Source organism: Leuciscus leuciscus, assembly GCF_965113295.1.
Source record: "Leuciscus leuciscus genome assembly, chromosome: 2".
NCBI lineage: Eukaryota > Metazoa > Chordata > Actinopteri > Cypriniformes > Leuciscidae > Leuciscus > Leuciscus leuciscus.
Window position 1 is genome coordinate 21,519,812 of NC_138726.1, and position 121,896 is coordinate 21,641,707.

At 38.6% G+C, this 121,896-nt stretch overlaps 1 protein-coding gene across 6 annotated transcripts; it reads right to left on the minus strand.

Annotated features, from left to right (window-relative positions):
• Positions 1–17,548: 17,548 nt before the first annotated feature.
• LOC309485478 (nuclear factor 1 B-type-like) lies at positions 17,549–110,559 on the minus strand. Of its 6 annotated transcripts, none has more exons than XM_082152317.1 (12): positions 110,165–110,559; positions 104,114–104,645; positions 50,035–50,088; positions 48,898–48,966; positions 45,906–46,026; positions 45,387–45,499; positions 41,158–41,292; positions 39,906–40,090; positions 37,622–37,760; positions 37,076–37,158; positions 30,235–30,314; positions 17,549–23,427 (listed from the first exon to the last, which is right to left on the minus strand). In XM_082152317.1, exons 1-12 carry the CDS (start codon positions 110,180–110,182, stop codon positions 23,298–23,300), a joined length of 1,659 nt encoding a protein of 552 aa, XP_082008443.1. In that variant the 5' UTR covers positions 110,183–110,559; the 3' UTR covers positions 17,549–23,297. The 6 variants fall into 6 exon arrangements, with proteins under 6 accessions (XP_082008443.1, XP_082008442.1, XP_082008441.1 ...); XM_082152316.1 differs by lacking the exon at positions 110,165–110,559 and adding an exon at positions 108,230–110,129 and having other exon boundaries at positions 41,161–41,289; XM_082152315.1 differs by lacking the exon at positions 110,165–110,559 and adding an exon at positions 108,230–110,126 and having other exon boundaries at positions 41,161–41,292.
• Between the last annotated feature and the right edge of the window lie 11,337 nt (positions 110,560–121,896).

Consider the following 121,896-nt stretch of genomic DNA (forward strand, 5'->3'; position numbering starts at 1 on the left):
AGCGCATTCCACGAGAGGCATGGCCTCTTCGTGGGCCTGGTCAAGTGGGATTGCCTTGCAAGATATTTGTATGGCGGCAGGCTGGGCCTCCCCGTCTACATTTATAAGGTTTTATAACCTAGAGGTTCCCGCCCTGCAGGCCAGGCTGCTGTCGGTCTAAACTACCAGTATTATCTGACCTGATGCGTTCAGCTCAGAATGCTGCGTTTACTGAGCACAGCTCAATTTTCGACAGTTTAAAGCTGGGCAAACTGTGTAAGACCCACATTTTTTCCCATCAGTTCAGGCCGTACCCCGCCCTGTCTGTATGATGAAATTTGCGTCCCTTCGACGCTACTTTATGTGGAAAAGTGAGGCTGCACCCCTCCTTCTTCCCGGACTCTCTGTGAGTTCACTGAGTGATTGTGCACTATATGTACCCCGGGCTTTCGCCCTTGGGTCTTTGGTGTCAGATCTCAGCATGCACGGCGTTTTACACTGGGTCCCCTAGCGTAAGATATCTTACGCAGTACGAGAGACCTCTCGTAAGAGAACGTACTCGGTTACTAACGTAACCTCGGTTCTCTCTAGAAGAGGGAACGAGTACTGCGTATCTTGCCGTGCATGCACACGCTCTGGTTGCTTCGATGATGAAAAACCAGATAATAGCTGCCTGCGAGCGATATTTATAGGCCTAGACCACGCCCATTTCGGCGGGACGTGACGCAGCGGGCGCGAAGTGCCCTGATTGGGTCTGACGTCACGCCAGGCCTCGCTCGATAGGCTGCTGCAGTTGCCGCAGAGCAGCCAATAGGCGCGCGAGCTGTCTCGCCTATGTCTGCATTGCTGCTGCAACGCGTTTTGCATTATTACAAAATTAAGGATAATTTTTGGCTTCAATATCTCGCGGAAAAGGATTTTCCCCTAGCGTAAGATATCTTACGCAGTACTCGTTCCCTCTTCTAGAGAGAACCGAGGTTACGTTAGTAACCGAGTACGTTTTAAGCCATGTCCAAAGTGGCCCAATTAACAAACAGAGGTAAACCAATGATGTGCTCCTCATTCAAATAATAGCTCCCACATACTCACACATTCAATGCAGCTTGTTCTCCCCATTTCTCACTACAGACCCGGGCAGAGTTCAACTAGTGATCTAGGAGTGCATTTAGCACTTATGCAGCTTGCAATCTCAGTTGGAGCACCTAAGCACATTTGACAATGGTAAAGTAGAAAACAATTAGTTGATCTATTGTTTCTTTTCACCAGTAGACAATGATTTGTGCTTAAATATTAAGTGTTCATATATATATAATATATATATATATATATATATATACGCATTTATTCTATCTGACTTATTTGTAAGTGTGAACTTGTGAATTGGAATCAGGAAAAATGGGCAAGAGAAAAGATCTAAGAGAATTTGACAAGGGTAAAATAGTGATGGCTGGAAACCTGGGTCAGAGCGTGGTTGGCTGGGTGCACCATTTTACCTGGGGAAGAGGTGGCATGGGTGCAAAAACCGTTCAGGAATGGTTTGAGGATCATGACAAAGTGTGCAAGGTGTTGCCTTTGCTTCTAAATTCAATCCGTCCATGAGAGAGTCTGGACCAACAAATCCAATCCATGGAGGCCCCACCTTATTTCAGTTAATTTCACTACACTTCTACAAATGAACCTATATGGACTTTTCACTTGTTTTTACTCCAAGAACTCGGACTGAACACTAACACATAACTATGATTTACATTATAGAAACTCTGTACTCTGTATACTCTGTTTCATGAAATAATCAAACATTTAATGATCTATATGTTTTAATTTCTAATTTTGTTTTTGAATTTAATTTGGAATTTTTAAATTATTTAATTAATAACATTTCACAGCTATAACTTTAGCTAATAAACCTTCTTTAGCCAAGGAACACATACTGTAGGCTACATACAGGATGTATTCAGTGTCAGTTACATTATTGAAGAGAGACTTCTTAAAGACCCACTGTGGTGAAAATCAAGTTTTTAATGTTGTTTATGTCAATATTATATGCTTTAATGGTATTTTATATGCTTTAGGACAAACCGTGTGTAAATTCATAAATCAACACCATTGCTGAATATTTTCTCTGTAAAAGGCTCATGCCTTTTACAAGTCCATCAAACAACTGTGGAGAGTTGGATCAATCAACAAACACGAGTCATGTCATCTCCTGTTATTGTCACTTGTACTGCCTGCCACATGTATAGTATAGCCTTCTCTGTCAGCGGTGAGGGTTACACATGTGATAAATTCAGGGAGATAGTCAGGCGGACGGAGAAGATTTCATAACTAGAGACACGCATCCAAACTTTAATCGAGGACAGTAAGAATGCAAGGGCTTTAGATATTGCTTTGAATGTGACTAGCTTAGTGAACTCCGTACATTGTTCGGTTCCAGCAGTAGAGCCCACGCAGTAAGGCAACTGGGTGACTGTGAGACGGCATAGTCGCAGGACATTCACAGCTGTTCCGTTCCGATTAGAACATCAAATAGGTTCTCCCCACTCAGTGACGCACCCACTGTGAATCGTGTTGCAAGTGCCCTAGTGATTGGTGATTCTATTACACGGAATGTGAAAATAGAGACACCAGCCACTAATAGACAAATGTTTGCCGGGAGCCAGAGCGTCTAACATCAAAGCAAATTTAAAAGTGCTGGCTAATGCTAATCGTAAATTATCTACGATTATTATTCACGTCGGCACTGATGATGTTCGACTTCGCCAGTCAGAGATCACTAAAATTAAGATTAAAGAGGTGTGTGGACTCGCAAGTATGATGTCAGACACTGTAATTTGCTCTGGCCCCCTTCCTGTTCGCAGGAGTGATGAGATACTTAGTAGATTGTCCTCACTCAATGACTGTCTGTCTAAGTGTATATACAGTATACAATAGTATTTTGTACAAAGTATAGCTAAGTATTATTTGTCTATTAATGTGCATTTGTTATTGAAGACAAAGTGTGCAATTTGGGCAAGTAAGCCGACATGTAGCGCCGTTGTGCTTCGGGAGACCCGAGTTCGAGTCACGGCTCGTGGACCTTTCCTGATCCCGTCCCCCCCTCCCGTCTCTCTCTCACCTCACTTCCTGTCTAGCTACTGTCCTATCCTAATAAAAGGCATAAACGCAAAAAAAAAAAAAAAAAAAAAATATATATATATATATATATATATATATATACACACACTTATGGTATATTGCTCGTATGTTTCGAAGACATTCATAATTAATTTGTAATGTATTTGTAACACAAATAAAGTACACTTTAATATTACTAATCAAGCATGTAATTAGTCCATACACAGGCATATACTTAAAGTGTTTGTCTTCAATAACAAATGCACATTAATAGACAAATAATACTTAGCTATACTATTGTATACTACAATGTATTTTGAAAGTATACTTTCAATGCGTTGTTACAATGATCATTTCCAACACACAGTTAAAATATACCTAAAATATATTTTTAATAAAGTGCAAATAAGTACACTTTAAAAAATATATAATGAATGTTCACTTCAAGTAAATTTTTCTAAAATGTATTTTTAGAAAATATACTAAAGTACAACTATTTTAAAGTGCACCTATTATGCAAAATTCACTTTTACATGGTGTTTGAACATAAATGTGTGTTGGCAGTGTGTGAGCAAAACCACCCTAGAATGATAAAAATCCACCCAGTGTTTTTTTTTTACAATCTCAATAAATCATCAGCACTGTCTCAGAATGAGCTGTTCTCCAGATTCAGCGCAATGTGACGTAGAATTACGCAGGCCCCGCCCACGACTGTTCAGTGACACTTCAGTTTGAGCATAGACCCGCCCTGAGTGAGCTGGACACAGTCCGCCATTGTTCGACGCTTGAGCAGCTGTAGACAAGAATGTCTCCTAAGCCAGGGGTTTTCATTTTTCATCAAAAGGAAGAAAAGGACAAGAAAGTTGCAGAGTGGATAGAGAATGTAAAACTATACACTACTAGAACAGCCAATACCACATCAGTCAAACAGAGCATTAGACGGAGGCTACGGCAAAAATAACCACAATAAAGAAAAGAAAAGATATATATAAAACTTAATTTAGGCAAGGCAAAGCAGCAGAAGCAATCTGCCTGCAGACACAAAATCATTCAAATTAGTGCTTGATATACACATGCACAAATAGTCACGTAGCATCGCAAACATTTCATAAAAACATTATTTTCTTTTACCTCAATGTTGACATACGAACTGACACAGTGGAGAAACAGCCCTTTGCGCCAGTCTTCACAATCCTACATAACAGTTGTTACACACAGCATATTCAAATACATTTATATTAAGAGTTGACAATAAAACACAGCCATGCATTACGTCAGGGCAACACAACCAGACTCATTTTGCATGTGTTCAAAGCTTTCAGTCCTAACACACTGGATCTACTCGCAACACAATAAACAATAAACATTTACCTTCTTGATGTTGCTGCTTAATTGCGGTACCGCTACCCGGCGGGTGCTTTGCCCAAGACCTGTGCGCAAATGTGCTCATTAAAATGCATATGTCCCAACAATGACACCCACATTATGATTAACAGTAAAATGCACAAATAATACCTTCAGTAATACACAGCACGATTACCCGGAAGCGTCTGGCAATCAGTCAAACACCTATTTTCCAATAGCCCAGTATTAGATACAATATAAATGCTTAGCTTGCTACATCATATAAACATTTACCATACCTTCGTTGCACAGGAGAACCACATACCCAAGCAGTAACAAGACTGAAAATGTATCTGGACACCAGAGAATCTCTCTAAGCCCAACAGTGCAGACAGACCGCAAATGAGTTGTTTAGCCACTCACGGCTAGCTGGGTGACGTCAGGGGGCTACCGTAGCTGCAGAGGGACAAACTTCAACCAGACAGCGAATACTCTGCCGGTTACATATGCATTCCGTTAATTTTGTGAATTGGTAAATTTCGTCAGGGCGTGAAGAAATGTAGAGCTGAGTATCATTAGCACAACACTGAAAACTAATGCCATGCTCCCTAATGATATCTCCCAAGGGTAGCATGTACAGAGTGAACAGCAACGTCCAAGTACTGAGCCTTGTGGTACTCCATACTGAACTTGTGATCGATATGACATCTCTTCGTTTACTACAACAAACTGATAACGATCAGATAAGTATGATTTAAACCATGCTAATGCAATTCCACTAATGCCAACATAATTTTCTAGTCTATTTTAAAAGAATGTTGTGGTCGATGGTATCAAATGCAGCACTAAGATCGAGTAACACTTATAGAGAGATACAACCACGATCGGGATGATAAGAGCAAATCATTTGTGACTCTAATGAGAGATGTCTCAGTACTATGGTGCGGTCTAAATCCTGACTGGAAATCCTTGCAGATACCATTTCTTTCTAAAAAGGAACATAGTTGTGAGGATACTGCCTTTTCTCATATCTTTGACAGAAAAGGTAGATTTGAGATTGGCCTGTAATTGACTAATTCTGTAGGATCAAGTTGTGTTTTTTTTTTTAACAAGCGGTTTAATAATAGCCAGCTTAAATGTTTTTGGTACGTATCCTAATGACAAAGATGAATTAATGAAATTAAGAAGAGAATCTATGACCTCTGGAAGCATCTCGTTCAATAGCTTAGTCGGTATAGCGTCTAAAGCCGCGTTTCCACCGCAGGAACTTTCCCCAGGAACTAGGAACTTTGGGCTGGTACTCGATGTGTTTACACCGCAGGAACCAGGGTCTAAATGAAGTTCCGGGTAAATATTTCCCCCTCCGATAGTCCCTGCTCATGAGGTAGTACTTTTTCAAAGTTCAGGAACTTTCAGGGGTGGGACTTGTGCGCTGCACAAGCTGATTGGTTGTGTTCACGCCGCATTTTGGTTGGATGACTCCACGCAGCATTTTATTTATTTTTAACCTCCCTTTTAAAAAAATCTATTGCCGTTCGTGTCGTGGCTTCATGCAGTAAGAGTTGTCTGTCTGCAAATATGGAATTTAATAAAAAAAAACTGGTGGACTGGCGACGAGTTTCAGGCTTTATTAAGGGTATTTGTGGAAGAGGAAACTTTCTGCGCGTTCGTCCCAGCCATCTCACGGTCAATGTCCGCAATAGCTGATAACATACAAATTTTATATCTAACGTTAGCATTACGAGCTTACTGAACACGCTTTATCAGTGCTCGTCTCTTTTCTGCCACAGCTTTTATTATTAAGTCATTATGTTTACACATTGTCATCTATTGCAAGGCACTCCAAACCATGTTACAAATTTACTATAACAGGATTGAAATAGCGCTTTGAGGTTAGTAACAAACAACTATTTACAAGACTGTCACTATTTATGATTGATAGGCGGGGTTCAGGCTTTTTTTAAGCGTATTTGCGAAAGAGGAAATTTTTGCGCGTTCGTCCCAGGCATCTCACAATAATTGATAACATACGTTGTCTAATTTTATATGCATACGAGCTTTCTGAACACGCTTTAGTATCAGTGCTCGTCTATTTTTTTTTGTTAATTACCTCGTTAGTAAACCAATACATAACTGCAGCACAGTTTGAATCTCCTCAATACTTATTATAAATGTGGCGCTCAAAACTGATTACTGTCCGTCGCAGACTGGGAGGAGCAGTTGCGCGCAGTTTACCTTCCCGGTACTTTAGACCGCGGTGTAAACGCAGAAAGCAACCGGTCTGGGGCAAAAAAAGTTCCTGGGAAAAAAGTTCCTGGGACAAATTGTTCCGGGTAATTTCGGTGGAAACGCAGCTTAACATACATGCTGTCGATTTAGATGATTTAACAAGTTTAGACAATTCTTCCTCTCCTATAGCAATGAATGAATTTAATTTTTCCTCAGGGAGACTACAATGCACTGTCTGATGCGATACTGTAGTAGACGGTTGCATAGTTATAATTTTCTCCCTAAAATTATCAATCTTGTAAGTAAAGAAGTGCTTAAAGTCATTACTGCTGTGCTGTATGGAAACGTCTGGGGTTGAAGCTTCATTTCTCGTTAATTTAGCCACTGTTTCAGATAAATACCTAGGTTTTTGTTTGTTTTCTTCTAAGAGGGTTTGAAAAATAAGCAGATTTAAGTAGACTCGAAAATTATGTTGGCATTAGTGGAATTGCATTAGCATGGTTTAAATCATACTAATCTGTTATCAGTTTGTAAATGAAGAGATGTCATACCGAACACAAGTTCAGTATGGAGAACCGCAAGGCTCAGTACTAGGACCCTGTACATGCTACCCTTGGGAGATATCATTAGGAAGCAAGCAAGGCATTAGTTTTCACTGTTAAGCTGATGATACTCAGCTCTACTGTATCAGCTATGCATTTCTTCGCGCCCCATCAAAACTTAACAATTCACAAAATTAACGGAATGCATAGCTGATATAAAACATTGGATGACTAGTAATTTCCTACTACTTAATTCTGAAAAGTTTCTAATTATTGGACAAAAAACCTCTGCATGTACTGTAGTAACCTAGAATACTGTCTAACACTTGATGGATGTTCTGTCAAGTCTTCGTCGTCAGTTAGGAACCTAGGTGTGCTCTTTGATACCAATCTTTCATTTGAAAGCCAAGTTTCTAACATCTGTAAAATAACATTCTTCCATCTTAAAAATATATCTAAATTATGACATAATGCTCTCAATGCCAAATGCAGAACAGTTAGTTCATGCGTTCATGACCTCAAGGCTAGATTATTGTAATGTTCTACTTGGTGGTTGCCCTGCACGCTTAATAAACAAACTCCAGCTGGTCCAAAACAGAAGCTGGAATTCTTACTAGAACCAGGAAGCATGACAATATTAGTCAGGTTCTGTCAACACTGCATTGGCTCTCTATTAAACATCATATAAATATTGAAATCTTGCTGATTACTTACAAAGCATTAAATGGTTTAGCTGCCCGGTACCTAAGCAAGCTCTTAACGCATTATAGTCCTTCACGTTATTGCGATCTCAGAATTCTGGCCAGTTGATAATACATTTTACATAATACCAAAATAAACTGCAGGCGGTAGATCTTTTTCTCATTTAGCACCTAAACTTGGAATAGTCTTCCTAATATTGTTCGAGAAGCAGACACACTCTGTCAGTTTAAAGCTAGACTCAAAACGCATCTCTTTAACCTGGCATACACATTAAACATTATCAATTTCTATTATTCAAATCAGTTAAATGATTGTTAGGCTGCATAAACTAGGTCAGCCGGAACCGGGAACACTTCCTATAACATCCGATGTTCTCGTTACATCATAAGAAGAATGGCATCTAGGCTAATATTAGTCTCTCTGTTTATCCTGAGGTTTACTGTAGTCAGCCGGATCCAGGTCGTATCCAGATGAGATGGTGGACCTGCGCCCAGACACGACCACAACACATGAGGTGGTCAGCCGGATATGGGCCGTATCCAGATCAGATGGTGGACCTGCACCTAGACATGACCACAACGCATCCCTGAAGTGTCAGCAGAGATTGTCAACTAGATTGTCATCGACACGCCAGCCAGTGGTACTGATTCTCAACAAAGCCGTCTCCATACTGGCATGATGACTCTGATCTTTAACTAGATAGAACTGGAAAAATATTCTGGATGTTTCGATCCAATCTGACTTCTGACCTGTAATGCTGCCTGAATCATAATCAAACACCGTTCGTTCGTTGGCCAGAGGAGAACTGGCCCCCCGACTGAGACTGGTTTCTCCCAAGGTTTTTAGTTTTTTTTCTCCATTCTGTCACCTGATGGAGTTTTGGTTCCTTGACACTGTCACCTTTGTTGTCTTTGGCTTTTGGCTTGCTTAGTTGGGGACATTTAATATTCAACATTATTATTGATCTGCCTGCATTGACACCATTATATGAGAACTGAATTGAGCTGGACAATGACATCACTGTTTTCTCCAGAGCGGCTGTATAGATAAATGCACTCAATTAATAACATTTTTTACAACAAAAATTATACATCACTGAACTTACTTAAGATGAACTATGCCACTATTTTAATCTAGATCTGCTGTACAGCCGAAACACGGTTTGAAATCGCTGGTGTTCCTTGCGTCACAAACTACCTTGTAACCAATCATGTCAACGTGCAGGTGGGCTTTAGCATATCATTTCTATGCTCTGAAGCAGGGGAGTCTCAAGAGAAGCCAGATTATCCCGGGTAAATAGCGAGTGAGTTACACATGTGATGTATATTACAATGTTATGATGAACTATATACCTTTCTCTACTGACTTTCTAAGTTGTTCAAAGTGTCTCTAAGGATGCTGGTTTTTAGAATGCAGACTGAGATGGGGAACAGCAACAGGAACATGGTTTGTGTAACATTAGCAACACATTATTAGCTGTTTGATAACATAGTCAAGCAAAAGGCTAATCATATTAATTACCTTAATGTGTCCAACGTTGTAAAGATCAATTCCATTGTGCAGCTTTTACATCAGTAAAGTTGACCGAGCGGATCTCTGAGCGGGGGCCTGTACCATGATGGTAGTTGAACAAACTCAGGGTTGCAGGATTAGTTTCGAGTTGACAAAACCAAACCAATCCAACCAGGCTTTGTTGGTACCATGATGCTGATCATCAACATTCTCTGTAAACTCAGGCTTTGATCCTGAGTTTAGGAATTAGGTGTGACATCAGTAGCGAACAGCCAATCACATGCTGAGAAAGAGTGAAACTGCGATTCATTTCTCGCGAGAGAAGCAGCGCAATTCACTTAATAAATAAAAGTATTCAAATATTAAGAATTTAAACAAATTTACACAGCAAGAAGAAAATAGCTGTCTATGAAAGAGGACAACTAAAAGAAAAATTCTCGCTACTGTATATCAGTACAAGTAAAAGTTGTGAAGTTAGTTCAGTTGATAAAGGTATAGAGAGAATTGAACATTTAAGCTCACATGTAGTCATTTAATGGCTTCATCTATTGATTCTAAAGTGTATTTATATTACCTTTCTATAGTTATTCATTTAAACTCTGCGTAATAATTGATGAATTAAAATTGTACATGTGTGATTAAGGGTATAATAATTACATAAATAATATCTAAATAGGCATTACTAAAAGCCAGACGATTTTGTCTTTAAAAATCATTTGCTATGTAGTGACCTTTAATTTGTAGTAGAAATAGGTGGAGTGACTTTATCACATCAGACATGTCACTTTGCTCACAGCTGATTGTTCCAAGTTCGGTTTGCAACCTCTAACATAGCCTCCCCGGACCAGGTTAGCCGTGGAGCGTAAATTACTATGGCGATGAACACTGCTAAAAGCCAAACCACTTTCATAGTGCCTAAAACCCAGGGTTGGCGCAAACTAAACTGAAACATACCTGGCTAGCCACCTAAACCAGCTTCATGGTATAGGCCCCAGGTGTGAGTGAGTGGAGGTGGGGCTAATTTGCATATTCATGGGTCTGAAGCCAGGGTGTTGTTACATTCAAGCTATTTTAAGCATCCCAGGCTCATTAAAAAAAAGTACCTGTGGCCACATTTTTGCAAAACCCAAAATACCTTGCGTCGTGCACGTTTCGCGATAGTTCCAAAGTGAAGTGTCCAGTAAGTGGCACTAAAAGAGTTTTGTTTTGTTTTTTTTTGGAAAAAAGGAACTTCAACATGGCAACATTTTATTACGTCAAAGTTTGTACGTATCACTGCAGTTCTTAAAGATGAATGCTCCATCACGTTTTAAAATATCGTACACCTACACTAAACCCTAAACCTACCCGATAGTGTTAACAAAAGCAAATGCGACATAATGTCAAGTCAAGTCACCTTTATTTATATAGCGCTTTTTATAATACAGACTGTATCAAAGCAGCTTCACAGTGATAACAAGAAAATAATACAACAAAGTTTGTTTCTGGAAGAAAATTGCATCATCGTCCACCTTGAGTAAGGCAATAATATTGTTGAATATTAAATGTCCCCAAGCAAGCCAAAAGCCAAGGCAACAGCGGCAAGGAACCAAAACTCCATCAGGTGACAGAATGGAGAAAAAACCTTGGGAGAACCCAGGCTCAGTCGGGGGCCAGTTCTCCTCTGGCCAACAAGCGAACCGTGTATGATTATGATCCAGGCAACATTACAGGTCAGAAGTCAGATTGGATACCATTTGGATTTGTTGAGGATCAGTGCCGATGGCTGTCGTGTCGATGAGGCCTTCACATAAAAATGTTATCGTAGCCATGGCATTTTAGCTTGTGTTTGAACTTTGAGCTCTTGTATCTTGACTCATCTTTCACAGGGTTCGTACCCGAGTTCTTCGTGTCACAAGTACAATTCTGTACCAGCTGAGCTATTGAGCAAGCTTAGTATCTCAGTAAAACTGAACATATGGAGCTGGTTGAGTGATGCAAACTCCAAAATATTTTGGTTTTCATGCACTATGGTAAAAAGTGTTTCGAGGTCATAACATAATTGTGCAAGGAGTCGCGTGAAAAGTCTTTATTAATCCATAATCTGCCTATGTAATAATAATTGTGTGTGAAATTAAATGTGCTTGCTATTTTACTGACTCTAGTGTTCATTTCTTTTAGAAACTCCAGTGATATGTACGTATTGGTACGCAATTTGTGTTTTGCAAAAATGTTGCTAAAGGTACGTTTCTCCAATGAGCCTGTGTTGATTTTAAGGCATGAAAAAATCACTGTAAAAAAAACTTTAAATATGTAATTTTGGTGATCAAAGATGAGTTTTAAGGGACAGAATTACTATAATTGTTACATTAGTTTGAAGCTGACAAAGTCTGAATACTTGTCGATGACACACAGTCGTGCCAATAAAATGCAACTTCCACCAGTTAATGTGTGTGTTTGCCAAAGTGGTCGTCACGTCAGCATTACAATGATAAACTGCAATCATTCACTGCATGACTTGTGGGTCCTCCATATTTTTCCACTAAAGACGCAGTGAGCCATACAAAGCCAGGACAATAAGCTTACAGAGAATCGCTGCTCTTCAGCACTGTAATAACAGACTTTATGGTGACATCTGCTTTAACTTAGACCCAAAAAGCCCAACACTTAATAAAGCAATATCAGTGTTGTATTGGGGATGAGAAAATAAATGTCTGGGAGGGAGTGGGGGAGGGATTTCTTCACCATGTGAACCGCCTTCAAGAAGATCTCTCAGATGTGGGAAAGAAGAGTGAGAGTCACAACGCTGCCTGTTTTACATTTGTTAATGCATGAGAATCTACAACAAATCTAACAGCCAAAAAGCCCTAGACAAAAAGCCCTTTCCTACTCATCCCATACACAAACATAATTGAAAGATCAGCCACTTATGTCTGTCACTGCAGACACAAGCAGACAGTTGTCTGGTTTTGGCTCTCACATACATTTGTCTTGGAGGTCTAAACATAGCATTGACATCACTGATCTAGTTTTATTTAGCCCATTGAGTGGCTAAGATGTACTGTAGCAATATATGGTTGGAACTTGACAAGACCCGGCTTGTTTTGTGCCTATTGTGTTGTGATTTCATTATAATGACTCAATCGATTCAATTCAGCCCAACTGCCCTGTCTCTGAGGTGGATTAGTCATGTCTGAGGAAGATAAAGATAGTGTGCGAAGAAAATAAATTGTGAAAAATAAATTGAACCGTTACAGCAATACACCTGTCTACCACTCATAGTACTAAGCAATGAATACTTTATTTTTTATTTTTTTTTAAAATATTAATATTATTAATTTAAATTAATATTATGAAGATTGATATTATCATACACTACAGTTAAAAAGTTTGGGGGCGGTAGGATTTATTTAAAATTGTTTTGAAAGAAGTCCTTTATGCTCACCAAGGCTGCATTTATTTGATCAAAAATACAGTAAAACAGAAATATTGTGAAATATAACAGTTTAACCCTTTTCTATTTTAATATAAAACAGTTAAACAGTTATTTGAAACATGTTTTGTAGCATTATACATGTCTTTACTATCACTTCTGATCAATAAATTCACCCTTGCAGAATAAAAATGCACTTCTTCGCTGACTCCAAACTTTTGAACAGTACACGTATACTGTTTTTGAAGATTATATACAATGAAAGTCAATGGGGTAAAAAAATTAAAATAATCTAAGTATCTTCATGTTTCACAGAAGCAAAAAAGTCACACGGGTTCAAAGCGACATTTTAAGAGAGGAACAGTGCTGTCTGGAAACTTGTGTTTCTGGTTTTGAAATGAATTAATTATTGGTGAGAATCCTAATTTGCATTGAATTTCAAAATTCCTTTTTCGGCAAAGAGTCCTAATCCTTATGCGCCGAGACATAAGCCCGCGTTAGCTCCTTACTTGAGACATCACCCTGACTCCACGCAGGTAACCTAATCCACAGCCATTTCCCAGCAAACCCCAGCTGCTTGCTTTCTCCTTCCCTGTCATCACAGTGAGCCCAGTCAGGGCCCATTTACAATGTGATTTATGGACTAAAATGGCTGCTCTGATTTGTGACTGTAAATCTGGCATGTCTTGTTTTGTTTTTTGTGACTAGCGAAGTATTGATGGGACAGTGAACATGGGCTGCAGAAATCTAACTGCACCACTGTGTATTTAATTTATTATTAAATAATTATCTTTATTAAAAGGACAGTTCACCCTAAAAAGGAAATGATGTCAATATTTACTCACCTCATGACTTACTTTCTTCTGTGGAACATAAAAGGAGATATTTTAAGAAAGGTCTCAGTGCTTTTTTGTCCTTACAATGGAAGTGGTCAACAAAACTGTTTTGGTATCAATTTAAAAAAAAAAAATTTTAAGCAGATCGTTTTGAAGACTGGTTGGTTATGTACTTGCTCAAATTTATTTGGATAATTTTTAACCCAAAAAAGTTACGGACTGCAGCTTTAAATATCATTCTTTAAAATAAGTTTTTGGGTGAACTATTACTTTAAAAGAGAAAATAAACTTTCAGAAACACAAAAATGCACACAAAAGCTACAACAATAGGCCAATCTTATTTTATTGTGTCCTACGTGTATTTACTATAGTAATAACAGTATATTTTGCATAATTACAAGCAACTAGCACTGAAACAAACCCTAACCCTAGTACGTGCATGTTGTTACTTAATATTGCTTAGTACTTATTTGTGTAATTACACTGTAACAAGGACACTTTCAAATAAAGTGTGACCGGCTCAACAATATAAACATTTAATATGTCCTCAGGTTTAGTTTCCATGTGGATGTTTCCCTCAAAGCATCTGTTTCAGCTGAAAGTAATGTCTCTGGGTTTTGTAAGAATGGAAGGTTAATTGATCTGAAGTAAATTGTCGTTTGCGTGTACTTTAATTTCCTAATAGCTACAAAACATGTCAGTAACAACAAAACAAGGTGTGCATCCCAACAGATTTTTCATCTAATTTTTCATTTTTCATTAATTTTCATCTATTTTTCACTGTAGATGTTGCTAAGGTACTGTAGACAGCCAACACAATTATCAGGTAAAACCTCAAAATCCATTTAATTTACCTCAATTTACTCGCTTCCTTCCCTCATACTCCTTGATGGTAATTCATCCATTTTGAGTGGGAATTATTCCCTCATCCGGTGTTCATTGCACAGTTTCTTCAAGGGGGCTCTGATGAAAGCTCTTAGAGCTCTGGATCAGCATAAGGCCCTTGTATATTTACAGCGGCTCATGACAGCTGCATTAGAGAATCTAGCAGTTGCTATCAAGAGCAGTACCCTTGCCATCTCCTTGCTCCACTAACAACTAAACGTTCTTGACTGAGGCTGCGGAATGTCTTAGGAATCATAAATCAAGGCCTTGATAGAAACTTGGCCGCCACAGCAGTTATCCGTTGTCATGTTACAGTAGATTGGACTGTTTAAAAAGTTACTAAACAGTTCAGGGATGGACGTTTTAAGCACGGAGGGACAATTTGTTTGCCCTCCTTCTTGTCACTACGGCCACTGTGAAAGCCCGATCCAGAGAGCCAGTCCACATTCCTGCAGTAGATTATAACTGTGATCATTGTGGGGATGCGCACATCTTTCCATGTCTATGATCTACAAGTCACTTGCCGTGCTACACCTCAAGTAGACACACACCATACAGAAATCCCCTTCCCAACAAAGCATCCCTGCTTGATCCAAGGCTGTGTGAGAATGATGCTGTGGGAGTGGGTGAGATCTATTGAACAGCCAGTCACGGCTCAATATGAAGTTTGTTTGTTGCCTCCCTTGTCTGTGGCATATGCAAATCAGTCGAGTGGGAGGGGTGTGTGTGTATGTGTGTTTAGCGGGGTCAGTCTGTGGGAAAGTGAAGGAGCTAATCCTGAGTGTTTCACAGGGGAGGAAGGACCATTCAGTCGCCCGCCCCTCCCGTGAGCCCACCCCACCACTACAACTCATTGCATGCCACTTCTCAAGACAAGGACGTTGTGTTTTCTCTTTGTATCAAAGTCCCCTCTCACCCCACCCCCCGTATACACACAAACACTTTAATGCTGAACACCTGTTTCTGTACACACACATCCCGCTGATGCAGAGACATGATAAAATCCCACGCTCCCATCTACCGTGGATCACAAAGACCTTAAGCATACAAACTGTGGATAATCACAGAATGTGATATCAAATGGTATCAATCTAAACTGTCAATCTTTTTATGCATTTTTCAAAGTCTAAAATAGATAAATTATTCAGTAGGTACTAGATTAGAACATTTGCAAGTAAATCTGGCACCCATAAGTTATCCCACACTTGCAATCAAGTGTTACACAATCGAGTCTGTACTTCTAAAATGATTTCATAACTCTTTTCATAACTGCCTTCAAGTGTGAATGGGAAGATCCTGCTTCTGAGTTATGGCACCACACATTCAAGTCATTACATTTCGTTGTCCCCCCGACTGAGACTGGTTTCTCCCAAGGTTTTTCCTCCATTCTGTCACCTGATGAAGTTTCGGTTCCTTGCCTCTGACTTGCTGAGTTGGGGACACTTAATATACAACAATATTATTTCTTGACTGCATTGACACCATTTTATGAGAACTGAACTGAGCTGGACGATGACATCATTGTTTTCTGCAGAGCTGCTTTATAGATTAAATTAACTAATTTAATAATTTATTATCTTTAAACTGGAACTGAATCAACACTGAACTGACTTCAGCTGAACAATGACACAACTTTCTTTGAGAGCTGCTGAACAGACTAAATTAACTCTGTTTGCATCATTGAATCATTTTCCTGTTATCACAGTAAAGCTGCTTTGAAACAGTCTGTATTGTATAAAGCACTATACAAATAAAAGTGACATAGTTGTATAAAGCTAACTGTTAAAGTGAGTGATCAGCTTTTTACTAGTTGTCTATGAAGTTATTCATACATAGCGCCTTAATATTACAGCAAGTAATTTGATCCAAAAATAGTTTTCTAATGTTTTTTGAATATGTCTCTTATGAAAAAAAATAAGAAAAAAAAATAATTTTTTATCTTATGATAAAAAAAATACAGTAGCAGGAATATTCATTAAAAAGCTTTGAATGGCAAAATCTGTAGTGTAGGATAGTTTTAGCAATACAATATTTCAGAAATTCAGAATCCACTTGAAAGCTTCCCTATTCACGTCTCCCAGGCCGTTCCATACCTTTAGTGTTTCATGATGGTGTTCACTTCAGCCAACCTTCTGCTGCCCCTTTCTCTGAAAACAAAGCCAATCACCCTGCTGTGCCTCTGCCCCACCAAACATTATCGGTCTTCAACGTCATCAAATCACCAACAGCAGTCATTGATAAAAAATAATAAAAAAAAGCCTTGGAAAATATGTGGGACACTCCAAGAGCCAAAACCCTATTCAGACTTCAGCCGCACTATTGAAGCCAGATGTTTACTTAACTGGCCAATTTTGATAAATGGCGTAATGATAACCATTATGCATTGGGGTAATTTTATATCTGCACAGCACCACATTGTTTTTGTTTCGCAGCCAAACAAACTGTTTGTGCCCACGGCCAGGTGCTGGTTTCGACCTAATTGATAAGCAGACAGCAGGACTGTGGTTTTCATGTTCTTCCAACATGGCATCCACAAAGACCTAATCTGCCTTATTCTCCACCCTTAGTGAACTATAGCATTAGAGATGCTTTGCTATGACACTAAGTGTAGTCAGTGCTTATGGCTTATCAAGTGGACACAGTGCTGGGTTTTTGCTGTTGTTGTGTAATCACCAGTCCACACATAGACGTTTGAGCTACAAGATTATCATAAAGCATTTTTCCACATATATTGTAGTCTTTGCCCAACATACCAAGATTTGCCTCAGGCATAACTGATGTTTTGTCAATGTACATTTGCTTGTGCAGAGATTGTAGAAAACCACATAAGTAACGTTTTTCCTATCATATTTTCAGTGATTACATTTCCCACTTGAAGCAATATGCAATTTTATTCATCTACAAACAACACTCTGTTTTCATAGCTGGTCATTGATATATTACTTGTGCAAGAAAAACATACTGAAGATCAGCAATGAAAAAGCAAACAACAGTTGCTTTGTAGCATAGCTCATTTTATTGTTTAAACAGTTTTGCATAGGAAATATATCCACTTCCAGTAATTGACTGCAGTAAAAACAGCTGCTAGCAGTATAGGCTGGATATAACAGTAACAATCACAAAAAAGTCAAGCGTTATTTACACTCATTTGTAATCTTGTGGCATTTTTAGCCCCTGCACCAAATTCAACCAACTCGAAGGCAAGGCAGTGCCTACTGTTTATAGCTGTGAAAATGAAAAAAAGTCAAAATCAGGAAATAAAACAAGGCCTTCACTATACAGCTTCTTTAACTGTGAGTAAAAACACAAAAACTTGATAAAGTGATTCTATAATGTACATTCAGAACATACAGTAATATTTGCATACAACTGCTGTTTCCACAATCACTACTAAAAACTGTTACGACTTTATAACATTTGTTGGTGTTAGTGTTGTTGTTGTCATGTTATAAACCCACTTAACACAATACCACTGAATTTGTAACGGGCATAAAAGTGCCACAAGACCCCCTCCCCCCTTAAAAAAAGCAAAATAAAAAATAAACAACTTCGCTGTGGAGCTGGCAAAATTTTTTTTTTCACCTGACATTTTTTGTCATCTATTATAGTACTACGTGTAGCCTAGAGAAACACACTGCCCAACTATCACTTGATCTCTGTGAAAAAGAGACTGGGGTATCCCATTTGACTAAATTATCCAAAATTGAAGAAAGCACAAAAACACAAAACACAGAACCAGGCCAAAAAAACAAAAACAAAAAAACAAAAAAAAAACACAGAAACGTTTGGGGGATAAAAAACATGGGAAGAGGCATCCCATAGATTCTATTTTGATTGAAGATTTTTTGTATTCCCTAAAGAAAATTCCTTGTTTTTATATTTACAAGGGAAAGTCCACTGAGACTTTGAGCTGAAACAGGCACTGCTTGAGATATTTTTTCCTTCTTTTTTTTTTTTTTTTTTTTTTTTTGGTAAACGTTTCATAATATGCTGGTTTTTATGTTCCTATTTATGTCAATGATCACTCATGCTGTTGTAAATGCCCTAGAAATGGAAATGTGAGAGTAGATGTCCTGCCTTTTCCCTGCACTGACACACAGAAGAGCTGAAAATAGACATTGCATGAGTTCCACTGGTCCTCCTTGCATAAGTTATAAACATGTGGCTTCTCTAGGGCCATGGACCATGGCTTTCACAACTTGACCAGGCCATCATCTTACTGCTTTCAATATCTGAATTCTGCAACAAAAACTATTTTCAAAAAGATCAGCCCTTTGAAAAAAAGAAACTACTCTATATAGCTACTTCTACCCAGAAATAAGGTTTAATCTGATCGTTGTATAAGCCTCGTGACATTGTATGCTGTGGTGAGGGGAAGTGCTCCGAGCTCCCATGACAACATTCGGTCCGACTAGATACGAACACTATCTAATTGTAGCTCCGAGGCTAATCAGAGCATCATCGCTAGCTAGACGTAATCCAAACAACAAACAAATGTGCCAATGAAAGGGGTGGTGGGAACTGCAGAAAGTGCAAATGCTCAGCTGTTTTCCTCTGTGATGGCAACATGAAAAAGACATCTGTGGGTGCACACAAAGGCTTCTGGGAGTACCGAGCCTGCCCTGAAAACTATGCAGCATTCATCCCTGCCCATGGCGGACACATGTAAACACTGCAGAATGGAGGTGCCTACGTGCAGCAGAAAAATCTCAGACTTTCAGATGGCAAATTCTGTACATGGTGTGGTGGGTCAGCCTCTATTGACAGGGGGAAATAATGCATGCTTTATTTTTCACAAGACAGCAGAACAATCTGTGATGTCGTATAGCGACATTACCCTGGTAGTTGTTGTTGGGAGACTCAAATCAGGTGCCTTGCTTCTAAAGTGACTAGGAGTTCCCAAACAGTTCAAAAGAACAAATAATGACCCTATTTAGCACAAATTTCTAAATTATTTCGTCTCGTTTTCAATATCACATAATCACATCACACACACTCTATGGCCACACTAACAAACCAACACTTCAAACATTTATGAAATGTCTCAAGGATCCAAGTTAATCAACACGAAATACAACAAAAGACCTTCATCATTTTGTTTAAAACATTTACAGTCCCATACGGGAATTCACTCCACTTTATAAGTACAGGAAAATAAAAATAAAGAATTACATATTCAACCTCTTTCTTATGTATCGGACAGCTGTTGAGTCGTAACACAAATCTGAACTCAAGACAGTTTTGAATTTTTTGTTTGTTTTTTTGTTTCACTAAAAAATATGGACATCACTAAAATTCACGAATACACGTCAAAAGTTTTTCTTTTTACAAATGGGGAGAAGAAATAAATTTACAGTGTACACACTTTTGTCAACAAGGCAGGCATTTCAATAGAAGACCCTCATGTACTCTCCTCTCGTAGTGTCAGAGTCATCTTGAAACACACACTCTGACGTATTCATCTACACACATACACACACACACACACACACACACACACACACACAGTTCACATAGCTGCCAGAGCAGATTTTAACCCATAATGACTACTATCGAAAACTATTGCTATTACGATGGCCATCGAGATGACCCCTACTTACGTCCTCCTTCACGGTTTCGAACACAAGAATGACTCTATGACCCTGACACTCCCACCACTTCAGGAGGAAATGCACAATGCACTTCAGTGGCATCGCCAACGGCCGGAAGGCTGCAAAGCACTTTTTTTTTGCAAATCAAAAACAACGAAAAGACGGAGCAGTGCACATTGAACAGGGTGACTCTAGCTTAATTATATATACTGTATATATAAACATCTTGGATGAAGGAGGAGAGATTCAGCTTGACTTGAGGTCTCAGAAAAAGACTGAAAAGTGATTAGTGTAAGAGCTACCATTCTTAATCATGGTGATGTGAGGGGGATTTTAATTGTTATTATTAATTGCTGGTAATGCCCTGTGAAGCAAAACGCCTGAGTTTTTGTTGTTCTGTATTTAATTGAAAGACACTATGGGTGGATGATTGCCTATATGCTGTAGGTGCAAACCCGTTTTTTCCCCCTTGATCCTCAAGACCATAAGAGCATTAAATTATTCCCTTTGACCGAAGTCTATAACAACTCGAACATAATTATAAAAACTTGAGATAACTATAAAAACCGATTCTCCCCATGGGGGTTTTTGTTTTACAGACTACAACCTCAATAAGGCTGTAAATTTCAAAAGGGAAGAATAACGAACACTGATATTTACTGATTGTGACAGATTTAACACGCAGCATCTTGCGTGACAGTGATTGTAGCGCATTTTATAACAAGTCACTTGTTTGTAAAAATTTAAGGCATCTACTTGGGAATTGCATATAGCTATGTTTTTTACTGGACAGGGGGAACGGGGTGGAGAAGATATTTGATAAAAGGATGCCAGCATTTAATACTTTTCCTTAGTGTGCGTCATTCGCCTGTGATTGTCACTCCCAAGTCAAGCTCTCTCCTCTATGAAAGTCGTCTTCTAATAAAGGTCAAACTAGCACCCCAGGTGGGAAGTTTAGAAAGAGTTTTTTAGTCACAGTAGACAAATCAGTGACTTTGCAGCCGTATTAGACCAAATGGTGCCTTCTTTGCAGACATGCTTCAACGTGTGGAAAAAAAGTCCTCCCTTTATAGAAAATACAAAAGAAACGTCTCTCGCACGTACTTCTCTGCCTTTAGACTCAAGGGAAATAAGACCTTGTCGCACACTGCATAGAAAGCAGTTCCCACTTTGGTCAAATACGAAAAAAAAGAAGGAAAATAACAACAACAATGTCAACAACAGCAACAGCAACAACAACAACAGCAACAAAATAAATGTTTACACTATTTGTATTTCTGTACTAGCTTCTAATAATCCACATAGCTAAAAGCACTACCTACATAGGCAAAACTTGGTATTGCATAATTCTTATAAGTCTGGACCCGCCCTCCCCAATAATGACTGGAAGATGGAGAAAAAACAAACAAACAAATAAACAAATGATTAAAACAGAATCAAAAAAATGTCAACCACCAAAAATACGGAAAAAAAAATGCTGGTTGATTATAAACTTTAGAACGGCAACTATACACAGCCTTGATACACACTGTAAATGTGAGATAAAGTAGTAAATGAAGCTAAAAATCAACAATGTCACAATTTCATCCAGAGTACAAAATATTTCTTATCATAAAAATGTTACTTTTTCCCAAAAACGATAATAAATGCAGCAAAAACAAGTGTAGTGATGTTTTCTCTAAAGTTGAAGGCAAGGCACGTAACGTGGACTATATATTTTCGTGCAAATTAAGATTATTGGAAAGATTGATTATATAAATATGTCTGATTGGAGAGGCAATGGCATTGTGAATGCCGGGAGCAATCGACGATTTCTGGGACTGCGTCTGTTGGGAACTACCAAAGTGGGTTTGAAATAAGCACCTTGAGACCTCGCCTCAACCTGCAGGTTAGTGTTAAAATGAGTACAGCTTTTCACACATACACAATTTGTTTACATTAAATTACTCTGTGTTCCTCTTGTTTCTCATGATATCAAAGTGTAAACAGTAGCTTTACAAGCTAACAGCCGACTAAACATGCATACTAGATCGGTGAGTAATATGTCAAAATAAGCCATTTAACACACACTGTGTCTGAGTCTTTTTTCACCTAAGTTTAACTTTAAGTTTTCATTTTAATAAATAAAATAAAAAACTACCCGCATGTTTGGGTACGGCTCAAAATAAGTGCTGTCTTGTTCGTGTTCAGTTCTGTTCACGTAAACGTTCACTGTTAATCCCACTCTTCTCTTCCACCCTTAGCTTTCCCTAGTTTCCCAAATCAAGGATGTGATTTTTATTTCATTTTTCTTTTTTATGTTTTAAAGTTCACCTAAAAACATTTACTCCCCATTCCTTTAGAGTCTTAGGGCAGACAGACTATGATAGCTTCCCTTCAGTAAAATCATTTAAATTGCACTTGCCTCTTATGAGATATTGTCTTATTTTTCTCAAAATCCTTTAAGGAAATATATATAAAAAAATGAAAAAAAATGAAAAAAAATGAAAAAAGGGGTTGTATTTCATACCTAGTAATATAGGTTTTTTCTTTCATAAAAAAAGAAAAAAAAAGAAAAGGTTTTCAGAGTTCTCAACTCTGGAGAGTAAATTCCAACCTTTACCTTTAAAGGAAATTAGTACAGGACTGACAAGATTACGGATTCAAAAAAAATTCCACCGTAGATACATTAAATGTTGAGGGTAATATGAAAATAGAAACATTCAGTTCATTGAAAATTGTTCCTATGTTTTTGTTACGAATACGATAAACCTCTGTTTGATGAAAGTTTGTTCGAATTGCAGCCCGCTTTACAAACCATCCAGCCAGCCAGCCCTTGTGTGGCCAGCCCCCTCTAAATCGTTTCGTAAACCAAGACTAGCAATCGTGACATAAGAACAAGAGAAACACTAACAAGAGAGACTAGCATGTCATGCATATACAGTAAGGCATCTAAAGTTTGTATGGTAAAGATCACAGTATCTCAGTTCAGGGGCCTCCTTACACAATGACTGACTGGTGTGGAGAGGCTCATGTCAGAAGAGAACACTTTGACCCGACTCACTCTACTGCTCTAAGCCAATGTCCTTGAGAGGGTGGGACAAAGGTCCATGTCGATTGTATAAGTGCTGTTAGCTGGTTTGTCCGAGGACCTGTCTCTCCGGGGTCCAGTTCAATTGCTTGATTCTGCCTGGAGGAGGGGCTCACCAATGATGTTTATGCTGTAATTCTGGACATTTGTTGGCAGAATCGGAGTCCCGTTCGACACTTGGAATGGAATTAAGCTCGCCCAGGTACCAGGACTGCAGAAACACAGGGGAAAGATAGATTGTGGGAGATATTATAATCACATTACATACACATAAATAAATAATTGATAACACTTCATATTAAGGTCTACTTAATGCATTAGATATAACGAAAGAGTCATGAACTTTTATATGCATGAATGCTTTTATAGCATTTATTATTCTTGGTTCACGTTAAATTCTACATTTATTAATGCAATTTTGAACATTTATCAAGTTGTATAAATGGTTCCAAAAGTCTTGTGCACAATATCAAGAGTACTGCATCAAAAGAAGTGCAAATACATATATAAACGTTTTAAAATATAGTGTATTGATACATTTAATTTTTTATTAAAGTTAGAACATCTACAAATTCTTTAAATCTAAATCAGTTAATGAAAGAGACATATCAGGTCTAGACTTTCTCCCACCCTCTTTTGAAAACTACCCCCTTTCCTTCCCATTAAATACACAGACACAGAGACACACACAGAGACACACAAACACACACACACACACACACACACACACACACACACACACACACACACACACACACACACACACACACACACACACACAATAATGGGTTCGGCATAGTGTCAGGGAACAGGATATCCCAGAGAAACAAAGCACCCTTAGTGCACATGCACGGGGGAAGTTTCCCCAAGAGCACGCATCCATCTCAGCCCCCTGCAGCTGACACCAACTTTTGGATCAATGGGGTTAAGTCAGCGGGACCGTCTACAGACCTTTCCTATCTGCATTCAGCACATGTTAACGGCACTACAACACGAGACTGTTAATTGCGAGCTGTGGTGCGAATCTCAGATGCAAAAGCACCAGGGTGCACAAACAGCATGTTGTTCCCTGGGGGGAGGACAGGGGGGCTGAATGGTGCGTACATGTGTCGAATAATTAGGCAGGCCAGAAACCAGCCCCCTGGTATGCCCCCTCCTCTTCTCCCGCCTCCATCTGAAATACCTGTCTCACCCAATCGCCGAACACAATCTTTCTGCTCACAGATTACAGGCCGTACTCCTGCTCTGTCAACAGTGCCCAGCGCACACAGCCACCTCTTTGTTTTTCCCCCCTCTCGTTTCTTTTTTTGGCCCCGAAAAAGAAAGGGGACATGCTCGAAGAGGGGTGGAGGGTGGTGGGCTGATTGAAGGAGAAGGAAAGAGACTGTTGTGTGCAAAGACATTTCCATGGGTTCACTGCTTTGGATGCAGGTGCAAAGCTTTAGTGGGCTTTTCTTCTGGAGTTTGTTGTTTGTTTTCCGAGGGGGAGACGAGGGCTAAAGCCAGTGGCTGGTGAAGGACAGGGACCCAGCGGATGTGGAACAGTGACTTTATTCTTCCTGAGGTAGCCCGGGGTGATACGGCTGCCTGTCGCCCTGAATGCAGCTAATGATTCAGTCTGAGTTTTATACAAATCACCCGTAGCCAAAGCCTGAAATCTTGTTTAAAAAAAAGAAACAAACAAAAAAAAGTTGTATTTTATGATTCCAGTGCGCACTGGGTCACACTTAAAGAGTCAGAAAGAGAGTCACAAAGTTGTGTGAATAGAAACTAAATCAAATGTGCACTAAACTCTCTTTAAAAAGGGTTTAATATATCACAAGAAGAACTAACTGGGCTCTGTCTCTCCTCCCTCCTGCTGCCCCTTTTCATCTCCTTCTCTCTGCTGTTCTAGCCAGCTAGAAATCATCTAACAGGAAATGAGAGATTAAGTGTTTCAGAGATGTGGACTGGAGACTTTGGGGCTCGCATCAGACTCAAGTCACTGTTTGGAGGATTTATGACTTGACTTGATAAATATTAAAGTACTTGAGACTTGATTTTGATTTTGTTGCAATTACCTGTGAGTTGAGCTGAAATCCAATGGCATTACAATTGTGCACTGAATTCATTTTATTTAATTTTTTCGGTTCTACCAGACTGAAAAAGCAAGCAGTAGATATTAAGTAGTGATATCATCTACAAATATAGACTGGAGTAATGGCTGCTGAAAATTCATCTTTGCCATCACAGGAATCATTTACATTTTATAATATATTCAAGCAGAAAAACAGTTATTTTAAATTGTAACAATTTTCATGGTATTACTGGATTTAATGTATTTTTGATCAAATAAATGCAGCCATGGTGAGACCTCTTTTTTTTTTATCAAAAAAAGATTTCATTTGTTAACATTAGATAACTGCTTTATTTAATAAGAACTAACAATGAACAATACTTCTACATCATTAAATAATCTTTGTTAATAATAATTTCAACATTTAATAATACATTTAATTAACCATGCTACAGTAAAAAGACTAAAATACTTTAATTGCCATGCTTTTCACCTTGATCAACCAGTATGATCTTTCTTTAAAAGATCAAGAGTACGGAAATCTTGCTGGTTACATTAGTTAAGAAGTTCGTTAAGAATCTAGCTAAGATGCTATGTTGGAGACCAGGATCCAAAACAACAATGTATTCTGGTCTCTTAAACAGGGAAATTGAGCACAAAGGAACTGCGTTGTAGTTCTTCTCTTGCTTTCTGCTTCTTTCCCCCAACACGTACATTGGTCAACTCCAATAAAGGATTACTAATGGGACAGCAAAAACAAGACTACCACCCATCAAGCTCGTAAATTGTCTCATGTACTGCTGCCCTAAACTTTGCCTTTGCAGAGCATCAATAAACAGTGTCTGATTGATTGCCATGGGGTGGGGTACTACCCCTTGTTTCCCAAGTTCAAGGTTCAGTGTGGTGTTTCCTACGGCCTGGTTTCCACAGTTACCAGACAAGTGCAGATGTGACGGGCCCCTTCACAGGGGAGATTGGTGTTATGCGGGATAAAAGGGAGATAAACAAACAACTCTGCTCTCTTATCAGATTCTTGCTTCTTCATGAGCCACTTACAGGTCTTTCGTTCTAAACGTCCACCCTCTTGCAGGAGCAAGCACGGGCCTGCTTCGTTTTGGAATCAGACGCTAAATTAAATTATCTAATGCCATCTTAATGGATTGCTGACCCATTTCCTACAGGATGGCAACAAACAAGCCAGGCTTCAATTCAATTTGGGTTGAGCAGTGGACTGGCATGCATCACACTGCGGCACTGCAGTTTTGCAAGTGCATGCAAGCAACAAATCACATTTCCATAAGTCAGTGACCTGAAGTCAACTCTTCAGCTGCATCAGCCTTCATCTGCAACACATTGCCTTGCTTTCAAATCACGTTCTGTCAGGCTGCAAGCTTATTTTTTGCAGTTGACAGAATCATGGTAATTAGTAAACTTTTAATGAATATTTTAAATGTAACACCTGGGCTTGGTTTTTAAATGCTCAATAATGTTCAAGCCTGTGCCCATATTTTATGTTGATTATAAAATCTCTGTAAGTAATTGTTGGAGAAACAGTAAAGGGTGAGCCACTGCTAGAGAACCTATTTCCCCTCATACTCCGTGTGGTCTATTACGAGGCCAGAAAAGGGACTGAAATGAAAGCAGAGGCCTGTAGCACTGATGCCTACAGAAGGAAGTAAGAGTGTGTTCAGTTTAACTCCACTTTTCCACACATTTACTGCAGTGAGGAAGTGCTGAGCAAGGCCTTTCCCACTGCAGGGAGCTGGAAAGACTAAATAAGTGGATGAGAGAGAGGATATAGCTCAAGGACATTTAGCTCACACTTAGCCCACCTTACACAGGGATTCAGTCAAACATGCCAGCAGTGACTGCTCTAAGAATACATAGAAGCACAGCTTTCCCTTAAAATGTCATATGACGTTTATGTACATATGCATTTTCAGCTCTTAGAACATACATGACAGGAGTGTGTCTTTCTAAATCATGTCCAATTAAATTTGCCACATATTTACTCCAGTCCATGTTTAGAAACATCTCCAAGATGATTAAAAATATAATGCATCTAAGTTAAATTTCAAATGTCAAGCAAAGTCTGAATACTTATAAATTTAAAAAAAAAACTTTTAATATATTTTTGATTTGTCATTATAGTTAAATTATATATTATATGTTATGTACAAATTGTTTATATCAGAGCAAAAGCCAAGCCATGAGGTCAAATGAACTGCCTGCAGAGCTCAGAAACGGATCTGAGGAAGGCAAAAAAAAAAAAAAAAAAAAAAAATTCTGTTGCATTGAAGGGTCCCAAGAGCACAATGGCCTCCATAATTCTTAAATGGCAGACGTTTGGCACAACCAGGACTCTTCTTAGAACTGGCCTCCTGGCCAAACTGAGCCATCGGGGAGAAGTGTTTTGGTGAGAGAGGTGACCAAGAACCTTAAGGTCACTCTGGTTGAGCTCGAGGGATAATGTGTGGAGACTGGCAAAGCGTGCAGATGGACAAACAGCACTGCAACACTGAGCTTTATGGCAGAGTGGCCAGACATATGAAAGTCTGCTTAAAACGAGCAAAAAAAGCTCCTAAAGGACTCTCAGACTGTGAGAAACAAAATTCTCTCTCCTAATGAACTGAATGGTCTGGAAAAAAACAGGCACCACTTATCACCTGTGCAATACCATCCCAATAGCATGGTGGTGGTAGCATCATGCTGTGGGGGAGTTCTTCCATCGACATGGACTTGGGTAGACAGAAAACTGAAAGTAACAAAATACAGGGATGTGCTTAAGGAAAACCTGGCCAAGAGCACTCAGGACATGACATCTCTGGAGAGACCTGAAAATGGCTGTCCACTGACAGTCTCCAGCCAACCTGACAAAGCTTGAGAGAATCTGCAGAGAAGAATGGCAGAAAATCCCCAAATCCAAGAGTGCAAAGCTTGTCACTTCATACCTAAAAAGCCTTTTGAGGCTGTAACTGCTGCTAAAGATGCTTCAGCTAAGGGTCTGAATATTTATGTGATGTGATGTTTATTTCATTTTGTATAAAGTAGCAAAATTATCCTAAATCTGTTTTTTGTTTTTCATTATGGGGTATGGAATGTAAATTTCTGTGATCAAAAAATTATTTTGCATAAGGCTGCAGTTTGACAAAATGTGTAAAAATTGAAAGGTTCTGCATTTTTTTTTTATCCATTATAACTGTTAATGTTTCATAAATTGTATTGTTTTGTAACTATGTAAAAAATGCATTTCTGCGCTTGTTCAAGAGAGAGAGAGAGAGAGAGAGAGAGAGAGAGAGAGAGTTAGCTTTGCTTGATGCATAGTAGCATTACCAAAAAGCATCTGGAGAGAAGATACAATAATTGTAAATCTTGATTTCAGTGTCAGATATTTATGAAAATATTTTTTCAGAGAACAGTGCAAAGTTTTAATGCAGAAGGGAGGGTGAGGGGCTTAAACAGAGCAAACAGTCTTGACTGCCTCAGCTCTGAATCCCCAAGCTTAGCGATGACCTTTGTAAATATGCAGCTCTCAGTGAGCCTCTGCTGCACTAATGCTAGTGTTCTTCTCTTTCCCAGCAGTAACCATCTTCCTAACTTCCATTCGTTCAGGGAGATAAGGATGTTAACCATTAATTGCTCTGATTTTCTTTATAATGGAAGAATCATCAGAGGTCATTTTGTGCTGACACTCCTATAGTCTCATTCCAGAGGTCTAACTGACCATGAATATCAAGGGAGGCTGACCAAGTGTGACTTGTCATGTATACTGAAATATTCTAAGAACAACATTCATGGGGAAATCATAAACACTGTTGTCTCCAAGATGGGCAGAAGCTCTTATGACTATTTTGATCTGGTAATGATAGATCAGGATGGTTGTCTAAAACCATCCAACATTTGTTAGTTAATCTTTTTTTTCTTTTTTTCTCAAATATGTTTAGCAGCATTGATTTTAAGTGAATGAATCAAGAGATTCAACTTCTTGAAGATGGTTCTAGAGTGCTGTGCTAACATTAAAAATAATTGATGGATGCCAGTATATCAAAACCTCTAAGAAGTTGCATCTCTAATTTCATCCAAATGTAGCAGCTACAACCAACAAATCCACCACTTTCTACATTAAAGGGATAGTTCACCCAAAAATGAAAATTAGCCCATGATTTACTCACCCTCAAGTCATCCTAGGTGTATATGACATTCTTCTTTCAGACGAATAAAATCAAAAGTTATATTAAAAAACGTACTGGCTCTTCCAAGCTTTATAATGGCAGTGAATGGCCGTTTCTGTTTTGAAGTCCATAAAAGTGCATCTATCCACAGCTCCAGGGGGTTAATAAAGGCCTTCTGAAGCGAAGCGATGAGTTTGTGTAAGAAAAATTTTCATATTTAACAGGTTACAAAGTCAAATTCTAGCTTAAATGGCCATTTGCAGGCTACTTACACCTAATGCGCATTTTTGGGTGAACTATCCCTTTAAATTCTAAGCTAATGCACTGTGATGTGTGAAGATTCTATGAATTTGGCCGCAGATTGCTCATCCAGATGTGCACAGAAACAGTCTTGCGACAGCCTGAAAAAGGTGTGTGAAGTTCCACTTATTACACTTTGAGAAACCAAAGTTTATTGAACATCAAAGGAGATGGACCTAAAACATTTGGAAATATAGTTAGAAGTCAAAATGCAAATTAGAACATATAAAATTTTCTATCATGTTGTTTGCTTATCTTTATCTTTCATGACATATTTAGCCATTACATGAATGAGTGATGCACTCATGGCTTTAAACACGAATACATGAACAAAATTCATCACAAAAACACTTTTGCGATGAGTGCAAAAACACAGAAAAGGGGGGCTTGATCTGGACTGGGTTGGAGGGGGTGTTGGACTATTGCAGATATAGGTTGTACATAGTAATATTTAATGGAGAGGTGGGTTAAAAATAAAGGAAACGTTTACCTTTGCCAAGAAATCCCCAAAGCCTCCTCTGAGCCATATGACCTGATGTTTTGATTCACGGGCCAGTCACAAATCCTCAGCTGTCAATCAAACACCTCTCAGTCAGACAACTGGGCTAGCACAACGGCACTAACACACATTTAGCATGCAACAAGACCTGGAGCAAGACCTAAGCTTATCTCAACACATATTCTTACATTTATCTGATGTTAATCTTACATTACTAGAATAAGAAAACACCATCACTAATGGTCATATTAGATCTTAAATCTTCTGTTCTAGGCCTAAAATTATGCCTAATTTAAATTACAATTCCATTGAAAGAAAGTTGCCATCAAAAATGTACACAAACAAAAGGCAATTGTCACATGTGGCATGCAATACAATTAGGGTTATAATATAACCGTCCTGAAAGCAAAAGAAGTGGTTAGTATACAAAAATGGGAGCTGGGTTACATGGAGGTTATTCATCTATCCCAGAATGCACTCGAATGGGAGGAAGCACATGCATTCCAAGTGGTGCATGCAGTTACGGTCACTTTACTGCTGTTAGATATTGTAAAAGCAGCCTGTTTTCACTGAAGCATAACATGAAACATGCTATGTGAGAGACTAATCTTGGCCAGTAGATTCAAATTGTTCTTGGTCGTCAAAATTTACAAAGCACCAGTTTTTGAAAATGTCAGTGTAGATGAGAGGGAAAAATAAACAACTGGTCACATTTACACACAAACATGCAACAAATTGTGTGCATGAAAGTGTGAGAAGCCATCAACAAACAACGACATTAGAGTAAATTGTGACACTTTTGCTAATGAACGTCACTGCCCTGTCAGACACACAAGTGCTATATGAGCCTTCATCAGGTATATTCGCTCTCTGAAAATTCAATGGTACTCTGTCAATAGTTCCTGCTATATCTGGAAAGGACCTGTAGACTCCCAAATCAAATCCATTTCCATCGCAATAAATCTAGGAGGGTGAATAATTGATTTTCTATATTTTCTTCAAAGATGCTTTAGTGCTCACCCTGGAGACTTTTGGGTGGCTGAAACACACATTTCCCAGAGTGAAAGCCACATAAATTAGGTGAGAAGTGCTAACACTGACCAGGAACTTCACCAGTATCATGGAGGTCCTGTCACGGGTGCTGTGGATATATATCAAATTATATGTACTACATATTCAGCAGGGAAAACATTGTAACTGCATGTTATGTGCAAATAAATTTTTATCTAATTAAAATTGTATTCATATTATACACTGCTGCTCAAAAGTTTGGGGTCAGTAAGATTTTTTTTTTTCAGGTTTATGAAAAAGTCTTTAAGCATTCATTTGATCAAAAATACAGTAAAAACTAATATTGTTACATTTTCAGCAGCCGGTCTTCAGTGTCACATGATCCTTCAGAAAACATTTTAATTGACTGATTTGGTGTTCCAGTAACATTTCTTATTATTGTCAATGTTGAAAATAGTTGTGCTGTTTAATCGTTTTTGTGGAAAACATGGGAATATTGTTGTTGAGATTCTTTTTTTCAGGATTCTCTGATGAACAGAAAGATCAAAGCAAGTTTTTGTTGTAACAATTTAGAAGTCTTTGTCACTTTTCATAATTTAATGCATCCTTGCCAAATAAAAGTTAACTTCTTTGAAAAAAATTTAATAAAATCTTATACATAATCTGACTATTACATTTTGAGGAAAAAATAAAAAGTGCCATTAAGCTGAACATGCTCTAATAAGAGTGACTAATAGAGAAATATGTGAGGTATTTTCACATTGCTATGTGCGGATATCCACCTCCGTCAGTACTGCCAACACTACTTTAACAAACTCCAGCAACGAGTGTGACAGTGTGTGTGTGTGTGTGTGTGTGTGTGTGTGTGTGTGTGTGTGTGTGTGTGTGTGTGTGTGTGTGTGTGTGTGTGTGTGTGTGTGTGTGTGTGTGTGTGTGTGTGTGTGTGTGTGTGTGTGTGTGTGTGTGTGTGTGTGTGTGTGTGTGTGTGTGTGTGTGTGTGTGTGTGTGTGTGTGTGTGTGTGTGTGTGTGTGTGTGTGTGTGAGTGTGTGTGAGAGTGTGTGTGTTCTCGAGTGACCTGAAGCCAGAAAACAATGGCACTGGGGCAAAGTCTGAGGTCAGCTATATCAGACTGTTTTGGTAGTGCACATTCATTCATCCTGTTTTGGTCGACCCCACACATTGAAAAAACACACACTCATACAATATGGTGATGAGGAGTTGCACTGAATGTATCCTCAGTGTTTAAGATCTCTGAAATTAATAGAGGGGATTTCAGGTCTTCAGATTTGGTTAATTAAACATAGACCAAAAACACAAACCACACAATACACTAGAAGGTAAAAAAAACAAAAACAATAGTACTGTACTTGTTAAAAAAGGTTTCTTAAAAATGTCAACACTGAGGGTCTCTAGCTCCAAAAAAAAAAAAAAAAGGAAGAAGAAAAAAACAAATTAATAAAATATAAAAATAAATAGATCAAAAAATGAAACATTTTCTCCTACCTTAAATTTTAATCAAAGCACAAGTGCTATTTTAGTGGAGTACCGCTATTAACTGAACTAAATGGTCTTATCTATAATGAAACAACTAAAGTGCCACAATGAGGTATAAAATGCCACAGTATGTTGGCTTCAAAAACATAATAGCGAGACACAAGCTCTAGGCTTGAGGTCGGCAGTTATCTGATCACGGGTGCCATCTGTCACTGGCACCAGCGGATCACAGAGTTACGCTACAGCAGCGCTAGCACCTTCACAGCTGTGAGTGGTGGTTGCTTTAACATGTTTGCATTAGATAAAGCCACAGATTGTGATCACTGGTCGAGAGAGAGAACGGAGGGAGAACAGAAATGCTGAAAGAGAAAGGGAAGAACCCCTGGGGAAAGCGGCTAATGAAATCTTCTCATCACTGGTGTTTTCACAAACAAATTACACAGGGGTATCAGTCTAGAGCAGGTGCTGTTGGATTGTGTGCACGAATGCTCATCTGTCATTCTCCCCTGTGTGTTTGGGTTTTGAGTAAGTTGTGAATGAGCTTGATTTTACAACAGGGCCATTGTGATCATACTTTAAGGCAGGTGGGGAAATATCTGGCCCTCAAGATCCACTTGGATGGATGGATCTCAAGGGCCAGAATTGTCCACCCCTGCTATAAGGTAATCCGCCAATAACTGGTCATCTGTTTTCTGTCAGATGCATTATATATAGAAATATGCATATTTAGCTCTACAAACCATTAGACAAAACATTAAACTGCAACATTTATACTTTTAATATAGTATATTCATGGTTGCTAGGTTGGGAGAAAATACATTTCAGAAAATTTAACCATTTAAGAGAAAGGCTCTGATTTTTTTTACGATACCTCTTATGCTCGCCAAGGCTGCATTTATTTGGTCAAAAATAGTCAAAACATTACTATTGTAATATATCTAAAAATGTAATTTGATGGCATAAGTATTAACTGCAAAGTTGCTGAATAAAAATATTAATTCCTGTAAAAATATTTTTTTCTGACCCCAATGGAGTGTACACAAACTTCTGGCAAAAAAAGTTTACAGTAATAATAGTATTTAAAGATTAACTTTAAGTGAGCATCAGAACACGTCAAAGGTAATCTAAATGTAAAGACACTTAAATGAGTATGAACAATAAAATCTCTAAAATCAGCCAATAACTGATAAAGTACGGATATGGATTGTGAACACCTAACCCTTATGTTGATAGGTCAGTTGGTCACAGTTATCGTCCGAAGCAGAAATTCTCAAAATGGCCAAATAATAGTCTGTAACTAACTCAGAGACAACATACTTGGCATCCTCAATTTGTGCTATGCATTATCAGCATTATTCTGGCTATCGGCAGGCATTTTTTTTAGATAACACTGTCAGCCTTTGAAACACCAATGCAGATGACTACTAAAGCTTTCTTTTACTGTTCCAATAAACACATGTCCACGGCTCTATGTGACACTGTCCGTACTCCAGATGAATTGTCTCTAAGGCTTATCACAGGAAACTGTCCATTACTATAATGGCTGCCATCCCAAAGCTGCCACTTCAGAGTCTGAGCACCATATCATACAATGTATGCGTGCTGCGACAACAGACTACAAGCATATTATCTGAAGGACCTGGGGCCACAAATCACAAGCAGCTACGTCTCAACATCTTACATAGGGGTTATAAGCATACAGATGGTTCTTGTAAATGAAATAAGCTCAAACAGTTGCTATGGGACCAATAGGAGGAGTGATTATGTATGTATGGACACACCCGCTTGATTTACTGACTCCAGTAAACGGAGGCTAAAGACACGGCATGAATGCTTATGTAATGGAGTCATTATAGCGAGGGTGTGTTTGAGCCTATACATAGACCCTCTCGATGCTAGGCCCTTCAAGAGGAATACAGGGATAGAAAGAGAGAAAAAGACAAGAAAGGAAGGAATAAAGAAACACAAAATGAGGTAAAGAGAGAGGGGGGAAAAAGCTTAGATTTGAGTGAACAGTGAGAGAATGAGAGAATGAGAGGAGGCATTAAGGAACAGAGAGAGAAAGAAAGCGTCCCGCTGAGCGTCTGGAGCTTTCTCGGTTTTCAGACGGCCTGGCTGAGCTGAAGGCAGCACCCTGCCCCACAGCATGCTGGGAAAGGAGCGCTATGGGTCTGTAAGGTGACGCCACAGCGACGGCTGTAATCCATACGCCCCACGCGTCACACCGCATGCCCTGACAAAAGCTCAGCAGGGGAACACAGGTGTCAATACATCTCATAATATCCTATGATAAATCACTCAGAATAAAGGCTGCTGTGTACGGAAGACATTATTTACCCAGCAAAAGTGCCAGCTCAATGGCCGCAGGTTAACTCGGGTCAGGACTGGCTTTACAATTCTCACTTCTGAAGACAAACAAAAGCTCCGGCTCATATAAACATGATAGATGGTTGATATATCATCCTGTCTACATCTGATCCCTCTCCCTGATAAGTGAACTACAGCTAAAACAAAAGGCATTAAGCCGTATGAGACACTACAGCAGCTGCAGTGCCTACATGCGATACCTGCTAAAAGATATTATAATCATTCATTCAGCCAGCTCACACACTGAATCGCTGTTATCAATTTCAGTCCTTTCATTATATCCAGTTACACCATCTATCCGTCCGTTCAACTTCTGCATCTTTATAAAATAATTCTCAATGAAGGATACCACCCCATGTTTTTTTTTTTTTTTTAAATAAGGCCTGCAGCACTGTCCCTGTTGGTGAGCTGTACATTTCTTGGCCCCGTCCAAGTATGCAAAACCAGAGAGCAATAAAAGCGAGGCTTGCCATTACTGTAACTCAGGAGCAGGGCAAGAGAAAACCACTAATTATGATGTCGCCGCATGCAGATGAATTCAATTAGAGGGTGGAAAATACTGGCCTCAGACCAGCCCTTTCATGCTGCAGAGGGCCATCGCACACACGCACTACACTATTACTCTTTATACAATACTGAGTGTTTTGCCAAAAATGATCATTTCACTAAATACCTTCTAAGCCGAGCCTGACATAAACCAATATCGCTCACGTTAAGTACTGCATTTAGTCATATATCATTTTGTCCATCTGAAGACAATGCTAGCTTTTGTTGCACAGTAGTTTTAACACTAAGACAAGATAGATTTTATTTTGGAATTGGTCTCAAGGGATGTGATAGCAATAAAAAAATCAAGTCCAACAAACATCCCCTGCTGTGTATAAATTCATCAATTACTTTTTAACATGAACATAAACCAAATGGTAGAAAAACTGAATTAAATTGGACAGTCTGAAACTACTTGATTTCAATAAGTATAAGCATTATGTACTAATGTCTGTCTAAATTCTACAGTGGCCCCAAAAAGTATTTTGACACTTATAGCACACTTAAAATGTAGGACTATCACTGTGTTAAGTAATAAAACATCAAACTTAGAGGCTTATATTTTAAAGAAAGAGTTTTGGAAAAAAGTGAATGTTTAAACAGCAGAATGTTTAAACTGTTTAAAAAAGTGAAGTGTGTTTGATCACTTGCTGGTTGTCAAATGTTAATCGGATATGTCCATAGCTAACGTGAGGATATACACCTGTGGTCACTCTGCTATGTGTAATCACACTGAAACCATTTGGTTAACTGCAAAAAAATTGAAAAAAGTAAAGTTAGTTCTGAGAAAATGTCTAGCGTAATTTGTTGGTTTGATATTTTGCAAAGATATTTATACACAAGTATGGATTAGTTGTCCACCTAACTTTTGGGGGCCACTGTATTTATTTTCAGGGTACTTAACAGAAAATGCCTTGGTTTAGTCTTAAAAATGTGTACTCTGTATGTATGAATTTATGGAAACCAACGGATTATTCATAAAAGTGACATTTACCCACACTTGCAAAAACCATAAACCTCTAAACGTGACCGTGGTTATAGAGCAAGTGGAAAGATGTGCTCAATAATTGTGAGTAACAGAGGAGAGCTTGCCAGGAATGTCAATGGCGTTAAACGCTTTATAAATACAATATCCTACACAGTGTCTTACAATATGTCACTTGTGCCCAATAGGTGCATTCAATTAACAAATGCTGACACAAAACAAATGTCAAGAGTTTCCTCATCATTTTGTCTCAACAGCCCCGTATCTTCACAGGACCACAACAGTGCCTACATTTCATGACCAGATTATTTGACGTGCTACCTGTCTGACAGCTCTGATACCTGTTGGGAATATAGAACAGCTGGATGGGGATTTGAGAGAAAACAGGGGAAAAAAGAGAACTGTAAAGAGGGTGGGTCATATCTCACCTGTTGCTGGTGAAGAAAGGCTGGGTCTCTGGAGCTCAGTCCCACAAAACGGTTGGCAGTGGGGGTGCCTGGAGCCGAATAACCTAAATATACATTCAAATATATTAATACAGCTGGTGTAGACACAAGTAATAAAGTTTGGGCTTGATCAAAAGTGACAGTAAAGACATTTATGGTGTTAAAGATTTCTATTTCAAACAAATGCTGTTCTTTTGAACTTTCTATTCATCAAAGAATTCTGAGAAAAAGGGTATCACCGTTTCCAGAAAAATAACAACTGTTTTCAACTGTGATAATAATAAGAAATGTGTCTTAAGGACCATATCAGCATATTAGAATGATTTCTGAAAGATCATGAGACACTGAAGACTTGCGTAAAGGCTGCTGAAAATACAGCTTTGCCATCACACATTTTTTTTATTAAAATATATTACAATAGAAGACAGATTTTCGAAATTTCACAATATTACTAATTTTACTGTATTTTTTTTAAACCAAATTAGACTGCCTTGTGACAGTGGTAGCGTAGAGATGGGAGTAACTCACCCTCTGAGGATGTGGTGATTGGCTTGGTGTCAGCCATCGAGAGAGACACTGGTCTGACCGTGCCGTGGTGGGGCGAGGGGGCCAGTACTGGCGTGAAGTGACCGGGCACTTTCCCCAGTACCTGACCACTGCTGTTCGGCTGTGGCATTCAGAGGAAAAAAGTAGTCTGTTAGCATATCAGGCCACATGGTTACATGCTTTTTTTTTAATGAAGCTAATGATCATGGTCATTTCTTTTAGTTGACTGTGATTATGGGCAAATTAACACATCTTTTGATGTTCTCCCATTTTCTTCTGGCATTGGCGCTAGACAGCTGAGTGTGCACTTTTCATGACTTAGTTGATACAAAAACCAGAAAAAGAGGGGGGAACACAGGATTCAGACGCAGACACAGAGCGAGCGTCTACCTCCTTCTACTCTGGACTGCAGGAGACAGACTCGACTGAATTCACATAGCGGGGCCCTAAGTTCAAAACTCAAACAGGCCTTTATGAAAGAGAATGGTGTCCATGGGGTTTCCCAATGTGAATAGAATGTTTAATTAGGGTGTAATATAATCTGCGTTAAAGCAAGCATAAAAACATCCTGGCTTCCATCCACCCGATTATATGCCCCATGTTATTTGCAGAGCGATCTCCCCTCACCAAGCTCCAGGCCCCGGCAACGGCAAATATTTACGACCTTTATCGTTCCCTGCGGTTTCTCCCAAGTAACAGTTCCAGCGTGCTATGCCTCGTCCAGTCTATGAGCCCTTTGTTTACTGTTTGAGCGGCGGGGATATAAAACTCTGTCATATCGAGACCTCGCTTCAATCACACAGAAAAAGAAGAAATCCCTCAGACAATCAGTGCCGTGTTTCCCAACGTATCAAATCACAGCAGATATTTCTTACACTAGTTTTGCTTTTGTTAAATTCTTAATACATTGTTTTAAACAAAACAGATTTTCCCCAATCAGGTAAAAAAATTTGAGAGACTGTGTTAATGGTTACACCACAAGCAAATTAGATCCTTTTACAGAATTACCCACTCTAACTTCACCTCTTTTTTTGTTATTGTTATTGACTTTCCACACTTCCGCATAGTTTAAGCAACACAAGAGAGGTATCAAATATCTTCAAGCAAAATGGAACTGTAAGTGTTAACCAACCACAGTATAATCCAAAATAAACGGAGTTTAAATTTCCCCTTAACAAAATGTTTAGTGAGGCTTGGCCTTTTTTATTTTATTTTGTGGTACTAATTAAGATGAGTGGGACAGTCTGAGCTGATGGCAGAGATGCAGAAAGTTCTTTAAAATTCTATTCAACAAGAGCCCCATCCATCACCTGCTAAGGAGGAGGAGTCAAAACATCGAAGTCCTTTAATTAACAGGAATGAGGTATAACAATGAAGACATAATGGCCTATATTAAATTATATGATACAATAAATATTCCCCATATTTTCTCTTAATTCATACTTTAGGGAATCTCAAGTAGTTTTCATAGAGACACATTGAGTGCATGTGTGTTAGTGCTAATGTGCAGTGGCTGCCATGGTTGGAGTGTTTATTGACTTGCTTTTGTTGTTGCGTTTTTTCCTCTCTCTCTTTTCATTCCCCTTCGCTTCATTTACGCCGCTGCTGGTAAACAGTCGCCACAGCGATGAAGAGGCCGTCGTTTGGCTTCGCACTCGGCTCGGAGCTGATATAGACAAGGCGCCGACAGAGAAAACCACTAATGATTTTGTGTTCGTTAGCTAAACTGGGTCAATTACCGTGCTGAAACAATGTGGCCTGTTAATCAAACTTGAGTCCGATGCACTGGGAACAACCAGAGACACCAAGACAGACAGGCAACGAGAGGTAGAGGCAGAAAAAGAAGAAAACTGCGCTAAAGCACCTTTGTGTTTACAGCATGTGCTCTTACAATGAGGGTCTCATTAGTTTTAGGGGGTAGAGCGCCTTTAGCTCACGGTATGGTTAACACATGTGACAACATGATGATTATGATTGGTAAATTTACGGTACACGTGATGCATGTTATTTCAAGTATTTTATAAATGTGAATCTGTTCTTGCGTGTCTCAGGAAAGGGAATATTTCAACTGAGACGTTAAACCAACACCCTATTTTAACAGCTGGCATCTATTATGTATTGTGGACAATGCACACACAGTCATGAGATTTAAAGGCTCTGTTCTAGTACAGATAAACTGTACTAATTATGTATGATTGCATTAGGGTCTGGGTTAATGCGCGTGTACGTTAGTCTTTGTGCATGTACGCGAGTACTCCATACATACCTGGCTGCTCTGTGGGCTGGACGGGTCGTAAGACTGCATGTAGTTCTTGAGGGAGTCGGGTGGGTTGAGGTGCGGCGGGTAGCGGATGGCGCCATGAGAGATGTAGGGCGAGGGGGCTGGGGGATGGATGGCAGGGGCGGAAAACTGCAGTGGAGAATGCGGAGGTGGACTCCTAGTGGAAATTACTGCACATGCAGAGAAAACAACTACTTTACTAATAGATTTTAATTGGACAACATGTAAACTCAATGAAAGTTTTTCTCATGGGTCATTATCAAGAAGCCATACCACACATTTACATAAAACCTATGTAAAAATGTTTCAAATGCAATGTTCAAGTCATGTCAGAAATGAAGATATTTAAGGGCTGAGAGAGCATGAACATCACCCATAAAGTCATGTCTACCAGTGAGAAATTTGGAATATTGTTTAAGCCCTGACTTTCTCGAAGTCGTGTCATTTAAAGAATTATGGTGGAAACAAAATGGTATTTGTCATAAACATTTTGTGTACTGTTGATGAAGAACATCAATAAATCTCTGTGACGGTTACAGTGATACTGATGATAATCGTTATAAATATCATTATATAAATATCATGTTAATACTTAACATACTAAATCTTGTAAATAATGCTGCATATAAACTCCAACATAGTAGGTGGTGATATTGCACCGTAACCCTGGTTGTTCTGATAAAATTAAAAAAAGAAGATGAAGCAGTGCGTAGCTACTACTGCCGCACAAAATCATATCGCAGGAGATGACAGATGTACATACAGACAGCGAGACACTCGAGCCTGAAAAAAGTGTGGGAGTTTCGTGGATTCCTTTAAACGATGGGCTGTTAGACAGCACAGTCTGAAGGAAGTGCAGATCATCAGTTAGATATGGTTAATTGTAAATATGGTTGCAGTCTCTCTCTCTGCCTTGCATTTTGAGAGTTTTTTTTTTTGTGTGTTTTTTTGTGGCAGTACGAAAATGATAAAAACATCAATTACTATACACACCTAATGCACATGCTTGTATTTTACTAGGTTTAAAATTATTTTGGGAGAAAGTGAAACAGAAAGACATAATGAAATTGCCCATTTAAGTTTAAGATCACAATAAAAATACAACAATCGAACTCATACTGTAAGCAGGAAATGTTGTGCTTTAAAGCAGCATTAGCGTCCAGAATGTGCAGTGGTTGTTAGAAAGTTTGCTTGAATCAGGGAAGGATTGTGAGAAGTATTTTTAGAAAAGTAATACCACTATGGCCAACGGTGGTCAGTCCTGGGTGGTGGTGCTGGGGGAAGGTGCTGAGCCGAGGTGAAGAGTCCTGTGGAGATGTGGGGCTGAATAATGTCTTCTCTGGCTTCTTCATGCTGGGAGAGGACATGTCTGCTGAAGAAAAGAAAAAAATAGACAGGGGATGTCAGATATAAACTTGCACCAAGATCTTTCTCAAAGTATTAACAATGAAAGAAATCAAAATCTGGGATGAGCAGAACTTGCACATTAAAAATAAATGAATAAATAAATAAACTAAAAGAAAAGAAAAAAGTTTTAATTGACTAGGCGACTAAATCTTCGCCAAAATGACTGAACTAAGCATCCAAAAAAATAGTCAACAACATAAGAACACATTCTTTTGACATTTTCATATTTTGTTATGCTGTTTCTCTTTCACGTCCCCTCTCTGTAGTGCAATGCAGTGTATCATCTATCTTGTTTGATTGTTTAAGAAAAAGATTAACTTCATATCTACTTCCAAGAGACAAAAAAAAGTCTCTTCATCAGCAGACATGGAGGAGACATAGTGCTTGGCCTGCATGTCTATGGCGCTCCTCCCTGACAATCATAGATGAGATGAGAAAACAGAAAAGAAAGGGAGGCAGACGCAATGAATAAGGAAATAAGGAAAAGTGAGGGAGGTGGAAGAAAAGAGAACCGCTAGCTAATGACATATCTGCAAACACTTCTCATGATGTGTATTCTGTCTTGAGATTGTGTGTTTTGATATGCACAGATGCTTTAGATGAAGGAATCAATCAAGACTACGTCTCTGTATATTTAACTTCATTCTCTCTCTCTCTCTCTCTCTCTCGAAGGCAGGAAAAAGGTAAATGATCTCGACTCAAATAGCACAAAGGCATTGGAATGTAGGGGGATTCCATGTGTCCGTGTGTCCTATTCAGGGTCCCAAATTGCCTAAATGACTGCCAATGACAAGACAATTGAGAAAATGTTGCTGCCATAGATTTCCTAAACATACAATGTTATTTTGCAGTATTTTTTATCTATTTAATTGCATTTTAAAATATTTAAATGATTTTATTTTAAAATATATATTTAAAAAAAAGACACATTAGGGTTGTAAACTGTTGAACAAGGTGCTCATAAATAATTTTTATAAACCGATTTGACGAAAAAGAAAGTTTACACAGAAAAACCTAACATGATTCCACAACTATAAATGGGTATTGTAATAGTTTCTAGACATAATCTACAGATAAGCATTGCAGTAACAGCACTTTAACAGAGCCTAGCTTTATACGAAATATACATTTTTTCTTCAAAAAATTTTGACTGCATTTTCCTGTTTCAACATGTCCGAATTTAGCATATGGCTTTCGAATAATATTTTGTCATCACACCTGTTGCAACAGAACATTGAAAAAAAGGAAGAAAAAAAGCTGTTAGAAGGCAGGATTGTGCTCTCTCAGGAATATCCATACATGTGTTTGAGGAAAGAGGGAAGAAAGAAAGAAGAGAATGGAGGTGGGTGGGATATAGAGAGAAAGAGGGTGACAGGAGGAGAATTTGCTCTCCCAAAAGCCATAAAAAAAGCAACAACAAAAAAAAACGTGCATGTTTTGTTTGTTTGTATGCATGACCAGGGAATGACTACACACACATCTGAAGAACACAGATTGGGAAAACTGATATATAATTTTTTTTCAAGCACACCAGAGAAAAAGAAATGGAGAGAGTGAGAGACTTGCAACTTTATCGAGGCAGTGGCCATACAATGACACTGTCTTTTCACAAAGTTGATTTGATATGAAATTAGAAAGGTATATTACAGGCGAGTGTGTGTGTGTGTGTGTGTGTGTGTGTGTGTGTGTGTGTGTGTGTGTGTGTGTGTGTGTGTGTGTGTGTGTGTGTGTGTGTGTGTGTGTGTGTGTGTGTGTGTGTGTGTGTGTGTGTGTGTGTGTGTGCGTGTGTGTGCGTGTGTGTGCGTGTGTGTGCGTGTGTGTGCGTGTGTGTGCGTGTGTTTCTGTACACATGAGGACTAGGCTTTGGCTGAGACAGTTTCCTTTTGTCAAGGCCTCATATGGCTTTAATATTCATGCTTCGCTCCTTCTGATATGGCTTTTACAAAACAAACCACTTTCTCATGAGCTCTATCTACCCCACCCCCCTCTTCACTCCTCCCTCCATCTTTCACAACAGCTCATCAGCAAAAGTCCAGGGGAGGGGGAGGGGGAGGGGGGGGAGGGGTGGAGGGGGGGAGGGGGGGGGGACTAGTAATAATAAATTGACCAGAAAATCGACCAAATTAAGATTTTTTTTTTGTCACCATTTTAGCAGATGAGTAAATCCTTAAATAGACACAGACTTGAGGCTATAATTTTGTATCACATAATTTTTTTCCAAAATAATCAAACTAAATTCACCTATTAAATTGACAGCCCTAACAAGTAACGAAAACAAGTGCATGAAAAGAAAATAAGACATAACATTTATATGTACAGTGTAATGTGTCCTGCTGCCTGGGAAATGAGTATGGAACTTGAATTAACTACAAAAAAAGCTTTTTATAGCTGAGTGTTGTATTTTTGAGCGCTCAAATTCTCCCTCTCCCTCTTATACTGGCAACCTGTTGGTCGTCAAGGGACAAGTTCAAACAGAAGCTGTCACACCTGCCTGTTTCTCTGTCTGTCTCTAACACACACACACTGTTCAAAAACAACCTCTCTTGACTACATGCTAAAATCAAAATTTTTCACAGGGAAATTTTGTTTAATTATTATATATTTTTTTTGATCTATTAAAAATTTAATCTTTTAGCTAAGATCTGAACTGAACGCTACAGAACTGGGTGTCAGACATGTGAGTGAATGAATAACAAGGGTAACTAATGGTGCAAACTCATTGTTAGAACAGGAGATCTCTCCTTTCATTCCTTGCCACCCCCCCCCCCCCCCCCCCCCTCCCCCTCCCCCCCCTCCCCCTTCCATCCCATCTGGGTCTGGTGTCTGAACTCAAAGGTCACAACCCTGCTCTGACCTTTGACACACCCATTTTAGAGATCAGGTCAAGTTCAATAGTTGCCACACGCCAGACAAATCCCCCTTTCTGAAGGAGGAAACATGGCTAATCAAATACCAACCCATGCAGACAGGAAACCAGGCTAGTCTGATCTACATTTGTTTTAACACATACATTCAAGTTTTTTTATTTTTTTTTATTATTATTTTGCTAAAATGAAGAAAACTATTTTGGGGGTTTTGTCTAAAAAAAGCTATATACTGTAGTTAAGGTACTTTGGGATTTCTTTGATGTTGTTAATAGTGCAGAAATTAATTATTATTATTAATCATAATAATTTTATATCGACAATATTATATATTGTTTAAACACGGCTTAAATTGGGCTAAAAACAGTCCTTCAAATGTATCCAATAAACTACAAAAGAATGAAACCAGACCCAATACTAACACACATACATTTTGCCCACACAAAACAAGAAACTGTGACACTTCTCCTTAATGAATGACATCTTATCGAAGGTTTCAATCAAAACATACAACAGGACAACCTGCTCTTTCTTTCTAGTTATGTTAAACTGCAGCACACTAGAAAGTAGCACACAGGAATTAAAATCCTTCACCAAACCCTAAAATTTCTGGACACATGAGGCTCAACTAATGCAAAAAGTTGAGATTCCATTCCATTTATTCATTGTGTGACTTCACAATAAAATAATGGCCCTAATTTGCAATTGCGTTATGAGCAAAATAATGAAATAAACTCCAGTGATCAGTCCCATTCACTGTAAGTGAAATTTTATACCACTGAAATTTTCAATGGTCATAATTTCAGAAAATCATTATTGTTGCAGAAGTGATAGAAGGACAGCCGAGGTTATGAGAATGCCACAGGCTGATGCTGACTGATGTGTTTTGTTCAGTTTTGCATGAAGACTGGAGTTCACGAAGTGCTGCAAGAATGAAGACCAGTTTATCAACATCACACTTTACTGAGAACTGAAGAAAGGGGAAAATCACACAGAAAATATCTTCACACAGAGGACAGACACAGAGAGAGAGAGAGAGAGAGAGAGAGAGAGAGAGAGAGAGAGAGAGAGAGAGAGTTAAAAGAGAGAAACAGTGCTGAATAGCTCTTAGTAGTGCTTAAATGGAGGAAATAAGCTTAATGCTCACATGATAATGAAATGAGAGCTAGTCTTGACCATGAACAGTCTCTCTCACCTTGGTCTCTCTCATGCCAGGGTCTGCTGGCCGGTGAACTGGGGGATGGGTAGAAGTCTGGCCCGGTGGGACTAGTCTCCATACTGTCCTCTTGGATAGTCTTAGGCCGCTTACTGCAGAGGACAGAAGAACATGCATTAATCTGACTTCTGACTACACCAATCTGTGCTGTGACATTTTTTTAAATCACCAATTTCGTAATTAGAATAAAGGGCATAAGGAATATTTTAATGAACTTTGACCCAAACTAACTCTAATGTAACATATTGTGGATCAAAATGTATTTAATATATTTAAACATACACAGACAAAAAAAAAAAAAAAGCTTTAGAACAGTTTTTTCTTCAAATATGGGTTACATTTTTATAAAACAATTCTATAAAAAATAAATAACAAATTGCTTTTATTGTGTTTGTTTAGCTGATCTTTTGCGAAGCTGATCTTACACTGAAGACAACAAACAGGTTTAATAATGTATGTGTTTGTATGCATGGGTGGTGTTTGAACATGCATGCTAACCTGCCAGGAGGAGATGAGAGGGACCGGTGTAAACTCACTCCTGAGTTCAGGTCTTGATAATATGGCTGACTTGGCATGTCAGCCATAGGGAAGTTCACTCCTGAACCCTGTGTGATAGGAGCTGGTGAGACGTGAAAGAGAGAGAAAAGAAAGTGGTTAGGGATAGGTAGTAATGTAGAGTAACTTACATCAACATTTTGGCATAAAGAGTCAATCATCAACTAAATCACTTTTAACACACTCTTTCTGGCTCTCAGTTAGAAGCTGTTATTCAGTGCAGAATTTGCATAAAGGCAAACCCAAACATGTAGCTGTAATTCAATCTAAGAGAGAACAGCCGTAGGGGCTGTAACAGTATGAAGTGTGTCAGAGATATCATATCTACAGAGAAACCACAAGAGCCAGAGCACCTTTCAGTGGTCTAACCTCTGTCACAAGCCTCTTTGTTTACATACAATAGCATGACAAAGCTAGTTTGGTCTTTCATGAACAGATAGCTCTATACCTACAATTCCTAAAAAATTAAACATACCTTTCATAATATGCTGGTGATTTATAAGCTGGCTAATGTACACTGACTGTAGCACTGAAGCACATCTTTCATTGGCAGTCTCTGTGTTTATTAAGGCAGGGGTTTTGGTTTCAAGGGAGCACATGTGCTGATAACATGCGTATCATGTTATAAGCTATAAGTTGCTCTTGAATACAAATATTTGACAAATGCAAAAAAGTTATTTAAAATGTAAATGTTACATTTTATATTACATTATTAATTATATTATATATTATTATATATAAGTTTAGAAGTGTTGTGTACTTGATATATTATTTCCTATCATTAATCATAGTGTCTATGTATTGGTTTGACCTCAATTACATAAGGATAAATTAGGATGAATGTCCTCATAATGTAGTGTGTATTCAAGTTTCAGGTCTCTACCCTTACATTATGAGGATATCCAGCTGTCTTCGTAATTTTTATTAAAGATGTTGATTTTTTTCTGTGAGGATTATGTTTAGGGGTGGTGTTAGGGGATAGAAAATATAATTAGCTCAGTATAAAAACCATTAGTCCTGTGTACAGTCCTGATAAGGATAGGTGAACAAACAACTGGGTGTTGTGTAACATATGTATGTATGTATATACAACCAAAAACACATGGCTAAAAAATATTCTTACTGAATTAATATGCAAGGCTTGTGTTATAGTGTTAACATTTCATATTAAAAAATAATAATAATAATCTCTCTTTTGCAGTAGTTTAAGGAGATGTGTCAGGACGTTTTAGCAGAGTTTGTGTTTTCATGTATGACATGATATGACCTGAGGGTCTGAGGTGAAGGAAACACATGCAAAATTACTGTCAGTGTCTGCTGGCACTGAGCCCAAGACCTGCTGCCGCCACATGAATGCAGGTGAGCAGGTATGACATTTGTTCTAGTACTTAATATGAGTACCCACAACAATATATACAGTGTTCACTATAACCTCATCTGAACTGCATTACAGAACAACACAATGCCCATTAAATTATACATTTAAAATCTTAAGTGTGCAATAAACTGTCAGTTTGTTCAGGAAGTTGACAGACCTTCAATTGTTCTGCTTTTTTTTTGGTACATGCCGTTTCCTGCAGGTAAGTCATATGGCTGTTGTGCTTTTAGTGTTTGAATGCCTTTCCAAAGAGCAGAGGATCATAGAGGCCACAATGATGGCAGTGTGTGTGTGTGTGTGTATGTGGGACAGATCGCAAGCGTTGTGTTACATTTAGGTGTGACATGGATCAGTTACAGCGTCACCAAGTGCATCATACACCCTTAGGGTGAATATGAGCGTCTTTGTGTGTGTGTGTGTGTGTGTGTGTGTGTGTGTGTGTGTGTGTGTGTGTGTGTGTGTGTGTGTGTGTGTGTGTGTGTGTGTGTGTGTGTGTGTGTGTGTGTGTGTGTGTGTGTGTGTGTGTGTGTGTGTGTAGGGTAAACGTGTGTGGGTTTTAGGCCCTGATAAACCTTTTGGTAATTAGTACAAATCTTGCCTGAAGGCAAAATTGTCCTCAGCTATCAAAGAGAGATTCTTTTTGGAACATCTGTCATCATCTCCGATGAGAACAGGCATGTCTACACATAAACTACTGTATGCTTGTGCACCAAAACTTGTGAACACATACACACACAAGACCCACTAGACTGGATTTTCCACAGATGTTCTGGGCAAGTCCCTCCCTTGCTAAATCAGGAATGCCTCAGCATAAAGCATGCTGGTTGTGTTGCTCTGTCTGTTTACTTAGCTATACTTGTGGGTTGAAGCTGTCGCAAGAAGTAAGAAAAAATTCCCTTAGGAGACAACCTATATACAGTACTGTGCAAAAGTCTTAGGCATGTTCATATCTTAATATATTTCTGTATGTACAAGGAATCTCACAACAGCCAGGATGATCTGATCTCACCATCATCGAGTCTGTCTGTGATTACATGAAGAAACAGAAAAAACTGAGACAAACTAAATTAACATGCCTAAGACTTTTCCACAGTAGATATATATATATATATATATATATATATATATATATATATATATATATATGAAAATTTATATCAATATAATCATAACATTCATATATATATATATATTTTTTTTTATTGAATTTTATTTTTTTTTAGACAGAATAAATGTGGTAATGCAACCGTTTCACATATTCATGAACATAAATGTGTATGTCAGGCCATAAATCCTCAATAACTATGCATGAATATTTGCTTTGGTGTTGCTACCCCTAATAGTCCTCGTGCCACCCTATAAATATTTTTTTTCTAGGTCCGCCCGAGAAGGTTTATGCGTATGCAGTATCTTTACCTGTATAAAATATAAATCCATGTACTTGTTTAAAATTGTATAAAACCATGCGTCTACGCGATGCCCTCACTACCATACAGTAGTGAAACCAGTGTGTGTGTGTGTGTGTGTGTGTGCGCGCATGTTTAGAGAGAGACTTACTTCTGGATACTCTCACCAGCTCCGAAACACTAAAGACCCCTGATTTAATAAAGCTCTCTTCCAAGTAAACTGTGGGAGACAAAAGCATTTTCTTCAGACATGTCCTAACTTAACACATACACATGAGGACATTTCAAATGCTGTGTGTTTGGTGAGCAGGCATCAGAAAACATTTTAGTTTCAACATAGATTAAACAAATAATCTTTCGTCCTCGTCACCATTTAATTTTTACTTTCAGGGATTGTGACGAAACTAACTGTGACTTGTTTTATATACAGACTAGAGATAGATTAGGTTCAGAGAAAGCCAACTAGTACGTAACACTGTATTCCAGACTTGTGCCCAAAAAAAGACCAGATCAAATAAGCCTGTTTTGGTATAATTTCTCTAAAAAAAAAGCAAAAGAGTTAAACTGGTAGACAGTGTAGGGTTTTTTTTTTTTTTTTTTTTTTGTGGCACTGTGCAATATAAAGAAAAGTTTAGCTTTAATTCAGCTGCTAATTAATTAAATTAAATATATTTGTAGTAGAGTTTATTTGAGACCTGGTTTGGTTTGAGTGACCAACTGATCAGTAGTTGTAAGTTGTTTCAGTGGCAAATGACAAGATAAATGTCTATGTTTCTCTTCTCTGAACATGAGTTATAGGCCTACAAGTAGCTTATATCCAGTTACAAATATATGTACACGGAAACACATACATCTCACAAACTCAGGGGTCCCAAACCTTTTGATAACTGAATTTCCATGTTTTTTCTAGTAATTTGTGAATGATTACTGAATTCGATTTTTATGAATTTATTTGTACATTTTTTAAAATAAAATAAAAAGTTTTTATCATTTTATAATTACTCTAAATTTCTAGCTGATGAAAAGTAAGCATAACTCAAATTATTAATAATCACAATTTTAAAATTCCCAGATATTTTTAGATTGCCCATGACTTTGGGAACCCTGAAACAATATAATGAAAATGAAATAAACAACCATATAACATTGATGTCATACAGGATTTATCTGTCTTTATGGGGTGTCATTATTATGGGTACACAAGCACCTGGCAATAGTTTACTTAAAACCCTTGACTGCAGATGTAGTTTTTTGAGCATTTGTGTTTTTTGCATTTACGTTGACATACCTGGAGGGTTCTTGCCAGGCTCATTGTTGCTTGGACTTCCTGACTGTTGCGAGTCTGAAAACACAAATAAAGTTGGTGGATTAAAACACAAAACCCAGAAAGAACAGTGGGTCTACAGATGACAGTACTGCACTTCACAGTAATTTATCATCCACTTGGCAGTGTTTTCTCATGTTTGTTTAGCTGTTATGGTTTTGTTGACATTAAGAAATGAGGAAAATTTAGAAAAATCAAAACAACACAAATACACAATATAATAAACAACAAACAATAGGATCCAAAAGACCACATATTTTACATTTTAATCTGGAAACAAATTGACAAATTGTCAGTTTCTGCAAATTTGTGACTGATCATGTGTGAACTCTTTGTAATAATAGTCAGATGCTTTTTGGATAATCACAAAGCATGCTGGAGAACATGATCATCAGGTTTTACATATCATGCAGCTCGATTAAAGCAAATAGGCAACAAACCCAATACAAAGAAAGAATTTGGTACAGTAAACAGTCTGAAAAGCAAACTACAGTTTCTGGGTCCTGACAGGACAGGCCAGATGTGTGCAGTTACATGCTTGTTTCTTTCAGTGAGGGGGAACGGGAGAAGAAAAGGGGAAGGAAAAAAGAAGGATGTAGGAACAGGTAAAGGCAAAGCTGAAACGTGCCTCAAAAGTAAAATGGAGATACAATACACACCCCACCTTGAAAAGCATGAGCAAAGTAGAGGATTAGGGGAGGAAAAGATGGAAAAATGAGAAGAGTCCTGCCTGCCATTGATGTGTGCTTTAAATGTTACATGATTAATGATGTTACCTTACAAAACCATTAAGAAGACCCTTCCTTGATCCTACAGTGCTAATTATAGTGGCATGCATTATCCCAGTCTTTTCAGGAGCTCAATTAATAATCAGCTTATTTCAAGATCACAACAAGCAACATATTTGGGATTCACTGATATAAAAATTCTGGACGATAGCAATAAACTGAAGTGAATTTAGGTATCACAACAACATTCTATTGTATAGTATGAAAATGCTTTTTTTTTTTTTTTTTTTTCATAGATTGCATTTAACAATGTTATTACATTATAATAAATTAATATATTATTTAATTATTAGTGATTTTAAATATTACATTTAGATTGCTTTTGCTGTCATCTAACATTTATTTAAATGTAAAAAAATTGGATACATGAGGTTGTGCAAATAAATATATAGTACCAGATCTATATATTCAATATGGATTGATACTTTATTAATAATAATAATAATAATAATAAAGCAATCATATAGGCCGATAACCAATATAATACTAACCTGCTTAAAGAATAAGGCATTGCTGTTTTGTTTTGTTTACCTAAAGGGGCACTAAAAGTCCTTTTAGTTAACCGACCAACTCAACACTGATATCAGACAATGCAATTATGATGCCTAAATATTGGCTTTAATGTAAATAAAATTTTAGTAAATTTTAGGGGGGGGGGGGGGGGGGGGGTTGAGAGAGAGAAAATGAGCTGTCATTACTCTTGTTCCTTCCTAAGCTCCATTTTAGAAGTGAAAGTTAAAGGGGGAGAGTAAGAGATAGAGAGATGGGAATAAATCCCCCCCCCCCCATCCCCCCCTCCCCCTCAAAAATGACCATTAAACAGAGCTGCAAAAATGGAATGTTCTTGGCTTCAGCTCAACAATGACAAAAAAGGGAGGGAACACCATATATTAAGAAGAAAAAAGTCTGGAGAAAATTAAGATAGAGTGAGAGGAGGAGAAAAATCCCCTCTCGTGGTTTGTCCTGTGCATTTGTTAGAAATTTTAAGAGTTATTTCTGCATTAAGCTTCAACTATTTTTTTCCCACATAATAAATAACATCTTAAGTAGTGTTTGAATCATGAAAGCGTATTGGACCATTGGCCAACAGCTGAGTCTTTGATTGGACAGAAGCAGGTTGGCATTGTGACAGTGCCCGTTCCTATGCCAACTACCCTCCCCCTACAATTTACAAGCAAGTTATACACCATCCATCAGTCTGCTTAAAGACATCTCCTACTATGCCGATGCTCCAAAAGAGAAAACAGAAACGGAGAGGTAAAGGAATAGTTTGCATCTCTAAGTACAATCTTGCATGGATGTTGAGTGATTAAACACAGGGCACATCAATAGAGCAGATGGCACACACTTTTAAACAGATCTGATCCAGACACACTGCTACGGCCCACAATGAAATAAAGAAACCATGGAAAATTTCAGCAGGACATTCAATATTTTTGTAAAAAATATAAAATAAAGTTTACGTTTTTCCATAATAAGTAACAACCACATCTACAAGCGCCATCTCTTTTGTAAAGTTTAATATGGCATATATTATACACTCACTGGCCACTTTATTAGGTACACCTGTTCAACTGCTCGTTAATGCAAACATCTAATCATCCAATCATGGCAGCAACTCAATTAATTTAGGCATGTAGACAAGACGATAGGTCAAGACAATCTGCTGAAGTTCAAACTGAGCATCAGAATGGGGAAGAAAGGTGATTTAAGTGACTTTGATCGTGACATGGTTGTTGGTGCCAGACGAAAATGCCTTCTTGATGCCAGAGGTCAGAGGGGAATGTCCAGACTGGTTTAAGCTGATAGAAAGACAATTTTAACTAAAATACCCACTCGTTACAACAGAGGTATGCAGAAGAGCATATCTGAACACACAACATGTCGAAACCTTGAAGTAGATGTGCTACAGAAGCAGAAGACCACTTCAGAAAAGAAAAAAAAGGGAAACTGAGGCTACAATTAGCACGGTTTCTCCAAAACTGGATAATAGAAGATTGTAAAAACATTGACTAGTCTGATGAGTCTCGATTTCTCCTGTGATATTCAGATGGTAGGATCAGAATGAAACATCATAAAAGCAAGGAGTAAACAACATAAAAGCATGGATCCAACCTGCCTTGTATCAACGGTTCAGGCTGCTGGTGGTGGTGTAATGGTGTGGAGCATATTTTCTTGGCACACTTTGGGCTCCTTAGTACCAATTGAGCATCATTTAAATGCCACAGCTTACTTGAGTATTGTTGCTGACCATGTCTATCTCTTTATGACCACAGTGTACCCATCCTCTGATAGCTATTCCAGCAGAATAACGCGCCATGGCACAAAGCTCAAATGATCACAAACTGGTTTATTGAAGATTACAATGAGTTCACTATACTCAAATGGCCTCCACAGTCACCAGATCTCAATCCAGTAGAGCACCTTTGTGATGTGGTGGAATCGAAGATTTGCATCATAAACCGTTTTAGAACCGAACAGTTCTAAAAACGGTAAGGAATGGTTCCAGTTATGTTTCCACTTGAACCTGGTACGGCATAATTACAAACCATTCTCGGTTAGCTAACCATGCTGGTAGAATGCATGTAGTGATGTCACCACTCAGGATTGGTCACTTGTCTGTTGCTTGGCTACCAGTTTCTCTGTAGCTGATTAATCACGCTATTTGAGTGACGTAAACACAAATTAATAATACAATTAATAGAAATATCTGATCATCTTCCATGACGTGGTTGTTATGTCATAAAATCAGTAAACCGTTGCATTACCAAGGCAACGACTGACACATTTGTATTACATTCCAAAGAGCTCCGTTATCAGCCCCACAGTGGAAAATTAAACCATATCCGTGCCGCCATGGCCGGATCAGCACGGAATGGAACGGTTAAACAAAGAGAACGGTTTCGCCCGACAGTAGAAAAGTGGCTATACTGTAGATGTACAGCCGACAAATCTGCAGATACTGCATGATGCTATCATAATCTCTGAGGAATATTTCCAGCATCTTTTTGAATCTATGCCACAAAGAATGAAGGCAGTTCTAAAGGCAAAAGAGGGCCCACCCGGAACTAGCAAGATGACAATAGTGTGTGTGTGTGTGTAGCTGTGTATGTGTGGCTGTGCTTTACACATGGTGGGGCGTTTGAATAAGCAACCGATGGTTCGCTCTGAAAATAAATATCTATAAGCCACACATTTAAACAGTTTGGCCAGGGCAGTGCTGTGTATGTGTGCGCACGCTTGTGTATAAGAGAGAGACAGCTCCCAGAAACACTCTGAGCTTCTCCAAACACAACAACCCTTGGCACCCAACAGCCCTGCCACTTGTTTAAACAAACAGACTGTCCGAGGAGAGAACATGGAAGAGAGAGGGCAGACTGAGGAGGGGAAAATGAATATTTCCTTTCTTTATGCAGTAACCCATGAGGAAAGTATGGTATAACTACTTTTTTTCTGAAGAAAATGTGGACTGTTTGCCCATGCTAAACTCTTCGCCATAATGATAGGGTGCTCTTGAGTAGATGCTAGGGCTTTGCAATGCAGTTTCTAATGTCTTCTGAGTGGCCTATAGCATGTTAATATGCTGTTGCTAAGGTATTCCTGGTGATTGCTAGCGCATTTCTAACTGCCCCCCTAAGAGTCCACTCCCAAGACCAATGATATTCTGAAAGTCTGATGGGTAAGAAAAGCAGTAGCAGAGTTCTCCTTAAAGGCTGAGACACACAGAGCCAACATCAACAAACTAGTGGCAACGAAAGCCATCTGTGTTGTCGCTTTGTGTCGTCTGTGTTTGGGCAAAAAAATTGTTTTTGAATACACCACAAAGACTACAAATACAACTAGCCAACTAGCACGCATGTACTGCACCTGTGTTAAAAGAAATAACTCTCCATAACAGTAGGTGGTAGTAGTCTATATACGTTATTCAAAAAGGGAAACTAGGACTGTGGATTTTGAATATAAAACATGTTGTTCAGTTGGTCTTCACTTTCTTCATTCTGGCACCGATTCAACATGCTCAATTGGCCGAAAAGTCGCTGACGGTGAACTGACTAATGCCAATGCTGCGGGACACACTGCAAAAACTGGGCCGACAGACCCTCAATGATGGCATTGGCTGGTGGCCGACTGTAAGCTTGGTGTGTCACGACCATAGACCAAGGCCACACAATCTGAGCAATCTCATGTAACAGTTCACCCCCAAAAAATGTATTCTGTCAATATTCACTCCAAACGTGTATGTCGTTCTGTCTGCTGTGGAATATAAGATGATATAAAAAAATTAAAAAAATTAAAATGGCTCTCTTTTTTTTCTATACAATGGAAGTCAAAGGGCACCAAGACATTCTTCAAAAATATCTTATTTTGTGTTCTGCAGAAGAAATTAAATCTTTGGAACGACATGAGACATCTGTAAATGATGACAGAATTTTCATTTTATGGGTGAACTACCACTTTAAAATTATGGGTTTGTTCCCTAACAGTATAGGCAACAGTAATAGTGATGCTTTTCTTGGTGACTAAAAATCTAAGATGAAGACATTCGATCTAGGATCATATCCACATGAATAAAAGCAAGATGAGCTCATCGCGGATCGCTTGAGCTTCATAAATACGATGCCCTAATGTATCCTTGTGCCACCTTATCTACTGGATAGCATCCATACAGCTGTCACAATTATACCTTCAGCACTTCTTCCACCAGCAATGTAACGTAATGTTATTCTGCGGAAAGAATACCTCCAATACCTGAATGTGGGGTATTGGATCTATGAACCCAAACACACAAGCACACACACACTTACACTTGGCTCCGTCCCAATGTAACCCAAGCAGCATCTTGTCTTTGTTTTGAGCGTGGTTGAGAGCTATCACATACTTCAGCAACTTTAATTCACTGTATCACACCCCCACCCCGTGCACGCAAACGCACACGCAAACAGACCTGCCGCGTGCACACTGTCGACATTTCAGGAGGAGGCGTCTGGCAGCCATTTTAGAAAGCTGCACACATATACTGTTATGCTTGCCAAAGAAACCAGGCCCGAGCCAAGAACGCTCTCTCTCTTTCACTCTATCCTGAATCCTGAGCCAAGCAGAGGGAGGGAGAGCGAGAGAAAGAGAGGGAGAGAGATAGGCAGCAGAGAGAACCAGAGAGCTAGAATATCTTCTAATTATGGCCAGTCGTGGCCCAAATGTTTTGAACTGTACAGCTGCAATTGTGTAAATATTGTGTGACTGAGTGACACCCAGCGATTGAGTGTGTGTTTGTGTGTGCTAGTCACTGACCCGCTCTTATGACCTCACGCTATGGCTGACATCAGCATGCATACCCAAAAAGTGCACAGACAAGGATCTTTGTGTTTAATTTCTACTTTTTTCTTCATGTTTACATCTTTAAATCAATCTTTCAGATGCATATCTCTCACTACTTGTTTTACTTTTCCATCTATTCACTATGGCAATTGTTGATAAATCACAGCTCTTTATCAAAGTTTGTTGTAACCCAAACATAGATATAGTGAGCAGCGTGCCAGCTCTAGAGAGATAGAGAGTGAATGTCAGATGAGGCTTGTGTAAATGGGCATCTCTTCTCTGCAAGGACATCAGTATATGGGCAGATGGTCATTTCATAGTGCAGTTAATATCACCTCACTTCTGTAAATTTAACCATTTAATTAACAAATATCAACTCAATGAAAATATCATACAAATATGCGAATGATGCATGCTGAACATAATTTGTTTATGCCAAAGTATTTTGTTAATCAATGCTACATATATTAGATACTACAATGATTCATATTATGCAACAATCTTAAAAGCAAATAAATAAATAATAAATAAACAAATAAATAAATAGCTCAAATATTGATTATTGCACAACACACTGGGATACTGAAGTCTGATTGGTCAACCACATCATTCTGTGACCTGTATGACTGCAAAACTGTACATTTAACTTTGACCCACTAATTTCCCACATCTTTTTCTTAAAATATTTTAACATGTAATTGATTCCTGTGATGGCAAAGATGAATTTTCAGCAGTCATTGTTTCAGTCTTCAGAGCCCTCCTTAAGAAAGCAGTTTAATAAGCTGATCAGGTGTGCAAGAAACATTTCTTATTATTATCATAGTGAAAATAGTTGTGTTTTTTGTGGAAACTTTGATCTTTTTTTTTTTTCAGGATTCTTTGATAAGTAGAAGCATTTATTTGAAATTAAAATATTTTGTAATATTGTAAATGTCCTTACTGCCACTCTAACTGAGCCCAAACTTTTTGTAGTGTATATTATACAAATTAATATTCATGTAAATTTTTGTTAAAATATTCAAAATTCAGGTTAAGTAAATATAATTTTCTCACTGCTTGAATGGTTAAACATGGTTTGGTGATGTTGGTTGCTCTGAGACACAATCTATCCACACATACACAGACAGACAGGGTGTGAAAATGGGACTAATGCCCGAGTGACAGACACTTACCACCCCCAACCCCCAATACCCCCCAACCACACACACAAAAAAAAAAAAGTTTCTCCCCAGCCACACACACACTCACATTAAACACTGGCCTCAGTTTCCAGCCTGATCTCAAGCACTTGATTGCAGACATGAAGAGGGGAGGCTAAAGTCAGAATCTCCAGGGATGAATGAGAGATTGAGCAGACAGAGAGAAAGAAAGGGGGTGGGAAAGAGAGACAGAGTTGAAAAGAGGAACCGAACAATGGTAGAGACAGGACGGGGCTATTAAAAAGGAGTGGGGTGGATCATGCTTGGACAAACTAGAGAGAGAGAGAGAGAGAGAGAGAGAAAGAGAGAGAGTGCAAGACTGAGAGCGCAAGACTGAAACAAAAGATAAATTGTGCATTTCAGACTGCCTTCTGTGGCTAAAAAAGTGCAAATAAAAGAAGTGTCTGGGAAAACAAGTCACTCAGGGCATCTTACACACACACACAGACACATGTGCAACTTCAGGCACACGTCCTCCTCACAATATCACACTCTGTTAATAAAGACATACAAGCATATAGCGCACACAATGGCTGAGACGCACACTGCATCACGCAGCGAGCACCGATATACACATGTTCCCATGTCAGCACAACACTGAACCCAGGGTGGCTCATCCGTCACATTAAAAATGACTGGACCACTGTGACAGCACTATGTGTGTGTGTCTGTTTTCCACCTCAGTAACAAAGGAAGCCTATAGAGGGCACATCAAAAAACTCGCTCACAACTGCTCCGTCTGGCCTTACAAACTTTAGTCACACGTTCGTTCCAAAGGGGCCTCAGATCCTAGTCGTCATAACACACATCAATAAGTTGACAAGTGTCGACCAAACCTCTCCAAAATCTCCCCCTGACAGCGTATCGCTTCTGCTCGTATTGTTGTTTGATTGGCCAAGTGAACGGTCCATTTGCATGAGTGTGCGTGGAGTCGTGGGATGCCACCGTCGGCCTGATCCATCCATAGCTGTGGCAAATGTCCAAGCCTTTTTGTAGCCGTCGGACGTGAGGAAAGGAGGAATGAAGAGAAAAAGGGAGGGAGGGATGTAGAGACTGAGACTATAGATTCAATTATGCATGCACATTTCCCCATTCATGGAGACTTCTACGGATCAGGACGGGGAGGCGGAAGAGGGGAACCAATGACATTCTGCCGTATGTAGCTCCTGTCGAGAGGAACACTAATGAGGTGACACTCAGTGGCTGGAGCCAAGCCAAAACAGTCCATTAACTCCACACAAGTAGTTAAGAGGAGGAGAGATGGGGAGGGGAATGGATTGAGAGAAATGAAGGAGAAGAAAAAGAGAGAGAGAGAGAGAGAGAGAGAGAGAGAGAGAGAGAGAAAGAGATATAGTTGTGAATGACACACCAGGAGGCCAATGGCTGTGTGGAGTATGTTGATCAGTAGCAGTATAGTGTGTGTGTGAAAATTAGCAATGTTTGTGCAAAACTACATATTATCAAAGTCGACAAAGTTTATGTGTGCAATGGAAGATGTGCAATTTTCAGACTACAACAAAACACCTAAAGCAATATTTTATGTTTATTCTTTTAGTTGCATGCTCAACAGAGTACTGCTATCACAAGTTAAAGACTTGTAAAGTCAATATAGCATTGCTCACACATCTAAGCATACATATTTGCACACTCACAGTGTGAGAAGAAATCCTGTTCACTTAATTATACTTACACTGTCAGGACATATCATAATAAGTGTATCTTTCTTGTACACAATGTAAAGTTCCTCTCCTTTAAGCTATATTTATATAAATAAAATAATTACAGTACATGTCAAGAAATGTCAATTCAGACAATGTAGAAGGTATGGAGCAGGAATGTTAGGAATGAGCTCCATCAATTATTCTATAGCTGAACTGACTTCAGCTGAACAACAGCCAAAATGCATTTTCCTGTTATCACTGTAAACCTGCTTTGAAACAATCTGTATCATATAAAGTGCTAAATAAAGGTTCAGTTTAAGTTAACAGTCTAGGTGACGTGTTGACATTTGCATATTGCATAGCTGCCAACTTTTGAGTTTAGCTTGGAGTGAGAATAATGGAGGAGGAGGAGGAGGAGGAGGAGGAGGAGGAGGAGGAGGGGGGGGGGGGGGGGGGGGTATCAACATGTTACAATGTTTACATGGTACAATTTCTGGTAAGCTACGTTTTTTTATTATTTCTTGACACAAATTTCACAATTTAAATTCAATTCTTGTGATTTGATTCTTGACTCATTTGGATAAATATTAGGTACACAAGATAGGCGTTACTTTTTCTCAAGAAAAAAAAAAATCTCACCTAATGCTGTAAGCATACAGAGAGCCATATCAGCTGGTAGTATTATTTAAGGTTAAAGATAACTCAAATTAAATATAATGCCTTTTTTTATTATAATAACAACTTTATTTAATGATACAAATAAAAATGTAATAAATCTGTAATATAGTACACATATCTAGCAAAATACTCTCTATAGCTGTTTTTCTTCTATAATGCCAACTAACGTGCTATAGCCTATATTATGGTCATTAAATGGCTTTCCTGAGGTAAATGTGACATAATTGTTCTCCAGCTGTTTTATTGACCCCTTTCCACGGTTGAAAAACACTGATTGATTGATATTATGTATGAGGAATATACATTTCGGTTAGTTGTACTGTATCTTTCAATATTGTTCATTCGTGTTTATTTACTAGCTAGAGATGATTGGTTCACGTGCCGTTAGGGATCTGTCACGTCACATTTACAAGCGCCAAAACGGTATTTATTGTTTGAATTTCGTAATACAATTGACAGAATCTGAGAGCTGAGATTTTTTTTATATATCATAAGTAACCTGCTCTGTCTAGTCTGTCGGTCTGTGTCCTCTTTGCTTTGCAATTTTTCTGTGCATGAGAAAATGGATGTGTGGTGTGAGAGTGTGTGAAAAGTGTCAATTGCGTGAGTCTCACGGTGAATGCGTGAGAGTTGGCAGCTCTGATATTGTAGCACAAGAGTAGGTTAGTCAGAATCTACACCAGCATGCCTAAGAGATTTCTGTGGTTTATTAAAACTGTATTCTTTAGGTAAAAAAAATAAATAAAAAAAGGTGAGAAACACTTGTGGCTTTGACTTTAGTCAAATATTCTTAAATTCCTTAAAGAACAGAATGGAGTTGAACTCCACATTGCAGATTGTATGCTGTAGTTTGTTAGCAATAAAAAAATTATATATATATATATATATATATATATATATATATTGTTTCTTTATGATTGACAATACCAATTATTTACAATGATACCAATTATTTATAAGCGTATATTTTTAAGTTACATTACCAAGGTTACATCATGTATCAAACCCAATATTCAAGAACTGACTGCTAATGAAAAAATTAAGTGTGAATATTGGTGAACAAAAATGGTAAAGAAAATCAGTAAAGATAGCGTCTTGCTAACACAAACCCAATTCTTATGTATAGATTGCGTTGGATTGTAGCTAATTTTGTTACCTTAAAAATGTGCAACTTTGATTGTTTGATCACTGACATTCAAGTTCCACAACTCATCATCTTACATTCCATAAGAGGTTGCAGACAATATCAGCATATACAAATTTACACTTTTAAAATCAATGGAAAAGCATATCATCCAAGTATTTTTAGCTTACGATTTTCAAAACTATGATCCAGGTTGTGCTAATTCTAATCTCACATACTATTTAGGATGGACAATACGTAAATTGTGATGCAGAATGGAAAAGCCTACAGATCAGAATCCCTTATGCAACTGTATTTCCTTCAGCTGCAAGACATCACAGTGCCAACCTCAGTTGATAGCCAAGCTTCCATTTGTGGTGAGGGCCAATGGGGTGTCAGCTCAAGCATGAGGAGGCGGGGCAATGTGCCAGCACAGTAGAGAAGTAGTACCCAAGTATGGCCTCACTCCAGCTGGGCCAGAGGCGACAGACAGCCACTGTTTAGCACCCATATACACACAAAACACCCCCCCACACACACACACACACACACACCCTAATTAGGATGTTGAGGGAATTATTGGATCATATAATGCCACATCTAAGACGAGATCTTGGCCTGAAACAGACAAAGGAACAAAGCACACACTCATTTAGACAGCTCCACTGGCACACACTTCTGGAACAAGATGGGGGGGGACACTGAGTTTAATGTGTCATTATAAACATAAAAACTGACTCCCAACATAGCCAACAGATGTCTGAGCACTTTTATAGTGCTATGACACCACTAATTTCACTGCACACAGAAAAAAACCCCAGCCAGTGCTAAAATAGATGCTGCAGGTGTCTCTCACTGCAACAGCACTCTATTACCTGTAAATGACATTCTGTGCCTTGTCTCACCTTCATAAATTGCTAAATTATTAGTCCTTGCTAGTCTAGTCAGATAGTCTCTTAATTAATGGGCAACATGATCCTGGTGTTCGAAGCCAATATAAGTTGAGGGATAGAATTCAGAAAAGAAAATGTATCAAGAATGAATCGGCTGTGCCTATAAAAGGTGAGTCCTTGACAATAAGTAATCCAACCAAGTTCATCATGTCATCTATTGTTTGAAGATTTTAATTGCTTTTCATTAATATGCCTCATCATGGTATCCCAGTTTTCTCTGTAATAGTCTTTAGATAGTGACGCCTCAATCTATCAGAAGTGGATCAGAGAGAGAGCAGATCTCCTTGCAGCAGATGCTGATTTTCACTTCCACCTTAGAAGGAGACAGTCCTTCTCCTGAACCCTCTCAATTCCAAACACTCTCCTGCCTTCTATCAGGTATCAATCGCTCTTACCTCTACATCATGCAGTATTGATATGTATCTGAACCCTCTATGGCAGGGGTGTCCAATCCTGTTCCTGGAGGGCCAACGTCCTGCAGAGTTTAGCTCCAATCTGCCCCAACTCACCTGCCAGGGAGTTTTTAGTAATAGTGAAGACCTCAATTAGATGGTTCAGGTGTGTTTATTAGGATTGAAGGTAAACTCTGCAAGATAGTGACCTTCCAGGCGCAGGATTGGACACATCTGCTCTATGGTGGCCATTGCTGAAAATGTGTACATATTCAAAGTCAAAGTTTTTAAAGATGTTTACCTTATTCCAAAGCTACGTGTATGTATAGGGAACCAAAGAGATTACTGTGATTAGCATGTAGACACGATTTTGGCCAACTGTATGTTTCTCCTGGAAATTGGCCCCCACAGCAATGAGTTTTTGTTTTCTGGGATAATTATGTCATTCAGCTTCTTGAGAAAGCTGTCATATTTACAACAAAAAGCTACAGTTTCCTCTTTTTTTGTTGCCAAATGTAGCAAGTGTGTGAAACAGCTTGCAGAGGCAGGATGGTGTTCCCGACAAAGACTTTCCTTTGAAGTGTGTCAAAAAGCCAGCGGTTGATGATTAATACAAGCGGCTGTCCTTTCACTCTGAAGAGTGCACACGACCGCTGCAAGGTCAACAAACAGGCCAATTGACATGTCTTGCCGCAGCAACTGTCCAACTGCCTCAAAGAACTCCAGCTAGCCCACCAGAATGGAGTGATGCAACCCATAATTCACGTGGCAGGATCCCTCATCCCTGGCAGATGCTCAGGCAGGCAAATCCTCCATGTGCTTCTTTGGCTTGCCGGGGTGGCCTTGGGCTTCAACAGTAACATGTGGTTTGGCTCCAGTGCTCAGTTTATATGGCCGATTGTAAGAGGAGGAACCGCTAAATGAATTTCAGATTCTGTTGTTCTAAAACCATAAACAATTTTACACAAAGCCTGGCATTAAGAAATGGGGTCCTGGCACAAAATGAGAAATGCTTCCAATAACAAACAGCTTTGTCTTCATTCTTCCGTAACCTGTAAATCTCTCCAAAAAAAAAAAAAAAAGGACACATCTACTTGTAGTGAAATGTCTTAATGGATGTCTCACTGAAAGTATGTTCAGTAGATTATTTGACAGCGCCATTTGAGAAATTTCAAAAAGATTATGCATTAATATCATGTGCCGTCTGTTTATTTTAATACCTTAAAAATGTCGTCTTTTAAGGTTATAAGCAAACATATACAAGGATAAAAGTAGGCCTTGTGAAGAAGGTACAAGACCATCAAGAAGTGCAAATAGTGTCACTTTTTTTATAAATCATATGTGGTCTAGAATAAGAGTTACGGCAGGCATTCCTGCACAGTGTGGCAACAACCACCCTCCCTCGCTTTAGGGGCTAGAATGCAAAAGGTCTTTGTGTGCGGTTCCGTTTTTTTGGGGCAGGCTGCCAAAACACTAAAATGATATGAAGAACAATGCCAAGCTGTCATGCAGCTGAAATTCAGAGGACGCCTGTTAATTTGCCTTCACCTACAAAGGTGGCATTTCTTAACAAACCTCCTAGTAGACACACTAAAAGAAGCTGAGGAAGGCTTAGGAGAAAGGAGGGAGGGTGCAAGCCAGCATTGGGAGGCCTGAGATGTTAGTTCACTGTTTTTGTTCTCCTGACCTCAAAAGGCAAGTTCACATGTTAATCACATAAGAGCTCTTTTGTGCAAACGATGTAGCCTCTCCTTCATAAGAATGAAGTGGCGGATGGAACTCTCAGTCCCAACAGTCAGCTTTTCCAAGAGCCAACTCAGGAATTTCCCGTCCGACATTATTTCTTCTCCTGTTGTTTTTTTCTGCCACTTCCTCTGTTCTTTGCAACTGTCTACTTGACCAAACCTCAGGGGACTTTTTTGCCTTAACAGCCAAACCTGTCACCTTCCATCGTCCGAGTTTCTGTTTATTAACAACGCCGATCAATGGGTCAAAGGTGAGCTTTTCAACACAAAGCAACCACCCCTCCAGCGCACACATGAAGACCTTCAGTGCACAAACACATTGCCACTGTTCTAGACAACACACACATTATTTCCATTCAGTCACTGCTGCACATTGGGAGATCAGGGCTAAGGGGCACACCGTCTCTTTACCTCAAGAAGAATTCTAAGGACCAGAACACTTTTAAGCTCTTTTTTACAGCCCAGGTATGCTACCATCGTGAGCATTAATTATTATTGCCTGCAGCAATTTTCCATCGTCTGAGGAAAAACCCAGCTAAATTTTTACTGCCCTTTTTTTCTGCCCTGTATGGCGCTGCCATAAACATGTAAACGTTTGATCATCTACCTTTTCATTTCATTATAGAGTAAAACTGCATACTGCACAAACATATTGACATGGTCAGGGTTGGATACATCATTTTAACGTTCATATAATTATACAATGCTGTAAGGTATAGATGCTTCCCAATCAAAATATAAAATATAATGCCTTGCTCAAAGTATAAATTATAATCCAGAAATTAAATGCATGTTCATAGATGTGAATTTAAGATTATGTACAAATCACTTTTTTTATTTTTTATTATTAAATTATTAGATTCAGACAAAAAATAAAATAAAAAATAGGCTACATCATGTTGTTGACCCAAAAATGATAACAAATGCCTTTGCTCCAGTGGATGTGTTTTACTAAATGTTCATAACTATCTTTAGTTTGTGGTGACATCAATAAATCTGGGACCAAGTTCTCTAACTCATGATGCTTTTCTAACTTATAATGTGTGGGAATACACGGCCCATTTGTTTCTAACCAATTAGCATGGCTTTTGCTAACAGAAAAAGACGGTAACCAATGTAAACATCAACAGTCCAGAAATGTGTTTCCCTTAAAATAAATCTTGTTGCTTTACAACATTAGAGGCCTATGCTAAAGTGATACTCCCCTAGCACTTGGATAGGCTTCCCTGCCAATGCTTCAAAATGTTATCTGCACCGGGCCTGGATATGCCATTGCATCATGGGAACTGGAGAGGATATCAAAGAGCCACCATTAGATCGGACACACTAATCCACACTCTTGGCAACTGTTTGCATGTACGTATGCCCCCAACCTTCAATACTGGACTACTTTTCTCAGAGAGGGACTTTTTCCAAATGCTCTCTAGAAGTAAGGTCAATCTCATTGCTGACACCAGTGGCAGGCGTAAGGCAGCAGGGCTTCGGCCGCAGTCCCAGGCGGTTGGCAGAGGTGCTGCAACATTTCCCATCCGTGGCCTGCGGCCCAAATCCAAGCCACTCGAGTTTGGCATGCCTCACCTGGAACACCCCAAGCTTTCATTTGTAAACATTCACTATGGCAAACCAAGGCGGCCATATTTTCACACCTCTAAAAGTACAGTAAAACAGATCCTCCGCAACGCAAAAGCAGAGACAGAAGAAAACGCTGGGGGAAGGGCCTTTATATAAGCTTTTCATGCTGAGTGCACCAAAAGCAGGGCATGCAAGGTGGGTTTTTTTTATCATTTGAAGGAATTATACAGATCGTATGTCATCATATGGAATTCCTTTTACACATAATGCATTTCCTTCATGGAGACAGTCTGTTAGAGGCCATATAGCATGTCTACAGGGAGAACTTTTTAGGGCAGAGAAAAAACTCCAGTGACTTTCAGTGCACGTGGGGTGGGGGTGGGGGCCTCCAGCAGGGGCGGTCTCTACTCGCCGAAGAGAAATATGCCATATGCACTCGTTGAACTGGGGCCTGTGCAGGCTCCTCTCAAGGTTATTAGAAAATCCTGCACACAAAGTAGCCAGTGCAAAAACAAACTTTAAGAAAGTTGTGCCACGGTCTGTGACTTGCTGGGAACTTTCAAGTAGTCCTATACAGTCAAACATTTCTATGATGATTTGCATAGAATTAATTATTCACTTTGTTCTATCGGACACCCCGTAATGGCAGTGATTTGTCTCTGCCCCAGATAGCAGAGCTGCTGCCTTTGACACTAAGCTTCCTTCCCCTTCAAAGCGGCAAGCGCAGGGGCTGTGCATCCGCTGCCGCACCCCTGGGCCCTCGTCCACACAAAGGTAGGAAATGACAGCCACAGCAGTTCACATTGTGACCAGGTCTCTAAATCACATCTTGTTTCATGCACCGCTCTTCATCCATGTTTCAAAAGAGGAAATTATAAATACAACAGTGGCATGTAAAAGTTTCTGACCACAGTCATTAGAGCACTCTAAAAAAACAGACAACTAATTGAGTAACGCCATGGCTTATTGCGGTGGCATTGAGTTACGGTGTGCTGTAAACAAAGACGGCAGATCTACAGAAAAAAAGTCTCTAAAAAAAGTAAATGGATACTATCAGGGATAAGACAGCAGAATCACAGACAACTTCAGACAGTGCTACATGTACAGGGTTGAAAGTGCACCAGCTGAAAGTTTATTATGGATTAATCATTGGTTAAAACAGAAATGTCTCAATTAAAAGAATGTGGCACAGTAGAAATCGTTTGATGATATTCCCAGCTTACATGTATTGGTACGCAGGAAAGTATATGAACTGCTGGGGGATTTCTGTCAGCCTGCTCTCATTAGGGGGTGGTTAACCTGTCAACATTCCACTCGTGGTCTGAATAGAGGCCTACCTCGATAGGCAGTAAATAAACAAGCAGGTAGATGAATTGGTTCCTTTGCATTAACAGACCATTAGCACCTCGTAAAGAACCTATTTTCTGTTTTACTACAGATTAACCCCCGTCTTCATAAAACCAGGCCCAGGAACTCATCTGCCGCAGGTATCTAGACCTCACAGTGGGAGAAGGGCTTGATGATATCAGCTTAAGGAATCTCTCTCCAGAACTACAGACACTAAAAGAGTTGGACAGGACATGAAGGGTCATTTGTCTTTACTCATTCATGGATCATGCCATTACACCATGCCGTAAATTCTTGTATGGGGCAGAACGATAGAGAAGTGAGAACTCCAGGTCCCTGGTAGAGGTCTTTGGCTCACATGGTATTGAGGTTAGAGCACACAACTGAAAGAAGCTGCTGCCTTTCAGGTGCCTTTATCAGAGACTGTTAAGTAGAATATACACTAGGTCATAAATATGATGACGTAACACAAAGGCATTCCAATACAGTAAAGGAACCTCGGTCTGCAACACAGAAGCGAATATGGATTAGATGTCACGGGTGAATGTTTACACAAACTAGTCAATATCACAAGAGAGCCTTCTTTTGAAGGCAATGTGTGTGACTGCTAACTCCTTGGATTAGCTCTGGTTTTGTTAACTGTCATCTCTGGCTGCTCTTTGACAAATTTGCCGTTGTTATTAAACGTTCTTGAGTGCTTTCACTGAAAGGGGAGGGTTGAAACAAAGGCAATAACTAATCTTTTTATATTGGAAGTTCTAATCACTCCATTCGCTGGGCTGACTGATAATATGCCACTAACATAACTTACACAACCCTCCCAACTATCTGAAGTGGGCAGGCTTAATGACAAACCAGCCAAACTTGATGGAACATTTCAGCAAGTAAACGATTTGCTATCACCTTATTTAACCTTGGCAGCTGCAACTAAAGCTCAGTGGAAGACGTCTGGAGTGTTAACCCTTAGTGCACATGAGGTAAAATCCCTGAGCTGTTGTGTACTTGAATCAGCAGTTATGGGAATGAGCATTGAGTGCTTTAAAAAACCAAAATAGCATGACTACAGGATTTGAAATAGTGATAACCAGTGCTCTACAGAGCTCTTTTAAGGATTTCTGTTTTGTTTTGTTTTTGTTTTTATTTTTGTTTTTTTGTGAGTGTGCCTCCAGCCTCCAACTACACATGCAAGCAAAGTAAAGCAAGTAAAGTATTTTTTAACTGGTGGTATTTGGCCTGTGACATATTAACTGTTTCCTGTCATGTTGAATAGTGACAGTGGTAGCAAGAACATTTTATGCTGAGCTGCATATTTTTCACCTCCCTGTGTCCCCTCTGCTGGGTCTCTAACCATACACCTGCACAACATAGATAACTTTGTTTTCTTTTTAACTAGGGCTGCTGCTATCAGTTATTCTAATTATTGATTATTCAATAAATTAGATAAAGAATAACACTTCACTCCTGTGTATATCTTTGTCTGAGGTGACTGTATAACTTGAAGTGACATTATTTGGTTTGGGGGTGGGCAAAATACCGGTAGACACGATAAACCATAAGAAATTCTCCTTATATTCAGGGTCGTCTTATATTTAGGACAATATGGTAATATCGCTTATTTCTAAAAGGGCTCAAACTAAATAGGGCTCAAACTCTTCTTGAGGTTTTACATTGTCCTGTCTCCTTTCCTGTAACTCAGCCACACATCACAATAAATTAAAACAGACTATGTTTCCTTATAGAATGACAATGTCAAAGTTCTTTGGCAAAAGAAGCAGTTTCACTTTTTACTGGTGCAAGAGGGTAATAGGAGCAGTCCAGACTAACACTAACCTAACTCTCAAAAGCTGTCAATCATGTCTAAATAGAACAAATTCTAATGGAGGACATGAAAGTCACTGCGCTAGGCTTGGTTTACATTTTGTCTTAGTGGTTTCTACTGTGTGGAAAGAGGATAAGCATCACCCTTGCTTTATCTCTTCAGCAAAACTCTAAAAGACATAAACATTTGTATAATCTGGCCTTAGATGCCTCTGTTGGGAAACGGGTGAAGGCATGCCATCAAGAAAAGAGGTCATTACAGTAGGCTCCACTCCAAGTTAATAAAAAAGGTCCACATTTATTGCAATTTCTCTAAAATGTTAAATATTATAACCTCTGCTTATTCTACATCATCTCTACAAAAACCACAGTTTTAAAATGATGACCAATTCAGACTCAGTAAGCATCATAGAGCACAAACAATGCTGTGCCTCTTTCAGGGGATGGGGGGAATGAAAGAGCTCTCTGTTATACCTGGCAGATGACAGAGGCATGTATGTGAGATATGTCTACTCATTCAAGTGCAACGCCCAGCACAGCTCCCAATGTAATTCTTATTACAGTGCAACTGTGCAAGTAACTTTCAAAAGCTATCAAATGTAATAAGCATCGTGACCGAAACTACAAAAGGGACAAAAATACTATACAGAAAAACAGCTGGTAATGCTTTACAACTAGTTTAATTGTTAATATTAGATTGATGCATTAAGTATCATTAACAATGAAAAGCAATATACTATTATTCATTGTTGAACAATAGTATACGCTGATTTCACGCAGCCGTTATTTTGAAATCGAAAGCGAGGCTCCGGTGGGAAGAAAACCGGAAGTGTCGCCTTTAATCACAGGAGAGTCGTGAATGCGATGGCGTATTGTTGTGTTTAATGTATAAAATGAGTTATTCTAAAACTGTACATACATTTCTTTCATACTTTAGACTATATACAGTGAAATTCATTTATAAATAAAATATTTTTTTATATATAATTCAGAAAGTAAAAAAAGAAGCAGGAATGAACTATATACATATCCTATATTGGATATTAACATCCAATAGTGTAAATCGCGGCAGCAGCTTCAGGTTGGTAGTCCAAGGCATTGTTGTTTATCTTTACTTCCGGGGTTCTTCCCACCGGAGCCTCACTTTCGATTTCAAAATGCGGCTGCGTGAAATCAGCGTATTGCTTTCCATAGTATATTGGTTGAAATATTCTTAATGATATCAATTCACAATATGACTTGTGATGCAGCGTGGAATCATAATTACACCACATTCATTAATTTACCACAACTGAGCCTGATTTCTACATTTCTGTCACCTGATTTCCCTTACGAAAAAGAAGTTTGTTCAAGTGTGCTATTAGTATACTTCTTTTAAACTAAAAATATGAAAGTATACTTTCAGTCTGCTTTTTATGTACTTCTCAGAAATATACTTTATGTACTTCTCAGAAATATACTTCAAATTCCACTTAAGTATACTTTACTTATACTGAAAGAAAAGTCTAAGTATATTTGGCCTCTACTTGTTGATCGAGATATACTTAAAAGTATAATTAAGTATTCTAAGTATTCTTGGCTTGTACTTGGGTTTACTATTTTGATTGAGTAGCTTATAAAATACTTTAAAAAAAAACATAATATTACACACTGTCTAATAAACTAACATGTTCAAGTTTATATAGTAACAAGCTTTCGGGTGGAATAGTTTATAGAGTAAATAAAATAAGCATGGAACTGAACCTGATCTTGTACACAGCGATAATAATTTCCTTACGAAAAATAAGTTTATTCAAGTGTTCTATTAGTATACTTTTTTTCAACTAAAAAGAAGAAAGCATACTTTCAGTCTACATTTAATATACTTCTCAGAATTATACTTAATTACACTTAAGTGCACTTGACTTATACTGAGAGAAAAGTCCAAGTATATTTGGCCTATACTTCAATCTTTTGATCGAGATATACTTAAAAGTTTAATTATTCAAAGTATACTTGGCTTGTAGTTGTGTTAACTCTTTTGATCGAGTAACCTATTAAATATAGCCTATTTTTTTTTTACATAGTTTTCATTTACAGTCTTATGAAACTTACATTGTTTGAAAATATTGATTAAAATATTAAAATAAAACAGATATGTTTCTATTTCTGCGTATCAGAATTTTTGGGTAGGCTAGTCCACTGGTAGTGCACATAGGAATTTACTTTAATTCTACTTTACTCTTTCCCCACCATTGACTGAATTTTCCAGCTATCCATGTTTTCACTGTTATACGGTTGGGGGCGCTGTTACACATCTTCAATACAGAATCTCTGGATCAAAACACAGGAGAAGAAGAAGCTGAAACAAGTGATAGAAGATTGCTCACTCAAATGTCAAATAATGTGATCATCAAATATTAAACAGCTTGTAAATCAAAACTGCTTAATGTTTCCAAATGAAATGAAGCGTAACACATGAAGAGAAAACGACTGTGAAGCTTTGGGGGTGTTGGACTCGATCTACTCCATCTGTGTTTTGATCACGTTTCTGAATCTGATCAAGGCGTAGTCTTTGATGTTTAAAATGTTGCCTTTATTTATGAAACTTACCAACATTCAAGTGTTGATAAAAAAGGATGGATGAAGCTAATAAAATGTTTTTAAAATTAAAGTACAGTTAAAGGTATTTTTCAAGTATAAAAAATAACATTTGAACATAGTAGTATAGGCCTACTGCAAGTGCAAAAATATAAATAGTAAACTATAAGTATAATGTTAAGTTCACTTAAAGAAAACTTGTAGTATAAAACTACTAAACTAGTAGTTTACTGAGAGTACACTAAAAGAGCAAAAATAATATATAAATGGTGAACTATAAGTATGATGTTAAGTTCACCTAAAGAAAACTTGTAGTATAAAACTACTAGTTACTGAGAGTATACTTCAAAGTTGCTACAAGTATTAAAATAGTAAACTACTAGTATACCCATAAGTTCACTTGCAGTACAAATGAGAAAAGTAATTATGAACTAGTTGTGCACTTAAAGTTTACTACTGTTACACTTATAGTACACTTAAATACTTTTATATACTAAAAGTGGGCCATTTTAGTCCCAAGCGGTATTAAAATAGTACACTTACAAGTTTACTACTAGTACATATTGACATAAGTATACTTAGTACATAATGTATACGTAAAAATATACTTGAACATTACTTAAGTATACTTCATAAAATGAACTTTAAGTATACTTCTTTTTTCGTAAGGGTTGCCTGTCACCTTTGGCTGCCAGTTGGGGACACTTAATATTCTTAATAGTAATATTATTGATTTGACTGCACTGACACTGCTGGATGTATAAGAACAAAACATGAACTGAAATGAGCTGGATGATGACACCACGTTTTTCTGTGGAGCTATAGCTCATTCAACTCAGTCAATGTTGCAAAATTTGCCAATTATGAAACTGTTATTGAGCTGAATTGAATCAACATTGGACTGGCGGAGAGTGAACAAGAACACTATTGTCTACTACAGATTTGTTTATTGTTGAACTGAACTCAATTGACAACATTTATTTCAATTCATGAACTTTACACAATTATTGAACGGAATTGTATCAACAGTATTGATAATGAATAATGCCACTATTTTCTTTTTTTCAGAGCTGATTTACAGAATAATTTAAGTTGTTTGTATCATTAATCAGTATATTCCTGTTTATCACTGTAAATCTGCTTTAAAACAATCTTGTAAAAAGGTGTATGCATATACATAAAGGTGACTTGACTTTATCGTACATGTTTGTCTATTAATTTCTAAAATAAATTCATGCTTTTTAAATTAATTTATAAAACTTGCTAAAATAAAATAAAAAATTATGTTCAAATGTATTTGTAGTAAATAATATTAAATAATATGAATAAATTCTGTAAAAGTATTGTTTATTGTTAGTTCATAATACCTGATGCATTTACTAACTTTAACAAATGAAACCGTATTATTTTTGTTACCGCAGAACTTCTATACAACAATGCTGTGATTACCTGCAGCACTTGGCCAACAGAGTATTCAATAAAACAGCCCTCTTTTTTTTGTGTAATGTTGTTTAATTATGTCATGCATGTTTCGCATGTCCTACGACAGATCACGTTTTGCCAGCATAAACACAACTGACTCCTAACCAAATTCCTGAGTATGTGTATGCTGACTAACATAAGACAGCAACAGTGCCTCAAATGGGGCTAAACAAGTCACCATGTTCTCAATCATCTTATTACCAACAGCGAACGCAGCCAAGAATCACATCATGCACACTGTAGTCTATGTAATGCAATAACTTGAACTAATAGGTTCAGTACATGCTCTTCTACATGCTGGGTCTTATTGGGTACAGACAATAAGAGACCACTAAAAAAGCCAGATGAATCAGATTTCGTATACAGTAGAAGCTAATCCTACATTCCTCCCCTTATGCAACAAAAATATATGGGAATATACTGCAAAATATAATGCAATATATTACATAAAACATTTCCATATATAGGAAACTACTCCTTATATTTTTCAACATACTGTAATATATGCATTGACCATGTATGGCTATATTTTGATATAAAAATATTTAGAAATGAAGACAAAAATAACATTACATGTAATATTCATAAAGTAGTATCCTTTATTATGTACATATATTGCACATACATGTTCCCATTTAAATGTGAAAGTATGTACACACATATATACACATTCACAGAATGAGTTACAGCAGATTTCTAGTTCACAGTATGCTTTGCTAGACTGTTAAAGGAGAGTTTCTGGTATGTCTGAGTTTTTGGGGTTACCACTGTGCTGAAGAGTTGAGTCTGTGGTTAGGTTGATGATTGGCCAAAGACCATTAAGACTATATGTTACTTTATTTAAAAAGTAATGGCTGTACATTCTTCAGCAGAGTGATAATCTCATTTCTCTGTCTTACCCCTTCCCCTTCCCCTTACCACTTTGTCTGCGTCTTCCCCTTGCTTCTCGATACCGAGTGAAGGGGGGTAGGGGTAGAGCGTTCCACTAAGAAATGAGTATATCGAGTAAAACACAAGGTGGCACAGAATATTTGGAACAATCTAAACAAAGTTATCTCCTTTCCACAACATGAGCTGCAGGCTTTGGGTCAAGGATTTGTGGCTCTATCAGGGACCCCTGCATTCCACAACGTTGTAGGGGCGATAGATGGCACACACATTTCATTGTATTTAACGGCGGCGCCGGCGAAACCATAGCTAAGCAAAACATTAACAAGCGGCTAACGTTAGCCTACGTTTACATTAACTTGCTAGATGAATCACGTAACGTTAGCGTAGTTCTACCAATATCAAACCAGTCCACCGGTCAAATCAATCAAGGAATAACGTTTGTAATCTCACGAAAATTCACTTCACACTAATTTCACCTAAAAAACATAATATGAAGTGTCATGTCAAGGATTAACAGATAAAAGTTAACGTTAGCTTAGCTCGACAAATAGCGCATAAGCTATCGGTTAACTAGCGATTCAAAACAAAAACATTACAATTAAAATCGCTTAAACATTGTATTAAAGTATCCTAAAACACGAGTGTCATAAATATAATGTCAATTAAACTGATTTGTGTGACTCCTTACATTTGTGCGACTCCTTGACAGTACGACGCTCAGCCATAAAAAAGCTTGATGTTGGCACTTCTTGAAAAATGTCTACGTTGTTACCACTCTCTTTCAAGTGTGGTCCTCTACAGACTTCGTTTCAAGGGCTATGTAGCCCTTCGCCTTGGCCCTAGCCCTTGATCAATATGAGAATTGAGACGCCACTTCCCCTCACATGAACGCGCAAAACCGAGGGGGAGGGGTAAGGGCTAGTAAGACAGAGAAATGAGACGCAGCCTAAGGGCCAATCCCAATTCTACCCCTTACCCCTTCACTTACCCCTTCCCCTCTGTTTTGCGTGTGCACGTGAAGGGGTAGGGCTGTCTCAATTCTCTTTTGGTTGGAGGGGTAGGGGGAAGGGGAAGGGCCAGATAGCCCTTGAAAGGAAGATTTTTCGGGACCACACTTCAAACGAAGGAGTATGAGAAATGTACCTGCATACACCGGCTACAGAGGCAACATGACTGCCAATAATCATTTTCTTTGTCACATTCAATCTTGTGTTCATATTTACGGTCATGTTCTTCAAATAAACAGTTGCAAAAAAATCGTTAAAGTTCGTTAACAATATGACGCGTGTAAAAAGCAAAAGTTTGAAGCGAAGTGGACGCGCGAATGAGGCGAATTCGCGTCCACCGCGCCGCACTAAACGCCTCATTCGCGCCGCAAGACCTCCAGACGCGTGTAAACGCGTCTTTTAACATTGAAATCACTCGCGCCAGACGCTCTATTCGCGTTTGGTGTGAACGCAGCTTTTAGGCGTCGAAGATATCGTCATCTTCGTTATTTTCTGCAAACTTCAGAAGAAAAATACAAAAAATAGCTGTAACTCACGCAAGACTACAGCTGACGACGGCATCTTGGAAGTTTGTAATAAACATTGGCGCATCTCCTGTGACGTAGGCGCTAGCGACGATGTATAATGACATGTAACGGTGTAGTAGTGGTGTCCCATTTCTTAGGGAAATATTTTCACCCCTACGCCTTGACACTCTGTTTCAAGGGGCAAGGGTTAGGGGTAGGCGAAGGGTTAGGGGTAGGCGAAGGGGTATAAAATAGAATTGGGATTGGGCCTAAGTCTCTTTTCTAAATACTTTAGTACATGCATGTCTGCTTGCACTACTGTATACAACCAGTGCCATGTCTTGTAAACATGAGTAAGTGGAAGTTTGTTGGAGTATTTAGTTCATTGTCCCACATGGTACCAACAATAAAAAGAGAGGGCAGAAAGAGTTAAACACTGGGAGCCTCTGAGGCTTGACAGTCATGTATACAGTGTAGCTTACAGCTATTCAGCAGGTGACTCTCAACCCTAGAGCCTGGTATGCAGCTCATTTCCTGATTACAAGTACATGCAAGTGAAGCTCTAGGAGAAAGAAAGGTTGAGTGAAATGGCGGAAGAGCAGTGTTTGGTTAGTGGCGGTATACATTAGCTTAGCTTTCAGTGCTTTAAAGGAATACGAGTACCAACCCCTCTGGACACACATCCCAGCGGAGCTAGTGGGATTTAACGGCTTCTAAGAATAAACACAAGTTTTACAATAGACTCTTTAGGAGTCAAATATAGGTGTGGTCACAATTTTACAGATCACAGAAACTGAACTTAAACCTAACTGGAAGACTTGTATAATTGGGCTAGTATTAGGTTCATCTGGCCCTGATCTGACACATTTCTTTCCTGTGGTAAAAGATGAATTGCAAGGGTATGAAACCGAATGCAAGAGGCATTTCATTTTATATTTTTAAAAATGCAACTGTTGTGGTGAGATGTTAACAGTGTTACAGTTGATCCATGTACCATACAGGACCAGATTCTGTATTGTAAAAGTACTACTATGTCTTTCCATGTCCTCCTCTCTGCTTTTAATTTGATGTCTGGAAAGCCATTTTTGCGGTTGGCTGAAGCATATGGTGTGTGGTAGCGTGTGGGTTCCACGCTCGGGTGAGAGGAGAAGATTGTGAGATTTATTTCTGCAAAGTTACAACAATAGCGCTGGTTTATATTAGTGCCTGATTTGAGTTGAACAGCATCAGCCACCAGAACATGAGACATGTATCCCCTGCGGAAGGGTCACACATCACTGGGCCACATGTTAAACATCATGTAGTGGAAATAATGATCTAGTAAAAAAATTATAATAATAATTGCAAATTTCACTAAGGTTTATTGTTAGTTTAACTAGTAAAAATACAACAGACTTTTCACACTATTGCTAGTTCCTTGTCTGGGCTTAAGAGATACACAAAGTATCAGGTTATCCTATAACTACTGGCCAATATTTTTGAGTTCTTTTTAACTCTGATTTGTTAGTTATTCTTAATCTGATCAGGCAAAAACTGGAAGTAGATAATATCAAGTCTTATTGTTTCCAATTTAAATAGTGTACTTTTTATAGAGCAGTACAGGTGTATTATTTAAAGTTGTGATAAAACCGAAGTAGTGACAGATTTTCTTCTATATTGTGATGCACATCCAAATGAAACGGGTTATCGGAAAAGAAAAAAAGCAATCACGGTTTAAATTATTGATCTGTCTGTGCCCTATCAATTGTAAAAGTAATATTCCTGATCATTACTTCTCCCACACTTTCTTTGACATAACTGCAAGCCACCTTCTATATGCAACTACAAACCTGTTCCTGTTCCTATTACTCGAATTACTCAGGTTAGACTAAATATAAGCACTGCTCTTTCCCAACAGAGCAATTTTCGCTCAAATAAGGAGTGTAATTACTATCCTTTATATCTGAAATATTTTCTCTGCACCTCTGCCTTTTCACCTGTGTTCAGACTGTGCTTGACTGCTTGTAGAGTTTATATGTTGCTTTTGCTTGGCTTCTCGCTTATCAATCCCCCTTGTGAGCTAATCTCTCCTCGGAAAGCTCTCCATTTTGTGTTCCTTTCTAGAGATACTGTTACATGCAGCCCAGACACAACTTGCAGGGCCAGGGTGGGGTGGAGAAACAGCGCAGGGCTGATTAGCGCACTTCCGCCCTCCTCAGCATGTGATACATATGCACTCCGTTTACTCCCTCAGTGCGCGTTTTCTGCCATACCACCGGAAGTGTGGAATGAGCGAACGGCCGTTGGAGGAGATGATGTCATTTGGCGGGAAAGCAGATGGGCGAATTAGTGGAACATGGAGTCGCACAGGGTGGACACAAGCTCTTGTGGACTCATAAAAAAAAAAAAAAGCTATTTTTTTGCTAAATGGGTGTTAATAGTATACCTTTCAAAGCAGGTCAATATGCAAAAGCAATGCTTGTAGTATAAATGGCCAGTGTAGATAGATCTTGCTCTTATATGTTTTTTTTTATATTAGCAAAAGCATCAAAGGCTTGCACAATAAATCAGATTTTTTACGGTAAACACAAAAATCCGCACGAGATCCGTTTTTTTCACATTCGATCTGAGCCACTGCCAAATGTGGTTTTAAATCAGATACATATCCGCTATCTGGACATTCGACCTACATTACTGAAAATGTATAATTACTGTTATTTTCCGGGCTATATCCATTCGGTCAGATATTGCGCTGCAAAACATCCATGCCAGCTGTTATCTTGTCCATGCTGGCAAATAAGCTAGCTACCCGACATGAATTATATAAATAATTTTAATAGCACGGCCATTCAAAACCAGGGTCTACCATGTGAATAGTAAAGCGATCACCGACAATCATTTTGGGCTGAAATTAATGTAAACAGATATCGGATATATCAGTCATGTCTAAAATAAATATAAACAGGCGGGCCAAAAAAATCGGATATGGTCAAAAGATTGGATCTTTGCATTAAGACTTGCCGTGTAAACGCAGCCAAAGTGAATCGGAAGTATCTGCAAGCATTCAATTCATTTCCCACATACGCAGACCTCTGTATGTGTACAGTTCCAGTAGATCGTTATCAACTAGACTGAAGGGACTTATCTCAAACGCAATTGTGCTATGACATTATCTGGCCTGTGTGTGTTGTTTATCATTGTTGACATGGAGGCCTGGAGTGGAGTGTGAGGGTTTGGAGTTCCCCTGCACTAAAAATCTATTGAAGTAAAACGGCCAAATGTGTGTGTGTGTGTGTGTGTGTGTGTGTGTGTGTGTGTGTGTGTGTGTGTGTGTGTGTGTGTGTGTGTGTGTGATAGTTGGAGATGGGACGTGTCGAGGAGCTTGATTTGACACAACATTTAGTCACACACGCACACACTTCCCAGAGAACATGTGCGCACACGTATGCTCCTTCTAGACAACCTCTCAGGTGACCACTGGCCTCAGGGTCATTCTGCGTATCTCCATGCTTCTTTCTTAGAAAAAGACAAGGGGGAAGAAAGGGGAAATTTTCTCATTCGCAAGGAAGGGAGAGACGAGAGAGACCCCCACACAGCGAGCTAGTATGGAAGACAGCACAAAAGAGTGAGTGAGAAAGGGAGAGCTGACAGAATCTTTTCCTCAGAGGAGAGAAGTGATAGGCCTTGTGTTTACACAGGTGTTTTACGATTCTGGCAGGTTGAGTCGCGCGTTCCGTAGCATCTTACTATAAATACTGCAATGTACAGACATGTACTGCAGATCCAAACCACAAAACACACACCTTAAATGTTCAGAAACTTAATCTGTTTGACTTTCAAATGGAAAAATAATGACCTCTGAAAACAAAATGGCTATTGTTATTGGGCTTATGACACCTCTTACAATCTTTTTATTGTTGTTGAGAGTGTACATTGTACAAGCACCTAAAAGAAAGAAGGGGCACTTTTATATTCTTTGACTAAGGCTAAGACAAAAGTAAATGAGGATGTCTGAATGCAGTGTTACTATTATTTCACTCTTTATATGACAAAACCACAAAGCTTTATCATCTCATAACACACACCTTCATGACCTCTGAATCTCTTAAAATATGGCATCTTCTATGTTACCAGAACCTGTTTACACAATATACTGTATGTACTGTTAGCGTGTTAGCGGTCTGTCAATTAATAGGTCTAATCAGAGGTGTTTGAGATAGATAAAGGGAAAAAACTCTGTGCTAATATATGTGTGGTGTGTGTGGGGCTTGAGGTCGGACTGAAGGAGCATTATCTTGGCAGTCAGGGTTTGTGATCAGGGTTGATGGGGAGGGGATGAGTTGAAATCGTCCAATCAGCTGCCTTCACTGCTCAGTTAAAGCAGATTGCTCCAAAAACATTAAAGGCCCTATTTTAACGATCTAAGCGCATGGTCTAAAGCGCAAGTTCACTTAGGGCGTGTCCGAAACCACTTTTGCTAGTTTAACGATGGGAAACATGGTCGGCGTGCCAGGCGCATGGTCTAAAAGGGTTGTCCCTATTCTCTTAATGAGTTATGAACAGCTTTTGTTTGCTCAGATCAAAAAAAACAAAAGGGGAGAAAGAGAAAGAAAAAAGTGCTGTGTCACCTGCACCAGTGTGGAGATTTTAGCCCCGATTCACCCCTTCCGACAATCTTAAGGATGCTCCGATTATCGTAAAATAATCTGATCAGATATTCCTGCCGTGTGTGGTGTGTTAAGGCTGCTCTCTTCTGCTCGGAAGGACGTCGGGACCGCTCCGATCTCAAATCGGGGATATCCAACATGTTGGATTTATTTGGCCCGATTTCTTCTCGTGTGTGGTGTCCCCCGAGCACGCAGCCTGTGGACTGTGGAGTGTAGCCAATCAGAAAGCGAGGTGACGAGGCGGCGAGGAAACACCGGGAAATATAATCAAAACAGCCGGCGGCATGGCGCACCAGAAAGTCTGGTGGACGTCAGAGATCATCGCCTTTTCTTTTGATAACGGTTTTTTTCGGATCCTCTTCGTCCGCCATGATTGTTTATTCTGAAGTCACGTTAGATCTCGAGGTATTTTGCGCGATTTCCCGTCTGATCTGGGAATGCTCGGGAGTCAAATCGGTTCGTGTGTGATGTGTTGATTTTGCCGTGTGGCTGCGCACCACACACTGTACGACCAAAACTGTTAGACCCGTGATTTTTTATCCCCGTGTGTGGGGTCTCTCAGGTTTGGAAACAATTTTAAAATCGTCCCGTGTGAACCAGGCTTCAGGTTTCATAGACTTTTTATGAAGAGCTGAAGAGAGCATCGAAGCATCGAACCTGCTACTCATTATATACCCGCGCTGCGTGGCTAAACAGCTGATACAAATGATTGCATGCCAATGTACATTGGCTGGTTTAGTTTCCCTCGAAGTAGATTGGCCTCTCTAGCGAGATTCCTATCCGTCGGTCACGACGTACGTAAAAGTGAACGACTGATAAGACACTTGCACTTGCGCTTGGCGCTGCATTGCGCCGGGTGTAAGATCGGGCCCTAAGCCCCAAACCACTATGAAACCCACTCTACAAACAACCATTGAGAGGGCTCCTAAAATGATTTGCAGTGATACTTAATACTAGGGCTGTAACGATACATGTACATATGACGAATACAGTCAGTCACAGGCAATCCACACTCCAATCCAGAAGGGGGCACGCGCAGTGCAACACTGTTTTATACCAGTAGATAGCACAGAAAGGAAGCAAAAAGACGATCAATCTATATGTTTACATCTCTCAACCAGTGTTTCAACTGCAGAAGGTTATCAATAAAACAGCTTGAGAATAATTTCTTGATTATTTAATGAATGTTTAAATTCATTTGTCATGAAAACAAGTTATGACAGCCACTGTGTAATTTATTATATTTCAAAAATGTATTGGTGTATAAAATTAACTTTATAATTAGGTGTAGAAGTTAATGCAAAACCTGCCTTATGTGCAATTTACAATATACTGTATACTGTATATAAATATATAAATATATATATATATATATATATATATATATATATATATATATATAAAAAAAATTCTAAAATAGCAACTGATAATAATTGATAATAAATAGCAACTGAATTTAATAATTTTGGCTCTGTTGTTAATTGTAATCTTTAATACTATAGTAACGAGTAAGTAAGGGTTCCCTATAGTGTACAGCATTAGCCAAGATTTTTTTATCTTTACTTTTTATTTTTATTATAATATAATTTATTTAAACAGTGACACATTTGTAAAAAAAAATAAAAACACAGTTTAAGAAAAAAAGAAGCAATCTTATGTTTAGTTTTATCCCTCCTGCTTTACTGAACTGTGACTTTAAAACAGAGGTACGTACCGAACTGTCAGGTTTGTGTATCGTTACACTCCTAATACTCTTGGTGATTCTATGGGCCATCTCTCACAACAAGCAAGAGACTGTCCTTGGTCCTTGGTCACCAGGTCTTTCCACAAAAACCTCCCCATTACATGGCTTGGGACTCACACACACATTCATACCTACAGACAATTTTTAGTGTCTCCAATTCACCTACACATGTTTTTGAATTGTGGGTAAAACATGAGCAGGAAACCCACACAGACACAGGGAGAACATGCAAAGGCCTCTAGGCTTACCACACACACACTATAACTACATTTAAATATTGATATTAACAATTTAATGTATTATATTAATACTTACATTTTTAATTGTATATTAATTATAAAACATTTTACATTATTAAAAAATACATGACTAAAACTAAAATTTCCCAAGTGAATTTAGGTCATAGGGTCAAACCAGCCTGGTAAACAAAAGTTGTGCTCCACTGGTTGACAGCAAAGCTCCTTTTTTTGCACTGAATTTCAGAGGAATTTCAAACACTTCCCGCCATTTTGCAGGCATGGCATTCAGCGTCAGCAGCTCACCTCACAGCCAGAGGAATGCAGCTGTGGCTTCGCCCACCATATGATTCTGCTGTGTCTGCGAGACCAACTGAAGGCAGATAGTGGCAGTGAGCACATTCACCTCAACAACAAGCCAAAACTACAACTGTGAGTAAACTCACTGAGGTAATTGTTCCAAAAACTTTGCACTAACATAGATTACAGCAAAATAAAGCCTCTATGCCAAGCACAACACATCCTTTAGACTTGAGCTGGAGTTTGTGTGTAAAAAGTGAAAGCATTTGGAATTTATAAATAAACTTGTCCCTGTTCTCTTATGTACAAGAAAGAAATTGTACATAAGAACTTGTTGGTAGAGTCTTCTAAGGTAAATGAAAAGATTTGAGGTCACTACAGCTAAGATGTTTGAGCAGCTCATGCAACTCCTCGGTGGAAAGAGCATCGGAGGCCCTAAGCAGGGTGTATGTGTCCTGTACAACCTAAACAAGCCTAGGCTCACTCACACGTCATAACAGTCATAACACACATAACATCCCACACTCCATAAATACACATAGAACAGCCCTTATAGTCTGTATCTTACTGCATAGAGCTGTACCTTACTCAAACACACTGCAAATACAATTATAACACTCCCACAGGCAGTGGGAGACCAGCACAAGATGACTGAAGACTGAAACCATTATGGACACTAAAAACAGAGTTTCCAAGTTTCCTTTGGTCATGTACACACTGCAAAGAGTTGGCACTGGTAGTGACAGCCACAACAATTAAATAATACTAGGGCTGGGTATCGATGCAGATTCCCTGAATTGATTCTAATTCACAACTGATTAAATTATGATTCAGCTGGGAGTAACAGTATATTTTAGTTGTCTTTATTTGGCTTACATATGAAAGCAGTTCTTTCTCTGCTCATTCTGTAATTTTTATATATTTTTTTAATACAGGGCAATGATTCAGACTGATTCAAACCAGAAATCCCTCTACCAAGCTACACTGGTTATGCTGGATGTTTCCGATTCACTAAACGAACCGCTCAAAATAATCATTTGTTTGTGAATTGAATCATTTTGGTCTCGTTGTTTTTTGCATGCATTCCCAAAAGACATATCTCTGTTTGTAACTCTGTGTTGACTCATTTGGAATCACAGTTGGATCACAGATCTACAAATTTGAAATGTATTTTCTGTCCCTCTCTTTCATTCTCAAACCTCTCTTTAGTCGCTCTGCACACCTACAGTTATAAGTACCGGCAGGCCGACAGACAAGTGCCTGGCACTCGAGCTGTTTCACATACACACACCCACACACAGACAGACTGTAAACAGTCTTTAAGGGGACATGAGGCCCTATACAAACACAGCGAGCTTCTATTGAGCTCTCTATTGAGACGACTGCTGAACAATAGCAGGCCAGAACGTCCATCCGCAGATGTGTGTGTCTGTGTGTGTGTGTGTGTGTGTGTGTGTGTGTGTGTGTGTGTTTCTTGCAGACGGTGTGAGTAAAATCCAATTATCAAGGCCACGGCATTAACATTCCTGCAGTCTGGCAGGTGACGGCAGAGCCTTTTCAGGCAGTAGGGCCGCCACACCCTGACAAAGGCCGGCGATGAAGATGTATAGATGCAGAGCGGAGGTCCCGCAGGGGTGCGCTCACAAACACAAGGCCATTCTTAAGGAATTCATAGCTTTTGTTTGTGGAGTAAAACAAGACTGTCTGTGTCATTTGACTACATGGCAGCTTAGGGTGAGAGCTGGAGTTTCCCTGTGAAGACACAGTGGACCAGACAGGGGAGGACTTTTAGTACTGGGAAGTCAAATTCCATAACAAAAATAAACTACTGCCAACCCGTAGGGGGAAATCACAAATGAGATCTTTAAACTTAAAGTCCCCCTGTAGTCAATCATTTTATCACTTAAAACTCATCTTTGAACACCAAAATTACATATTTAAAGTTTTATTAAAGTTTTTATTAAAATAGCTTGAATGTAACTCTACACCCCTGCTTCAAACACAGAACCATGAATATGCAAATTAGCCCCCCCTCCACACTCACATCAGCTTAGAAAGCCTGATCCACTCGGTCAACTTTATTGTAGTAAATGCTGCACAATGGCAAGTGGAAATACTGGTTTAATTCAGCCATATATGTTTGAACCAGAAACTGATTCAGAAGAAGTCGATGTATCATAATGTGTTTTATGCATCACCCAAAGCATTTTCCCATTTGCCATCTCAGAGTCAGACAGCTGCCTTCTAAAACTCAGCATCCTTACAAATGCTTTGAAAAATGTAGAACGTCAGTGGAGAAAGGCATATAGTTCATCATAACATCGTAATATACATTACATACATAATTCACCCGCTACATTGCTAAATATACCCGATTTTTTATATCATGAAATATAACGGGATAACGTGGCTTCTTTTGAGACTCCCAATACACAGTATAGTAATGATGATATGCAAAAGCCCTACCGTGATTGGTAGTTTGTGACGTAAGGAACACTGGCGATTTCAAACCACGTTTTTGAAAGTGTCTTTTTTTCACTGCAGTTTTAAGGAGAAAATACTCAGCATGGTGTTGACTTGTGAAATTGCACATGATTTGTCTTAAAGCACATTAAAAACACCACATAGACATATAAACAAACTTAAAAACTTGATTTTCACTGTAGGGGGTCTTTAACTGTTTCTCCTAGACAGTAACAAGATAAAATGGAACAAATTAGCAAAAGTGTTCTGCTTCTCAGATTGTCTCTAGAGAACAAGACCCTCATGAGATCACATCTAGAGTTGTAAAAATAAAATAAAATAAAAACTCTGCTCAGATTTACCTCTAATCAGATTTCAGTATAGAATCAAAGATTTTAACAACAAAACCAAATTATCGGAACATGCAATTCAAATTAATTAAAAAATTGTTAAAGATGCATAATATCAGTTATTGACTGATATTAGAATTATTATTTTTTTAATTTACTGATATTAGTCGATTTCGGATATTTAATTGGTCGTGCTCTTTTCCCAATTTTTACACCTATATTACCTTTGCCATTTTCTAATACACACTTAAAGGTAATCATTATAAACATATAGTGAATTATAAAGTTGTAATGTGTAAATTCACTTGTAGCATTTAAAAGACTGATTTTATTTTTAGTGTAATTTAATTAATTAATTTAGAATAAATAGTACAAAACTTTAATATTTATTTATCAGTTATCGGCTTAACAGTATATGGTTCATTAATAATAATAATTGTCTCGGACTTGTCTTTGATTTCTGTATCACAGAACACACAATATATACTTTAGGACAAATATCTCAGACCCAGCTGATACTTAAATTAAACAGAAGCATAATATTTCCTGAGCTTTGAAAAAATATTCACCCAGGGAAACATTTTAGATTTTATTAAATAATTTTACCTGATGATTGGCTATTTAAAGTTTCATAAAATGTAATTTTCCCTATATGGTGGGCATTAGTTTAGTGGGCTCTGTAATCATAAATACATACTATGAATTATACTGAGGTTGTCATAGTGGGTGTCTCATAGTCTCTCTCTCTCTCTCTCTCTCTCTCTCTCTCTCTCTCTCTCTCTCTCTCTCTCTCTCTCTCTCTCTCTCTCTCTCTCTCTCTCAGCATGCTTGAGATTTTAAAGACATTTTGTGTTACACATGCAAGCAATGCCAAGATAACTGTAAAATCATGTGATTTATTATATAGCAGTGATGTAGCTGCTGACACAGCCTCACACACACACACACACACACACACACACACATTCTCTTTCAGGGTGATCTGATCTCCTTGGGAGATGCCAGACAAGCACAGTAGCAGAATGATTGGCGGTGGCCCTTTGTACTTAGTGAATCTGCAGGTGCAGCGGATCCCTTACTGAGAAGAGCGAGTGTGCGTGTCGTCACAAAGCCCTGTGCTGTTCTGCTTTCTGCACTCACACATCAGCTCATATACAGGGTTGGGGAGTAACGGAATACATGTAACGGCGTTATGTAATCAGGATACAAAAATCCAGTAACTGTAATCCGTTACAGTTACGTAAAAAAACATAGTAATCAGATTATAGTTACATTTTGAAAAAAGGGGGAATACTTTCAGGATTACAATGGCTTCATTTAAAACTAAATAAATAAGTATTTTGGCATAATAACACTATATTAAGCGCTGCTTGATTATACAGTAGTTCCTGGTTCTGTTGCCAGTAATGACTCACGTGTGCCACGCGCTGGTGCATGTGCAAATAGCAGCTTTCTACAATCTCCTCCAGACGCAGATTGAATCACTGCTGCAAGAAGAAACGATGCCGCCAGCAGGTAAAATCGCTTTTAATTCATGGAAATTGCGTTGCTATTTTGTAGAAAATGTCCTTTCTTTAATCTCTTCTCACGTAACGGGATGTTCGCTGTCTAGGTAACATAGGGGAACTCCCACTGCCAACGCCCCATGTCCAGTCAGGCAAATTAAGAAAGATCACGGCTTTAGTCAACATGTAGGCCTATTTTAAAATAAACTAATATGTAGATTGTGTAAAAATGTTAAATGTTGTGTTTTTATTTTTAAGTTAAAAATTTGTTAAAAATAAAACAAAATAATCTGTAATACCATACATTAGCCACTAGATGTCTGTATAGCCCTTTACATAAATATATATTCAGGCATGTGTGTATATTTTGCAAATATTGTACACTGGACCAAATTCTTAATAAAAAAATAAAAAAATTGTTTAATAATATTTCTTCTTGCTTGACTTTATTTATATACGTGACCTTGAAGTAATCCCAAAGTAATCAGTTACATTACTTTCATAGTATAGTACTTGGATTACGTTACTGAATACTTTTTTTATGAAGTAATTTGTAACTGTAACGGAATACATTTTTAAAGTAACCCTCCCAAGCCTGCTCATATAAGATCAGATCCTCCTTTAAGAGCACCAGCCTTACCAGCTTCCAGCCAAACCGCAGCATTAAGCAGAGCTGACTGTCCAAATCCCACAAGATAACATGAGTGAAAGAGAGAAACAACAAGTGCAAGAGCTTTCCTCACAATACTGAGGACTATAGAAGTTGGCGCTTGAATGAAGCCAACACACTCTGAATCAGCACTGCTCTCTTGAAAAGGTGAATAAAATAAAAAACGGATGCAAGGATATCCTTGTGTAAATGTTATTCAAAGCCTTTAACTTGTCCAATTCACTTCAATTCAATGGGATCACTTTTCAAAACACAAGCCAAAATAGATTCTTATGCTTTCTAGAGAAAATGTGAGTGGTGTTTAGAGAAAATGAAAGTGGTGTTTGCTTATGTAATATTCGCCACCACAGGTTGTTCAGGTGGTTTCCAGGGTGGTGCTATGTGGTTGCTAAGGTGTGTAAAGCGTGTCCTTTAATGCATTGCTAAGGAGTTGCTAGGTGATTGCCTAGCTTGCTAGTCAATCCCAAAGAAAAGTAGCAAACCTTTTCTTAATCAATCACGTTTTGAAGAGTCATTCATGTGTGTGACACACATAATGCTGCATCATTTATATGAAAAAGTTTATTATCTAGTTGTTCAAATTGTCTATAAATCAAATCCCGTGCAAATACTCTAAGTACAAGTAACAGCAACAGTGATTCTAGCCTTATCAAGTACTACTATTGATACAGCTTGTCTATTCTCTGCACAGCCTCTACATCTGATCGTAGTCTACAACTGATGTGTGTATGTGTATTGTGTACATCATAAGGGCTTTTCACTAGTAATGCACTGATCATGATTTTTTTATTGCCGATTCCAATTCTTTTAAAAGCAAACTGGCCGATAGCAGATTTTTGGTTCCATTATTCCATTGGCCACAGGATTGTTAAACTTTAGTGCAAAGGACACAAGTGTTGTTACATGGCTTATCTGTATTGCCCAAAACAAATTTCTCAAAAGAGGGACAAATAAAGTATTATCATCGTACACCAAGCAGCGCTACGCTTATAAACAGGCATTATACAGAGGTAAGAGGAACCTGTATTGCCATCAAAACTTTTCTGATGACAGTCGGTTCCCTTTAGCGATAAATTCATATAAACCCCCACTCCCAATTCAATATTTATATTTTCTTTCAATATTTCCGGGATCGCAAACAGTGAGCTTGCTGTGCCTGGTACAGTATTTACTCTGCTGGCACATCTCTGTACTCCTTTTTTCATCCGTCTTCAGTGTGCTGCTCCATCTCTGGCCTGTGTTAACGTCCTGATTACAAATTACATTTTGAGAAATTATTGCAATTGCGCAAGTCCGGAATAAAGATCGGCCAAAATAAAACGAAAAAATGATTGTGTGTTTGGAGCAAAATCCGGTTCCGATTTAGGGCCGCTCAACTGGTAAATCTCTACTTTCCACACTTGATTTAATGGTTAACCCTGGGTTATTCTAAACCCTGGATAAATGGAATCCTCAGTTATCTGGCTTCATGTTTCACACTGCTCATAATTTACCCAGGGTTAACAATTTATACTGGGTATCCATAAACTGACATTTTACATTGTACATTCCTAAAGCCTGGGTTAATGTTACATTAAGGTAAGAATGAAGGTAAGAATGAAACCGTCTCTTCTTCACTTTAATTGATGCAAAGTATGAAACATTACCCGGAGTTAAAAGCAGGGTTTAGAACAACGATGACCTGGGGTTAAGCGCAGTGTGAAAAGCCCTATGTACAGTAGGCTGGTAAACAGATGTTTTGTTGAGGTACTGTGTATTAACCATAAAAAAAGATAAATAAACGTATCACTATTCTCTTATTTTCTATTATTTTTAAAGCTTTCCAGAAAAATATTATGCTTGTGAGTTATATATGATGGGAGGAAAGAATTTAGGTCACTACTGTTGAAGGGTCATGAAACTCAAAAATAAAAAAAATTTCAGATGTTAACAGATATGTATATGCTGCATCACTGAAAACAATAAAAGCTGGTTAATTTTGCATTTTTCAGAGCAATTTCGTTCTTCCGGGTTGAAAAGCAAAGTCAATAACGTCACAGAATCTGAGATAGAAGCGTGCATCCGGAGTATGTGACTGGCTGCCGGGGCTGGAGAGCACGATTCTACGTCATCCGGTACTGAGCGCTTCTATGCATTTTTTTTTTTTACGAGAAAGAGCTTGATCAATCCAATCACTGTGCCGTAGTATGCATGAGATCGCATTACAGAGGAGAATTCAAACATCATTAAAGACCATTTCAGCGCTGTTCATTCAGCTCTGCCTGTTCAGCCTGTTGCAAATAAGAACACTGATACAGCGGTACGACTGATTATGAACGCGATGACTCGATGGATTATCCTGATTCACAGAAAATGTAGGCCAAAAATTCTAAGAACAATGGACAAATAAAAACTGAGAGACTCTTAAATGTAAATTAAACTATTATAAGACCTTTTAAATGTTCTTCCGTGTTTCTCCCTTGTTTTGGGGAGTTTGTTGTCTTGTTATATAGGTGCACTCAACTATGTTTTTTTTTTCTTTCTTTTTTTCTCTGTGGTCATATTTTAACAATGTCTGTATAATGAGTGTGTTGCAGGTCTGTGTTTTATTGGTTATCGTCGCCCCTTTTCCAGGTTCTACAAAGCTTTACATGCCCATTTCTAGAGACCTTATCAACTATGAGGTGTGAACGGCCAGGCTAAAACAGGAGAGGCTTCATGACACTTTAATGTAGTTCTGAGGAAATGGCAGCAGAAAATGTTAAGTAACATGTAACTGGGAAATTGTCTTACAATGGGCAATGTTCATAACCACAATACCATGCGTTAAAATGTGACCCATCATATAAGGCTGGTGTTTATCCTAATCCTTTAACAAAATATTACAAACATGAAGGGTCAATTATCTATAAAACAGTCTTGACATGAAAGCTTGAATGAAGAATCTCAATGAATAAATCCTGTACTGTGTGTGTGTGTTTGTGTGTTTGTGTGTGTGTGTGTGTGTAGCATGGGGTTGGTCACTACCCTTGCCAGTTCTGGTTACATCTTCCCCACACTCTTACAAACCTTCCCTCTCACTTCAATAACGCTGTGGCTTTGTCCACAGCCAGAGGGACTGAGCTTAATTATTCTTGGATTCAGCATAGGAAAAAAAGGCAACCCTTTTTCTCATTCAGTTTTTCATTCATGCGTTCTGATACTACTCAGCCATTTCAAGCCTGGTACAGTGGAACACCTTTTCCTTATATCGGTCAGTCGTTCATTTTCTATTCCATATTTAATGCCTCAATATACTTCTGACCAACTTTCCATGCATGATTGTCCAAACTAAAGGGTCTCAACAAAACTGCGACCCTCTCATTCTACAGTTTCCAAATGGCTCAATTCCAAAACATATCTCTTACTTAGGATCCATTTCAGTTGTGATGCTCCCTTAGAAGTAAGCAAGGCAGCTGAGCTCGCTAACTGAAATGGATCCTAACTCAGTTAGAGTTTTTAATGCTCACAAACAAGGGGACCCCCAACCTAGACTTTCAGTCAACCTACAGTAGGGAGCCTAAAAGAAAACGTTCATTAATAACTTTAACAAAAATACCTTCTATAATGCTTTTCAGATAATTAATGTACCACAGTTAAAATAAATATAAAGAATATATTTTAAATAAAATCCCATGTTCAATGTTTCTGCCCACAAACCCCTTCAGGACCTTCATGCGCAACTAGAGCTCCTAGTTGAACTCTGTTACACCACAAAAATGCAACACAGCTTATTCCAATCAAGTTTGGCTTTAGCATGTTGCTAAGCTAACAGTAGCCGTGTCTCCATTACAGATTTGCGTGAAACTTTTGCGATATTTTCTAAATGTCAATAAAAAAACTATTGCGAAATAAAATGTTCTGCGACTAAAAAGTCGTTCCAAAAATCATGGCAACGGATGTTGGTAGATTAAAGTATATTGCAGCCACCGCACTAGCCATTATTTTTATTCAAAGGAGAAGTATGTATGTTATCCAAGCATTAATGGCATGGAAAGCCCCTTATACTTGGGAGCGGCCATGTATGAGGTGTTTCTGGGTGTTTCTCCCTTTTATCTAATTCAAGGTCTTAATAAATTGTGGCATTTCTTTGTTGTTTAGAATCCTTTGTAATTCCTTTGTCTTTTACAAGTTTAATAAAGAACTCTGTCTCGTCTTTGTCCAAACATACCACGCCTTCTTTAAAGAATGATCGACTGTTATGTACACCAGGTGACCTGTAAATGCGGAAAAAACGTTCCCATTGCAGTTTTGCAAAATACTCATTTTTCGAATAGCCTGAAAAACCACGTCATGTGAGCGTAAAAACTTTTTTGCAATCTACGGGGGTTTTTGCGAAATTTACGTGTTTCCATTGGGCGTATTTTCAATTTTCAATTCGCAATTTTAATTTGCACAATTTGAAGGGTACAGCAAACTTCTAACAACTCAATATTGTAATAAAGATCTGTATTGAATATAATACAGTACTGTACATAAAAATATTGACAACAATAGTTCATTTTTATTAGATACAACTATTTTATCACAAATTTTTGGCATTTAATTAAACATAGTTTTTTTTATAAAATCTCATATGCCATCTTGAATAAATTTTTTGCTTATCGCTATGATTGTCGATCCTGATTGTGGAATGGTAGGACACTGGTCTCTTGAAGGGTTTGTTGAGTTGAGTCGAGCCGACAGTGACCACTGCAACATACACTTCATCATTACAAACCCAGTGGGAATGTAGCCCCTGACAAGCCACTTCCCGCCACACGTACACACAAGCAAGCCTCAGCAGCTGTGTAAGTGTGCGTGCATGCACAAGCGTCTTTTGGCTACATATAGTGACCTAAATACCTTAACTATTTCTATTCATAAACACTGTACATATGCGAATGCTATATGCACAAAAGCACACTCATATTGACCTACACAAACCCACATTTGATTGACCTGGTCACGCCAAGCTAACGTCAGCTCAATAAAAACACATCAAGCACTTTAAAACATTTCTCCACACATACACATGCGGAGGTTTGCTAGGCCAGCGGGAGTAGGGGCAGGTTGGCGAGCTGTGGATTACAGTCTGACAGTGGCCCATTGTTAATTGAATGCCATGTGTGAAAGCTACAGAGAGATTAGTTTGTACAGCTGCTGCCATTTGTCATAACTGCCCTTAACAAGACACACATGGTGGGTTTTGGTTCAAGTCATAAGAGTCCTGATTTCTCTCTTGTTCACTGCCCAATATCTTCGGCATTAGCTCATGAAGATGTAGGGGTGTGCCATATCATACCGTCCACGATAATACCGGTATACATTTTTACATGATAAAAAAGTGTCATATCGCGATATCATTGATATAGCGACGCAATGATGTATGGCGCATTACGTTCCCTAGCACGCACAATAACAACACCTGTCTGAGCGTGAGAGCAGCAAGTCAGCCTCCAATGATGATTTAGTACCTAAAAAGGAGCTACTTCAATAGTATTTTAATAATTCCCGCAGGTCTACCACTTATAATGTGGGAAATTGCCCCGCAAACATTGATTTTACCAACCGCGTGAGTGTTCAGCGGTGCCGCGTCTTCTCTCTCTCGCTCTCAAAATGGGTTGCACAAGTCAAGCGTCAAGACCACACTCTTGTGTTTAGCAGTCAGGACATGACGGAATTGTCGTTTGTCACTTGCATCGTAACTAAAGTTTATCATTTTCACTTCTTTTTAAGTCTTATCAGTTTAAACATTTGCGATTTTAAACTATTCAGTACTTTCGCGCGCTCTCTGAGAGATGTTTACTCTGAGTGCACACTTACAGTAAAGCCGTCTCACAAACAGCTCGCGAGTAACAAAAGTTATTTTTCGCGGATTATATCGCTTTAACGGGGGGAAAAACACGCAAAATTGTGTAAAAATTCCGGTCATGGTCAGTATATTCGTAAACAGTCGGTTATGTCTGAAATAAGCATAAAACGCGTGTGACAGACAGTATAACAGTAATGGATCCGGGCACTAGCTCTAAAAGTGACAGCAGCCATGTCTGTCATTAATGTTGTCGTCAAAACAACAAAAGATATCTTTCATTGTAAGGAATCAGAATTAATAGCCTATGTATTTAATTTAGTCAGGACTCAGGACTAGTGTTATTTTACATTTGATTACCTTATTCAGTTTCTGTAGTATTTCTGAATAGTGTTAGACCTACCTTAAAAACTTTTCTCTTTATTTGTATCATTATTATTTTGTATATATTTTTTGCTACTTTTTTCAATTTAATTCAAAGACTGAAATCAAGCTTCCTTGTGTTGTGTAAACTCTTAAAAACAACATTACCCAATTGTAAAAACACAATGAGTGAGCAAACATTTAGGTGAGATAAATGTAATTAAAAAAATTGTCAAATTTTTTTTTATATCGTCATAAATATCATTATCGCAAATATTCTTGAAATATCGTGCTATAATTTTGAGGCTATACCACCCCTATGAAGATGTACCAAATACCAAATCACATTATTGTCCTTGAAAGACAATTGTTGTTTTACTCTTTATTGCTGGGTTTTAATAATCAACTTACTTGAATAATACATTTTAGGGACACCCTGATTAGGCAGGTTGGGGTTCACCTGACACTGAAAGGACAGACATGAGATGTGCTTGTGTTATTATTCCCATGAATAATCTCCCTTCATTACACACAAAAATGCATTATGAAGAAATGAAAGTTTAGCAATCCTGCATTTGTCAATGTAAGGGAAAGGCTAAATATGATACATCCTCTCTGGAGAACAATGGTCAACTTTCCTCTAATCCTTCTTAACGCAGAATTAAAAGTTCAAGTCTGTGTCTGAGCAAAGGTGGCATTGTTCTGGTGCTCAGAAAAGACACTACAAAACATTGTAATGCAGCTCCACTGATGGCAAATGAATGAGCTGGAGGAAATTCCAGCTGGCAGTTATGGATTGGGATGTTTTCAGGTTCAGGGGTAAATGTGGTCAAGTGGGTATCACAAAACAATGGCCACAGTGAAGCCAGGACTAGTTTCCAACCCAGTAATCAAAAAGAAAAGCCTACTTTGCCCTATAAAGTGTCCTTTTCCTTGCCTTTTTGGTCACACATCACCACAACCTGTTCATTTTTAATCGTTCGTACGTTGACCATGGGTGAAAAGTAAAAATGCAATGTGTACACTTTTGACCAAGCACAGCTGTAGTAATATGCTTTCTCTGTCATAGCTAACTTTATTGGACTGCATAATTACTTTATTATTTTGGGAAAAAAGCATAAATGTAGTGTGGGTTCAGGGCCTATGCACATGTAACATCCTTAATTACAAACTTCCACGGCTGAACTCGGGACCCAAATCTGAAGTACTTGCATACAAAAATATACTGGCAGTACTGACAAATGCCATGGCAGAGCTGCGGTTATCAAAGCTGTATGCCTGATTTTGTCTAAGTGCAGGCTTTAGGAACTGAAGTGTGGGTGAGCGTGTGTGTTTCTGCATGTGTGTGTGTGTGAGAGTATGTGTGTGGGTGGGTGCATGTTCTACAAAAGTCAGAGAGGCACATCGGGGGAGAAGGAGAGAGAGGGAAAAAAACAGCAGCAAGATTCCTGGGCGAGCAGAAAGGCAGGCCAATTTGAGAAAAATTCCAGTAATCCGGAGCCAATGTGTATATCCTTTCAGTGCAGGCTCTCATAATGAGGCACATACGTAGCCGTTAAAGCCCTGTATTCATTAGCGGCCCCGTTACCGGCAGAGTGCGTTTAATCACCGCAGCCCAACTGCTAGTTCCGCAGCGCTCTGAGTTTAACACACCAACTTCCCAGAACCCTCGGCTCTGAACTGTCACCGGATAGGGCAAATTACCGGAACAGACTTCTTCAGAAACGAAGAGCTGAAAGCAGCAACAAGTTCACTATCAGTGACAGGTGGATCCACACTGAGGATGTCAAAAATAGCAGTATTTCATTGACGAGTCGAAGGCTTTTATACCAAGATAAATTATGGAACGATAAAAGTCTTTCTACAATCAAAATCTGAAAACTGTAGAACAGTTTTAAAACATATAGCCTAAAAGACCTATTACATTGAAACACACTCATTGCTCCTAATTTAATTTTAATAAAGGAGTATGTTTCACCTATAAGTTTTGTATTGGAATCAAACTGGTATTGAGAATTGTGAAATCACACTGGTATTAGTTTTGACAGTTGAAATAGTGGTACTTTCTCATGCAAACACTAATACACAAACTACTAGTGCCTGTTTAATTTTACTTAAATTACTTTTATCACAAACCAAGTAATAAAGTTACTCAGAATCACTAACCTAATATGACTCTTTAGGATATATCTCTGCTCATCTTTGTAGATTAACAAAGTGTGGTGAATATTTGCTCTGTGGGTGGATTACTAGTGAAATTAAAGAAACTGGTAACTCCCAAACCTGCATAAACATGCCTCAAAAAGTCCTTATGGTACCTGAAGTCACTAGCTATTTTTAAAAAACTGATTAGACAACTTCATTATCTGTACTATCAGGTCTATCAACTATAATTCAACTAATTCAACTCACTCTTCTTGTTCTCTCCTGCTCTTTCTTTCTTTTTTACCAAAATCTGCCCTTATACAATGAAGCCGTGTGAAAACAGGATGCTATTATCACTGGGGGAAAGAGACTGGAGAAGTATGTTTTGACATCTGTCGTTCCCATGATTGCCGCGGGTTAGTTTTTATGTTGACTCACCTCACAGGATGTCCATACAGGATTCACTGGTCACTCAGCTACAGAGAAATAGCACTTGTGTGGCTATACTTGAGGGACTAGAACTAAATGCAGATCTGGACAGAAGTGTTCTTATTTCAATAAGATTTTTTTCCTTATTCAAGTGGTTCTTGCCAGTGCAAAACTTGTTTCCAGATATAGCTTGTGTCTCTTCTTCAAGGTAAGTATATGCAGTTTTTTTGACCTGTTTATCACCATTCTGGTTACAATTGTCTGCTTCATTGAATAGTAAAGTAATTCTAAAGGTAGGTGTGACTAATAGGCTTTGATAAAGAAGCAGTTTCCTCTAAGCAACCAATCAGTGCTAAGACTAGACAAAATGTCTTAAAGAAAAAGTTAGGGCAGATAAAGAGCGTGTGACATGTTGCACTATAGATGATGCTTCAGCAGAAACTTTTAACCCCATAGAAAGTCATTCATAATGTGTTTTACGTCTTGGGGGTCATCTTTTTGACAGACTTGACCCCATTGTTGCTTCCCAACCCTTCCACACTGTTACCTCTGGGTTGTCTGTCTCAGCAACGGGAGGTACTGTACCAGACAACACAAAAGAAGAGACGGCCATCACTCTGAATCCTGTCTGCCATGAAAAGACTTTAACTGTGGGCCGAGGGGGGAGAAGTCACTGTGTCCCATGGCAACCTCCTCGATTGTCTCTGGCCTTCTCTGGCAGCTATTCATCGGGCCTGTCCCCCTAATGAAGGACGCCCATCAGCATAGAGATGTGAAAGACACTGACTGTCCCACCACGGAGGAATCCAGACTCTCTCTCTTCACGTCTGTCTTGTGCCCTCTTCAGCTCCCCAGGTCTCAATATGGGTTTCTCAGCTACCTTAACCCTAAGCCCCCTCTGTCTTTCCCTTTTGTCTGCTTCTCTCTGGATGATCTCCATTGGCGTAGATGCATGATTAGCACGTTTGGTTGATGGCAGAGAGGAGAAAAGGCCATTATGGGGTGGTGCTGGTCCAGTCTGGGGGGAAAGACCCAGACACCCCATACAGTGAGATACTGTAAGGGAGGATGAGGCCATCCTTCTTCATTTTGAAGGAAGGAGAGGTCGGTGCTGGTCCTCTTGTAAGAGGGCCCCAGGGATCACCAATGCATTATGGGTTCTCACAAAGCCTCCGTCTACACCAATGATGTGAGGTTGTGTGGAAACGGCTTTGAGTAACACAAGATAAGTCTTTAGAAAAAAACAAAAAGCCAAGAGGCAAAGCAGGAAAGTCTGTGACCCCTGAAAAGAGAGTTCATTTTCCAACATACTTTCCCATTTTTTCATGATAGTAGACTCTGGCATTTAAGTCAACATTCGTGATAGGCTGAGCTTCCACCACTTTTGATAAAACATTCCAAAGGGAATATCCCTTCTCCCGACCACACACTCAGACACCCACTCAAACACGGGGTGAAGCAGCACCCACACTGCAGCACAGACCCTTCCACACTCCTCATAACTACAAACATTTATGTACACATTACAGTGTGTGAAAGAAGGCGAGGGAGGTTGTAGTGTGCTTGAGCCTGAGGGTATTCAGTCAACAAAGAGTCCCAGAGATAGCGTACACAAACACACTCTCCAACACATACATAAACTTATTTACACAGATATAAACTCATGAGGCCTGTTTATAAAATCTAGAATGCGGCACCTTAGAGGGAAATTGTGTGGTGTAAAAGCAATGAACAGCAAAATAAATAAATAATTAAAAAGAAAGAAAAGAAAGAATGCAATGAACTCAAGAACAAGTAAAAACTAAAAGAAAAAAGTTTTTTTTTTTTTTAGACCTTTTTTCATGAAAAGATATTATTTCTCGAAGATATTCTTCGAAAAAAAGAACTCAGAAAGAAAGAAAGAAAGAAAGAAAGAAAGAAAGAAAGAAAGAAAGAAAGAAAGAAAGAAAGAAAGAAAGAAAGAAAGAAAGAAAGAAAGAAAGAAAGAAAGAAAGAAAGAAAGAAAGAAAGAAAGAAAGAAAGAAAGAAAGAAAGAAGCAACAGGCAACAAGGTAGAAGAGAAACAAAGTGCAGAATGTAAGACAGCACGACAGAAAGTAGAGAGGGAGAGAGAACAAATGAAAGGGTGGGGGAGATTTCCTTTGCGGCAGCATGTGGAGTAACAGTACACCACTGAATTGAACCAACAGCGGGCTAAGAGGAGAGACGGTGGAGGGGTGGGGGTGGGGGGATCAATAAGGGAGGCCAGAGAGCTGGAGGGAGCTCTAAATGGATTAGACTAAGGGAATGTGTTCGATAGGTTATGGCTTTTGCATGAGCTAGTCACCGCGGGCCATGCAGAATACTAATCAGTACTGCAGCCTCTGCTTCAGAGACCTCACTGCATGCTCAGCACAAATGCACTGCGACCTCATCCCACTCTCCGCTCCAGCTCAGAGATCACAGACGCATCTGTAGATTTGTACGGCAGATTTGTCCGCAGTATTGCTGTGGATCCAAATGTTTTCCAGTGACATTCCTGTTATGCTTACATCATAAACTGATCCAGTGGTATGCGATCAGATGGCCTTGTACCATTGGGCTGCTTGGAGTAGAAGGGGATCATGTTCCTCCACAGAAAACCAAATGGATGCCGGAGGTTAAATAAGGCCAGCGTATGCCTGTCTTTATCTCTGCTCTGGTATTCAACAGACTGCACGAACCGCTCTACATATATGCCACCATAAAATTGCAGCTTAAATACTTTGAAATGCACTAGTAGCTAAAGCAAAGGGTGTTTCTGGAATAAAAACAGTTTAATATGCCTTTTAGTACCGATTTCTTTCAGTTCTAAAGAAAAGGAGTGTTGTCGAGCAAAAATAAACAGAGATGCAAAGAAATGTTTGAATGTGTGTTTTAGTCAATCAGACTCTTTAATCGGAGGAAACTCAGCAGAAAAACACTCACAACACCCACAGGCCACTAAGATTATCGTCTAGATTGAAGTAGTAGTGGCAAATCCTTTCACTGCTCCTCCGCCACCCCCCTCCTTCCTTTTCTTTCCCTCTTTATGTTTAATGTGGCGGTACACCAGTGTACTAAAACATCAAACAGAAGCTATTGCCTTTCATTTCCACAACTGAAACCAAGTCGTGCGTTGTAGTTCTTTTTTGAAAGCAAAGTACCAACAAATGCGTGGTTCAGAGAAGAAACCAGAGCAAGGGAGAGAAAAAGAGGGAGCGGAAAAATGAACCATCTGTACTGATTTTTGGGAGCGAGTCAGTAGCTGCGGGCCATCAAGTGGATGTGCTGAACACTTTATGTCTCACTCCAAAGGACAAACTCATGACTGCCTCCGCCACAAGGGCTCACTGGAAACAATTAGCAAATAAATAAATAAATAAATGACTGAACAAAAACAAATGCTGTGGCCCTGTTGCATTCCATACACTTGTAATTCTGTATTGGTTTTCCTTCAAGTTTCTGTTATGGTCCCAAATTGTCAATGGGTTTGTGTGTGTTTCGTCCCAGCCAGCTGTCCTTTTAATTCTCATTAATACAGCACACTGGAGTTTATATTTCATCAGTAAACGCTGCCAATGAGGACGATGTGTCCGTCCCATAAAGGAAAATCGCAATTTAGAAATGCAGAGCTTCGTATAGAAAACAAAAGTTGAGAATAGGGATGGTAATCGTAAAGAATTTAATAGTCTCAGTTAATTATAATAATGATTAATTTCCACTGTCAAATTGTGAAATAATTTGTATAAAAAATAAAAAAAAATCATAAAAGGTGCGCATACAGACGATTCAGTCTCTTTAGATGTGGCATAAATACAAGCCAATTACAGGCCTTAACTATATACTAAACAACAATACTAAAACTATTTTTTTTACTTATTCTTAATAAAATATTTCTCATGATGTCCACATTTAACTACCTATTGTCATAATTTATGATAAACCAGTCAGTAAGTATGGATTTAAGGGTGTACTCACACTAGGCGATCTGAACCGTGCCCGAGTGTGTTTGACCCCCAAAGTCTGGTTCGTTTGACTAATGTGATCGCTCCATACGCTTAGCCAACCCTGGCCCGCTTGGAAGAGGTGGGCCAGAGCACGGTTCGATTGGGCTTGGGTACGGTACGCATGTAGTCTGATAGTTAACCACGCCGGAACGGAACAGCTGTGCACTACTGCCATAATTACGACAGCAAACACCCAAAATCCAATCTGCTGTATTTCGGCTTCATTTAAAATCTTTCCATAAGCCTAAAATACCTCTTACGCTTATACAATAAAATTACACAATCCGTCCCATCGCTCCATCATAGTTTTCTCTAGTGCCCATAATCAGGAAGAGCAATCACACGGTGGTTTCAAGAATACTTCTGGTCTAACTTCCCATGTATGTGGACATCAGGGACAGTGTGAATTAGATAGGAGGAGACAGACAGGAAGAAAAAAGTGAAAGTGGAGAAACCACAAGCTGTACTTAGTCACTGACAGCGGTGATGACCCCTAGGTCACGCTGGCTAGTCCTGACCCTGTCGTATACTCAGTCAGCTGGAAAACTAGCCGCAAACAGCTCCTCTACAGAGCACACACACTGCTAATAAAGGCCCAATAGGGAACTCAGTGTGTGTGTGTGTGTGTGTGTGTGTGTGTGTGTGTGTGTGTGTGTGTGTGTGTGTGTGTGTGTGTGTGTGTGTGTGTGTGTGTGTGTGTGTGTGTGTGTGTGTGTGTGTGTGTGTGTGTTGGGGGTTTTGGCAAGTTGAGAGAGAGAGTTTGATGAATGACCAGCTCTTCTGAAGGAGCTGGCAACCGCTCCGCTGACCCAGACATTCAGAGGTCATGAGTCAGCTGGGGGTCCAGGTGCCCCCCGAAACGACACCCTGGCCTGCCCCCACGCGCCACAGGTCGCCACCTTGTTTTCAAAGATCTGTTGTGCTCAATTAAACTTCACATGACACCTTCCACATCTTTAGTGAGGTCTTGACACGGGGGCAAAAGCTAAGTCCTGCAGTCGTAAAACAGACCTCTTTAACATGCTAGAACAAATGAGAAATAATCCATCCAACACCAGAAAAGCGGCCAATAAAACACTGTCTACTTCACAGGGAACCAAAATAAACTAGGGAGTTTGGGCAGGAAATCGTGACACCTTCACACTGTAACTGATATGTTGAGCTCTTGCGATTGTGTAACACCTTCTAGTTGTTGAGTTACGCTGACTGTTCCTGCACAAAACATGACAGTTTATTGTTGGTGTTTGACGATTTAGTTAAAATTTTCGTATTAATTGTTAATTCATTTTATTTAGCTTTACAAAAGGGCGGCTAGATATTTGAAACAAACCAACTGCCAGATAAATGTAAATATTTATGAAAGGCTTGAACCGGCACTTAATTTACACTAGCATTTTTGAGGTTTTGTGTTTATTTGAAAAATAATGTCATGTGTTTAGGATAATGTAAACCCTGAGATAAAGGTTGTGAACATATTCCAGAATGTGCTGGAAAATAAATATCTTGGGTTAAAATGAAAAATGCCTTTTTGATATAAACCGGCTGGTCCCTTTTCAAATCTATTTCTGCTTAGTCACTGTTCTAGTATAAAAAGCCTATTTTCCCTCACAGTATAAAATGCAGCAGACACAAAAAAAAACAAAAAAACAATGGTACATTAATGAAACATGTCATCAATCATACAATACAAATTATTAGCATACTTCCCTTGACTGAAAGAGGGCCTGGCAAGTGAGAGTCATGATTTATGAGTTCTGAAGTAAAATGAGCATCACTTCACATGTACAGACTTGACTTACATGTACAAGGCCAATGTGGAATCAGAAAGTTGGAACAGCTGAAACAGTCCAAGCAACTTTAGCTGAAAAAGTTTCAAAGCATGGATAAATACTGCTAATAAAAATAGATCTTAAAAAAAAAAACAAAAAAAAAATATTTATTTGAAAAATGTATGAAGTACTTAAAAAAAAAGACAAAACAGAAATGAACCAATCACACAAAACAGAATGTAAGTATCTTGTCTTTTGTTTTCTCATTTGCTGGAAATGTGTTTGTTGTGATTGTTCTGAATTCTGTTTTCATATAGAATAACTGTGATCTAGATGATGTTATAATCATTTTACAAGAGAAAGAAGCAGAACAGCGCACGCACAGGCACAGACACAAATGGCATGGCCAGACTTGGTGAAGTGCAGAGGCAGGGCATGGCAGGATGCCCACCAACAAGCTTGCCGCCCCTCATTCCTGTCCTCTTCACCACCTTTTCAATGGGGATTCAGCTGGGCATTTACTAAGGTGCTATCGCAAACACTGGCAAGTCTGCTAAGCCTTCTTCCAGAAACCAGAGGCAAACTGTTTGATGCCCCTATGGATGCCAGGTGCTGCGGATAGCGATTAAAACACCTTTAAATTTAAACCAGACCATGAGATGAAATACAAAGAGTGCACACAAAACACTAGTTGTGTTGGAGTGTGAAAATACTTATAATTATACTGTGAAAAAAAAGTAAATTGTTCTATGACATAAATAGAACAAAAGCAGTAATGGCTTCCAGTCACCTTACAAAGGACCCTTTGCTGGCATATGGATGTCAAAATCAGCTGAGCACAGAACACGCTTTACCTTTTCAATTCACAGCCACAGACCACAACCACAATTTCCTTATGATGTGAGTAAAGATTCCCTTTTGTTTAACATTTGGTTTTATTTAGCTGGAAGTGAATAACTGCCATTCCACCGCTTTCAGGAAACTTTCCTCCATGCCTACTGCATTGCGGATGCCAATTAACGAATCAAAGGCATGCAGTAAGCAGACAAAGAGGGTTTGATATCAACGGCCATCCTCAGTCACTGGCACTCTTCCTACCACTCTCCTGGCACAACGCTAACAAAATGGCCGCCCTGTGTGCACTGGCACAATGTGAGGGCATTGTCTAGAGATGGGCACTGGATACTAAAGGCAAAACACTCCGCACTGCCACGGTAAGCCCTTAACAGAGAACCCAATATTAATTTGGTGACCGAGGTTTCTTCCATACTCGTCTTTTTTTCCTTTTTTTTTTAGATTATATAAAGGTCAGAAATATCTTTAGTGAATAACAGTTATAACATGAGTCAGCCACTACGATTATGCTACACAGACATTAAAATATTTTGAAAATACATACAATTATTGTTAGAATTTATATACAAGTTACTCTATATGTTATTTGTAAATAAGAGTGGAGAGTAAGGTCAATTCAGAGAGATATACAAGAGATTTAGGTTGCCGTGTGAGTGCCAACAGGCGAATGCACGCCATCTTACAAAGACACAAAAGAGAGTCTGATGCCAACCATGGTGCCAGTGGCAACCATTATTGTCCCTCCGCTCTGCCTTCTGCTTACCCTGGCACTTCAGTTTCACAAAATGGAGGTGCCATGCCTGACGTTAATGAAAACATTTGCATACTCACAAAAGCAACACTTCTATGATGGTAAAATTATTTTTGTTGTGTAGTGATTCTTATACATAACCTGAATTGTTGCCCCCTGGAAAATATGGGTGATGTCCAAATTAATACTTTTCAAACAGAAAACTTAAAATGGAAATAAAAGGAATAGTTTATGTTGTAGCCTTCCTTGTTTTTAAGTCATTTTGGATAAAAGTACAAATGAATAAATGTGAAGGAACATGTAAGTGTGCAGAGGAGTTTAGACCTTTTTCCTTAACTTTGCAAAAAAAAAAAAAAAAAATTGCACAAATAACTAAAAATAACTGAAAATTACCAGAACCGATCTAGTCATTAAAAACAAATAAGGGGGGAAATAAAAAAAATACAAAATAGAATTCTAATAGAATAGTACTGTGTATGTATGTCATTTGCTTTTCATGCTTTTCATGTATTTATGTCTTTATACTTTTTCTGATTTTCTGATGTAAATTTTGAATTGTATTCTGAGACTGACCTCATCGTAAAAATGTGCTGCTTGAGAATTCTGCTGAAATATCTGTATCTAGCTCATTTTTACAAATGCATGTGATTCCAGCGCAAGAAACACACGTTTGTCACTCATTCTCTTTTTAAATGCCAACTAATCTGTAAAATGTAAAACATTTTTTTTTAAATACAAATCATTTTAATACTACTTAAATGTACCAAATTCATTTTGAAACTCTTTGCGTGTAAAACAAGAAATGTATGCCCTTACTCTTATATCCATAACAACTGGAAATGTCATTCATTTTATTTTGGCTTCATCCTTGAACCTGCGAGCTAAAGTAGCACACTTAAATCAAGTCAAGAAATGTTATCTCCCAACCTCCCTTCGCACTTACCTTGGTCTTGGACATAGTATGCCAGAAACAAGTCCAGCTCTTTCACAGAGACAGTGATGTGGTGGGGCTGGACGCAAAGTCCCGGGTTGGTGCAGTGCGGGGACTTGACCAGACGCTCCCCATCTGTGCTCTCCAGCGGAATACCTTTGAACAGGATGACCATCACCAGGTCCAGCCGCCACACTTTATCAGCCTGCCTCAGGCAGTCGATTCGGCGGATCTTGCCCTTCTGGTCGGGGTTGGAGAGAACACAGCATGGGTGCTTCTTGCCCGTTACGCTGAGCACAAAGTCCTCCCGGTACTCCTGCCGGATGTCCTTGCGCAGCTTGGCCAGGAGACGAGATGCCCACTTCTGCTTGATTTCAGGCTTCTCGCTGAGAAGCTCGTCTTTCACGGCCCGTTCCTCATCCTTGGACATCCGCTTTTCGTGCTTCTTAAAGTACTTGCGCTTTCGTGCCTGCAGGTTGAACCAGGTGTAGGCTATGGCACGGACATGAGGGAGTAGCGCCTCGATGAAGGGATGAAACTCATCCTGAGAGAAGAGAGAGAGGGGAAAAGGAGAAAAATTGAGCAGGAGCAGAAGTGACCTTTTGGCATGGGTTCTTGTCTGAATTAGCCAAGAGCCTGTGCAGCCAAAAAAAAAAAAGGGCAGTTTAGAAAACATTGCCGATAAAGACTATTTATAAGACGCGCACAAGTAGATAAAGTTATACAAATGACTATTTAATGGTCCAGAAAAGCATTACATTACAAAGCAGTTACAGTTACAAATATCAGTTGCAAATATAGTTTTCAAACAACTCTAGCGGTTTCCTGCTTTTAGAGAACTTTTAACCTCTAAAGATATTTAAAATGAGATTTTAAAGCATCAGCATGAAACATTAATCTACCATTTCCACTGCGACTGCAGGCAGCGTTGGCCTGCCTGCAGGTGTCGGAGGCACGCAGAAAAAGGATGCCACTGTTTACCGCGTCTGCCCGCGCCGTGCCAGTGAAGAGCCGACAGTTCCAGAATCACCAATCTCTCACTCCCCTTCTCTCTCTCTCTCTCTACCCCCCTTCTCTCGCCTGCTCGCTCTCCGTCTCCAGCAACGCTCAAAGCACCAGTCCGTGTGTTGGCACAAGAGAGCAAGCACCCCCCGTACTTCCAGATCTCTTATCAAAGCGCCCTGCATTCCTGAAACAGCCCTTACCACAGAGACCCACAGAACCTCACGGAATCCTAGAAAACTCAAGATAGTCTCTAAATGCCTTGGACAAGGACAGCTGAGGGCAAGATTATCAACCACACTTGCAAAGAAAGCAAGACAAATGGAGACATGTCTTTTGTCTAAAATGACAGTGCAAACCTTCCCAAGGCCAGAGGTACTAGGTAAGGCTTTTAACTAAACATGGAAGAGTGAAGAAAAGCGGGGGGTGGGTGGGAAATCAATTTTACACCTTGAGCTTTTACTCTTGACTATGAGGAGGTGTTTGCTGTCCTTGGGAATCACTTAATTTGTTAGCATTAATGTACCGCAATTATTCCAAGGACCTCCAAAAATCAAATCTAGATGGACAATGAAAATGACATCTTGGCACAAAAGCCACATTCTTTGGGCCTCAGAGCTGTTTGGTAAGAGTGGCATTAAAATGCCAAACCAAAACTAAAGCACCCTGACTCCTCAAATAAGCGGCACGGTTAATTCACACTTGTCTTACTGGGCGCAAGTCTTTTTTTTTTCTTTTTTTTCTTCATATGCCTCAACTTGCTATATAGCTTTATACTACAAACTTAAACTGTGTAAACTCAGTTGCCAATTTTACAGACCTTTTCCCACACATATAATCTCCTCATCACCTCAGCAAGTGAGATTGATTCAATATTGTCACGCAAATTCAATCATGTTTTAAAACATAAAATAGAACAGCAGGAGAATTTGTCACACTATACACTAAAAGACAATCACTACCACTATCTGAAGTTTCCCTTTATAATTTTTCAGTTCAACAAAATATAATTATAGTTCTTTTTAAGTCAAAAGATCAATAAGCACTGTAAATTCTTAGCAATGGATGAGGTTTAAGAAAAAAAAGAAAGTAAAAAGACAATGAAAGCAAGAGTGCAAGAATCTTAACACAATGAAAAAATGCCATCTTATACACACACACTGACTCTGCAAACTTCTATGCAATTTTTTTCACCGCCACATTGAAAAATGAACAAGGACTGCAGCAAATGGATCGAAGAAGAGTTAAACCACATATTGTTCTGTGTGCAGGCGGGCGGCAGCTCTTTGGGAAACCACAACCAGCGCACCACTGCTGCCTATATTTCTGTGGCAGCCCCCCACACACAGCCCACACTCCAGCACTGTATAAATACCATACAAACTACACAACTTAAGAACGCATGTGCAATCCTTCATGCAACAATGTTGCACCAAAAATATATAACTCACAAAAGAGTGTGAGTTTTCGCACTATGCGGTGTAGTCCTGGAATGTATAAAAACTCAAGTACATTCAAAGTGCTGATTTTCATAAACAAAAATCACATCAGATGATAGATGATTTAATTATTTTTAAATTATAGCTAGCTTCATATATTTCCTTTTGTCACAACTATGCAACCTATAATGTATAATGCCCACAACTCCGGTCCACAAATTATGCATTAATATCGAAATGACTATACTGATATAGAATACAAAAAGGATCTCTATCAAATATGTTTTTTTCTGCTATAAATTTAATGAACCTATATTGACCACAAAGAAGGTAAGTCTTGCCATCATGAATTTAAATAAATATATGTCTAAGGCCTTGCAAGATCACACATTTTTGTATCCCTACAACATAAAATTAAAAGAAATGTAAATGTAATGTAAAAAAAAAAAACATTATATTGATCTGTTGTCATATCAGCTGTTATGCAAATTTATTTCATATCACAATGTTAAGGAATGTCCTTGAACCAAAAATCACACGAATTTCTATTTTTAATAGTTCAAAGTGTAGCACGAGGTTGTTGGCTGCGCAGGCTCGAGGTCCTCTTGTACTCACCATATCTCAGTCAATCACTCTCTGATGCCAAGGAAAATATAAACAGTAAAATTGTGTCAGCCAAACCCGGCGGACTCTGTCCAACCGCTGAATCAACCTTATCATTGTTTTCATCTTAATTCACTCTCTGAGAGAAGCTCCAAGTGCAAACTAAAGCAAGTTTCCTCAAATAAAGATGAGGATAAAACGGTGAGCTCTCAAAAAGGGAATTCAAAGTCATGCCTTAACCTCGCGCTTGAAATAGCAAAGAGATGAAGATGATCTTCTCCCTGTTGTTAACTTAATAAATGTTTCCTTGTTTAATCAGGTTTTAAAGCATAATACATTTACAGACGCCATCAAATTAGATTTAAGAAAACACTGATCTGTTCATTGATTAGGAATAAACGTCTTCGCCTATGTGATGCGCGCAGTGAGTTGAGTAGGCTACATTCTATCACATAGCCTATCTATACATCGAGTTAGATGTCCGTCGGATTTTTAGAACTCCTGACTACTTCAAAAACGCTTTAAAATTAAAATCGATTGCAGTCTTTTAAAAAATATATAATAATAATAAGGTTCTTCAATGTGTCTTCAAAGAAACAACTTATTAAGAACCATTTCTCTCTCTACACAGTCCTTGAGTTGGTCATATGGTTCTTTGAAGTTAAAAAAAGTTACTAGCCATAGGTTTGTCAGATTAAGGTATTGGGTTTTGGGTACTTTAAAGTATATAGATGGTTTTCTAAAGAACTAGAGAATAAAAGGTTATTTGATGAATTTAAAAACGACTTCTTCCTAATAATTTGAATTTATTTCCTTGAGTGATTTTAAAGGTTGCAGTTAAAGTTTAAATTAGTCGATTTTCTTACGTGCCTTTTGTAAGACACGACGTCGAAAAAAGTTGTTCAAATACGATACTTAACTTTAAAAAGACAAGAGGGAAGTGTAGGCTACAATAAATGTGTAATAGCCTATAACTGCAGCAATTTTATATTAACCAAAAGCACATGCAGTGAATAATGTACACAATTAAGTATAAAGAATTACCTAGTACTCAGTGATAATACAAAAAATATATAAAATATACCTGTGTGAGACAAATCGGCGAATACATCGTAGATCGCGCGGTTATCAAAGTCCTGAAGGGTATCAGATGATTGATATTATCGCTTCATTCTTCAGAGCCCGTGCTGCTCCGTGCACGTTTGAGTAAGACCTGATATCCTCATTCAAAAAAACACGCTCTTATCCGGCAACAGAGAACAACTGGAGATCCCACACTTTGCATTTAACCGATCCCGACGTCTATTTAAGAGCACAAAAGATTGTAAACGGAGTGAATCTAGACGCATCCACAGCGCGTGAGCTGAACCCGCCGCTGAGTAAAAAGCTACCGGAATCTGAGAGCCGAGTTTCAAATAGGAATCTTGAATAATATAGCCTATAACACGTGCAATAAGAAAACTTGAAGGCGCCTAATTTCTGATCATGTGTTTGCTTTTCAAACTTGATATAATATGGGCCGGTAACACCCTCTAGTCTGCTGGAGCCTAACAAATCAGTCTGAAGATTTTTTTTTTTTTTTTCGCCTTTAATTACACAGTCATACTCCTCCTCTTCCAGCAAGCGCATATCCCATATCTCCAGCCCACCTCGATTGCACCTCCGTGACATTGACAAAGATTTAAGCAATTTCCTACTTTTTATCCAAATGTCATTTTTATGTTGTGAGGACTTTGGGCAGGCATGTAAAACTATGAAACACGATGAAGCGAGCCCAATATAGCCTACAGTAAAGATGTGTGCTGGATTCTTCAATTGCAAATGAAAACAACTCATGAATTGATTTTGCCTGTGACTTTGATTACATTTTATACAGGCGTCGTCTTAATAAAAACAAAATATGATGCTTATGATCAAATCATATGGGGATATAAAGAAATTGACTAGCCTACTTTGTCTAGACTTTCGTTGGTTAAGTTTACTTTCACTATCAGCTATTACAAACCAATACTGAGATACGGCATTACTTAAAAAACATAAAGGCTTTAAAAGTATATCATACGCTTGGAAATGCACGATTTAGGCTATTAACTACTGACGCAAATGTAGCCTAAGTGTGGGCCTGCAGCGTTTATTATGCAAAATAACTCCAAACTGAATTAATGAATTAGTTTGTCAATGTTCAGTGTTATTTCTGTGCTTTTTAAAAGAGCAGTAGCCAACATGACAACGGTTTAAATTTTGCGAGAAAAGAGAGAAATCAACAGCAGTACTGCATACGGTTCTATCACGTATCCCAGTGAGAAGAGCACAGGGCCAGTCTGTTTGTTGGACAGATAGCCTAATGATTCCCTTCGCGTTACATTGAAATGACGGCATCTTGTGTCGAAGTCAAAGCCCACCCCCTCCGTCCAACTCATAAGTCCACAAGGCTCAACAAAGACTTTATGAAGGACACCGAGTCCATTACTAAAATGTAACTACAATGGACCGCAACAAAAGCGCAACGCAACGCAACAAAGTCCAATGTTCATGGTAAAACAATGAATCGGTTTATGGACGTGCAAACATCTACGTGTGCATAACGTAATGTTTTAAAGTATCAAAGAACAAAGTTACAGTGTGAAAGAGAGTCAATGCAAGTGTCACTACGTAAAACAGCCCCAGACAAGCATTTAAATGACAGTGTGAGTAAATATCAACACGGCTTGTCCAGGTATTCACGCCGCTGCTCCGTGCCAGAAGCGCACGGCTATTCAATAGGGGAGAGTTTGAGCTAACACAGGATGCATGCCAAGAGGCACAAACTCGACTTCTGACACAATATGACCCATATAGGACGTCTGCCAATGCATGACATAAACAATCCAACATTACGAGAATTTTTTCTGCAGTTTTAAAGTGTCTTGTTCAGTTCAATATTGAAACGTAAAGCTATTGCTCTGTTGAGGTTACATACGCGCAACACAGCAAAATATTCACAAATGTTAGTAAGACAGTGTTTTCCATCATAACGTACCATTGCACTGTATTGCATGGAATTGAAGGGGGTTCCTGGAGGCCGGATGAAATTGAAGCCGGTACGCTCACATGTCTCAAGTTCAAAAATTTGTGTTTTTTTTTTTATTTTTTTCTCTTTTCGTTTCACGTTGTAGTGCTTATAAAAATGAACACCGGAAGCGAATTCTTGGCAGACAGGCGGCAAAATCAAGTCAGCGAGCACCTCAGATATTTTTTTTATCTTCCTTCCTCTGCAAGTCAGTCTTTTGGATAGCTTTTGGTGGTTGAGTTGAACGCGGTCCAGAATAGGCTGAGTTTTTTGGAAGTGGGTAGGTCTGCGCCTTCACTTTCTCTGTCTGTCGTCGCTGTTGCTCGCTGGCAGCAGCCAAACGTAGCTGCGCATTTGGAATTACATCCTCGTTTCTGATTGGCTGGCGCACCGGTGGAGCTCCGCTCGCCGTTCCATGCCCTAGGCCCCTCACTTCCGCTCGGCAGACAGTGTCACTATTTGCATATTAACATTGACCAAGTCCCATCAAAGCGAGACCGAGCGCAAATTAGACTAGTGGCTGAAGATAGGTCAAATTCCTCTGTGCATTTTGGCCTTGGGGATTAAGAATATTTCCTTATGTACAGGCATTACAGCAAATAAATCCCTACTAAATTAGTAGCAATTAGTAGCTATTTTTTAAATAAATTATTTAAATAAATTAATAATAACGATTTTCACACTTCTTCCCCTTCATACAATGTGTGCTCGATTTCTTACATAATCTCAAACCACATTGTTTAGCATTGTTAAACTTTGATGACTTTTTAATAACAGCTAAACAATCTTTAAATCGGTAGAAATATATACTGTCTATAGGCTGTATTACTAAACCATTGTTAAGATTTTGAATGATATAGCAGAGAAAGTCACCACTGTTAGAGAGCACAATGATGGCATTGATCCAGACCAGAACACCAGAGCGCCCCGCGCGCGCGCGCACACACACACACACACACACACACACACACACACGACTCCAACAACATGGATGAAACACGCATTAATTTGAGCGTGTTTACCGGTGCCATTAAATGAGACACTATTAAAAGACAGTAGTAATAAAACAGTTTATGATTATTCACGTCACCTGTAAATAAAAAAGTGTAGGCTAATCATAACAGACAGCAATGAATACGAATGATTAGCAATTCTGACTAATTTTTTTTTTCTATATGCCACTATTCAGTGGTGATCTCAACAAAACAATTTGGTCTTTCATTTAGGTCGTTACAAATTTGTACATTTAAGTAAATCGAGCTAAGCAGAAATACGCCTCACTTATAGCTACATTAAGCGCTGCATGCATGACAAATACATTGTTTAATCGTTCGTAATTTTGTTAATAACATTTTTACCTGTTGTTTCTATAATTTCTACAGAATAAATTGAATTAGGCTATCATACATTCTATTTTTTATCTCTTCGATAGACAAACCTTTATAACAGTTTTCGTTTTATAGCCTGGATTGTCATCTTTGCTCTGCATGACACAAGTTGTCACGTCGAAAAGTTCGTTTTGGTTGTGACTGCACTCGTGGCTAACTAACTGTATCTGTCAAGATAAACGACTTACATAGAATGAATCGTTTATTCTATGCGCTGTCACACTTGTAAACACAAACAAACAAGCCCTGTGTTTGAAACAACAAACACAAGGGCTTGTTGGAGCATTAGGCTATATCGAGTAGGTGGAGTGTGATACGAAATGAAGCGAAAGGGCTCCAAATTCTTAGACGTAAACTTTGGCAATTTCAGTGGCGAGCGGAGGACAGGGAATCATTATTAACATATAGAAATATCGATGTCCTGAAGATTTTAGAGATCTTTTCTCTTGTGCCTGTCAAGTCTCACATGAGTTTGGATAGCCTGTGTGCCGTGCGCGCAGCGAGCCTCGATACTGCCTCCGTAAGTTCACTACATTTCATGTACAGATAGGCTATTCTATTCTCTCGACTCCAGACGCTCGAAGCCAAACTTTTCTAGTCATTAATTATCGTTTTTACTTAGGCTGCTTTGTGTAGCCTATAGCTGGTGCATCAGTGGGTTGCTGTATCAAGGCGATATTTCGTTTATAATGTCTCTAGAAAATATAAAAAATATTCCGTTCCTTTCGATTAAAACGTCTTTTCTTGTTTTCACGGGTTAGGAAAGTTATATTGCTTTTCAGTAGTAAGCATTCAAGTCCTACGAGTGAATATTATTTGCTTATTACTTATGCTACATCGATTATATTTATTGTTTTAAAAATAGCGTTGCTTTAACGTGCAAATAGATTTTTAAAACTGGTAAACGGTTAAGTGGCGAAATGTATACATTTAATGCAAAACAATGACCTGCTGCTTTTTAATAAACGACACCACCCTTTTTAAAGTCGACCATAAGTCTACCGGGTAGCAAAGAGACACACGACCGTCTAATAACGGCTTGAAGATGACCCATATGATTCCATGATCCCATATGCCCGCTTTTTACGTCATAGTTGCGCGATATGTTGCAAAGGTAAAAATAAATAAAAATTATTGTAAGGTAACGAGCCTAATTTCTAGCATGATTTCCATTTTAGCATTTCACTCCGAGACAAAGCCTATGAGAGCTTCCTTCCCATAAATTAGCAGGTATTCTAAATGTATTATAATATTAATGAATGCCACATTTATTCTAGTGCTTCGATTTGTTTTGAGCCAGAATTGAAATTGTCTATGTTAATCAATAATTTTTACTTTTTTTAGTATTATTTTTATATCAATAAGATATTTTCAGTCAAGGCACATTGTAGCCTAGTTTGGTATGACAGGTCGTGTTTCTCTTTTTTTTTTAAGAATGAAAAACTGCGCTTTCTTTTTTCTTCTTCTTTTTTTTTTTATAACACTATGGCCAACCTCTCTAACCAAGGATAAAGTGCAGTCATGGGTTTGGATGTTGGTTTTGTGTTAAATAATTACACCTGGGTTTCACTGAGCAATTAAAAACTGCACTAATTTGTATTTATACAACTATATTTTGTTTTCCATTATTTGATAAATTTTGTGAACATACTTCTCAAGTCAGATTCACAGGAGTAGGCCTAGCCTATAACATGCAATTAGGCTAAATCATTTTCATATTTCTCAGGCTCCTCTCCAGGTGAATAATGTAGGCTACCTTTCATTTTAACAAGATTATTGTGTGGAATGAGAAATATGTGAGAAAAAAACAAACTTTTTTTGAGAACAATTAATGACCATTCAAATTCAGGATATAATTTCATTTCATATTTTACATGTATCGACCAAGCTCTCTGCAGTGCTAAATTCAACATCATCATTGTTTGCTCGGTGCAAAATTGCAAACCAGGTAAAGCGTTTGTCGAATATTCTGCTATTGGTAGCCTATTTTCTGAGTCATCTTTTAGTGTTTTTGCTTTTAAGTGGACAGATAGCCTATACATAGGATTATAATTATGTCGGAACGCTTTTTCATATTGCGCCACAACGCCATATTTGTATCAGCGGGCCTAGATTGCAAGCGGGGTGATGTGAAACAAATGATAGTGTATTAGATGAACACTTTCTCAAGACGCATTTTTATAATTTACAAAATAACGTCTGTAGACTGAATCCTCCTCGAACGTAAGAATGCAGGAGCTGTGAAACTCACATAGGAGCACGCGCCAGTGACCTCGCTCTGCTCTGTTCAAGTTCCATTCATTCACTCGTTCCAAAAAACACTTTGTCTCCTTATAATCATGGCGTAGAAACCTGTAACTCTTAGGCTACCTTGTAACAGCTGTTTTGACAATTTATTCACTTTAATTTTGCGGTTTAATAGGCCTACTTTAAAAACAATATCACAGAGTGCCAACATCATCGTCACAAAGCCACACGTGAAACATTAAGTAAAGTCCGCAGATTTTGACATAGGCTATGTAATGACATCTCATAGCGACATATTTGTTACTTTAATGCTTTAAAACATTAATACTGTATTAATAACAATATCCTTGTTCTGTTTTTATAGGGTTACATCGTAATCGTAAAACCTAGTGTGACTGCTGATTCCTTAATGTTTACCACTGTCATAGCTCGCCGTGATCGTATAGTGGTTAGTACTCTGCGTTGTGGCCGCAGCAACCCCGGTTCGAATCCGGGTCACGGCAGGATATTAAGTAAAGCAGTGACTTTTAGACTTGTACGTGATTTATTAGTGATAGTAAAAGTGTGAAGTACAAGCTGGCTGGTAACATATTGTTAGAGAACATTGCGGTTGTCGGTCTATCTACAGCCTAAACTCAACGTGACATCCTACCTATAACCTTCACTGGAAGAAAAAAAAATATCGTATGAACTTTTAAACAGCACGAATAATGCTGGTTATTGCTTTTGGTTATATAAAAATGTAAACAGAATAAAATATGTTATAAAAAATATAAAATATCTCTTTGTCGATTTTACAATTTGCAACCAGGTGTTTGTCGAAGGCAGAAGAGAGCGATAACGATGTAGGTAACGTAGTCAAATAAGTTATATTGGGAACTGTATACAGCGCAGTTTCCATTCAGCCCACAAGGATGCGGTAGTGAACTGTCGGTCGAGTGGCGTACCAGCACAGTGCCGTGATCGTATAGAGGTTAGTACTCTGCGTTGTGGCCGCAGCAACCCCGGTTCGAATCCGGGTCACGGCAGATATTTACGCAGTCAGGCTGTACTTTTGAGAGGCAAAATTATGTGCTCATGAAAACGCTAAATAAAAATGTATGTAAATCTATGTAAATCACCTAAAATGTGACATTATATAGCCTAGCAGCCTACCATGTAGCCAACTGTCTTCGACTGGTAACATCCTTAGGCCTACACCTCTATTTATTTAAAATAATTCGAGTCCATTCATATACTTGTATCTCAAAATAATATTTTTTGTTTGTTTGTTTTTCATTTCACAGTGATGGCAAAGTGGACCATAAAAGCATAACCAACATCTGCCTGACCTGATATGTTTTAGTATGTTTCTGTAAGTGCAGTTCTAATCTGTACGCACAGGATGATTTAAGCACCAGAGGGCAGCAAACGACTATCTATATAAAACCACTGCCTACAAATGGATTAAGGAAAACTTGGCAGAGATGAAGACTGATTAATTACCTTACTGTGTTCGTTTGAGACTACTGCACCTGTAGTAATTCTATCCACTGCTATTTCTGACTGTTACTGAGATGGCAGAGACTAAAACGGCCAGATAATGTTATTCAGTAGAAATGCTGTGAAAATGAATCAATAATTACCCAAACCAATCGAAGTATTGTTAATTATTAATTTTATTTAAATTTCTTTTTTTTTCTTTTACACGTTCACGTAGTATACTGAAATGTAGTGACAAGCATTTAAAGAAACATGCACATGTCCTTTGTTACAATGTCATTTTTATTTAATGTTAGTTTTCTTGTTTCCTTTCTCTTTGCCTTGTGATACAGTCTTGAAAGAAATATCACACACTTACATTTAAAAAAAATTTACAACAAAAAAACACTCAAAAACATGCAGAGGGAGCTCTTATGCACCTGTAACCATGAAAGACTGTCCTTATTCCTCGCCACCACAAACCAGTAACCAAGGACAAGAGCAACAATGAGACGCACACTCAAATAAACAAGGAGAAAGCTTATAGTAAACATGGAATCCTGCCAAAACCATTGCGTTCCATTCACACTCACTCACACACACACACACACACACACACCCGTGCATGCATTGCAAATCCTTCAGCTTTGAGAAAGAAGCAGCAGGCCTCCACAGAAGAGTCAGGCAAAACTGCTGTGTACTTGCTTTCTCTCTCTATGTGCATCTGTCTCACTCCTCACTTCAATGGGTCTTGATTGACAGGACAAGCATGCACCTATGTCGCATGAAATGTGCATCCCTGCAGGCCTTTGTCTGGTCTCTGAACACATGTTCCTGTAATAATGTGCATCTTCATTAGCCACAACTATAGAAGCTTCGCGGTCTGATTTTGGATCTTTCATTTTCACTAAACAGGGTTTCCTCCACAAACAGCCTCAAAAATAACGACTAAAGTTGTTTTCTTGTGATCACACCACATTAAAAGACTGTGTGAAAGAGTATGAATGATAGGACCACCAATAATTTCGACATGTGCAATATCGAGTACTGTATAAGTACTCCAAGAAATTAGAGCAGAGATGTACAATTAAACTTTAAGTGTACAGAAGTAAGATTCTCGGTAGAGGTGATGAAATTCCGACCAGTTACCATAACAATTATGGTGTTTAAACGTCCACTGTAAACGTAATACACTGGACTATTGTTGTATCATGTTGGCATCAGACAGTCCATTTACGTTAAAATGTTTAACTCTTCTGTCTGTAGATAAGATGACTTTGTGTATATTTCAATATGTTATTATCAGTTGGCACTGGATAGTTGAGCACTGAAGCATATAAATGGAGTTAAGCACTACAGCAAGATTAATAAACATGAAATACTTAAAGCCTCAGTTCTTTGTGAGAAAAATAATAATAATAACACTAATATATATATATATATATATATATATATATATATATATATATATATATATATATATATATATATATATATATATTAACAGTAGTCCTGTCTAGAGTTGTAATACTTGTAGATTATGTTGGCATGACTCTTCTCATGAAAATGCTGCAGGTATAAACAATAAATAATATAATATCCTCAGGTCTCAGAAAGGCATTTAGGTTTGTAAGCAAGCATGAATTGAATGAATTAGTGACTTTTTCTAAAATATTTTTTGTTGACCTTTCATCTTAATGAGCTTTAAAAAAAAACTAAAAAACCACTGTCTGATCTAGATCTGAACAATGTAGATGACTCCAACTCCTGCCAGGTCTTAACTCAAAATCAACATGCACCAATGCTAAATTTCTATGTATTGTAATCATTATGTTGACAACTTGTAATTTATTACTTCAATGAGCTCATTGTTTCTGCCTTAAATTGAATACCCTGTTAGCTAACTGTATGATTTGTATATGTACCTTGCTGAAATACATTACTTGGACACAGTCACCTCACCTCTGATTACAGATCACTCTGAATTGTAATGTTGACATGCATTTACTGTAAAGCTGCTTTGAAACGATTTGTAGCTATTGTGAAAAGCACTATACAAATAAATGTGAATTGATCTGACGGAGATAAGCGTAGCGTCTGGCAGGTCACGTTAGTCAAGCTCGCATCAGTTGACTCTCAGAAGATCCACGCCTACCTATAGGAATACGATGCCTATCACTGTATACATATATAAGCTCCTTCAGTATTATCAGCAGCTATCGTGTTTCTCAGGAGCTAATTACCCTTCTCCCTCCCCAGCTCCTCCTATCGTCAGTCAGGATTTGGCATTCTGATTCCCCTCGAATCAGAATAAATTCTCGAATAATGTTTTACTTTAAAATCTTGAATTAATGATATCTGCAATACATTCATGTTGGTTCTGTTCTGTTTACCCTAAGGGGGGTTATTGCTGCTCTTTCTGCTCTTATCCTATAGGCTGCATGGATGCGCAGGGAGTTCTCGCCCAGAACGGAACCATACCACCAATCCAAACCATATGCTAATTGTCAATCGTATTTGACGATAGAGGTCCTGACAGAATTAACATTAAACTCTTAAAACTCTTTAAAGCCTTTACTAAACACTTATTATTGATGACCTTAATTCATGATCTTAATTTATGCTCTGAGACATCAACAAGTGGTCAAGTTACATCTATACACCATTCCTCCATGCAGCAGTTCTGGCCCATACCTTGACGCTTCTCTTTTTCCTCTCTCAAGCCTTCTTTCTTTCTCAAGCCCTCTCTCAAGACCCCCCCCCCCCCCCCCCCCCCCCTCCTCCTGTTTAGAACAAAGAGGCCTTTTGTTTCCTAATTGCCCTAAGCAGATATTTGTCAGGCATGACTACACATCGCTGTAGCATTTAAAGAACCCCTGGTCGATCATTCTCTTCAAAATGCTCCACATCTGATCTCTAAAAGATAAGTTAACTGATAGTGCATATCCATATAAGCCTTTACAAAGCTTTTTAAAAATAGTCCCCACGTGTACATGCTCAACATGTGAGAGTACCTTATTCACTTGCCCAGTGTTCCCAAAGGACTGAAAGTAAGATCTCCTTTTCTTAACAGTCTTAAAGGTATCACCTGGTTGCATTCTGATTATGCTAGTATATAGTAGAAGAAAAACAGTATGTAAAAAAAGAAGGATGTCCAAATTCACAGAATTCATAAAACAGTAAGTGAAAAATACCCAGATGACTTTCTACTTCTGACAAGATTCTAAAGTGCACATCCAATAGACACTTTACTATCCCATGAGGTCACAGGATGGCAATTGTCAATGGCAACAGTCGAGTTCCGGAAGTAAAAATCCTATACATTTTCTCCATAAGGGAATTGATTTACTAAAAGATAACTTACAAACCATTAAAGACAGACCTACTGTGAGCTATGAGTTTGTTAATCAATGAAATATGCTTTAGCCGAACCCGTCAGTAATCATATTTAACAGCGGAAGTCCTAGTGGGAAACTATTACCCAGGATGCTGCAAAGAAATCTCCACCAATAAGACAAACAACAAGCAAATTGTGCCAAAATAACTTTTAGCACATGCCCACTCCCATGAAGCACTGCGAATGATGTAATTGAGTCAGTGTCCCTACACTTTTAAACAACTTAAACATTTGTGTATATATAGATGATACAGTTGGGGGCGCCATCTTCTTGCGAGACGCAGGAATTCGTTCGGCACAACCCTCACAGTGCTTTACAGGTATTCTCTAGCCATTGAGCGTACATCGGTTGTACACTCATTATTGCAGTGCATTGTGGGATTGAATGAGTGCACTCATAACGTCCACTATGGTTTCGGACAACACTACAAATGGCTGTACCCTTAGGGCCCTATTGTGTGCCTGTTTGTTACCATAGTAACCTATTGTGTTCACCTGTCCCTCGTTAATACACTCATTTAGGGTACGTTTACACAGCAACGATATGCCTAAAACGTAGTTTTCCAAGTACAGACCATTGTCAAACCATTGTCAAAACGATCCTCATTCAGATGGATCTGCAAAAATTACAAAAAATGCTGTATTCTGCTGCCAGGACATTAGATGGCGATGAAACCCTACAGATTGTAAACATGTAACCCTAAACATGTCATCATTTTCAGAGATTCATGTTTTTGTTTACACGGAGACCGTTTTCAAAAACTTGCACTTTGAAAATCGTTTACAAAAGTTTTCATTTTCAGGCACCCAAAACGCTGTTGTCGTATAAATGAACGTCCAAAACGATTACAATTTTTAGTTTCAAATGTGAGTCCAAATCGTGTCTTCTAGTCTTCTAGTTACTGCTGGTTCTGCCCAGCTCCAAGTGTCCTGCATCTCCACTGGTCCCGCTCAGCTCCAAGTATCCTGCGTCTCTGATGGTCGCACTCAGCCTCCCTCTCCCGCCTCCTCTACTCAAGACAGCCAGTTCCTCGGCCCTGCCTCCGTTGGTTCCCTTCTGTCTCTTGACTCTTCCTCAGTTGACTCGCCTCAGCCCGTTAACCAGTCAACCATCTGGTCTAAGGTATAGGGTACAGTTTTTATGGACTGCCCGTGCACAAAGATTTTTTATATCCTCCAGTATAGCTCTGTTAAATAAATTATTGTGATATATCACAGTTGTCAATTTACATTTATGGCTGTGATTTTGCTGTTGCAAGAGGGATGTTGTTGATGTCGGTTGTATTTTGTAAAGTACTTTTGTATTTTTGATGTTTGTTTTTATTTGTCATTTGGTGTTGGTGATGACTGAAGGGTACCACAGACACAAAATAATTTCCGAAAGGACAATAAACTTAAAACTTAACTCCACCTTGGCTCTTCCCTCCTTCAGCTCCACCTGGGACCATCGTCCTTATAGCTTCACCAGGCTCCCTCGACCATCCGGCATTTCCACATTGAAAACGCTTTATTCTGCTGCCAGGCCATTAGATGGCAATGAAACACTGTAGACTGATCACGTAATATGCATGTGCATTACGTCATCGTCTTCAGAGATTCACGTTTTTGTAGTTTACACGGAGACCATTAATTAGCACTTTAAAAAAAACAATTTTCAAAAGCTTGCGTTTTCAGGCACCCATAACGCTGTTGTCATGTAAATCAACGGCCAAAACGCATAAAAAGATTTACGTTTTTAGTTGAAAATGATGTTATGTAAACAGCCCCTTAGTCCTGTGTATTCCCAGTTGGGTTCAGTTACATGTCGGATATTGTCTATGTTATGGTGCTCTACATTTATTTTCTTACTGAGATCTTTGCTTTATATTATTGTAGAAGTTCAGTTTTGTAAATAAATATTGCTTACCTAGATCCAAGCGCCTGCTCTCTCTGTGCATGGAGACCATAACAACTATATAAAACACTTTTTAAACTGCCAAAAAGTATTTTGATGGTCCTCCAACAGACATTCTACTGACTGTAAATAACTTTGCAAGTACAAGTAAACTTATTCTACTTACCCTAACCCTAATCTACCCGTCTACTAATACTCTAATGAGAGTTATAGTTGACATGTATTTGCAAATTGACGAGAGTTAACTTACATGTAGTTCTTAGATACTGGTGTCCATGTCTAAACTAAACATGGACTATTGAAATAAAATGTAACTTTTTTCTTCCCTGTAGTAATATGAGTATCCTTAAGCTTGGGGAAGGCACAATATGAATATTATTAATAATAATTAATTGTCATTAAATGTTTTACACATTAAGAAACCAATTGTACTGTTAAATGTGATACTAATAATACTAGTTATTACTTCTACTTGTAGTAGTATTTTATTTTATTTTTCTAAGAATACTATTTGTTGCTTTATGTGTAAAACATTTTATGAGAATAAAACTCTGAGTGCACCTTTAGTGGTTGTTTATTGTGGTCCTAGTGGTACTAGAGGTAAATGGTGAGATAATGGTGGCAGAAACTCTAAACATGCTACTCTAATAATACACAGTGTCTGCAGAAAGCATTTAGAAGAAGTTGAGCTTGATCCCTATGATAATGATCAAACAAACCTGAGGTGTGCCCAACATCTGGAATAATTAACACTGTGATTATGGAGAGAGTTTAGCTTCCAGACAAACAATACCATTTACTAGATAGATCAGTGTGGGGATTTGAGTCTAAATCAAATGTACCAAGGTGACCCATCTAAAAGTGCAACATCACTACTGTCATATGTCGACTGACACTAATCCCGTGTTGTAATCAGTTTACATGCTGGTCATTGAAGAGTTAAACGCTAAGCAGCTCAAAGTTCTTTACCAAAAACTTGTTTATGTACATACATTTAATTAGTACGTATTTAGACATTCACAGAACATAGTCACCACACCTGGCATAACACAGACAATCATTAGTTAAACAAGTACAAGTTCTAAAATAAGCATCGCTACTTTATCTGCCCATTATAAGCGGTCAGCGTGTTCTCATCATCTGACCAACAGTCCTGAGCATCAAATCCCAGTGGTCATCCAATCAATATCATAAACACAGTTGTCATAGAATTTCCTCATTTATTTCTTCCCCTAGTGCTAATCCTTTTAATTACTGCCTTACTCAATGCTAATATTATTCACGATTAGTTGGTATTATGCTAATCTTCGACCCA

Excerpts from the sequence above, each read along its gene's own strand:
- LOC309485478 (XM_082152313.1), bottom strand. The coding sequence starts at position 108,256 with ATGTATTCGCCGATTTGTCTCACACAG. Across the intron at positions 50,089-104,113 it reads ATACTATGTCCAAGACCAAG|ACTCGCAACAGTCAGGAAGT; the intron begins GTAAGTGCGAAG and ends TTGTGTTTTCAG. Across the intron at positions 30,315-37,075 it reads CCTTTCTTCACCAGCAACAG|CTGAGGATTTGTGACTGGCC; the intron begins GTGAGATATGAC and ends TTTGATTGACAG.